Consider the following 139,438-nt stretch of genomic DNA (forward strand, 5'->3'; position numbering starts at 1 on the left):
TCCTCTCACTCCCCCTCCTACCACCCAGAGGAGGGTTTAAAAAGGTCCCAAGTAGTTGGAGTCAGCTGAACCTAATTGGTTCTCTAGCAACCCCTTTTCCAGCTGAACCTTATTGCCCCATGGTTCCCTCTCCTCAGTGGATAGGGAGGGGCCTTTTAAACCCCTGGAAATAATTACTACCCCCCTTTTGTAGCTGTTTGTCCTGGGTTTACCACATATCCCCCCCCACTCAACACTACAGGGTTGGGCTACTTGGGTCGGCAAACAGTGCGCTCTCGACAGGCCATCCACATTGCCATGTTGGATTCCAGACCTATGTTGCACTCTGAAGTGGAAGGGTTGAAGAGACAGGAATCATCTCATCACTCTGGCATTTTTGTCTTTATTTTGGTGCATCCACTGCAGAGGGGCATGGTCCGTGACAAGGGTAAACCTCCATCCCAGTAGATAGTAGCGGAGGCTTTCTACGGCCCATTTTACTGCCAGGCTTTCTTTTTTGACAATGGCGTATTTCCGTTCCCTAGGCAGGAGCTTCCCACTGAGGAAGAGGACGGGGTGTTCGTCATCCCCGACCATTTGTGAAAGTACCATCCCCAACCCTACATCAGAGGCATCGGTTTGTAGGATAAACTCCTTCCCCCAGTCAGTGCAGGGGGTCAGTGCAGAGGGCTGTCCGTAGATCTGAAAAAGCGTCTTCAGCCACGGTTGTCCATCTTACTATGTCTGCACCCCGAGCTTTCATTAGGTCCGTTAATGGGCATGCCCTGGTGGCAAAGTGGGGAATGAACTGTCTATAGTACCCCATTAGTCCCAGGAATGCCCTGACCTGTTTTTTTCGGAGCGGTGGCGGACACTTCTGTATAGCTTCTAACTTGTTGAGTTGGGGCCTCACCATGCCCCTCCTCACTATATACCCGAGGTATTTGGCTTCAGCTAGCCTGAGCGAACACTTGGAGGGGTTTGCCATCAGCCCCGCCTTCCTCAGGGTATCCAGCACTGCCTCCACCTTCTCCAAGTGTGTCTCCCAGTCGGGGCCATATATGATAACGTCGTCGAGATCGGCTGCCGCGTACTTGCCATGTGGTCGCAACAGTTTGTCCATGAGCCTTTGGAAAGTAGCGGGCGCCCCATGCAACCCAAAGGGGAGGACGGTGTACTGATATAGTCCCTCTGGAGTTGCAAAGGCCGTCTTCTCTTTGTCGGCCTTGGCCAGGGGTATCTGCCAATAGCCCTTGGTCAGGCCAAGGGTAGACATAAACCATGCTTTTCCCAATCTGTCAATTAGCTCATCTAGCCAGGGTACAGGGTACGCGTCAAACTGGGACACCTCATTCAGCTTTCGGAAGTCGTTGCAGAACCTCACGCCGCCATCCGGCTTAGGCACTGAAACCACTGGACTTGACCATTGGCTGTGAGAGTCTTCAATGACTCCTAAGGCCAGCATTTTCCTGACCTCTGTCCTGATCTCCTCTCTTTTGGCCTCCGGGATGCGGTATGGCTTGACATTCACCTTCACTCCAGGCCTTGTGAGGATGTGATGGTGAACCTCAGTCGTCCTGCCTGGCTTTTCTGAGAACACATCTTGGTTGCGTTTAATCAGGCTGATCACTTCAGATCGTTGCTTCGGAGTCACCTCCGGGGATATTCCCACTTGGTCGGGCTGGTCGCTTTTAGGGGATGGTGCCGCTAGCACGACCACCTGCGCTTCTCTATCCTGCCATGGCTTCAGCAGGTTTATACGGTAGATCTGCTCCAGCTTCTGGCGACCCGGCTGTCGGACCTTATAGTCGACTTCTCCTATGGCTTCTCTTATCTCATATGGCCCCTGCCACCTGGCCAGGAGCTTGCTCTCTGCCGTGGGTATGAGCACTATTACCCAGTCTCCCACCTGGAACTTCCGGGTTGTTGCTTGGCGATCGTAGTATGCCCATTGGGCCCCTTGGGCCTTCTCCAGGTGTTCGCGCACAAGGGGGGTGACTTGGGCTATCCTGTCTTTCATTTGCAATACATGTTCAAAGATGTTTCTCCCGGGGTTCGGCTGTTCTTCCCAGCCCTCTTTGGCCATGTCCAATATGCCCCTAAGGTGGCGACCATACAACAGCTCGAATGGGGAGAATCCAGTGGAAGCTTGGGGAACCTCCCGTACAGCAAATGGCAAGTAAGGCAGCAGGGCATCCCAGTCTTTCCCGTCGCGACTAACCACTTTCCGTAGCATGTTCTTCAATGTTCTATTGAAGCATTCGACAAGACCATTGGTCTGGGGGTGATAGACTGACGTCCTGAGGGTCTGTATATGGAGCATTATACATAGGTCCTTCATTAACTTAAATACAAAGGGGGTCTCTTGGTCCGTCAGGATCTCTTTAGGTATCCTTACTCTGGAAAAAATCCAGACTAATTCTTTGGCTATGGTCTTGGACATGGTGTTCCATAGGGGTGCAGCCTCAGGGTATCAGGTTGCATAATCTAGTACGACCAGAAGGTACTGATGACCCCGGGCTGACTTCTCCAGTGGCCCTACTAGATCCATAGCTATTCGCTCGAATGGGATTTCAATAATTGGTAGAGGTACCAAAGGGGCCCTTAGGTGAGGTCGGGGCCCACGTAACTGACATTCCAGACAGGAGGTACAATATTGCCAGACAGCCGCATAAATGCCGGACCAAAGAAACCTCTGCAGAATCCGATCAAGGGTCTTATCTACCCCTAGATGGCCCCCAAACAGATGGCTGTGGGCCAGATCCATCACGCCCCTCTGATGCTTCTGTGGGACCAAGAGTTGTTCTACGACTTGCTCTTGGACCTGGACTACTCTGTCTAGCAGATCACCCTTAATCACATCATATGGCCCTGGGCCCTTGACTCTCCCCTCTATGGGGACCCCATTTACCTCGACTACGTCTTTATGAATATTGCTATATATTGGATCATTGGCCTGATCCTGACCAAAATTCCCAAGTGAGGTCCCCATTTGTCCAAACTCAGGGGGATCTACCTCTGTCTCCCCCTCGGGGAAAACCCCCAGGGAACAAGGTCTGGCTATTGGGTCGTTGATCTCCTGCCCCTCCCCACTGTCCGTTGATCTGCCTCTTTCCCCTACAAGCGTAGATTTCTGGTACTGGGTCAAGATCCTCGTTCCCCTCCTTTTATGTGCCCTCCATTCCCTCTGAGTCTTCCAGGGCCTTCCCGGCAGGGAGAACAAATCCTGGCCAAATTCATGGAAGGCCGGGGGGGTTATCTATCTGGGCCACCCCCTGGGTCCTGGGTTCATTATTTTCTTCCACCTTCTCCCCAGGGAGTAGGCTATCAAATCCTGGGAAGTCTCGTCCAATAAGGACTGGGTAGGGGAGTTTCGGAAATACTCCCACTGTCACCTGAGTGGGGTTTTCGAGAACTTCTATTTTTATGGGGATGGTCAGGTAGTAACTGACATCCCCACGCACACAGGATATTCCTGAGCGTTTGGCCCGGGATAGTTGATCCTGCCCGACCAGCTTTCCCAAGATCAGCATGATTGCACTTCCCAAGTCTACTAACGTGGTGGTCTCTATACCATTCATCTTAACGGGTCTAGTGTATCTATGAGGGACCATCGCAACCCCTACTAGACTTATTAGATCACATGGTCCCCCTATATCTCCCAGTTTGCATTGCACGGGCTCTTCTAGATTTGGGCATTGGGCAGCGATATGCCCCAATTCGCCACATGCATAACACTGTTACCCTGCTCGGGGCAGCCCCCGATTTTTCAGGCTACTGGGCTTTATCCCCTGAGCCTTTCTTCCCCAGTCCTCAAGTCTATCTGGGACCTCTGGCTGCTCTTTGGCCTCCTTCCTCCCCTCCATAATCCGGCCTGGTGCTAGGGCAAACCGGGGCCTCGGTGCAGAGACTTGTCTCCGATCCTGGCACCTTCCTTCCCCGGTGGTCCGCGAAAGTTCTTGGGCTGCCAGGTGTCTCTCTATGAGGGCAACTAGTTCATCATAGGAGGAGGGATCGTTTTGCTGGACCCACCCCCATATGTCCGGCAGCAACCCCCTCATATACCTGTTCAACACGAGGATTTCCACTATCTTCTTTGGCCCATGGGTCTCAGGACGGAGCCACTTCCGGGCGAGCTGGATGAAATCAGATAGCTGGGACCTCGGCGGTTTGCTGTCCCAGTATTTCCACTCATGGAAGCACTGGGCCCGTATGGCTGACATCACACCTGACCTTGCCAGGATTTCCGCCTTCAGCTGGGGGTAATCCATAGCTGTCTCTGTGGTCATGTCAAAATAGGCCTTCTGGGGCTCCCCACACAGAAATGGAGCCAGGATACCTGCCCACTGGTCTTGGGACCAGGCCTCCCACAGTGCCGTCCTCTCGAAGGCGAGGAGATATGCCTCTATATCGTCGTCCCTAGTCATCTTCTGTAAATAGTTGCTTGCCCGCAGCGGCCAGATCCCCTGGGGCCCTTGTGTCAGCGTGATCAGGGCTTTTAACTGGTTCACTACTTCATTCAGGGTGGCTCGATCTTGGGCCACCTGGTTCATCAGTAATTGGTTTGTCTCCTGTTGGACACATACTGACTCTTGCTGGGCAGCCATCTGCACCCTGGTAGCCTCTTGTTGGGCCGCACTGGCCTGTACCAACGCCTTCACTACATCCTCCATTTTTATTTTTTTTTGGTGTGATTTACCCTGCCCTTAGATGGCTTGCCACAGAGCTTTACTCACTCACCACATCCCACTCCTGACACCAAGTGTGGCAAAATTCCTTGTTCGCCTCAGTAGGCTCAGTCCTTTTTAGCCTTGAAGACTCAAGTTTAGGGAAAGGCAAATCCTTATAGGTGGCACAGGGTCCTGCTACTCCTCTCCTCAGTCAGTCCCTTGGGCTTGTTTTCCTTCCCTTCTGGGGAGCGAGTGCAGGCCCCCTTCTGGGAAGGTCTAGTGTCTTGCCGCAAACAGCCTACTGGCAGCTTCCCTGCTCCTCTCACTCCCCCCCTCCTACCACCCAGGGGAGGTTTTAAAAAGGTCCCAAGTAGTTGGAGTCAGCTGAACCTAATTGGTTCCCTAGCAACGCCTTTCCCAGCTGAACCCCCCTAGTTGCCCCGTAGTTCTCTCTCCTCAGTGGATAGGGAGGGGCCTTTTAATCCCCTGGGACTAATTACTACCGTGCTTTTGTAGCTGTTTGTCCTGGGTTTACCACAAAAGCTTATAAATATAAGAGTTTTTCTGTTCCCCAGGGAATTAGAACACATTCTACTAGGTCAAAGGTAGCCTTTATAATTTTTTCTAGACATACATCTCTAATAGAGCTATGCAGAGTAGCAATGTGGAGTTCTGCTCACACCTTTACTAAACACTGTTCTTTAGATTTAGAATCTAGAGCTGATGTGAGATTTACTACAGACATCCTGCTGTCCTCCTTCAGTGAGGACTCAATGGTCCCACTGGCCTGGGTCAGAGAACTGCTCATTAATCTGCCCCAAGAAGTGAAGGTGACTTACCTGTAACGGAGATGCTTCAAGATGGACTCTGCACGTTGACACTCTCCGCCCGCCTCCTACTTACCAAAGATATTGGGGCCACCGGGGAAGGGACTGAGGCGGCTGGAGCGACATGTCCCTTTTATACCCTAGCCCTGCAATGTTCAGCATTCACGGTGGGGGTGGTGGGGAGGGTGAGATGCTCCAGTGGCTACTGCTAGCTAGAGTTCTACCGTTCAGGCTGCACGGGTTGGGGTATCCTATGAGTGTGAATATGTGAGATCCTCGGTTACATGTAAGTAACCTTCATTTTCCTGGTATTCAGACATTTGAATTTGCTCAGCTCAGCGTTCTACAAGGGAATGACAGGCCACCAAGCAATCTTGGCTCTGCATTAATGTCGGGTTTTGCCGTTGAATGTCCTAGTTGGCTTGAACAGAAAAAGATATGATGGTGGTGAGTTAGCAGTCATTTTACCGGTTGTACGTATCATGTCCCATGCTTTCCATATCAAGCCAGCCAGTCCCCACTCCCATGAGCTGGGCCCCTCCCACCAGCCCTGCTTCAGCATACCACCCAAACCATGTCCCAATCCGTTTGCTGCCTTCCCCTTCCAACCTGGCTGGGTACAGTGGTGTGAAGGGGGCCCCCTCCCCCACAAGCAGGGAACACGTCTCCTGAAGTCTTTACTCCCTGGTATACAAACGTTTCTAGCTCACGTCCCCCGCCCCCGGCCCCTTCCCTGCCCCTAACCCCGTCCCTGTTCCAACCCCTTCCCCAAAGTCTCTGCCCCCTCCATGCCCCTATTGAACCCCTCCCCAAATCCCCCCCCCAGCCCCACCTCCTACCCAGAGCGTGCCGCGCTCCCCTTCCTTCCCCCTCCCTCCCAGCGGGGCGCAAGCACTGGGAGCCAGGGGGAGAAGCAGGACACGGCAGTGCGCTCAGGGGAGGAGGCAGAGCAGAGGTGGAGGTGAGCTGGGGTGGGGGGTGGTGGGGAGCTGCCGGTGGGGGCTCTGCACCCACCAATTTTTCGCGGTGGGTGCTTCAGCCCCAGAGCACCCACAGAGTTGGGGCCTATGGTTTCTATCGCCAATACTTCCCCTGCCCCCCAGAACCCCACTTGCATGCATTGCCGAGAGCAAAGGACAGCTACGTTACAATGGCATGGTTTTTCTGTTAGGATGGCCACTCACCCATTTCTGGACTACCGACTATCCCGGTACTTCCTGGGACCGTGTGGGCTGCCCCATGGGCATGACCCTGCCTCCAGTGGTGGAGTGGCACACACTTGAAAATGGTGTCCCCCATCTAACATCAGACAAAACCATGTGCACTTTTGTCCCAAATGGGGGACAAACCACCCCAAAAGAGGACTGTCAAGATCACAACCTCTATGCTCTCAAATGAACTCCTACAGGAAAATTATAAAAGACAAAGACACCTGGCACATGTGGGTGAACACTTTTCACAAAGCGATCACTCTATATCTGCCTCTCAGTCCTCATCCTCCAAGGAAACCTGCACAGCTCTTTTCAAAGATGGGCCTGGGAGTTTAAATTCATAACTTTGCTAGACACTAAAAATCGCGGACTGAATAGAGACACTGGATGTATGGCTTATTACAACAATCTGTAACCCACTCACCCCAGTTTGTCCTATGACTGCAGGGGCGTTAATGGGCCACTTCACTTTGAATGGTCCCTTAGAACATGTGCTAATTGCTTATGCTAAAGTTCTAAGCTATCTGTTCCATCTTGTGTTTAGCTGTGATGCTCTTAGCACCTTCCCCAGACCAGAGGAAGAACTCTATGTAGCTGGAAAGTTTCTCTCTCTCTCACCTACAGAAGGTGGTCGAATAAAAGCTGTTACCTCCCCCACGTTGTCTCTCTAAGCCTCTGACCGGCAGGGCTACAATGGCACTGCAAACATAAGATCAAAACCAGACGGGTGGCCTCTCTTGTGCCTGGTCATGTTTCAGAATGGTTGGAGGGGGCAGTTTGTGGTAGGGCTGGCGAGAGACATCACAGACTGGGTTTCTGTTCCAAAACACTGACAGTTTTATGTCTGAGAGATCCTCCGACCCCTGATCAATAGGCGTAGGCCCTCTCTGAGAACCAGCGAGGTGTCGGAGCTCCTCATGTGTCCCTGCCTCCCTGTACATTTTCTGATCAGCCACAAACCCTCTGCATTCCTGATTAATGCGTTTCCAACACTGATTAACAGCTTTCATCTCGTTACTGAAGCAACTATTCAGATGCTCAGCCAATCCAGAGAAAACTATTACAGCTCCTGGACACAAAGCTCTGATGTGGTCCAAATCTCCCCTCATACCTTTTGTGAGGTGTGCACCAGGACTAAAGCCTAGATCATTTCGCCCTGAGTGAATCACCACAATGCCCAGTAGCTCACAACCTCATAAGTCAGCGGTTAGAGGCTGCAGAGTGGGCAAAACAAGATGCCAGCTCAGACCACCTCTCTCTGCACCCCGATCAGCCCGTAGTCAGCAACCCCCATGTCATGGTGTACTCCAGCTGCTGACTGTTCTGCTGTGTTCACAGTAAACCTCCCCATAAAATAAAACGTGTTATATTACAACAGAGATAAGATGTAACAAGCAACACGAGTTACTAAATCTTTACAATCTGCACAGGTTTACAAAGCTTGGGGCTCGAGTGTCAGCAGAGGGGAGTTCCCCAGAGGAAACAGTGTCTGCGCATTCCTTCGAGCTACCTAGGCAAGTGCAAAGTGGCTCCATAGAAACCCTCTCACTTGTTTTTTTAAATTGGTGCATGCGCAGTGGAAGCCTTCCAGGCTGCACACCTCTGCGAGTGCAGAAATAAACATCTTCTTAAACAGCGTTCTCAGATTGGGTCTCCCAAAAGTTAAGTGGGTGCCATGCACTGCCTTGGTCAAACCTGACAGACTGAGACCATTTTAACAAGGTCACATCAGTAATTTGATCTCTAGCTCTGCACAAAATAACCCCCAACAAAAAACCCACCACCACCTAAAGAGCTTTTCAAAAATGGCTATTTTTTCCAGGGCTTATTTCACCTTAACTCCTAGCTCAAATGGCCCCAAATTTGGGTCACTAATACTACCCTGCACCGTCCTGTGGCATACCAAATTTCAAGGGAATCCGAGTAAGCATGCCAATTTTAGAAAGGTCAATCTTTGCAGAGAAGTCGTGACAGAACCTTAACTGCAATAGAACAGGAGCACCACTATAATGAAGAACTTCATGGGTAAATTGTAGGGCGTTCTGACATTCGTATCTTTTCCTGCTCGCTAAGCCTTTAAATCTAACGATGACTTTGTCCTGGTCATGAGTGACCTCAGTGTCCTCAGGTGACCCCCTCCAACACCCCCCCAACACACACACTCCTCCACACCTGCTGAAAGGCTGACATTGATGAGGAAAGAGAAGAAACACACAAGCCAGGACATTTTTCAGATCTTCTTATGACCTCTGAGGCCAGTTTACAAGAAGCAAGGGATTGGAAAGAGCACATGCTGGAGGACAGGCAAAAGAGCCAAGAGATGCAATGAAAAGTGCATCAAGACATAATGCAGCTCCTCAGATGGCAAACTCAGATGCTTCATTAGTAGGAGTGTTACCAGCAGATCGAGGGAAGTGATTATTCCCCTCTATTCAGCACTGGTGAGGCCACACCTGGAGTATTGCGTCCAGTTTTGGGTCCCCCACTACAGAAAGGATATGGACAAATTGGAGAGAGTCCAGCAGAGCACAATGAAAATGATTAGGGGGCTGGGGCACATGACTTATGAGGATAGGCTGAGAGAACTGGACTTATTTAGTCTGCAGAAGAGAAGCGTGAGGGGGGGATTTGATAGCAGCCTTCAACTACCTGAAGGGGGATTCCAAAGAGGATGGAGCTAGGCTGTTACCAGTGGTGGCAAATGACAAAACAAGGAGCAATGGTCTCAAGTTGCAGTGGGAGAGGTCTAGGTTGGATACTAGGAAAAACTATTTCACTAGGAGGGTGGTGAGGGACTCGAATGGGTTACCTAGTGAGGTGGTGGAATCTCCATCCTTAGAGGTTTTTAAGGTCAGGCTTGACAAAGCCCTGACTGGGATGATTTAATTGGGGATTGGTCCTGCTTTGAGCAGGGGGTTGGACTAGATGACCTCCTGAAGTTCCTTCCAACCCTGATATTCTATAAATCTATTATTCAAGGAGAACTGCTACAACTGTCCATAGGCTGACCTGTGATTCATGCAGGAGCAGTGAGCACCTTGGACTTTGCTTTCAAGCTATTTTTAATGTTTTAAAGTATTTAAGTTGGTTGTTTGTACTGCTTAGAAGATTGATTAGTAAATAAATCATGATTTTTACCATCTGACAAAGCAGACATGTAGTGCAGTTTAGCTGTGTTGGTCCCAGGGTATTAGAGAGACAAGTTGGGTGAGGTAATATCTTTTATTGGACCAACTTCTGTAAGTGAGAGAAACAAGCTTTTGAGAACATAAGAATGGCCACACTGGGCCAAACCAAAGGTCCACCTAGCCCAGTATCCTGTCTTCTGACAGTGGCCAATGCCAGGTGCCCCAGAGGGAATGAACAGAACAGGGAATCATCAAGTGATCCATTCCGTCGCCCATTCCCAGCTTCTGACAAACAGAGGCTAGGGACACCATCCCTGCTAATAGCCATTGATGGACCTGTCCTCCATAAATGTATCTAGAGTTTACACAAAGCTCTTCTTCAGGTCTGGGAAAGGTACTCTGAGTGTCTCGGCTAAATGCAAAATGGAACAGGTTGCTTAGCAGAAGTAGTTATGCAAATCTTATGCTAAAGAATCGGATCCATCTTGCATTTAGCTGTGGTGCTCGGAGTACCTTTCCCAAAGCTGAAGAAGAGATCTGTGTGAGCTCAATATCTTGTCTGTCTCTCTCACCAGCAGAAGTTGGTACAATCAAAGATATTACCTCTCCCCCCGGTCTCTCTAAAGCAGACATGTGACAGCCCAAATCAGAGCCCCTCCCACCAGACTCATAACAGATGTTAACAAATTGTTTAAAATTCATATAGAAGCTAAGCACACCAAACCAATACACTCCAGGACAAAGGCACACTGTTAAAGAGATCTCATAAGGTGTCAAGGTTCCTTCCCCACTCTGAACTCTAGGATACAGATGTGGGGACCCACATGAAAGACCCCCTAAGCTTATTTCTACCAGCTTAGATTAAAAACTTCCCCAAGGCACAAAATCTTTGCCTTTGGACTGGGGTATGCTGCCATCACCAAGCGCTTTAACAAAGAACCAGGGAAAAGGACCACTTGGAGTTCCTCTTCCCGCAGCTATCCCCCCAAGCCCTCACACCCCCTTTCCTGGGGAGGCTTGAGAATAAACAAGTTGAGCACAGACCAGCTTGGGTTTCAGCTTTAGGACCCTAAAAAAACAATCAGATTCTTAAAAAAAAAAAACAGAACTTTATTGGAAGAACAAAACAAAGATAAAAGAAACACTCTAAGATTAGAATGGAAAATAATCTCACAGACAGTCAGATTCAAAACACAGAGAATCCCTCTAGGCAAAACCTTAAGTTACAAAAAGACACAAAAACAGGAATACACATTCCCTCCAGCACAGCAAATTTACAAGCCAAACAAAGAAAACCTAACACATTTTCTAGCTAAATTACTTACTAACTTCACAGGAGTTGAAGGGCTTGCATCCTTGATCTGTTCCCAGCAAAGGTATCACACAGACAAACAAAAGCTTTTTTCCCCCCCTGCAGATTTGAAAGTATCTTGTCCCCTTATTGGTCATTTTGGGTCAGGTGCCAGCTAGGTTACCTTAGCTTCTTAACCCTTTACAGGTGAAAGGATTTAGCCTCTGACCAGAAGGGATTTTATAGCACTGTATACAGAAAGGTGGTTACCCTTCCCTTTATATTTGTGACATAAGGCTTCCTTCAGCAGTACAGCTTCTTGATGTGCTCTTGCTGAGGTCCTTGTGTCTGCTGATTATGAACAGCCAGAGAGTTTTTCCACTTCCCCTGCAGGGATTTCCCCTATGGGGGTAGCCCCCCCCGCCGAATTTCCCCAAACCCCGCCCCCAGTTTTGTGAATTAGTTACATACAGTGTTGCCAATTTAGTGATTGTTTGGAAATTTGAATTGAAATTGAAACATTAATACACACTTTAAAAGCATATAAAGTGTATGATAAAATATGTGTATCTGAAAAAGTATAATAGATTTGAAAAGTATGAACATAGACTAGCTTCCTTATACAGCTGTTGTTTTTTATGACAATGTCAGTGCATTCATTTCGGTGATGTTGGCCAACCTAATAATTTCAGATTATGATTTATAAGCAAAGTCTAAATGAGCTCTCCTTGACAGCTAGTGATGAGCTGGGGGCTGCGGAGGAAAAGCTTCAGGACCAGATTGTATTTATATTCACACCTAATCTACCTAGGTATCCAGCAAACAGAGTTGCCTTGCCCAAGTGATAGATTTTGGCTGGGGTTGGGTTACAAATCACTTGAATGCGGGGGGGGGTAATGAAATGTTGTTCTTATTGCAGGAGTAAAGGGCAGTAGGACTGCACTTAGCCTGTGCTGACTGAGGGCATCGAGAGAGAGGGTGGGGACAGGTGTTTTACTTGATGGTCTGCCTGAGTCACAAGTACTAGTTGACCTGCCCCTCTTCACTGTTTAAAGACAGAGCTGATTAGGCTGCATAGAGAGTCTTTTGATCTGTTAAGTGATCACTACAGCTGAAATCACTGATAATCAGGTCTAAGTGCTTAGACCTGCTGTGGGACAGGGTTTCTGTGGCAGAGACGGCCCCATCTGCACTAGCAGCGAGGTTCCCCCACTGAGAGCTCAGCTGAAATCACAGAGTTGGGTGGAACCTCAAGGGACCCACTCGCAGAGGTCACAGTGGCAGGTGGCAGCAGAAGGTGACGGCGCAGGGCCGTTGGCAACAGAGCGATGGAGTGAACGGTGGCACAATGAACAACAGTGGCCAGATTTCAGAGTAGCAGCCGTGTTAGTCTGTATTCACAAAAAGAAAAGGAGGACTTGTAGCACCTTAGAGACTAACAAAGTGAGCTGTAGCTCACGAAAGCTTATGCTCCAATGAATTTGTTAGTCTCTAAGGTGCCACAAGTCCTCCTTTTCTTTTAACAGTGGCTAGAGCGAACCGTGAGCAGCTGGAGGAATGAGCAAGGTGCCTTCTTGCCCCCACTGGGAGGTGAACTCATGTGAAAGCACCTCTGAACTCTGAGTCTCCACTGAACAAGGACAACACCAGTGAGTGTTAATGAGGCTATTAAGAATACTGGAGACACAACACAGTTCATGCGAACAAACATGGCTGTGGCATCATACTTTCTATTTAGGCAAGAGATACCACACACTACGAACTGGAGGCCAATGTTAAGTGCATTGTCACTTGTTCATCCTGAAGTTGAACACCGGTTCCGAACAAGACCAGCAAATGCTCACTGTCTTTCTGCAAGAAACTCAACTGACTGGCTAGACACATGTGGTATAACAGTGAAAGACTCAACAGTTGAAAAAGTGAAGAACTCTCTCACCACATTCAAAATATTTGCATACATGGCTGATGCATGCACCAATGCAAATGGGCATCAAGTATTAAGTCATTGTGTACGTTATCTTGATGTCAGCACTACCAGCAATGGGGCTGCCATGTGCTCAGGACAGAATAGAGAATTTTAACACAGAGTGGAATGTCATATGATGAATGAATGAAGATTTGACTTCAACTTCTTTTTTATCATCACTAGTGGCTCGACCCAATCTTTATGCTCCGTTTCCTGGGCTGAAAGAAGTAGGAATTCATCTCTTGCTACTCCCAGTCACAACAGCTACAGTTGAGCGTTCTTTTTCATCATTGAATAGAATTTTGTGTTTTGAAAGAAGTTGCCTTCTGCCTGATCATGTGAATGAATTAATGAGCATATCAGTTGAAGGAATGGAAGTACCGGACACACGAGAAGCCACCAAAGATGAATGCATTGCATTCAAGAAGTTCATTAACAGAGTTGTTCAAAATTATAACAAGAAACCAAGAAGGATGTAGATGTAGTGCTTCATCGAAGGTTTGAGTAGCCAACTTTAATTTGTGTGATGATTTTAAAATCTAATAAAATGGTCATGAAACATTTTTCAGTTTTTACTATGGTGCCATACAGCCCACCTTCACCCTCACGGTCTCACCCCTCATCGGCCCTGTCAAGGTTCCTTCCCCACTCTGAACTCTAGGGTACAGATGTGGGGACCTGCATGAAAACCCCCTAAGCTTATTTTTACCAGCTTAGGTTAAAACTTCCCCAAGGTGCAAACTATTTTACCTTTTGCCCTTGGACTTTATTGCTGCCACCACCAAGCGTCTAACAAATATATAACAGGGAAAGAGCCTGCTTGGAAACGTCTTTCCCCCCCAAATCCTCCCCAACCCTACACCCCTTTCCTGGGGAAGGCTTGATAAAAATCCTCACCAATTTGCATAAGTGAACACAGACCCCAAACCCTTGGATCTTAAGAACAATGAAAAAGCAAACAGGTTCTTAGAAGAAGAATTTTAATTGAAGAAAAAGTAAAAGAATCACCTCTGTAAAATCAGGATGGTAAATATCTTACAGGGTAATCAGAGTCAAAACATAGAGAATCCCACTAGGCAAAACCTTAAGTTACAAAAAGACACGAAAATGAAACAGGAATATACATTCAATTCAGCACAGCTTATTTTATCAGCCATTTAAACAAAACAGAATCTAACGCATATCTAGCTAGATTACTTACTAAATTCTAAGACTCCATTCCTTTCTGTTCCCAGCAAAAGCATCACACAGACAGAGAGAACCTTTGTTTCTCCCCCCTCCAGCTTTGAAAGCATCTTCTCTCCTCATTGGTCATTTTGGTCAGGTGCCAGCGAGGTTATCCTAGCTTCTTAACCCTTTACAGGTGAAAGGGTTTTTCCTCTGGTGAGGAGGGATTTTAAAGGTGTTTACCTTTACCTGTTTAAAGGTGTTCTACCTAGGGAGGTGGTAGAATCTCCTTCCTTAGAGATTACCTAGGGAGGTGGTAGAATCTCCTTCCTTAGAGGTTTTTAAGGTCAGGCTTGACAAAGCCCTGGCTGGGATGATTTAACTGGGAATTGGTCCTGCTTCGAGCAGGGGGTTGGACTAGATGACCTTCTGGGGTCCCTTCCAACCCTGATATTCTATGATTCTATGATTCTACCCTTCCCTTTATATTTATGACAGGCCCCGACCCCCACTCCTGTAAATTTGAACACCCCCACTAATTTCAATTCCTGGGGAAAACACTGTTCCCCTGTCACTCTGCTGGTCACTTCCCCACCCCGCTTTGCTATGCAAATATTAGGTAAAACACAACAGGCAGCAATAACAGTGGGAATATTTGGATCACTGAGATCCAGACTAGCCAGGAGGCAGCACCAGCATCCTTTCAATCTACCAAATGCATTCAACTGTCATTTGGCACCTGTTCAAGCAGCAGTCGTTGCTGCTTTCCAGGTGCCCACTGTATAGCTTCATGAGCCGGGGAAGCAAGGCATAGGCCGGTCTCCAAAGGTCACTATCTGCATTGCAGCCCCACTGATATGAATCTGCCAGCCTGAGAAAAATGTGCCTGCTTGCACCTTTTCAGACAATCCAGGAGTAAAGCTGCGAGCATCATGCACCTTCCCCACTGATCTGTTCAGGATCCACACTTCTGACAGAGAGATGGCAAGAACTTGGAAACTGCTTATGGGCTGTAAGAGAGGAATTGTGGGGATTGTTTTGAAAGCCACAAAAATAGCAGATGGTGAGTTGGAGCTAAGGAAATTGGGAGAACATGACCTCAAGCTCCTAGTGTTATTCTACACACACTGCACAAATGCCCCACAAGGCAGGGTGCCATATTGTGGTGCCGGGGACACTGGGACCTCTACCCACAGGGCAGCACATCTTTTGCCAGGACAGCTTCTCACCATAAGGACATATGGCACTGGCCAAGGCAAACAAGTGTGAACACACTCTGGTGACATAGTAAGGTCAGTAGCTGTATGCTGGGAACTGGTAAAGCTTTCTAATGTAGACATGGCATTGGGTGTCTTGCTGCTTTGGTTACACTCATGGTGTGAAGGCTTTCTTCATAATTAGAGCTAGAAACAATGGTTTTTAAATTAAAATTGAGGTTGTGGGGCTGTGTCACACGGGTCTCTGCCTATAATTTGGGGTGCATGTGTCATGCACTTTCTCCCTGTGACAGAGAAGAGTGTCTCCAATCAATGAGACCCCAAACCCAGCTTGCTCTGAAAGGTCCGTCTCCAGGTCCCTGTGTGAAGCAATACATTTCAGACTGTTGAGCGCTGTCACCTCTGCTGGGATGCTGCGTGCTCCTCCTGCGTCTGCTCTTGTGGGTTTGTGTTTTCCAGCAGTGCCTGAGAGCTCCCCGTGAGCTCAGCACTGAACAAACATGTGTTAAGAGGACAATCCCTGCCTCAAGCACTTACAGTTTATAGGGCACCAAAGGTAGGTGGAGCAGAGTGTGGTGGGTGTGGTCATAGAGGAAGGAGGTTAACTGCTCAAGCACACTGCATTTTAGCATAATGATTTATGGCTCTCCTCTTCTTGGCCAATACCAGCTGGCAGCGGCCTGCAGGCATCATGCCCCAGATGAGTTTTCAGAGGAATATGATGGCCGTGGCAAAGCAGATTTAGTCAGAAGTTTCCACAGGGGGACCAGGCAGTGTGGGAGGAAGCATGAAAGTGGCTGTGGGAAAACCTGCATGAAGGTGATGGTCAATGTCACCATGAGCCATTAGAGCATCTAGGTATGGTGCCTGCCCTTCTCTCAATGTGCTGTCTCTGGCATCATGGACAGAAATGGAGGGCACTGTGCTTGGTTTAAGGCAGGGGTTCTCAAACTGGGGGTTGGGACTCCTCAGGGGGTCGTGATGTTATTACATGGGGGGTTGCAAGCTGTCAGCCTCCACCCCAAACCCTGCTTTGCATCCAGCATTTATAATGGTGTTAAATATATTTAAAGGTGTTTTTAATTTATAAGGGGGGGGTCGCACTCAGAGGCTTGCTATGTGAAAGGGGTCACCAATACATTGCTGAGTTAATGACAAATGTCTGGTCACCACACAACAGGACCCTCCCACATGGGAACCTATGAGGGGATGGTCGGTATGCTGCTACTGCCTGTGTGTTGCTTGGAGCATGTTTACATGCAGATGAAGGTGTGGATTTAAACTGATTTAGCTGATCTGCTGGAAAGAGGCAGTGCGGACACTTTAATTTCAGTTTAAACTGCATTGGTTTCAGTTTGGTTTAAACTGATTAGGAGCAGGTTTAAATTACACTGCAGTAAGAACATCCACACCCAGGTTTGCACCAGTTTGACTACACTGATATCGGTGAAAATTTGTGTGGAGACAAGCCCTTGCAGACATCTGAACTTGACCTCCTTTGATTCATAAGCCTAAAGCCAGAATGGACCATTAGATTAGCTAGAGTGGGGTGGGGGGAGGTATTTTTTCATGCTTTGTGTGTATAAAACGATCTTCTACACTTTCCACAGTATGCATCCGATAAAGTGAGCTGTAGCTCACGAAAGCTTATGCTCAAATAAATTGGTTAGTCTCTAAGGTGCCACAAGTACTCCTTTTCTTTTTGCGAATACAGACTACCATGGCTGCTACTCTGAAACCTTACTCCCAATATATCACAGCCAGAGAATTACCCTGTACTGAACCAAATTTATTGTGTTTGACTGATGTCTTGTCAGGACAGGGAAACTGACTGGCACTAGCTTTAACCCTTACAATAATAAGCTATTAATAATAATAAACTATTCTGGAATAGCTCCCTGTCATTGTATTCACTTTAGTCTTTAAATCGCTCTATTCAGGCATAATCAATGCACTCCCCTAATGGAGTAAAATCACTTTTATTCCAAAATAGCACCCGCAGGGGAGCTTTCCTGCAACAACCATCCTGGTCTACAAAGAGAAATGACTAACCCTAAAGCATAACTTGTGTTTGATAAGTTTCAGAGTAGCAGCTGTGTTAGTCCGTATTCTCAAAAAGAAAAGGAGTACTTGTGGCACCTTAGAGACTAACAAATTTATTTGAGCATCAGCTTGCATCAGCTACAGCTCACTTCATCACTGAATGCATCCGATGAAGTGAGCGGTAGCTCACGAAAGTTTATGCTCAAATAAATTTGTTAGTTTCTAAGGTGCCACAAGTCCTCCTTTTCTTTTTGTGTTTGATAAAAGCATCTCCTCCAGAAAGGCGTCCAGTCTGGTTTGAAGACATCAAGAGATGGCCAACTGTTTGTCTCAGCCAATGAGCTGGTCCAGCAGCTGACAAACACGTGATGTGGATGCAAGGCAGGAGTGTGTATGAGCTTCTCTGTTCAGGTATCTGCTCTCCCTCACACGTGCGATAGTGCTGGAGTGATGGGAGGAGGGTGGGGGGCAGTTATAAAGAAATTTAGTTTGGACTCACCCCACCAAACAGTACAGTGCAATACTTGGATAGTGAGCTTGTGACCAAAAGCAAGAGAGAGAGCAATAGCTAAGAGGCACATGGATCCTGGAGCATGCTCTGATGGGCCATCAGAGGACTGGTACTAAGGACTCCTGGGGTTTATTACTGATGCTGGAAGTGGGGTATTGGCCAGAAGCCAGAGCAGGAGTGTGTGATCAGGACTCGAAGCTTCTGTTCCCAGCTCTGACCCTGAATTGCTGGGTGACTATGGGGAAGTTTCTCTGCTGTTCTTCCCAGCTGCACACAGGGGTTAATCTGCCAGTCGCCCCACAGGGGTTGAGAGAGCAATAATGTTTGGTGGCTCTGATGAAAGATGTTCGGTTTAAATGCACAGTTGTGTTATTAGATTCTTGGTAGCACCCCTGGAGCTAGAGAAGTGCGGAGATGTGCTGTGGGGGTACAAGCAGGGGGTGTGGCCCTACCGAACTCTGGAAGTGAGGTCAGTGCTCCCAGTTCTTGGACAGGACGGAGTGGTAAGCAGGCTAGACCAGGCTCCAGGACTGGCTGGGGAAGGTGATTAACCTCATGAAATCCCCATGGGCGGGGAGGCCCCGAGAGCTGCAAACTGGAGTGTGAAATCAAAGGAAGCACCCAGTCCTGCCCCCTCACCTACTTTGGGGGTGACTCTGTGTTTCCTACTTTCTCAGTTTAGGGGAATGACTCAGGGTGGAGTGACAGTTCTGCCAGCAGCCAAATCCTCCTCCCCCCCAGCACTTCCCACCTGCTGGCGGCCCCGCCGATCGGCTCCTCCCCTTACCCCCCAGCACCTCCTGCTGATCAGCTGTTCAGCGGTGGGCAGGAGGCGCTGTGGGGGAGGGGGAGGAGCAGGGGCTGGAAGAGGTGGAGTGAGGACGGGGCATGCTTGGGGGAGGGGGCGGAATGGGTGGGAAGGGGGGGAGGAGCAGAATGGAGGCAGGAAGAGGCAGAATGGGGGTGGGGGGTCGAGCACCCCAGGGGAAATCAGAAAGCCGGCGCCTGTGGTGTCACTTTCACGTGTCACCCCCCGACTGGGCTACTGGCAGGTATGAAAGCACCAGCCCCGAGGACACTACGAGGGGTACAGAACGCTGCAGTGCCCACTCAGTAACTCATGCCGCACCAGCACTTCAAAGGCCGGGCCAGTGCAACGAATCCTCCTGGGGAATAATCTGAGCCCAAAAACTCAGTGGGAAGAAGAAACGCAGGGAACAGGAAGAAATGAGAGAGCCCAAGCGGGGAGACGGTAACAAGACACAGTTGCAATGGAATATGGCTAGAAACAGGCCCCGGCTATTTGGGGCCGCAAGGGCAGAGGCATCAGGGAAGGAAGGCCATTGTCTCTCTATACAAAGCCCTCTCCGGTAGATAGGCACAAAGTGGAGGCAGTTCAGATAACAGCAAGAAAGTGAGGGGCTGGCGGACATATTGAACGGTCGAGAAAACGCAGAGCTTGGCTGTGCGGCCATGAAGGGGAGCATCAGGAGCGTAAGGACCGAGTGGAGAGACGAATTCTGCTGGGTGGGAAAAGGAGTTAATGGGCGAAATTAAGAGAGGGACAATTTAGGCGGAGCATCAGAGGCAAACTCCCTGATGGGAAGCTGTACCACGCTGGGGATTTAGCACCTCAGGGAGCCCCTGCACGGGTCTTTTAAAACGGGGCTGCCCCAAACCCAAGGAAACGGGCAGAGAGGAAAAGGCTCTGCCTTGGCAATGGAGATAGACTCAGCTGGTCTTTTGTTGCTCTTTGTTCGGTGTTTGTACAGCGCCTAGCACCGCCCCTGCCTCGGGCTCCTAGATGCCCTGGTACCACAGGTCACAGGCCTAAATCATCAGGAAGCTCCGGAGGGTCTCAGACCCGACCCGAGCTGCGGGCTCTGCGCCATGGGGCCGGCCGGCCGGGGCACCGGCTCGCACGACACTGGGCCGGGCCGAGCCAGGCGAACGCCGGGCAGGCGGCGGAGCTCCAGGCTCGGCCCCGCCAGGGCTCGGCCGGGCCCCCCGAAGCAGCACGCCCAGGCGGGCGAGGCTGCGGCCGCAGGGGCCGCAGCGGGGCGAGCCCGGCTTGCAGCAGGCGGGCCAGGCTCCGCCCGGCGCCGTCCGCCCCCGCGCCGCGAGGGGGCGCTGAGGGGCGGCTCGCCCCGCCCCGGCCCGGCCGCCGGGCCAATCAGCGGCTGCCGAGCGCCGGGGGCGGGCCCTGAGCGCTGGGGTGACGGCGCGAGGCGGCCGCGTCGCCGGGGCAGGAAGCGCCGCGAGCTCCGGGCAGCGCCAGGCGGGTGAGTCGCGCTGCGGGCAGCGCCGGGCCCGGCCTCCGTCATGGCCGCGGCTCCCGGGGGCGCAGGACCGGACCGGACCGGACTGGACCGGGGGACTCTGCATTCCCTGGGGGGGGCACAGGGCGGGGTACTCGGCATTCCCTGGGGGGGGCACAGGGCAGGGTACTCGGCATTCCCTGGGGGGGCACAGGGCAGGGTACTCGGCATTCCCTGGGGGGGGCACAGGGCAGGGTACTCGGCATTCCCGGGGGGGGGCACAGGGCGGGGTACTCTGCATTCCCGGGGGGGGGCACAGGGCGGGGTACTCGGCATTCCCTGGGGGGGGGCACAGGGCGGGGTACTCTGCATTCCCTGGGGGGGGCACAGGGCGGGGTACTCTGCATTCCCTGGGGGGGGGCACAGGGCAGAGGGATGGGGGCACAGGGCTGGTCCCTGGCAGGGCAGGGTACTCTGCATTCCCTGGGGGGGGGCACAGGGCAGAGGGATGGGGGCACAGGGCTGGTCCCTGGCAGGGCAGGGTACTCTGCATTTCCTGGGGGGGGGCCACAGGGCAGGGTACTCTGCATTTCCTGGGGGGGGGCCACAGGGCAGGGTACTCTGCATTTCCTGGGGGGGAGGGCAGAGGGATGGGGGCACAGGGCTGGTCCCTGGCAGGGCAGGGTACTCTGCATTCCCGGGGGGGGGCACAGGGCAGGGTACTCTGCATTCCCGGGGGGGGCACAGGGCAGGGTACTCTGCATTCCCGGGGGGGGGCACAGGGCAGGGTACTCGGCATTCCCGGGGGGGTAGGGCAGAGGGATGGGGGCACAGGGTTGGTCCCTGGCAGGGCAGGGTACTTGGCATTACCGGGGAGGGGAGGGCAGGGCAGGGCAGGGGGATGGGGCACAGGACCGGGACAGGGTACTCTGCATTACCTGGGAGGGTGCAGGGCAGGGGGATGGGACATAGGGCTGGGGCAGGACAGGGTATTCTGCATTACTGGCGGGGGGCGGGTGCAGGGCAGCATAGAGGGATTGGGGCACAGGGCCGGTCCCTGGCAGGGCAGGGTACTGTGCATTACCTGGGGGGGGATGAAGCGGGGGGAAGGGCATAGAGCTGGTCCCCAGCAGGGTGCTCTCTGCATTACCTGGGGGGTGCAGGGAAGGGGCACAGGGCTGATCCCTGGCAGGGTGCTCTCTGCATTACATGGTGGGTGGGGGTTGCAGGGCTGGTTCCCAGCAGGGCAGTGAGGGGATTGCATGGGGAGGGTACTCTCTGCACTGCCAAGGCTGGGGAGGGGCTATGCAAGGCCAGTCCCCAGTGTGGGCTGAGCACAGCTATGCAAGAGCATAGCTGGGGATCTGATTCCCAGCACTGATCTCTTGCTGGAAGCCCTTGTGCTGAGCTCTTGGGGGAAGAGCAGGGTGGCTCCTAATGGGTGAGATGCTGCCCCCTGTCACTTGCTGGGGAAGGGGATGTGGTCTGGTCCATTTCCCTCCAGCACTGCACATGGTGCCCCTGTGGTTGGCAGTAATAGTGTAGTGGTCTGAGTCATCAGGGATAGGGATTGGAATTGGCCGGGGAAGAGCTTGAAAGACTTCAGTTGATTCAGCCAGCCTCACAGAGACTGCTATGGTCATCCACTCTGACCTCCTGCATAACACAGGCCAGAGAATTCCACCTACCGATTCCTGCTCCAACCCCATAGCTCTGCTCTGGGCTATGGCCTAGCTTTTTGAAAGCCCTCCAATCTTCAGTTGGCATCAACTTTATCCACTGCCTGGAGGAGACCCTTTCTCTCACTTGCAAAACTTTCCCAGGGCCAGGTCTGTGGCCAGGCTGAGACCGGCTATCCCTCTCTGTTCCTTGGAGAGTGGTTTCAGGTGTGATAACCCCTGCCCAGGAATACTCAGACTGAGGCTTGTGAGCCCCAAGTGGCTCTTTGATGTGGCTCTTTGCAGCCCATGATATCAAACCAGTGGTTAATAATTAGATCACAGTCCGGATGCTTTTACTGTGTTGTTAGTGAACTGTAGTTGATATAATAACACTTGGTCAGTCACTTTGCTGTTTGTGTTTGTGTGTGTGTATAATATATATATATATTGCCCTGTCATAGTGCTTCAGTATGACTATATAGTACTATAGTAAAGGGAGGGAAATGAATTCACACCACTGTGGCTCTTTTGGGGACTGTTGATTGCTAATCTGGCTCCTGAACCACTGAGGTCTGAGTATCATTGCTCCTGGGCCATGTCTACACTATGGGGACTATAGTAGTACAGCTATCACACTGTAGCTGTGTCGTCATAAGCCTGTAGTGTAGACACAGCCTACAGTGACAAAAGGGGTTTTTCCTCTCACTGTAGGAGTTGCACCTGCCTGAGTGGCGGGGGCTGGGTAAACAGAAGTGTTCTTCCGTCAGCCTAGCAGCAGCTTCCCCCAGGGGTAAGTCAGCATTGCTGGGGTGCACCTTGCACGCTGCGCTAGATCAATTTAAATTTAAAGCCTAGACCAGGCCTAGGTTAATGACAAGTCACCACAGGTGGAGTCAAGTGGGTGGTTGTGTGGGAGGAAATGGGACCAATAATCAGAGTAAGTTTATACATAGGTTAGTTGTGTGCCTGCTGCAACAAGTACCTGCTATTAGCTGTCAGGCCCTGGAGGCCTCTTGACACAGAGGACTCTGGGTGGGATGAGGTGATGACTCTCAGAGTTTGTGCCAGAGCCAGCAGTGAAAAAGCGGGGAGGGATATGCTTGTGGGAGACAGCGAAGGATGGACATTGGCAGACCAGAGGCAGGAGACGATGCAATAAGATGATAGATGCAATAAGTGGGGCTGGGATAAGTCATGAGGGGTGTTCAAGGTGAGGATGAGATGCTTGTGTCTGAGGAAATAAGGAAGTGGAGGGACTTAAAGAGGGACTGGGAAAGGGTAGACAGAATTGTGACACATTGAAGTGATGCGCCAGGAAACTGATTTTTTGGCAGCATTGTTTTGATTGGGGTCAGTAGCTGAGATGTGAGGTGAGGAGCAACTGGACAGAGGAAAAAGAGAGATTTTTCGTGCATCCTCAAAGTGTGGCTCTCGGGGGGTGGGGGTGCTAGCTTAGCTCCCCAGTGCTGCTGCAGCTTGGGAGCAGGGGGGCTTGTAACATCTGAGACAATCTCTTCCCCTCCCCTTTGCTTTACATAGCTGTAGTAACACGGACACCTTACGCTTACACTCTGCACAGCATGGGAATCCTCCTCTTGCCAAACTCAGGGCTCTGCAGAGAGTTCGTGGCAGGGAGGCAAGGATGGTGTCCCAGTTAACCTGCAGGAAGTGGAGGACCTCACACTGGGAGATGTCTGAGATCCTGCAGCAAACATCCCTGCCCTTGTAAAAGGTATTATAGGATTCTCAGGCTGTCTACACTAGCACTTTTGTTGGTATAACTTATTTTGCTCAGGGGTGTGAAAAAAATCACACCCCTGACTGACACAAGTTTTACCGACAAAAGCTCTGGTGTGCACAGTCCTATGTCAGAGGGAGACGCTCTCCTGCCGATATAGCTACCATTGCTCATTGGGAGTGGTTTAATTATGCTGGCGGGAGAGCTCTCTCCCATCGGCGTAGAGCGGCTACGCTGGAGACCCTACAGTGGCACAGCTGCAGCGGTGTAGTTGTTCAATATGTTCATTAATAATCTGGAGGATGGCGTGGACTGCACCCTCCACAAGTTTGTAGATGACACTAAACTGGGAGGAGAGGTAGATATGCTGGAGGGCAGGGATAGGATACAGAGGGACCTAGACAAATTGGAGGATTGGGCCAAAAGAAATCTGATGAGGTTCAACAAGGACAAGTGCAGAGTCCTGCACTTAGGATGGAAGAATCCCATGCACCGCTACAGACTAGGGACCAAATGGCTCGGTAGCAGTTCTACAGAAAAGGACCTGGGGTTACAGTGGATGAGAAGCAGGATATGAGTCAGCAGTGTGCCCTTGTTGCCAACAAGGCCAATGGCATTTTGGGCTGTATAAGTAGGGGCATTGCCAGCAGATTGAGGGACGTGATCGTTCCCCTCTATTCGACATTGGTGAGGCCTCATCTGGAGTACTGTGTCCAGTTTTGGGCCCCACACTACAAGAAGGATGTGGAAAAGTTGGAAAGAGTCCAGCGGAGGGCAACAAAAATGATTAGGGGACTGGAACACATGACTTATGAGGAGAGGCTGAGGGAACTGGGATTGTTTGGTCTGCGGAAGAGAAGAATGGGGGGGGGATTTGGTAGCTGCTTTCAACTACCTGAAAGGGGGTTCTAAAGAGGATGGATCTAGACTGATCTCTGGTAGCAGATGACAGAACAAGGAGTAATGGTCTCAAGTTGCAGTGGGGGAGGTTTAGTTTGGATATTAGGAAAAAGCTTTTTCACGAGGAGGGTGGTGAAGCACTGGAATGGGTTACCTAGAGTGGTGGTGGAATCTCCTTCCTTAGAGGTTTTTAAGGAGAAAGCCCTGGCTGGGATGATTTAGCTGGGGTTGGTCCTGCTTTGAGCCAGGGCTTGGACTCGATGACCTCCTGAGGTCCCTTCCAACCCTGATATTCTATGATTGATTCTACACAAGGGATTGGAGGGCTGGAGAAAATGCCTTAAGTGAGAGACTTAAAAAACTCCAATCTGTTTAGTTTAGTTTAAAAAAAAATCAAGAGGTGACTTGATTAGCATGTAAGTACCTTCATAGGAAAAAAAGAGCAGATACTAAAAGACTCTCTAATCTAATGGAGAAAGGCACACAAGGACCAATGGCTGGAAGCTGAAGCCAGACTATCAAATTAGTAATTAGGCACAAATGTTTCCTATTGAGGGTGACCTACTACTAGGACAAACTCCCAAGGAAGTGGAGGCCTTTCTGGAAGAGATGCTTTAGTCAAGCACAAACTACTGGTCGCAATAGCGGGGTAAATGAATAAAATTATCTGGCCAGTGATAGACAGGAGATCAGACTAGCGGTATGTCTACACTGCAATTAAAACCCACAGCTGGGCCATGCCAGCTGACTCGGGCTCATCGGGCTGTGGGGCTGTTTAATTCCACTGTAGGCTTCCGGGCTTAGGCGGGAGGCTGAGCACTAGGACCATGTGAGGTGAGAGGGTTCCAGAGATTAGGCTGGAGCCTGAGCCAGAATGTCTACAGCCCAGTTAAAGAACCCTGCAGTCTGAGTCAACAGAATGCCAAATTGCATAGATGACCTAATGGTTCCCTCTGGCCTAAAAAAAAATCTGACTAAATAAAGCTACTGAAGTATCACAGGAAAGATGGCAGTTTCAGGAGCCCACAGCCAGTACACTGGGATCTGGACTCATTGAGGCCTTCTCTAGAAGAGGATTTAAAAGTGTAATGTATGCCTGTAAGATGTGTTGTCCTGGCGGTGTTTGTAATGCAGGCTAGCATCCCCTGATGAGTCCCCACCCTACTCCTGCAGCACTGTACTTCCTAGTACCACACTGGGGCATTGGGGTCAATTTGGTTTTGTTACCATATCACACTATGAACTCATATGTTCATTATCACACTCATGGTTTCTGCTTTCAAAGTTTCTACTTCCCATTAAATATTGGCTTGGCAGTGCCTAAACTTTCCCATCCCTCCAAGGGTCTCTACCTAATTTAGGTAATCTATTTGGCTCCAGTCATTGTAGTATCTGGTGCTGCTGAGGAGACAGAGTGGAAATCAAGGCCCGCCAAAGGGAGGCTCACAGGAAGGGTTAGAAGCCTCCACAGAGTCATGCAGGGATCGCTTTGTGGATATCTGTCTGAACTCTGAACCTTTGTATTCTCCCATCTCTGATTTGAACTGTAACTTTGCTCTGTTGATTGTGGAGTTTCTGGCTCTTAACTGAGTGTGGCAACAGTGCCTCGTAATGATGCAATATCATGGGATGATATGTGAAACAGAAGAGAGGATGGGGAGTGTTTGGTCTGAGAAGATCTTCCAGATTAACCTAGAGGTGGTGCCCTGAGAATTAAATATTTATGCTACCCTCCCGGGACTGAGCATGCACCCTCCAGCAAGCAGTGCTAGCAGCCTCTTGTTATCTGGAAAGTTGTCCCTGTGTGTGGAGCCAGTTCCACTTGAAACCCTCTTGACCCAATAAGTCTCAGGTGTATTGGTGGCCAAGGGGAGGGGGGCTTATAAAAGCTGGCACTTCCCCCTCAGCAAAGCTGGTAGATGGGGGCAGGGCACAATACGCACTTTGATGTATAGAATGCAAGAGTCAGGATGTGACCTGAAGCTTCCCTAGAGAGCTCAGTCCTGTGGCCTGCCAGGACCCCTGGGAATAACTGACTATTGGGGAGGGGGGGGTCCTGCCCCACAAGAGAGGGGCATGAGGGTGACAGCAACAGAAGTCACAACCCAAGGAAGGGGCAGAAGTGGGCTGTGCTGCATGGAGGCTGGGAAGGCAGCTGTGCCTCCTCCCACAGGTCCCTCCACCTGAGCTTGGGGAGGCTCCTAGCCCCTGCCCCCCAACAGCCCTGCCCTGTCAGAGCCCTCTCCTGCTCCCTGAAAGCCCTGCCCTGCCCCCTCTGCTCCTGCCCCTTCAGAGCCCTCTCCCACTCCCTCAGAGCCATGCCCCTCCCCCTGCCCCCTCTGCTCCTGCCCTGCCACCTCACAGTCCTGCCCCTTCAGAGCCCCCTGCCCCAGCCCTGCCCCCTCACAGCCCTGTCCCCCTGCCCCTTCAGAGCTCTCTCCTGCTCCCTGAAAGCCCTGTCTGCCCCCTGCCCCTTCAGAGCCCTCCGCCTGCCCCAGTCCTGCCCCTTCAGAGCCCCCCTCCCCCTCTGCTCCTGCCCCTGCCCTGCCTCCTCACAGTCCTGCCCCTTCAGAGCCCCCTGCCCCAGCCCTGCCCCCTCACAGCCCTGTCCCCCTGCCCCTTCAGAGCTCTCCCCTGCTCCCTGAAAGCCCTGTCTGCCCCCTGCCCCTTCAGAGCCTGCCCCCTCTGCTCCTGCCCCAGCCCTGCCCCTTCAGAGCCCTCCCCCTGCCCTGCCCCCTCACAGCCCTGCCCCTTCAGAGCCCTCTCCCACTCCCTCAGAGCCATGCCCCTCCCCCTGCCCCCTCTGCTCCTGCCCTGCCCCCTCACAGTCCTGCCCCTTCAGAGCCCCCTGCCCTGCCTCCTCACAGCCCTGCCCCTTCAGAGCCTCCCTGCCCCTCCCACTCTGGTCCTGCCCCTTCAGAGCCCCCATCCCCTCTGCTCCTGCCCTGCCCCCTCACAGCCCTGCCCCTTCAGAGCCCTCTCCTGCTCCCCGACCCCTCTGCTCCTGCCCCAGCCCTGCTCCCTGCCCCTTCAGAGCCCTCTCCTGCTCCCTGCCCCTTCAGAGCCCTCCGCCTGCCCCCTCACAGCCCTGCCCCTTCAGAGCCCTCTCCTGCTCCCTGCCCCCTCTGCTCCTGCCCTGCCCCCTCCCCCTTCAGAGCCCTCTCCCGCTCCCCGAAAGCCCTGCCCCAGCCCTGCCCCTTCAGAGCCCCCCTCCCCCTGTCCCCTCACAGCCCTGCCCCTTCAGAGCCCTCTCCCACTCCCCAAAAGCCATGCCCCTCCCCCTGCCCCCTCTGCTCCTGCCCTGCCCCCTCACAGTCCTGCCCCTTCAGAGCCCCCTGCCCTGCCTCCTCACAGCCCTGCCCCTTCAGAGCCTCCCTGCCCCTCCCACTCTGGTCCTGCCCCTTCAGAGCCCCCATCCCCTCTGCTCCTGCCCTGCCCCCTCACAGCCCTGCCCCTTCAGAGCCCTCTCCTGCTCCCCGACCCCTCTGCTCCTGCCCCAGCCCTGCTCCCTGCCCCTTCAGAGCCCTCTCCTGCTCCCTGCCCCTTCAGAGCCCTCCGCCTGCCCCCTCACAGCCCTGCCCCTTCAGAGCCCTCTCCTGCTCCCTGCCCCCTCTGCTCCTGCCCTGCCCCCTCCCCCTTCAGAGCCCTCTCCCGCTCCCCGAAAGCCCTGCCCCAGCCCTGCCCCTTCAGAGCCCCCCTCCCCCTGTCCCCTCACAGCCCTGCCCCTTCAGAGCCCTCTCCCACTCCCCAAAAGCCATGCCCCTCCCCCTGCCCCCTCTGCTCCTGCCCTGCCCCCTCACAGTCCTGCCCCTTCAGAGTCCCCTGCCCCAGCCCTGCCCCCTCACAGCCCTGTCCCCCTGCCCCTTCAGAGCTCTCTCCTGCTCCCTGAAAGCCCTGTCTGCCCCCTGCCCCTTCAGAGCCCTCCGCCTGCCCCAGTCCTGCCCCTTCAGAGCCCCCCTCCCCCTCTGCTCCTGCCCCAGCCCTGCCCCCTCACAGCCCTGCCCCTTCAGAGCCCCCCTCCCCCTGCCCCCTCACAGCCCTGCCCCTTCAGAGCCCCCCTCCCCCTGCCCCCTCCCCCTGCCCCCCTCACAGCCCTGCCCCTCCCCCTCCGCTCCAGCCCCCCCCCCCCCCCCCGTGGCCGGGGCGGGGCCGCCGCTGTGATTGGCCCGGGCGGCCCCTGCCGTGGCGGTGCCCGGGGCCGAGTCGGGCCCTGCCCAGCGCCGGGGGCCGCCGCCCGCTCTCTGCTGCCGGCGGGCGGGAGGGAGGCAGGCGCGGCTCCGCGGCCGGTGAGTGGGGGCGGCCGGGCCGGGCCGGGCCGGGGGGCGGATCGCGCTGGGGAAGGGCCCGATGCGCGGCAGGGGGGGCCGGGCCGGGGCGGGGCCGGTCCGTCCCGGGCCGCGGGGCCCTGCCAGAGCCCGGGGGGACAGGGCCGGGCTGGGATCCCGAGGGCCGCCGGGCTGGGTTCCCGAGGGCCCCCGGGCCTGCCCCCCCCCCCGGAGCCGGGCGGCCGGCCCCCCCCCCCCCCGGAGCCGGGCCCGCGGCCCAGCCCTGCTTGGGTCCGGTGGGGGCCGGCGACCTGCTGCCGCCTAGCTCTGGCCGGAGGGGAGCAGGAGAAGGGGCGGGGGGCCCGCCAGGGGCAGGCAGGCATTTGCCAGGCCTGCAGGTTCGGGTTGGAGGTCACGAGCGTGACCCCGAGCCCCTGCGGAAAAGGGCTCTGGCTGGCTTTGCAGGGAAGCCTCTTGGCCTCGGGTAGCGGCTCCACTGGGGAGAAGTTGTTGCTGTGGCTTCCTGGAGAGCGGCCACCCGCTGGGGAGGGGCTGGCTGGGTGGCTAACGTGGCCTGACTCAGTTGTGTGCTCCCGCGTGGTGCAGGGACGGCACATAGGTGTTCCCCTTGTGCAGAAGGCTTCACCACCCGTCCTCTGACCTGCGCCCCTCCCTAGGTGCAGCCTCCAGTACACGGGGTGAAAACGTGTGGGTCCCAGGCGTGAGCTGGTGTCCTTTCAGTCTCCAGGCACACGTCCTGCCCTGCTGTAATACTGCATGCTTGCCTCAGGCCAGGTGCTCCAACAACAGGAGCTGCAAATGTCAAGTGGGTGGCACAGATTCCTCTCCGGGCTCGCCCTCTGTTCTCTCCAAGGCAAAGGAGCCCAGTGCCATCTTGTTCTTCCTCTTCGTTCACACCCTTGCTTGTCTCTGCTACTCCCAGTCCTCCCCTCTGAACTTTACTCTTGTCTCCCATCTCATATACCTGGCCTTCTTTGGCAGCCTTGTCACATACCTGATGGCTCTACCCCTTCTGAGCACCTCGCTCTGCCTGCATCATCTCTCACCTGGGCTACTGAAGCTCTTCCTAAGGGCCACCCCAGTTCTTCGGTGCTGGACCATTCTCCTTGACCCCAACAGTTGCTACTGCTTCCCCCTCCCTTAGTGGGTGCCTTGGTTCTAAGGGAGTTCCTGTCCTGTTACAGCTAGCAACACATCTGTGACCCAGAGAAGAATTCAGAGGCCCATTCCTAAGAGAGGCATCTTTGATTGGAGAGAAGGTAAAATTCAGCTGGGGCTGCACCAGTGGGGTCCCTGTCTTCTTGGTTTCAAATTCATGTCTCCTGCACTCTGAAGCCAAAGCTGGAGGGAAGCTGCATGTGCTGTATAAATAAGGCCCCTGGACCCAGGTGGGTAGGTGGCTGAGGGCAATTGTTTTGGGACACAGAAGGTCGGATCTTCAATTGGGAACAATCACATGTGACGGTGCCCGCCTCTTGCTGCAGGGCAGCATGCTGTCCCTTTGCAGCTGAGCCTGCAGCAGGTGCCATGCACAGACCTCTGCATTGCAGGGCAAAGGCACTCTGACTCTTGTCATTGCCTGACTGCTTTGTAGCATGAGAGCTCCTTCTCCCTTCCAGGCCACTGCATCAATGTTCCATTGAGAGATTCCTCCTCCCCTCCCTGTTGTGCTGGATGGCAGTGCCAGGCCTTGTGCACTGCCTGTAATAAAACATTGACTTTCATGAGCTCCAGCTCGCGTAGGTGCATGGCCTCTGTGTGGGTTTCTCTCCGGAACATCTGTGGGAAGGAGGCTCTTGGGACCCTTGCAGCAGTAGCACTAGGAGGCCAGTGCCAGACTCGCATGAGGCTTGTGGCTTTATCATGCACAGGGGATCTGTGCTGCTGCTTGTGTAGGGAGGGGGAGAAGAATTTCTAATCTGGACCACATAATTCAGTAGCTGTCAGCCCCCACTCCTGGGCGGGACTGCGGGTGACTCAGCAGATTACTGTCCCGCTTCTTCCCCCTCTGCATGTGCTTGCCTTTCCTTAGAGCCTTCTTGGGATGTGGTCAGCATGTGTGGTGGGTGAAGTGGGGCTGTACACAGAGGCATTGTGGAGCTGGTGGGCAGTTCTTGTATGTGCATCTGGGCTTACTCCTGCTGCCTGGCAACAGGAGTGGCAGTCTCTCTGCCGTGCTCTGTACAGCTGCCCCTGGGATGACTCGCTTTGTTTTGGGTACCTTAATAACTAGCGAAATGGGAGAGTTCAGTGACGCTGGAGGCAGCAGCCTGGCAAAGAAGTGGCTGCGGTGGAGAGGGGTGAAATGAGAGAGGCAAGTGGCTGCAGGGGCGATAAGCAGACTGGGCTGATAGATGGGAAACTCCTCCTGTCAGGCAGCTAAGGAAACTTGCCTTGGGAAGGTCTCTGCCCCAGGCCTGAAGGGCAACAGCCACTGTGTGGATGGCAGGCATGTATCCTGCTGCTGCGGGTTACAGGCTCTGGGCTGGGCCCTCTTCGCACCTTGCAGAATGTGGACAGGGCAGATCCTGGGCTCGGCTGTGCTGACCTTCCAGCCAGACCTGCTAAACAGCTTCCCAGGTATAGAGGGCTCCCTGAATCAAACTGCCTGCCTAGTGGCTAGGGACTGGAGTGACACTGCTGGACACTGCCTCATGATCCTGGGTAGGCAGACAGGTGCTAGAAGGGCTCAGCTAGCATGCTGAAAATAGCTGTGTGGACATTGTGGCTCTGGCAGCAAGTCAGGCTAGCCATCTGAGCTCAAGCCTGGGCAGTTGTATGATCTTGAGCTTGGGTGGCTAGCCTATGGGAGTGTCTACACTAGAAATGCTGCAATGTAGACACTATTGCAACAGAAGGGGTTTTCTGTCTCTGCAGTAAATCCACTTCTCCAGGAGCTGGTAGCTAGGTTGATGAAAAGTCGAGTTAGCAGTGTCTACACTGAAGCTTAGGTTGGCTTAACTATGTCTCTCGGGAATGAACTTTTCCTACTCCCTGAGCAATGGAGCTAGGTCAACATAAGTTTGTAGTGAAGCTCTGCCCAAGGCGCAGTGTCCGTACAGCCATTCTTAGCATACTAGCTTGAGCCCTGCTAGTGTGAGTCTGTCTGTCTGGGCTAGGAAGCTTGCTTCCTGATGCAATGTAGACATGCCCGTAGAGCAGCGGTAGTCTATTTTTTGTCACAGTCCAAATTTCTTGGTCAACATATAGTCAAGGTCCAGACTCTGGAGGAAAAAAATAATTTTTCTCTCTCTCCCCCCCACCCCCACCCCATGATGATAAGTAAATAAGATTTTGGGATCCGCTCAAAAGCATCTGGCAGTCTGGATTTGGCCCACGGTCCCCCTGTTGACTTCCCCTGCCTTAGAGGTTAGTGCATACTGGTCACCCTGCAATTCTTTGTTCCAGTGACAGTGCCCAGTCTTCAGAGTAACATCCTGGCTCCAAGCTGCTACATGCTGCTTTCTCTACCACACCACATGGTGTGGAGCTTCCAGGCCCTGCAACGCACAAGCCAGGCCTCTGCTGGGTTCTGGTCTGTGCAGTTTCAGGGGGAATGAGGGAAGGAGTAATGCCACTAGGTATGGGAATTTAGATGGTCCCCCAGGGCAGAGAGTTGCATGGGAGGAAGCACAAGACCCCAATTCCCCACTCACTCCAGAGCGGGTAGGACGACTTGTTTGTTTGTGGGGGAGTGGGTAGCAAGCCTTGCGCTTCCTGAATCTCTGAGCCATGCTGAGTGAATCTCCCTGGTGCTGTGCGAGTTGGGGGGAGGCCCAGGGTCTCTTTCAGGTTGCATTGTCTTCTCCCCCCATGTTGGTCTGGATTCAGGGGAACCGCCTATATGCCCTACAGGAGTAGTAGCAGGGAGAGAGCGTTCTCTCCCTGTACCTGGCCTGCATACGGACTGAGCAGGGCAGGTACAGGCACTGATCCTCCTGCAGCGATGGGGAGGGATGAATGGTGTTCTGTGCTCTGCTCTTCCCCAGTGCTGCAGAGCCATGAGGAGCATAAACCCTCAGAGAGGCTCTGGAAGAAACCTCCACATGTTCAATTAGATGGTGGCCTGCCTGAGCCCTGCCACTGCACAGCTGCTGGGGCAGAGGGAGCTCTCTGGCTGAAATGTCTTGCCCTTTCCTGTCAGACGGGTGGAGCAAGTTTAGATGCCTCTGGAAAAGAGCCAGTCCCTAAGAACAAGAACTTTTCCATGCCGGGAAGAGCAGAGATGCTAGGCTCTGGGAATGCAGTCATCCCTGCTGGCCCAGAGTGCTGGGGAAGCTGTCACTTTCTGATAACAGCAGTATGAGTTTGGATGCTATACTCTCCTGCCTTCTTGGAGCGTTCTCTAGCTCCAGTGGAGGAGCGGGGGCTAGAGAGTTTGTGGACATGCCTAGGGGCAGGGGATCTCATGGGTTCTTCATTTCCTGTCCTGTGCCCTGTGAAGGCATCATTATGGGAGTAAGTTCACTCTGATCCTCAGAATGGATCAGGGTGGGCACCTGTTTACTGGGAGTGAAACCTGAGAACCTGCTGTAGGAAACTACCTTGCTTTGATGCCAGGTATGGTCAGCTAGCTTGCTCCCTGTGGCCTTATAGCATCACTTAGTCTATGATCCTGGTTGTTGCCTATAGGACACCTGGGATGGCTTATCTCATCCCAGCCTGTGATATGAAGGTCAGTCCGTGTCTCCCAGGCTCTGCCTGGGGCCCCTGGGAATCTGCAGTCAGGTTCTGGGCTGATCGGTGCATCCCCATGGGCATCGAATCCAAAGGTTACCCTGGATCATGCTTTTCTCTAGTGATCGGTGGGAAGAGTGGGGCTGCAGGGAGGGCAGGGCCTTTCCTGTCCCTCTGCCTCTGTGGCCTTGACCTGTCAGTCTCTCCATTGTTGAGGTAGGGGCTGGGGAGCCTGTGTGAAGATGCTCGTGTGCCTCGGGTTTATTGGGAAACGTGACTTCCCCATAGGATTGGAGCCCCACCAGAGTGTTATCAACACAAAATGCCCTTTGCCCTACATAAAGGGGGTGTGGGGAGGGGAGAGACGCTGGCTATGGGGAAGTGACCTCTCAGAGCAGGGTGTGGGGGCCTGGGGTGTCAGATGTTGCAGAAGTGCATTCCATAGCCTAGTTCTGGCTCCTAGGTAAACTTTCTTTCTCCCTTCTCGCTCCCTTTGCTGGCTGATAGCTGCATTCTGCTGGGAGGTAGATAGCCCTCAGGGGAGGTTGTGCTTGCAAAGGGAGAGACATCTCTTGGGTAGTCAGGGCTGATCCCAGGGTGGGGTTTCAGTCCTCACAGTGCCCTCGAAGTCTTTCTCCTGGTTCTTGCTTTCCAGACCCTTTAGTGTGCCTGTGCCCTTCTTCAAGCTCTCTGTTCAGTCCCTGTCGAAGTATGATGCTGCGGCCAAGGCCGAGCCAGGCCAAGAAAGTGGAGTAGTAACTGCTAACTACAGGGGCTGTCCCAGCAATCAAATTGAAGCCTTGCAGCATGGAATTTGAACTTGTGTATGTTTTCAAATAACCGAGGTGGGTGCTGGTGAAGCCCTGTCTGTTCTCACCCAGTAGTGGGCTCCCCTGGGGCTTTGGGCCAGGGAATGGGACTTCCGGCTCTGCCTCTGGAAGCCTGTCCGCCTAACCCATGTACCTGTCAGGAAGCTGTTCCCCTTGGGACTTAACTGCACTCTTCCCTTTCTTGTAACACTGTTCCTCCACACACACTCCCCCTTCTACCCCAGCTAGTTTTGCTCTGCCTTGGCCTCTCCACGCTTTCGATATTTGTATAGAGCTGCTGGGATCCACCTTCTTAATCATCGTTGGGCTGGGCTGCCTGTGGTTGTGTGGTCTAATCACCTGCCCACACAATTGTTGTTGATTACTAGCACAATGTTGGAGATTCCACACACCCCACAGACTGCAGGCAGCTCAGAGCAGGAAGAGCTCTTGCTCTGATAACACTGATCTCATCCCTTCCTGCTCCCGATGCTCTGGCCAAGCCTCTCTGGTTGCTGCTCCCTTTTTTACCTTTTCTTGTTTCTGATTCTGTGCCACTGCTCGTGGAGGCTGTGTTCAGACATATTAGTGCAGCTGCTCCTCTTGATAGATTCACTGCTGTGAGGCAATGAGAATTGAAGGGTACGTCTATACTGCCAAAAAAGATCCGTGACAGGGAGTCTCAAGGGCCTGGGTCAATTGATTTGGGCTTGCAGGGCTCAAGCTAGAGGGATAAAAATAGCAATGCAGATGTTCCCACCCAGGCTCTGAGACCTGGCTGTGTGTGTGTGATTTTTTCTTTTTTTTTTTCCCCTCCCCACATACACACAGTCTCCGAGCTCAGGCTCCAGCCCAAGCAGGAATGCCTGTACTGCTATTTTTTTATCCCCATAGCACAAGCCCTGCAAGTGTGAGTGAGTGGACCTGGGCTCTGAGACTTGCTTCTGCTCTCTTCTCTCCACACCCCCTTTTGCTCTTTTCTAAGATTTCATTCAAGGTCCTTGAAGGGCTTTATAAACATTCCTGCAGCCTGCCCAAGTCCTTGAAAGGCAAGGAAGTGATATTGAAACACCACCTCCTTCACAGATGGCGAAACTGACTTGCAGAGATGGGAAGTGACTTGCCTAATGTCACTTGGTGATTCTGCAGTAGAGGCAGGAATAAAATCCAGACCAACTGACTCCAGGCCTGTGCTGTAACTGCACAGGCCCCTTCTTCTCAGTAGTGGGGCTGGCTGCCAGTTGTGTGTTTTTGTTTTTTTTTGCAATCCCAGACCCTCCCTACCCGTATGGAGTTTATTAAACACTCCATGTTAACACTTGTGCCTTGTGAACTTTTGAAATCCAGTACACTAGAGGAACAGATGCAGAGCATGCAGTCAATTCACTAGTGTGATGCCACCAGCCCCGAGCTAGCTTAACATTCTTGGGTTCTAAAGAAGTGGGTTTTTTACCCACAAAAGCTTATGCCCAAATAAATCTGTTAGTCTTTAAGGTGCCACCGGACTCCTTGTTGTTTTTGTGTGATGTAGGAATCTGTTTGGTTAAGGGTGTTCTCCTGGAGAGATCTGTGTAGGGAACTCCCCCAGGAGTTCACTGACCTGGGCGTTTGAGTATTTTGGTCCAGCAGAACTCTTCAGTCTTTTTCTGACTTGCAAACCTGCACCAGGCATGTGGAATCAAATGGTAGGAAGGGAAAGCTCACCTTTGCCCTATTTTAAAGCTGCTGAACTTGTTCTGCCAGACTTGAATCCAAGAGGTTGGTGCCATGATGCTGGAGTTTTTTGCTAGGTACAGGAGACTGCTGAGTTGTCTTCATGGCATCTCCGTAGCTACTCTGGGAGGCACAAGTCTAATCATCTCTGGGTTGCAGTCTGATGTCTTCAGGAAATGACACTGCTGGAGGGTCTGCTCCTTGGGCAGACACTCCAAGCAGCCTGATCGGAGGCTGGAGTCCTTGGCTGCTTCCTGCCTTTCTGAGAGTTAGAAATCTCCTCATGTGTCAGGTGCTGCTGGGGCTGTAGGGAACAATGCTGAATTCAGTGCCTTTTTCCTCACTTTGGTCTGTTGCTCCAACCCACTAAGGGGTAGATATTGAGTAAGGTTTTGCCCCGACCACACTGGGGGAAGAGATGGGCTTGGCTGTCCAATAATACTCAGCATGGCAACTTTGGAACGTAGCGTATCCTCAGCATGATGGTACTGCTTGGCCTTTGCTTATTCAGTTCCTCACCTGTATAGAAGTGCTTGGGCAGCATCCCATGGCTGCTTCTGTGAGCGACCTAATCGTCGGCCATGGCTGTTTGCCATTGTGACAAAGCAGGACTGTTCTTAATGTTTCCTCTGAATAGTGTGGGGGTGCTTCAGTTTCTCTTATGCAGTTCTTAAGTATCTAGGGGGTGGGATAAGGGTGTATGATCATTGCAGAGCCCTAGAGGGCAGGTGTGTGCAGGGGTCTGGACTCAGAGAATGGCCAACACCCTGTTTCCTGGCAACTGATGGCCTGGGCCCTTCCCCCCCTGCAAGGTGAGAGCTAAAAGGCTGGAGAGAAAGGAATCCAGTGACCTCCTGGCCCGGGAAAGGGACAAAGCCCAGAGGAGGAGGGGCTGGAGAGAGTTTTCAGTTTGGGGCTGGCTGGGGACATGGAGTGAAGTGCAGACGGGGTTGTCTGGCTCACTGCCCCCCAAAATGGACCCATCTGAGGGGTCCTGTTCTCTGTACCTACAAGCTCTGTTTTAGACCATGTTCCTGTCGTCTAATAAACCTTCTGTTTTTCTGGCTGGCTGAGAGTCGCGTCTGACTGCGGAGTTGGGGGGCAGGACCCTCTGGCTTCCCCAAGACCCTGCCTGAGCGGACTCGCTGGGGGAAGCACACAGAGGGGCAGAGAATGCTGAATGCTCCTAGGTCAGACCCAGGAAGGTGGAAGCTGTGTGTCCTGAAGACAGGCTGCTCCGAGAGAGGAGACTTCCCCAGAGTCCTGCCTGGCTTCATGGGGAGCAGTTCCAGAGCATCTCCCAGGGACTCCGTGACAACTGGTGGCAGGGGTGGGATGTACTGCACCCCGTGGATGGCGCTTCCTTCAGTAAGTGACTGGGGAGCAGTAAAACAAAGGGAGACTGACGAGGACCAGGCATGCTGAAGGTTCAGAGAGGAGTGGTTTCGGGGGGGCGGTTAATCCCTGGGAGTGTGTGACCAGCAAGAAGGACTGTGCAGTAATGGGGTCCCCCTAGGGACTGCAGTGAGCAGTCTCAGGGCTGGAGGAGCCTGTGGCTTGCCCCTCGGAGAGAGAAGGACTTTTGCAGTAACAGGGTTCCCCTGGGGATTGCAGCGAGGAGTCTGCAGCTCAACCCTGGCAAAGAGGTGGTGACCTTGAGAAGGGCTGGCACACTAGGGGTTCTCCCTGGAAACCATGGGGAGCTGAGAGCACACAGGCCTGTGAGTCCACAACAACTTGGGAACAGCAGAATGAGGGCCTATCACCGTCTCCTTAAGAAGGACATTGTAGCCCTGTGCAAAAAGAGAGGGTTACACATTGGAAAGTTCACCAAAGCACAGTTAATCGTGCAGCTGGAGGAGGATGACCGCTCTAAGGAACAGATTCCTGACCCAAATGGGGCTATAGCAGGATCTGGGAGCAGCTGGAGTAGTAGCCAGGCATCCCTAAGACTCCAGTCCCCACCAGACGAGGGTCTTCACGATCGGGTTCCCCATCGGGGGATCGAGACGGACGGGATTGGAGCTGAGTCTGAGAGAGCAAGAGGACCGTGGGAGACAGCGAGAGCACGAGAAAGAGCTGCAGAAGCAGCAGCAGCATGAACTGGCGATGGTGGGGCGGAGAGGCCTAGGGGACCTCCCAGGGGTGAGTGGGGATAGACCCCGGGGGGCCAATTCTGCAGGGAACCTCGAGACTAAATTGCTGCCCCTGGTTAAGGATGGAGGGGATGTGGATGCCCACCTCACTGCCTTTGAGCAGGCTGGAGATTTGAACAAGGGGGACCCTGCGGAAAAGCCCTGGTGTCTAGCTCCCTTGCTGGGTCCCAAGGCCATAGACTCTGTCAGCCAGATGCGTGGGGAGGTGGACAGGCTCCCACTCCTGACCCCAACCTATATGTCTATGTGGCGTTTCCTGGGGTTGGGCCCCTCGGACCCCCAGTGGGAGTGGAAGGTGATGGTCAATGGGGAGTCATTCCTGGGGTGGTGAGATCCTGGGACAGAGAGAACTGTTGTCAGGCCCGTGGTGGTGCAGCCTCAGATGCTGAGGGGCTGGGTGAGGGTCCCAGGGATGAAGCCCCTCTCCCTGCCTATGGCCCAGATCCCTGTGCAGACACAGGAGGGGTAGGGCTGGCTGGTCGTTGGGGTTCTCCAGGATATCGGCTGTGAGCCCCTGTTGTGGGGTGACTGTCTCTCTTTGGGACAGGATCCAGGCCCTGCTCCTGTAACAGCCGAGGGTTTGAATTTGAATCCAGGGAACCAATCGGGGAAGAGGGAAACAGTCAGTGAAAATGCAGATGACCTGGCTGGCAGCGGGGAAGGAGCTGCTAGGCTTAGGATGCCTGCCTGCCTGTAACCAGACCCCTGGGGCTGGGTGGGACAGAGGGATGCTCCCCGCCCCCTTGCACACTGGCTCTGATGCAGTGAGGAAAGCAGCGAGTTCGCTGCCTGCCCCCACTGGGACAGCAAGGGCAGCGCTGAGCACAGTGGGAGCTGAGACCCCAGCTGAGGGGGGGGGGGGGAGACACAGGCAGGGCAGGTTATCTGTTGGGAGTGGCAAGGTGCTTGGTAAGGAAAGTTTGGATGAGCCTAGGCAGGCTTGTGAGCTGATGGCTTTGTCTAGTCAGCAGGGTGGGAAGGCGAGGAGAGTGGAAGATGAGTGTCCCTGTACCTTACCTGTTACCTGGGTGGAGAATTGGGACAGTGAAGGAAATGTGCCCGTGTCTTTCAGGGGTATTGACTTCCCTGTGGAGGGAGCTACCCCGGTTTCCAAGCAGTTGTCTGTGAACAGCCTTGTTTGCTGGGATTAGGGGAATAAGATCCCAAGCTGGGTGTCTGGTAAAGGAGAAAGTGTCTCCAGCTCTTCTTTGTCTGTGGAGCAGACAGAAGGGGCCTTTCAGCCTGTGATGGTTGAGGGTAGTGCAGTTGTCTCAGAATTTGGATTCAGCTAAAGCCCAGGAAGGGAATGGTCCTAAGTTTGTGTCTGCTAGGGAGATTGGATGCGACCTTGTTACAGTGCCAGTTAGTGTCTATGTAAAATCCCAGAGACCAGACAGTTCTGGTGCTTGTATTTTGCCTGTTGCTAGTGTGTTGTTGGGAAAGGGTGTAGCAACTGTGTCTAATCAGGGTGAGATCCTAGCCAGGGCACAAGGAGAGCATGAAGGTGATTTGATCGTGTTACCTACTGAGGGTGTGGAAGCCTGTAGCAAGAAGGAAAAGATTCCTGAACTTGTGTGTGGCAAAGGGAAGGAGAATGCTTCTGACCTTTTATCTAGGAAGTCTGTCAGTTTGCCTGAAAGGGGATTGTATAGGAATCCGCTTGATGGGCCAGAGGTAATTCTGGATGTAAGTGAGACCCAGAAAGAGTCTGTTGTTGCTCAGGAAAGTGTTCCTCTAGGTCAAGCCCTAGGTAAAGAGGGTAAGGGCAGAATTTCTGTGAGGGGTGAATTGTTGCATAGAAAAGCCCCTAAGGAAAGGAATCCTCATGGAGTCTTTGCAAGCAGTTTACTGCAACTGAAGGGTGTGAAAGTGATTTAACCAAGAAAGTTTCAGTTCCTAACAGCCAGAAATTTTCTGTTGTGAATGGATCCACTGACTTTCCTGTTGAAGGATCCAGTGTGGATAACTTTGAGAAGGTCTCAGATGAAGTGAAAGCTGTTAAGAAAGTTAAACTGTCCTGTAACCAATTGGCTGTGTTTGGCCAGCTTGTTGGGGAGAAGACCCAATCCCAGTTTGACCACCGGGTGTTTTGGGGTGGCAAAAGGGCACGGGTCACATAAACCTTCCCGCATGCGAGTGCTATCGACCACCCTGACCTAAGGGAAGGCATGAAACTGGAAGGGCCTGGTGTAACTCCCACCAAGGAACGGGAGAGATGCTGGGGCATCCATGGGAACGTTGGTGGCTTCAAACTTCCCCAGGTCACCAGCTAAAGTGACCCCGCTAAGTCCGGTCTCGAAGGGGGGAGGGATGTGACGAAGCGGGACTGTTCTTAATGTTTCCTCTGAATAGTGTGGGGGTGCCTCAGTTTCTCTTATGCAGTTCTTAAGTATCTAGGGGGTGGGATAAGGGTGTATGATAGTTGCAGAGCCCTAGAGGGCAGGTGTGTGCAGGGGTCTGGACTCAGAGAATGGCCAACACCCTGTTTCCTGGCAACTGATGGCCTGGGCCCTTCCCCCCCCTGCAAGGTGAGTGCTAAAGGGCTGGAGAAAAAGGAATCCAGTGACCTCCTGGCCCGGGAAAGGGACAAAGCCCAGAGGAGGAGGGGCTGGAGAGAGTTTTCAGTTTGGGGCTGGCTGGGGACATGGAGTGAAGTGCAGACGGGGTTGTCTGGCTCACTGCCCCCCAAAATGGACCCATCTGAGGGGTCCTGTTCTCTGTACCTACAAGCTCTGTTTTAGACCATGTTCCTGTCGTCTAATAAACCTTCTGTTTTTCTGGCTGGCTGAGAGTCGCGTCTGACTGCGGAGTTGGGGGGCAGGACCCTCTGGCTTCCCCAAGACCCCGCCTGAGCGGACTCACTGGGGGAAGCACACAGAGGGGCAGAGGATGCTGAATGCTCCTAGGTCAGACCCAGGAAGGTGGAAGCTGTGTGTCCTGCAGACAGTCTGCTCACAGAAAGGAGACTTCCCCAGAGTCCTGTCTGGCTTCGTAGGGAGCAGTTCCAGAGCATCGCCCAGGGAGTCCGTGACATCTGTGTACTAAGTCAGTCTCTGACTTCCCTCCAGCTCATCGGCCTCTCCGGTACTGAGGTGCCTGGAGTGCAGTGTACTACCCCAAGTGCAGCTGCACCAGTGCTGTGCATACAGGGGTGACCGTTCTGATGTGTAGTATCTAGGTGTTGATCTTCCCTTCCCGGCTGGGACATGCGACCTCTGCCTACGCAACTCTTAACCCCATCTGCCTCTGTTGCTGCCATACTATAGTGCAACCCCTGTCTAATCTCCTGTTGCCCTCTGCTGGGTATTCCTAAAGGTCCCATGACTGTGACCTGTGTGCTGTCCGCATTCCCACTCGTGGGCCCCTCCCTCCCTCTGATTTGCTTTGCTTTGCTTTGGCTTGGTCTACATTAGCAACTTATGTCTGTGTACCTATGTCGCCCAGTGTAGGCAGCGCTATGTCAAGGGGAGGGCTTCCCGCTCAGCATAGCTGCCGCCTCTCGGGGGGGGGGGGTGGGTGGAGTATTTAGATCGTTGGGAGAAGCTCTCCTGTCAGTGTTGGAGTGTCTTTGCTTAGGTGCAACAGCGGTGCAGCTGCATCAATGCAGTGTTAAATGCAGACCTGCCCACAGTGACAGGTCTGTCACTTTTCCTGTCAGGCTGCCCTGGTACAGTGTTTCAGTGGAGTTAATTGGGGAGGGGAGTAAGAAATCAATTCCCACCCCTTCAAGGCCCTATTTATAATGTGTGTGTGGGGGCGGGGGGGGGGGGAAGCAGGGCTCTTGAGCCTGGAATGGAGGAGGACAAGGTCAGCCGAGGTAGGGTTGCCTGCCCTTCAAAGTGGGATATAAGGCAAGTTCTGTCACTTGGGTCGGGGGAAGACAAGGGGAAGTCCTGGCCCTTGACAGCATCCCTGTCTTCTCCTGGCTGCCACCTGCAGCCACATGGGGTCTAGATTCTCCTCCTCTCCTGCTGGCAACTGCTCCTACCGTTTTAAAGTGCTTGGCTGTTTTCAGTGCATTGCTCTTCCTAGGCAGCAGGATCTCTGTCCCTGCTCAGCCAGCACTAACTGTGTGTGAAAGATACTGTGCCTTATCTCTGGGCTGGCACCAGGTGCTGCAGCACCCCTCATCAGGGCAGTGACTCATGAATGGCATGCTGAGAATGCATGTCTCAGAGAAAGAGATGCCCTGCTGATTTCTGGAGTGATGGGAAATGTGATATGAGGCTTTTTGAGCTTCTTGCTGGGCTTACTCTGGGGGCAGGCAATTCAATAATTCCTAGAGCAGATCTGTTAGAAAACAATCCAGTCTTGATTCAGAATTACAAGTGATGGAGCATCTACCATGACCCTTGGTACATTGTTCCACTGTCAGAAATGTACACCTTATTCCTAGCTTCAACTTCCAGACACTGGATCGTGTTAGACCTTTCTCTGCTAGACTGGAGAGCCCATTATTAAATATTTGTTCCCCGTATGGATACTTAGACACTGTGATCAAGTCACCCCTTAACCTTCTCTTTGTTAAGCTAATCGATTGAGCTCTGACTCTGTCACTATAAGGCAGGTTTTCTAATAGTTTAATCGTTCTTGCGGGTGATAGCAATAAGGCTTTGATTATATTGCTGAGCTGGCAGGCAAGATGCCCTAAAGAGCTCTTGCTGTATGGATGTGTCTTCAGAGAACGTGAGTTAACTCCTCTGCACTTAGTTTAGGTAGAGGATTTTGCAAAGGTTTCTGGGGACATATGCTGTGGTCCCTGGCATGTTGCCCCTAAATTTCAATGGTATGTTTAATTCAAATTGGCTGGTTGGGGGTAAGGTTGGGAGTTGCAAGGACTAATGCAATCTTTGGATGTAGAAATGGGAATCTTAAGGAGTAGGTTATTCTCTCTCGTTGTTACACTAGTGCCAAATACACTGGGTAGAGTCTTGCTGTCCACAAGCCAAGAAAGATCTGGAAAAATTGGAGGGTGCTCAGAGAAGATCCCTGAGAAAGATTAAGGCCTTATTTTCCAATACTTTATATTGAGAGACTCAAGCTAAAGAGCCTGAGCTCCTTGTCATTACTGCAGGTCGGGGGTAATTTGATTACATCTGTAAATACCTCCATGGGGAACAGATGTTTGATAGTAGAGGGCTCTTCAGTTTGGCTAACCAGTCTACCACAGTGCAATGGGTGGAAGCTGAAGCTAGACAAATTCGGACTAGAAATAAGGTGCCGAGCTGGAACAATCAGGGCCATTAACCATTGTGACAGCTGTGGTGGGTTCGCCATCCCTGGAAACGGTTCAGTGAAGTTTGGATGCTTTCAGAAGAGATGCTCTAGCTCAAGCACAGCTGTTGGAATTGAAGCAGGAATTAATACAGGGCAGGGCTCTGGCCTGTGTGATGCAGGAGGTTAGACTAGAGCAACAATGGTCCCTTCTGGGCTTGGAATCTATTAATGTGAGTCGTGCTAGTGTGTGTCCAGAGCGCAGAATGGCCTGTTAGCGCCACATGAATGCCCCTCGTCCTCCAGTGCCTTCCCACGATTCCCTTCTCCCCCATGCCCACCAGGACAGACCAACTCTTCCACAATTCGCTGGGCAGAATTCATAGTTCACCTTCCTGCAGCAAAGGAGCTTGGGTGAACTTTGTAGCAAAGACAAGCCCTCACATAGGTGCCGTGGGGGTGGGGGGATTGAACAAGTCGCCCTCCCCAAACACCCTGGCCCCAGACAGCTCACCAGAGGTGGATGCTGAAGGGGGGCAGTGGCTATACAGATTGGTGGGGTGGGGTCACTCTTGCTGTAACTACCCCGTGGAGGAGGAGCTGCTGCCCGTGGGGTGGGCATTGTGAGCCGAGCAGTGATTCTCTAGGAAAGAGCTCAGTGCCATCTCTCCTATGTGCCAGTGTCCTCCCTGCCTGGTTGCTGGGGGCTGGCATCCCCCATCCTGTGGGGTCTGTGTGTGCCTTCACTGGGGCCCTTCACTGTGCCAGAGGCTGGGGCCTACCCTGCCCAGTGGCTGCAGAGAGGAGGGCTGTTGTCTGTAGAAAGTGGGTGGGTGGAGTGTGTCTTTTGGCAGGAGAGCTGTGGAAGCTCCCTCTCTGGGCTGGCTCTGACTGAGTGTCAGAGCTATGCCAGGCACACTCTCCCCTCCCTTCCTGTCCCACTCACCCCTTAGGCAGGTGGAGGAGGGCACTGCAGATGACTGTCCTCAGAGCTGTTCCACGCCTGCTGTCCCATTTCCAGGAGAGCATCTGGCTTGCTGTGTGCTTGGTAGAGTGAGCTGTGTGGACGACTGTCTGGCAGTGCAGCAGCTTCACACTGGAGATGATCTTGTTCCTCCAGAGGGGAGCTGGAATGAGGTCAATAGGAGCGCTGTGGGCTGGGAAGTGCTGGGGCTGTGTGGCTAGCATCCTCCAAGGCCAGGGGTAGGTCCTGGGGAGCCATGCATGGGATTTGGACACCAGCAAGCTGGTATCCGGTTGTCTGAGCTGGCAGCCTTCACCCAGCCCTGCTGCTCTTCTGCCTTGGGTGCTGCTGCCCGGGGGGCTGTGTCCCTCCCTGGCTGGGGCCTGCAGAAGCTCAAAGCTTTATGCTCAGCGTTCTAGTGGCCATTGATGTCCCAGGGCCCATGTGCTGTGGCCCCTCCCTTCTTTGCCCTTGTCCTGGCAGGAATAACTTTATTTTGCTCAGACCTTCAGCTGATGGGTACGTGAGCAGCAGGGAGGAGTGGTGGTGCCGTGGCACTGTTCTGGCTCTGTTGTGTGAGGGGTGGGATCACCCTGACTGGCTTTGGGTGAGTGCTTGAAGGAGTGGGGTGAGGGAATCGGGCTGAAGCCACATGGAGGGCTGAGGTCTCTCTTTGGGCGTGTGAAGGATCGGGTATGGCCAGGGTCTGGGAAGAAGCCCCTTTTGCATGGGGAGGGGGAAGGTAGCGCTGTGGGGTGCAGATGGCCCAGCTCTGGGGACTGGGTTGGCGCAAGTGGCTTCTCCGCTGCAGCGAACAGAGTGAAGCTGTTAGGTGTGACTGGCACTGAGCCCTGCCTGCGCAATGGCACAGAGGCCTGGGCCGCATATGGCTCAGTACTGCCACGGGCAGGGGCTGAGCTGTGCGGCACGGAGCAGGCTGAGAACAGCCTGATGGGGAGGAGCGGGTGGTGCTGCAGCTGGGCTCTTCCAGTGTCTTAAGTAGAGCCTGACGGCTCATCTAGGCTGACCTGTGTATCACAGACCACCAGCAGCCACACGCTTGCCCAGCAACCAAAACGAGACCCACAAAAGACTAGCCTAGGATGTGCCACAGGCAGAGAATGGGGGGGATTGAGGCGCACCAGTGCTCAGGCCCCCTGCAATGGCAGGGAAATGATTCTGTGAGATACCCAGATAATCCTGGCAAGCGACCTCATCTGCATGATGCAGGGGAAGGTGTTAGCACGACTCTGGCACTGTTCAATTTTAAACAAGGCTTGGGGTTTGGCTAGAGAGCCCTCAGCCTGCATAAGACTATGGCGCAAACAGTATTAGAAATCTCTTTATTAAAGACACAGAAAAAGAGAAACAGCTAACGCATTAAGTGAGGCTTCTCTTTTAACCACCCCTTTTTTTTTTCTTTTTCTTTCTTTCCCCTTGGGTTTTTAGCAATAGAATTTTTAAAAGGGAAACCTGGTGCTTGGTCTCTCAGCCCTTCTGGGGGGGAAAGAGAAGGAGGCAGCTGAATGGTGCTGGCGCTGCTGTTTCTGGTAGCACTTGTTCCTGCTTTCCAAAAGAAAAGACCAGACAAAACCAGTGAAGGGAGAAGAAAACAGCGAAGACAGAAAATGCAGCTTCTGTCTTTGCTGTTGACTCACTTGCAGCCTGGCTGCTGGGGAAACATAGGCCTGGCACTTGACTCCATTAACCATTCTGAGGCCTGGCAAACTTGTACCAGCATTGGGCTGTTTAGGACATTGCTTTTGTTTGTCTCTTTGTTACAGGCTCACAGCCATGTTGCAAAATTGACAGTCTGGCAGGTTAAGCCAGACGGATTAGAGAGGAGAGGAGAGAAGTAAGGTGAGGAAGGAAGGACACATGGGTGGGAGGGAAGAGAGGGATGACATATTCTTACATTCCAGGTGACATTGGGGATATGGCCAAAGTTGGTGGAGGTGATGCTGTGATCTGGGTCCCTCTCCCTGGCCTGGTGTGGTCAGGACAGCTCTCAGGTGTAATAAGAGGAGGTCCTGAAACACAAATTCTTGTGTCTGAGGCCTGAAGCCTGAACCAACGTACCTCCAGGCAGTGTTAAGCAAAGCTGGGCTGCGAGCCAGAGGCAGGTCCCACTAACAGAAGTTGGCAAGAAAAGGTTGTTAAAAGCACGTGCACACACATACACGTAAGGGCTAATAAGAGGAACTTGCAGCAAAACGGCATCAAAACACTCCACAGACATAAGAAGGAACAGGCAGGTGCATCTTAAAGACAGCGTCAAAAGGACAACATGATGGATAGATTCGTTTGAAGTAGAGGAGTAATCCGTCTTGCAACGGTATAGAAGTCGGTCCGGGAGTGCACACCTTTGCCCAGCCTAGGGGGCAGTAGAGTGTCCCGCCCCTGACTGAGCTGTGTCCACTGCCCGGGGGCACAAATTCGTAGTATGCCGTGTAGAGTCTATAGGGAACGATCACTGTGCTTCGTCTGACAGTAAACCTGGCTCGCGTTCCTTCGTACCTTACTAGAGTCTGTGGTCTTTGGGGGTTCTCTCGGGGTCTGCTGTGTCAGCTATCTGCACAGAGCTGGGGCAGCACACAGAGGGAACACGCATGCAGCCGACTGTTGTTACCATCATCGAACAAGAGCAGAGCACCACACCAGTAGCTACGAACATCATCGGGATCAGGACTATGAGGGCCAGGTGGTGGTGTGATGCCTCCTGGGATCCCAGTGGGGATGGCAGATCTGATGATGAAGTAGGCGTCTTCCTCTTTTCCGTCAGCCAGGGGTTTTGTCAGACAGCTTTTTCATTTCTCCCCCTTCCCCAAACAAAAAAAAACCCCTTTTTATTTTAAGGACTCCAGAAGGGATGGTGGGTGGAATAGCCCGTCCCTCATTATTTTGCTCATTGGTTAGGGCGAACTTCCAGTGCACCAACTTTGGTCCATTGAGTTCCAGTCCCACACTTCTCTTGTTCACATGGCATAATTTTAACTCCATTATTGAGATGTATTAGTGCAATGGTTCTCGACCAGGGGTACCCCCAGAGGTCTTGATGGGCAGGGATGGTGTCCCTAACCTCTGTTTGCCAGAAGCTGTGAATGGACAACAGGGGATGGATTCACCTGGTGATTACCTGTTCTGTTCATTCCCTGTGGGGCACCTGGCATTGGCCACTGTCAGAAGACAGGATACCAGGCTAGATGGACCTTCGATCTGACCCAGTGTGGCCGTTCTTATATCTTCCAGGGGGACATCAGCTTATCTAGACATTTGCCTAGTTTTACAAAACAGGCTACATAAAAAGCACTAGTCAGTACACATTAAAATATCATACAGACAATGACTTGTTTATACTGTTCTATGTACTATACACTGGAATATAACTATTGCCCTTACATTTCAATCAATTTATTTTATAATTATGTGATAAAAAGGAGAAAGTAAGCATTTTTCAGTAATGTGATGAGATACTTCTGTATTTTAGGTCTGATTTTTGTAAGCAAGTAGATTTTAAGTGAGGTGAAACTTGGGGGTACACAAGACACATCAATATCCTGAAAGGGGTACAGTTGTCTGGAAAGGTTGAGAGGCACCACGTTAATGGGCCTCAAAGTGAATTCATTCAAACAAATCTCCCTTGTGTACCTTTTCCCATCACATTTATTATTGTAGGTTACTGTGGCACTTGGTGCTCACCACAGAGAGCTGGGGATCCTGAGCCCAGAAAACCTGACCCTTCCCTGACTCTCTGCAGAACTCCAGCTGCTATGGAAGCGATTGTAACAATGTACCGGGACTTCATGAAGGGAACAGGTGAGATCTTCCTTCCATGCCCAGCTGCTGGCCAGAGAGTTGGGTGCCATGGAAGCTGACTAGCCCTGCCTGCTGGCCATCACCACACCCACTGGAATCCAGTTCCACAGCTCTTGAATTCACGCTGGTACTGAGCCATGCTGTGGGACCCCTGCTCTGTGCCCTGATTGCCCTTGGGGTGCCCCCATTACTGAGCCATGCTGCGTCCGGGACCCCTGTTCTGTGACCCTGATGCCCTTGGGGTGCCCCCGTTACTGAGCCACACTGTGGGACCCCTGCTCTGCTTCGGGTGTCCTGGGCTGCTCCTGCTCTTAGTGCCTCCATGATATTGTGATGCTATCTGAGGGGCAGGGGAGAAGTCCTGGAGTGGAGCCTTCACCCAAAGTGGTTTGTGGCTACCATGGAGTCTGGTGTGCATTAGGAATTACTGGGGTTCATCAGGTGCTCCCAACCACCTCCCTCCCTGAGCGCCGTGTAACCATGATTGCCTAGGAGGAGCAGGGGGTCTCCAAAGGGCCACGCTGTGGGTCAGTGGCAGAGACGAGGCTGCAGGGAAAGGGAAGCAGGCACTCAGGCTGTGGGGTGGTCTCGTCCTTACCCGCATCCTTTGTTCCTCTCCCTGCAGACCCCCGCATAGCTGAGTATCCCCTGATGCAGTCGCCCTTCCTCATGATGGGGATCCTGCTGGGCTATGTCTACTTTGTGCTGTCCCTGGGCCCCTGGCTGATGGCGAACAGGAAGCCCTTAGACCTGAAGAAGTTCATGGTGGTCTACAACTTCTTCCTGGTGGGCCTCTCACTCTACATAGTCTATGAGGTGAGGTTCCAACGGCCGTGCAGTCTGTGCCAGGCACCTGTGCCATCAGTCCTTGCCCCTGGAGAGCCCAAGCTGCTGGGCAGAGGGCACCTGGCTGCCCAGTGACTGAGGCACCCCCTTGTGGTTGCCTTGGGAGCTTCAGCCTGCCATCTCTCTGAGGGGGAGGGTGGGCATGGTGGCGTAGTGTGTGCTGAACCTGGTCTGGTGGTGTCCCCTTGCTGCAGTTCCTGATGGCAGGTTGGCTGACGGGATACACCTGGAGATGTGACCCTGTGGATTTTTCCCAGGACCCCAAGGCCCTTCGGGTAAGTTCTTCTCTCTTGCTGCAAGCAGAATGGGGCCCTTAATCACAGGCCCTGGGCAGCATGCAGCTGCTTCCTTCCTGTTACCATAGCCATTGGCCTTGGGGACCTCTGGCCCAAGATGGCGGCTGGGTGTCTCCTGTGGCTTATAACCCAGCAGCATGGAGCTGAATAAAGAGGCAGTGCCCTCCAGAGTTTGGGGGTATGTGTGCCAGGTATGGGATTGCAGAACCCCAGGGGTCCATCTGCTGAACCACAGAGGAAAGTCTCACCGCCCCGATGTTCATTGGCCCTCGCTGTCTGCAGGAAACAAACCTGTCTGGGAGGGTTGGACTGCAGGTGAGTGGGGGACCCTGCCCCAGGGCAGAGCTGGGTGGGCATGGCTAAGTCTCTGACACACACGCACTCTTCGTGTTTCAGATGGTCCGTGTATCTTGGCTTTTTGTCTTCTCCAAGTTCATTGAGCTGACAGACACGGTAAGTGATGGATCCTCGGGGAGTGGTAATCAGGCACCCTCTCCCTGGCCTCACTCTCCCCCCAGCACTCCAAATTTTCTAGAGTGTTTTGCAAATCCAAATAAGCCTGGTCAGACCCCCGTGCTGGGCCTCAGCAGTGCCTGTGGGGGGGAAAAATACAGAGACTGGGAATAATGAGCTTCATAAGAACGGCCACACTGGGTCAGACCAATGACTTACCTAGTCCCATACCCTGTCTTGCCAGGTGCTTCAGAGAGTAAATGGAGCAGGGCAATTTATTGAGTGATCCATCCCCTGTAATCTAGTCCCAGCTTCTGGCAGTCAGAGATTTAGGGACATCCAGAACGTGGGGTTGTGTCCCTGCCCATCCTGGCTGATAGCCAGTGATGGAGCTTCCGTACACCTCATGCCAGGTCATTGCCCTGAAGCAGTGATGAGAGATTCCTCTCTTGGGCTTTGGAAATGAGTGTGGGGGAGCCAGGACCCATCCAAACAATAAGCCCAGCCCATGGGAGGTGAACACTTCCTTTCATGCCAGTACCAGGCTCTCCCCTTCCTGAGTGGGGGCAGGTTGCAGTTTTTCCACCTTCCCTGATGGCTGTGCAGGTAGTCACTGATTACTGGGAATTGGCACCACCCAGGTAAGCCTGTCACCATCAGCCCTGGTGGCTGCTGAATCAGATGTTCTCAGGATGCAGGACAAGCAGTGCCTGGCAGTGGGTTCTCCCCAACATACCACCCTAGCTTTGGAAGGACCCTCCCTGCTGTTGGAGCCTCTGCATTCACTGTAGATTCCCGAGAGCCCTGGCAGAATCCTGCATTTTCAATAGCCATCCTGCCCCCCCTGCTCCAGCTTCTGCTGACTCGGCCACCCCCCTGCTTCTCTGCTTCTAGGTGATCTTCGTCCTGCGCAAGAAGAATGAGCAGATCACCTTCCTGCACCTCTTCCACCATTCTGTCCTGCCTTGGAGCTGGTGGTGGGGGGCTAAATTTGGCCCAGGTGAGGGCTTGCACACTGAATTGCCCTGCAGTGAGGGGAGAGGAGATCTGGTCCCAGTCTCCCAGTGAGAGGCCTACACCGCCCCGCTGGCCTCAGGGCTCTTCTTCCCTTGCAGGGCCCATGGGGAACAAGGACAGATCTTATCACTGCTGTTGTAGGAGTGCATGCAGTCTTCCCACACCTGGCTGCTGCCCCCATTCTCAGCCAGTGGCTGAGTCAAACCCCCTTCCCTACCCACTCTTCACACCCATTATTCCCCATTTGTGGGGGCTGAGAGCCCTGCGTGGGCATGGGCAGGGCTGTAGTGCAGTTTGGCTTGCTGCAGTAAGGTCCTCCATGAGCCATGGAGCCTGTGCCCCTGTTAGGTGGGGGGGTGCAGCACCAGAGCGTGGGAGTGGCCCCCAGCACAATTACCTCTTCTCTGCCCGGCAGGGGGAATGGGTTCCTTCCATGCCATGGTCAACTCCATGGTGCACGTCGTCATGTACTCCTACTATGGGCTCTCGGCGGCAGGGCCTGCCTGTCAGAAGTACCTGTGGTGGAAGAAGCACATCACAGCTGTCCAGCTGGTGAGTTGGGGCTGTGCGGCAGCCGCAAATGCCCCATGCACCCTGGAGCTGGGTGTTTCTGTGGGGGCCAGTGGAGGCACAGCATGGGGGCAGGGTTGCTCAGGAAATGATCCATGCCAGCCTCTGGCAGGGCCAGCACTCCTCACTATAGAGTTCAGACGGGGCTGTGTCCGTCCCACACGGAGAGCCTTAGCAGGCTGCGCCTGTCTGGGGGCTGTGGCCAGCGGTGGTCTGCAGCTCCATGCATTGCTTTGGGAAGGGCTGGGCCTTTGCCCTGGCCAGGGGCACCCTGGTGGTGCCCTGTGTGAATCTGTGCTCTCCCATGGGCTTGGGGGAGGGGGCGTAGCTCGGGTGGAGATGCTCCCCCCCGCCCCTCATGAGTAACCAGTCCCCTCTCTGCCTCCCTCTCCCCGCTGCACATACTCCACGCTGGCTGCCAGGCGCAGTTCGTGATCGTCTCCATCCACATCTCCCAATACTACTTCATGCCCAGCTGCCAGTACCAGTATCCCATCTTCATCCACCTCATCTGGATTTATGGGACCATCTTCTTCATCCTCTTCTCCAACTTCTGGTACCACTCCTACACCAAGGGCAAGCGGCTGCCCAAGGGGGCCCACTACCCAGCCCCGCTCCAGCACAACGGCAGCAGCCTGCACGGGAACAGCGCTGTCACCAACGGCAAAGTCAAAACCAACTAGAGGGCCAGGCCCTCCCAGAGCCAATGAGAGCCCCGGGGCAGAGGTAGCTGGGACTGTCCCCCTGCTCCTGGGCGTTACTAGCCAAATCAAGTGCCTACAGACTGTTGTACCCCAAGTGCCCAGCCCCGCTTCCTGCTGCCCTGTCTGTCTTCAGGTGTGGCCCTTTTGCTCTGGGCAGCTGCTCCCACCAGTGCAGGGGAGGCTCCTGCTGCTTCCTGCCACATGAGCAGAGGGGCAGCCACCTGCATCACTGGTAGAGGGGTTACAGCCCTGCTCCGTTGTCTCCAAAGGAACTTCCCCATAAGTGCCTGTCTGCCTCTTCTACTAGGGCCCCCTTCCTGCCCCAGGAGGCTGCTCCATGGTGAGTAGGACCAAACATGGAGCCCACCCCACCTTTGCCATGTATTGGGCCCTGTGTGACTGAGGGGAGTCGCTCTCCGTTTGACTCTAGGTGCTCCCTGTGCCCCTCTGCTCTCAGCACTGCTGCCAAGGAGTGTAAGGCCCTGGGCCTCACTCCCACCTCAAGGACCCCGGGTCCTCCCCATTCACCATCTGTCCTTGCCACTTCATTCCATTTCATTGCGCTGCTCCCTCCCAGCTCCAGTATGCGTAGCGAGGGGATGCTGGGCCCTGCACTGAGAGCTCCGGCACTCCAGGACAGGTAGGCTGGGTGCAGGGCCAGGTACCCCTCTGGTTACTACTTGAATGTGAGGCTGAGCCTACTGCTCCTGTGCACTAGTTGACCCTTTTCACCCCGTGCCTTGCACCCACATGGGCCATGCTGACACTTGGGAAAAGCCATTCCCAGAGCGCATGCTCCCAGCCTGCCTGCCTGCCCCCTTCTTTCCTGGCTGGCTGTGGGGTGAGAATCTATTCCAGCTGTGGCAGCCTATGCCTCTGCTGGCTGCTCGAGAGCTAGCCTCTTCAGGCTGTGGCTTGGTCCAGCATGGGAACAGCTGTGCTTTGACTCCCTCTGCTTAATACATGTAAACTCAAGTCTGGAGCAATAATCTCCCCTGGAATTTGCTCCCTCACTGCTGTGGCATTGGGCACTGAAGCCCAGCAGCCATGTGCACAGTGGGAGGAGGTCAGAGCATGGCCCCAGCCCTCTTCCTGCCAGTGGCCCTGCTGTCCCTTGTGCAGGTTCCCAGAGCAGTGCCCTTTGTGCCTTGTAAGTCTTTCCACTGGGAGGGCATAGGGGCCTGTTCCTGCGCTCAGGAATAGTGCAGCAGCTGCTCAGTGGGCATCTCCCACTCTGGCTGTAGTCAAAGCCTTGTTGGTATGCATCCTGTGGGGGAAGCAGAGGGCCTTGAGCACCCCCCCACCCCCCCAAGCCAGGCTGCTTTTGTGTATCTCCAGAAATAAAGACAGAAGGAGAAGCGGCTCTACCCTCTTGTTTTCCAGGATCTCTTTTTAGTGTGAACTCAGTGACCCTTCCCAGCCTTGCCTGAGCTAAACGGAGATTGGGGGGGGGCGGGGGGTTTGAAAGCTCCTAAGAGAAGTGCCTGGCCCTAGCAGAACACCAGGGAGCCAGCAGGCATCTGCAGTGAACTTGCTGCCTTGGGGGCAGCTGCTTGTGGCTAGGAGGGAGTTAACAAGGCAACAGATACTGGAATCGTTTGCAGCTGGACTCTCAGAGCACTCTGGGAAGAGCAATGGTAGGGACAGGAATAGGGTTGTCAACTGTCTAATGGCACAAACGCAAACACGCTTGTCCTGCCTGAGGCCATACCCCTACCTTGCCCCTTCTCCAAGGCCCCACCCCCCACTCACTCCATTTCCCCCTCCCTCTGTCGCTCACTTTCCCCCACCCTTACTCACTTTCACTGGGTTGGGGTGCAGGAGGGGGTGTGGGCTGGGGGTGGGGCCAAGAGGTTCAGAGTGTAGGGGGTTGGGGTGTGGGAGGGTATGAAGGGTGCAGGCTGCCTGGTGCTTACCTTGGAGAGCTCCCGGAAGTGACTGACATGTCCGGTTCCTAGGCTCGGGGGCAGCTAGGTGGCTCTGCATGCTGCCCTTGCCCGCAGGTACCACCCCTGCGGTTCCCGGCCGCTGGGAGCTGTGGAGTTGGCACTTGGAGCGGGGGCAGCATGCAGAGCCCCCGACCGCCCCTGTGCCTAGAATCCAGAAGGACATACCGAGTTGCTTCTGGGAACCATGCGGTGACAAGGTAGGTAGAGAGCCTGCATTAGCCCTGTTGTGCCACCGGACTTTGAGCAGCCTATTAAAATCTCCCAGATTGGTTTCAGTAGCCTCTGGGAGCCTGAGGCTGATTCTGGGAGACTCGTGGCCAAGCCGGGAGAGTTGACAACTAGGTGGGAACCACAGCTGAAAGCATCTCCACCCCCAAACCCACACAGCCGCTGTCAGCAGGGAGCAAATAGCAGACCTGTGGCTGAAGCCTAGGTACAGAGCAAAGCATTTGGGGTGGCAGGGTGCAGACCAGGTGCTGCTGCTCATGAGGGTCCTTCTCCGCAACTGCTGGGGCAGAAATGGGACAGGAACCAAACCTCCGGCAGGAGAAGGGAATAGCTGCCAAGGCGTTTTGGCTTTTGGCCAGAGTTGGGCTGGTGTAGAGAGCCAGCAAGCTGCCTGCATGTGCTTCCCCTAGAGTCTGCACTCAGGAACGTCCTCCAGCTGCTGGGTGTGTGAGAGGAACTATTCCTGTTCCCAGGGGCAGGACGCTGGCATGTGCCAGCTGCTGAGCTAGCAGCCATGTGCACTCCCAATGCCTGCGGACCAGGGCCTTTCTCCTCTCCCAGCTTTAGGCAAGGGTGGGATGAAGGGGGAGTGGTAAAGCAGGTCAGGTGGATAGTAAGAAAATCCTGGCCCAGGCTCCTACCAGCCGCGCAGCGCCACGGAGTGGGGGTAAATGGAAGGAGCAGAATATGTCAGTAGACTGAGGACACTCACTGGCACAGGAAATGGTTGAGGCCAGGATTTAATATGGTTCAAAAGGGATGGGATGCTTCGATGGCTAGCGGGAGTAGCTTACAGTAGCAGCAGGGGTACATTTTGGAAGTGATTAAAACCTGTTTAAGATTATCTCCAGCTAGTAGGGACCAGCATGGGGCCTACTCTGGGAGGCAGGTTATCCCACACATGCTACTGTGGGGTTCTTACACCTTCCTCTGAAACCGCTGGCTATGGTCACTGGGCGAGATGGACCTTGGGTTTAATAGACTCAGGGAACGCTGATGTTCCTAGGCTCTCTTCTCCCTCCCACCGTGCACCCTATTGCCCATCCACCTTAGGCTAGCAACAAAGGACTTAACAATCGGCCGTGCCCAGCACTCTAGTTCTGTATCATGACTGTGACAGAGATCAGTACCTGATAATGACAAGAGAAGGTGCTAGTTGGTGGGGCGGCCAGTGATGGACACACATTTCCCCTGCCCCCAGTGGAAGCAGGAGTGGTCAGTTCAGCCACTGAAGATGGGAGGGGTTGTCCTTATTTAATGCAACTCTGGATATCCTTATCTATTTAAGGCCTGGTTGGAGCTAAACTCTTTGCCTCAGTCTTTTGGCCAAGTGTCCCACCGCTTGTGGTTTTGTGGATTCTCGATGTGGTCTGTTTACTCCTGAGGGAATTCTGTGCCAATGCAGAATTTGCACAGAATTAATGTTCTGTGCAGAATTTCATTTTCCCCTGGAGAAATGGAGCTGCAGAGCTTCTGGCTGCCACTAGGGGCCACCGGACCCAGAAGAGCCCAGCTCTCTAGCTCTCAAATACAGTAACTCCTCACTTAACGTTGTTGTTCTGTTCCTGAAAAATGCGACTTTAAGCAAAATGTTGTTAAGCGAATCCAATTTCCCCATAAGAATTAACGTAAAGAGAGAGGGGGTAGGTTCCAAGGAATTTTTTTTGCCAGACAAAAGGGACTACATACATTTTAAACAAGCATTTTAATACTACAATCATTGCTGAGTATGAAGCTTGGTTGAGGTGGTGGAGTCAGAGAGTGGAAGAAGGTAGATTGTCCGGCTGCTCCTCTTGCTGAACTTTCTGAACTAGAAAAACAACAGCTAGAGATTGTTGTTTTGCTTTCCTTTTTTTTTTTTTCTTGGTAAATTTCTTGATAGCAAGTCATTAGATGACCAACTCCCCTAATCGCTTTGGAGTTTTCAGGATCATCATCACTAAGGATTTGCAATCCAGCCTTAACCCGCCTCTTCTCTTCCTCCTTCCCCCCCTTTAGTCTGCATGCTGTGTCCTTGCTCCTCTCCTGCCTGCAGCAATCAGCTGGCTTGTGGTGTTCAGGAGGCAGGGGAGGGACGGGGAGCCTGCGTGCTGAGTCCTCACTCCTCCCTCCTGAACGTGGCAAACCAGCTGATTTCTGGGAGCAGGGGGAAGGTGCTGATCCGTGGGGTCTGCCAGTGGGCAGGAGGTGCTGTAGGGGAGCTGCCAGCTGTGGACAAAGCAGGCAGCCAAACAATGTTATAGTGGAGCATTGCACAACTTTAAACGGAGCATGTTCTGTAATGGAGTAGGGATGTAAGATCGAAACAACGTTAAGCGAGAGGATTTTAAGTGGGGAGTTACTGTACAGGACAGGGGCGGGGAAGAAACTGGAGGGTTTGGGGCAGCTGTGATTCCCAGCATGCCCTAAAGGAAGGGGGCAACATGTAGGAAACACCATACAAGCCTGGGACCCAGCATCAGGCTGTTTCTCTCTGGAATCTCGGTGTCCTGCAGCTGGGTTCTGGGTGTGGGTATCTGAGACCCAAGGGGTACAGTTTTCCCCCAAGATGTGCCCAGTTCGCATATGTGATACACCCAGACTGAGGTGCCTAACAAAAGCAATTACAGTGAAACAGGAATTGGGTTGTTGTAGGGGTTTCTTTAGCTCTCTACGCCTGAGGAAATCATGGTTGTCTGTGTTGTTACAGACATACTTGCTGACTGGTATTTTGAAATAAATTACCAAAATAACTGAAGCTGGTGTGATAAAATTGTGTTGTTTTGACAAAAAATATGCAGAATTTTAAAAACTTTTTGGTGCAGAATTCCCCCAGCAGTATCCGTTGAGGTGTCCCCTTGGGTTCGATTCATGGGAAGGGGAAAGCCCCTTGTGAGCTGTTCAGTCACTCGTGTCATCTCTCCAAATGGTTTAGTCCAAATGTTTTTCTTCTCTCCTTATCTGGCGCTCTCCCAGGTGTAGCTTTCTGGGCCAGGCTGCCTCCCTTTTCCTTGCGGTGTCAGGACAATCCAAGTGCCGCATCCTGGCAGGGGTGCTAGCCTGGAGCCTGAGGAAGGCTGCTACAACACCCCCCCCCCCCCCCCCCCGCTCCTAGAGAGAGCTGAGAGCTCAGCACTGTGTAGGGGTAAGTGAAGTTATTCTAAAGTAACGAGCTGGTCCCCTTGAGGCTTAGGAGGAGGGATGTTCACGTCCCTGCTCCACCGTGCACTTCCCCGGGAGCCTTGGGCAAGTCACTGAGCCTGAGTGGGCTACGTGTGCAATGGGCATAATGATGCTTCCCAGCTCCCAGGGGCTGTGATGTGCTGTACATTAAAGATTGTGAAGTCCTTTGAGAGCTAGCAGTGAAAAGTGCTGTCTTGAGGAGGAGGGTGCTGTGAGCTAGAGCAGTGTTCTAATGTCATGGTCTGCAAAAAGGCTCAGGTGACACCTTAAAGAGGCACTTGGGGCTCGCAAGCCTCAGCCTGCGTACGGCTGCTCTAGCAGCTTGGATAAAGGTGGACAATCAACCCTCCCTCTGAAGTGACAGAGTCTAAAGCCCTGGGCCAGGCCGCAAGCCAGGTGGAGGCCCTGGGTCACCCCCTCCCCGTCGCGATGTGAAAGTGAGGCTGTACAGCACACTACGGAGCTGGGGCTGCTGCTGGTTCTGGAGCACTCACAGCCCGGTCTGTCTCGCTCACTGTTGGCTGACCTTGCCCAGCTGAGAGTAGAGACCAGCATACGGGGGCTAAATAGGAGCATTAGTGCTCTGCAGTCATGCCTCCTAAGGGTGTGGCTGGAAACAAATGGGCAGGGCCCCCTGTGCCCCAGTATCAGCAATGGGAGCACCCGAAGCCCTGTGGCTAGCAAATGCTGCAGGCCATGATACTGCTGCGGGGGCCAAAGTGGTCAGTTACTGTTCCATACGGCAGCTGTAGCTCAGCCCAGCTATGAGCCTAGAGCTGAATAACGCCTGGCTTTAATGGAAAGGGGAGGGAGGGGAAGGAGAGAGCCGTGAGGGAGACCGTCATGAAGTGGCAGCAGGGAGGGTGGTGGGTACAGGAGCACAAGTGAGTGGCTTGAATAGGCAGCCAGCCAAACTGGAGGGGGCAAGAATACTGCCATAGCCAGCCAGGCTCAGAGGAAGAAGGGGCCTAGGCAGAGCTTTGTGGAAGGGGCCAACTCAGCCCTACTGGCAGAACAGAGCTAGTATGATACGCCCGGGGCTGTCCCCTGCTGCGACATAGGCTCTAGCATCCCGTGCAGTCTCCCCTGCAAGTCAGACTGTGTAGCAGCTGTACACATGGGGGATGACCTTGGGGAGGGACTCACTCCAGACCCCCAGGGCTGGGATCCTAACCCCCATCCAGTATTGGGGCTTTTGTAATGCCCAGGTAGCTCTGGCTTACTGCAGGGACTCTAGTTTTACCTGCTGTTGATTTGGCTGTGTCCAGTCCCTCCATCCTTTTCCTACTCAAGCTCCTACAGGTCCTGCAATCCTCCCCCCCCCCCCCCATTAAGGAAAAACCCATTCCTAATACATCAGCTCATGTGCACCCCCCATGGCTACCTGCTGCTGCAGAGCATTGCAGTGTTGCACTCCGAAGTCTTGTCAGGACTGAGCATTCTCTTTGTCTAGCCGCCCAGAGCTGTAGCACTAGAGTACGTGCCGTTGCTACACGTAGGTACAGACCCCTACGGTGAGGGGTAGCATATTGCACGGAGCACGCCTCCGTTGATCTAGCCCCATCTACGCCAGGGCTTAGGGCAGCATATTGCTCAGATGTGGGTTTTCCACACCCCTGAAGGCCATAGCGCTGGTGACCTAAATTCTGAGTGTAGCCTGGTGTTACGAAGCGGGGGGAGTCAGGGTCCTGTACCCTTGTTTCCTGTGATTCATATTCACCGTGACTCTCAGCTAGCCAGTAGAACAGCAGGTTTATTAGAGACAACAGGAACACAACCCAACCCAGAGTTTGTAGGCATGAACAGGACCCCTTAGGCAGGTCCTTCTGGCTTAGACCCCAGCTTTGGGGCTCTCCCCTCTTCCCTAGCCCACTCCAAACTGAAAGAAAAACCCTTGAGCATCCCAACCAGCCTCCCCCCAGCTCCTCCACCAGCCTTTGTCCAGTTTTCTGGGCAAAAGGTGTCACCTGGCCCCCAACCCCTCCTGGCTCAGGTTACGGGCTCTGAGGTAGCTCATCCCCACTGAAACTCCCCTGCCACATTCACAGGTCATCTCTTCCCACTTTGAGGCTGAACTGAGTGGGGTCACTCTGACCAGCGACCTGGGGAAGTTTGGGGCCCCCTCTCTAGGACAACACATCCGCTATCATGTTGGCACTTCCCTTTGCATGGACCACGTCTATGTCATAATCTTGCAGGAACAGGCTCCACCTCAGGAACTTGGAGTTGGCTCCTTTCATCTGGTGTAGCCAGGTCAGGGGAGAGGTCAGTGTACACGATGAAGTGTTACCCAAAGAGATAGAGCTCTAGTTTCTTGAGGGCCCACACCATGGTCAGGCACTCCTTCTCGATGGTCACGTAGTTCTGCTCCTGGGGTAGCAACTTCTTGCTCAGGTACACGATGGGGTGTGCCTCCCCCTTTTCATCATCTGGTATTAACACTGCCCCCAGCCTGGTGTCAGGCATTGGTGAACACCATAAAGGGCTTGTCAAAGTCTGGGTTTGCCAGAACCGGGCCCCTGACCAGAGCCTCCTTCAGGGCACAGAGAGCCTTCTGGTACTCCTCAGTCCAGACCACTTTGTCTGGCTTCCCCTTCTTGCATAGGGGCGGCTATGGCGCTAAAGTGGGGCACAAGTCTTTGATAGTACCCCGCCATCTCAATGAAGGCTTGTACCTGCTTTTTGGTGTGGGGAGCGGGCCAGTCCCAGATCACCTCCACCTTGGCTGGTTCTGGCTTTAGGCAGCCGCTCCCCACCCAGTGGCCCAGTTAGGTCAGTTCAGCCATCCCCACCTTGCACTTCTCTGCTTTTATGGTCAGCCCAGCCCCCTGGAGTCGGTCCAGCACTTGTCTAACCTGGGATACATGGTCCTCCCAGGTCTGGCGAAAGACACAGATGTCATCAATATACGCCACGGCAAAACTCTCCATCCCCCTCAGTAGCTGGTCCACCAGGTGCTGGAAGGTGGCCGGCGCTCCCTTGAGGTCAGAAGGCAGGGTCAGGAACTCAGAGGCCCAAAGGGGTGATAAAGGCCAATTTCAGCCGGGCATCTGCATCCAGTGGTACTTGCCAGTAGCCCTTTGTAAGGTCCATGGTGGTAAGGTACCGAGCTCCTCCCAGCTTGTCTAGGAGCTCGTCCGGCCTGGGCATGGGGTAGGCATCAGATACAGTGATGGCACTGAGCTTCCGATAGTCCACACAGAACCGGACCAACCCATCCTTTTTGGGGACCAGCACCACCAGTGAGGCCCAAGGGTTGGAGCACCCCCAAAGCCAGCATATCATTGATCTCTTTCCAGGTCCTGAGCAGTTTTCCCTGCGACTTGGAAGAGGCAGCATCTTATAGACAGGTGCGACCCTGTCTGCACCTGGTGGACAGTCAGATTAGTGCATCCAGGCTGGTTGGACAACAGCTGTTGGTACAGATGCAGCACCCCTCTGATTTCAGCTTTCTAGGAAGGTGTTGGCCGATCAGAGACAGGAATTGTTTCCTGGGAGGAGCCAGTTCCTGTCTCAGGGAATAGATCTACTAGTGGGTCCCCTCCTTGCTCCTCCCAATGTCCACACACGGTCAGCACCACATTTCTGCGTCATAATATGGCTTCATCATATTCACATGGTACACCTGGCCGTGGTGCGCCCGGTTCGACAGCTCCACCCCATAGTTTACCTCTTTTAATTGCTTGACCACTTTAAAAGGGCCTTCCCAGGCAGCCTGTAGTTTTTTTTCTCACGGGGATGAGAACCATCACCTGGTCCCTGGTGGCATAGGTGCGGGCCCACTCCGTGCGGTCATACCAGACCTTCTGTTTCCTCTGAGCTCTGGCCAGATTGTCCCTGGCCAGCCCCATGAGTTCAGCCAGTCTCTCTCGGAAGATCAAGACATACTCCACCACTGACTCCCCATCAGGAGCAGCCTTCCGCTCCCACTCGTCTCTCATCAGGTCCAGGGGGCCCCCTTACCCTCCTTCCATATAACAGTTCGAAAGGCGAGAACCCGGTAGACTCCTGGGGCACTTCCCTGTACGCGAACAGCAGGTGAGGTAAGTACTTGTCCCAGTCCTGCGGGTGCAGGTTCATAAACGTTTTCAGCATCATTTTTAGGGTCCCATTGAACCTCTCCACCAGCGCATTGGACTGGGGGTGATAAGCTGAGGCCCAGCTGCGCTGGTCCCCACATTTCTCCCACAAGCACCGGAACAGGGCCGATATGGAATTGGATCCTTGGTCTGCCAAGACTTCCTTGGGGAACCCGACTCGGCTGAAAATGGTCAGGAGCGCATCTGCCACGGTGTCTGCTTCAATGATAAGGGCACTGCCTCGGGGTAGCAGGTGGCGAAATCTACCCCACAGAATGTATTTCTTCCCCGACTGGGTCGTCTTGCTGAGAGTCCAGAAGGTGGCCATGGCCACCTTCTGGAAAGGCTCCTCTATGATGGGCAAAGGTCTCAAAGCCGCTTTCCCCTTGTCCCAGGCCTTCCCCACCCTCTGACAGGAGTCACAGGATCAGCAATACTGCCGGACTGTGGTAAAGACACCAGGCCAGTAAAAGTTCTGTAGCAACCTCTGCCGGGTGCACTGGATTCCCTGGTGCCCTGCGACGGGGATGTCATGGGCCGGGTACAGTAACTTGCAGTGATACTTCTGGGGGACCCCCAGCTGCTGCCTGATCCCCCAGGACTCCAGTTCCCCTGGGGGAGCCCATTCTCAGTACAGGAACCTCTCCTGGCAGCCTCTCCTCATGCTCCGTACCACACTAAGGTCGGCCAGATTCCTGAGCTTCCGCAAGGAGGGATCTTTCTGCAACTCGGCCTGAAACTCAGCAGCTGGGGAAGGGATGGGGACCTGCTCCCTTTCACTGGCTAGGTCTGAGGCTGCAACCTCTCTGAGCCTTGTCCCTGGGCACTCCCTCCCCCCTGGGGCAGGGTCCTGTGCCTCTGGCAAGGTACCCTCTGCGAGGTCAGGGCGCAATGCCCCTCACCAGCTCTGGCTACGGGTCATGACCAGGGTCCCCTGGGAGTTGCTGGGCCAGTCCTCTAGGTATTCCCCCCCCCCAACCCCATCAACACCTCAGTGAGTAAAGGGTGGTGCACCCCCAGATCCTTAGGACTCTCCGTGGCTCCCTCCATTTCAGATGTACCCTCACCACAGGCACCTGGAATTGGGTTGTCTACCCCCGTCAGGGTCAGATAGGTGTTGGGCACCACCTGATCTCAGGCTACCACCTTGGGCCGGGCCAGCGTCACCTCTGTGCCCATATCCCAGTATCCCTGAACGTTCCTCTCATCCACCTCCAGGGGAACGAGGCATTCACTTCACAGGGACAGCCCTACGCCGACCCTATAAACTGAGAGCCTTGAGTCTGGAGCATCCAGCCCCCCAGAGGAGCTGGTCTGGGGCCCTCCTCCCTCCTGGGCGGTTGATAAGCTGCCAGCCCCCCTTGCATGGGCAGCCTTCCCTCGTCCAGCTGGGTCCCTACTCAGTTAACCCTGGGTGGGTTCGGTCTGCTCAGTCTGTCCCGGAGCCTGGGGCACTGGGTGTGTATGTGGCCTCTCTGGCCACAGTGATAGCAGCTGGTGTCCCATTGGTCCCCTCAAGCGGGTCGGTTGGACCTGATGCCAGATGTTCCCCTTGGGAAGGGGTTCTCCGTATTGCCCCTGTGGAAGGTCCTATAGTGACTCTTTCTCTCTGCTTCATGGTGGGCCTGTTCATTTGGGGGTTCCTCCCTACCACCCCCAACCAACTGTTCATAAACTCGTCGACCAGCTGCCCTGCAGGTTGCAAGTTCTCTGGCTTTTTGTCCACCAACCACAGCCTCAGGTCGGAAGGGCACTGTTCATACAGTTGCTCCAATACGATTAGGTCAAGCAGGTCCTCCTTAGTTTGGGCCCCATCCGCCCACTTGTGGATCCAGAGGGTCAGTTGTAGATATGTGCCCTCAGGGGTTTTACACGGACTCCGGAACCTTCTCTGGTACATCTCGGGAGTCATCCCAAACTCATGTAGCAGGGCTTTTTTGAATAGTTTGTAGTCCCCTGCCTCCGCCCCTTTCATTCAGCTGTACACCTCCACGGCTTTGGGGTCCAGTAAGGGGGTGAGAAACTGGAGCCTGTCAGCAGGGTCAACGCTGTGCATCTCGCAGGCATTCTCAAAGGCATTTAGGAAGCTATTTATGTCCTCCCCTTCCTTCCGCTGGGCCAGGAAGCACTTTTCAAAGCTCTGTGCAGTCTTGGGTCCCCCCTTGCTCACTGCAGCCGGAGGCTCGCTGGTCCTCAGCTTAGCCAGCTCCAGCTGATGCTTTTCCTCAGGCTGCCTTTTGAGGTCCTGTTGCTCCTTCTCTCGCTCTTCCAATTCTGTCTCATCTCCCTCTCCCATTCCAGCCGCCTCAGCTCCAGGAATGGGGAGCTCCGCCAGGAGGATCCCCAGCTGGCTGCCAGGGTCAGGGTGCCCACGGTATTCGCTGGGCTCCTACCAGCCCCTCCCCTAGGCATAGATAGGAGGGGTCTCGGGATGCCCTCAGCAGCAGTCTGACCCCTCCCAGCCAGGTCAGGCACCGGGGCCCGCGCTGCCTCTGCTGGGCTGCTTCCCTCAGAGACAGGGATCGGTGCAGCCGAGCGAGTCCTTTTCTTCCAGCTCGGCAATCAGCTGTTCTTTGGTGAGCCTCCCAATGCGCAGCCCCCTCTGCCTGCTCATCTCCACCAGGTTGCTCTTAAGGCGTTTAGTATACATCTTCCTGCTGGCCACTCAGAGGCCTGGGTGCTCTCAGCTCCCCACGGTTTCCAGGAGGACCCCCTACTGTGCCAACCTTTCTCCAGGTCACCACCTCTCCCCCAGAGTCAAGCCACAGACTCAACTCTGAGACTGCTCGCCACAGTCCCCAGAGGGACCCCATTATTGCAACAGTAGTTCTCGCTGGTCACACGCTCCCAGGGGTTAAATGTAGCTCCTCTGCTCCCCCTCCCCCCCAAAAACCACTCCTGACTCTTCAGCACGCCTGGTCCTCATTAACCCCCCCTTTGTTTCACTGCTCCCCAGTCACTTACTGCAGGAAGCGCCGTCCCCGGGGTGCCACCAGTTGTTACGAAGCGTGCGGGAGTCAGGGTCCTGTACTCTTGTTTCCTGTGATTCACATGCACCATGACTCTCAGCCAGCCAGTAGAAGAGCAGGTTTATTAGAGACAACAGGAACACAATCCAACCCAGATCTTGTAGGCATGAACAGGACCCCTTAATCAGGTCCTTCGAGGGGGTAGAGAGCTTAGACCCCCACTCTGGGGTGTTCCCCTCTTCCCTAGCCCACTCCAAACTGGAAAAAAACCCTTTAGTGTTCCAACAGCCTCCCCACAGCTCCTCCTCCAGCCTTTGTCCAGTTTCCTGGGCAAAGGTGTCACCTGGCCCCAACCCCCTCCTGGCTCAGGTTATAGGTTCTCAGGTATCCAATCCCCAATGAAACTCCCCTGCCACATTCCCAGGTCAACACTCCCCCCTCCCTGCTGCATCACATCTGGGTCCCATGCTGTGGGGCAGGGGGCATCTCTAGTCACTCGCTGCTTGGCTGTGAACCCCTCCATTTTTTGCCAGGGCATTGAAATGCTAGACTCAGTACTGGATGATAGCACAAGGATAGCTACTCCTCCGCCTTATGCAGCCTGAGCCTTTGCTAATTACAGTGGCTCCACTTTGTGGCAGTTGGTCCCCTGGACCCTTGCTGTGATGGGAGCAGCCCCTGCCCAGTGCACACTGAAATGCAGCTGATTATTATTAAACTTTGTGGTTACCCTAATGGCTTTTGCAGCATTCCAAGGGCAGAAGGGCCCATTGTGATCATTAAGCCTGACCGCCTGTAGAGTACAGGCCCGAAACATCTCCACATTGAACAAACAGACTCCAACAAATAGGAAAAAGTACGATAAGTTAAATAGTAACACAGCAGCACCAGCTGGTGTTTGCCCAAGACTTTTGAAGGAACTCAAAGAGGAAGTTGCACTAACTGCTGTGTAACCTATTGCTGAACCAAGCCTCTGTACCAGAGGACTGGCATGTAGGGAATATAATATTGATTTTTAAAAAGGGCTCCAGAGCTGAGCCTGCCAGTTAGACTGGTAACTTCAGGACCAGAAGAGAAGAATGGGGGGGGGGGGGGGGATTTGATAGCTGCTTTCAACTACCTGAAAGGGGGTTCCAAAGAGGATGGATCTAGACTGTTCTCAGTGGTAGCTGATGACAGAACGAGGAGTAATGGTCTCAAGTTGCAGTGGGGGAGGTCTAGGTTGGATATTAGGAAAAACTTTTTCACTAGGAGGGTGGTGAAGCACTGGAATGCATTACCTAGGGAGGTGGTAAATCTCCTTCCTTAGAAGTTTTTAAGGTCAGGCTTGACAAAGCCCTGGCTGGGATGATTTAGTTGGGGATTGGTCCTGCTTTGAGCTGGGGGTTGGACTAGATGACCTCCTGAGGTCCCTTCCAACCCTGATATTCTATGATTCTATGACCAGGCACAGGGGTAGAAACTATAGCATAGAACAGAACTATCCAACACCTAGGGAGTGGTTCCCACCCTTTTCTTAGCCGTGACACACCTTGAGCTCCAGGGGCTTTTCCCCCCTTCCACCCCCAGCCAGGTGGCTGCAGAAGGGACTCATTGCTCACACAGGAGGGGGGGGGGGGAGAGAGAGGGAGATTGAGCTCTGATTGCTCAGTCCCTGGAGGAGGTGAGGCAGATGGCCAATCAGGAAAAAACGGTTACTCACCTTCTCGTAACTGTTCGAGATGTGGTGTTCATGTCCATTCCAATTAGGGGTGTACGTGTGCTGCGTGCACAGCTGTCGGAAAGTTTCCCATGGGGTTGGCTGTGGAGCCCCCTAGAGTGGTGCCTTCATGGCGCTCAATATATGACCCTGCCAACCCAGCTCCTCCTCAGTTCCTTCTTGCTGGCTACTCCGACAGAGGAGTAGGAGGGTGGGTATTGGAATGGACATGAACACATCTCGAAGAACAACAGTTATGAGAAGGGGAGTAACCATTTTTTTCGTTCGAGTGCTTGTTCATGTCAATTCCAATCAGGTGACTCCCAAGCTCCACACCGGAGGTGGGGTCAGAGTTATGGAAAAACTGATTGGAGCACTGCTCTGTTGAATGCTGCATCACCTCTGGCATGCTGGGTAATAGCATAATGAACAGTGAACATACGCACTGAGGACCACTTTGCTGCCCTGCAAATTTCTTGTATCAAGACCTGGGCCAGACATGCTGCTGATGAGGCCTGTGCCCTCGTGGAATGTGCTGTAAGTGCCAGGGCTGGGACTTGGCCCACTCATAGCACTTGTGGATGCAGGACGTGTTCCAGGAAGATATTCTTTGAGATGAGACTGGGAGTCCATTCATCCAGTCTACTACCGCTACGAACAGCTGGTTCAACTTCCTGAAGGGCTTAGTGTGCTCGATGTAGAACACTAGTGCCTGCCAAACATCCAATGAGTGTAGCCTCTGCTCTCGACTACTGGCATGAGGCTTAGAATAAAAGACAGGTAGACAAATGTCTTGGCTAGTATGAAAGAGTGACACTACCTTGGGAAGAAAGGCTAGGTGAGGCCTGAATGAAAGACCGTGTAAGGAGGATCAGAGGTAAGGGCCTTCAGCTCTGACACCTCCTAGCTGATGTGATGCCCACCAGGAAGGCTACCTTCCACGATAGAGAAGGGAGCACGTCACTATGGGCTCAAAACGGGGGCCCCATTAGTTTGGAGAGGACAAGGTTGAGGTCTCACGCTGGGACAGGCTCTCTGGTCTGCCGATGTAAGCATTCCAAACACTTAAGGAAGTGGCCTACTATGGGGTTAGCAAATATGGATCAGCCGGACGCTCCCTGGTGGAAGGCTGAGATACCAGCGAGATATACTTTGATGGATGCTGCTGCCAGTCCTTGTTTCAGGTACAGAAGATACTCCAGAATGAGTGGTATAGACCCCTGTAGTGGAGGTATATGCTGCTGGGCACACCAGCAAGAGAACCTTTTCCACTTAGCTAGATATGTGGCCCTAGTAGATGGTTTCCTACTGCCAAGCAGGACCTCCCTTACTGGTTCTGAGCACAGAAGCTCCATGTGGTTTAACCAGGAAGCTTCCAGGCCGTGAAATGGAGGGACTGGAGTTCTGGATGGTAAAGGTTACCGTGGTCCTGAGTGATCAGATCAGAATGCAGTGGTAACTCTATCAGAGTGTCCACTGACAGTTCCAGGAGCGTGGTGTACCAGTGTTGTAGGGGCCACCAGAATGACCTCCGCTCTGTCCCTGCAGACCTTGAGAAGTACTTGTGCATGAAATGGATCAGGGGAAAAGCATACAACTGGCAGCCTCCCCAGGGAAGCAGAAACGCATCTGTGATTCTGGAAGGAGCAGAACATTGAACAGTTTCTGTTGCTCCTGGTAGCAAACAGGTTGACCTGGGGAAACCTCCACCCTTGGAAGATGGAGTGAATGACATGCGGATGGATGGACTACTCGTGATTTCGTGACAACCTGCTGAGGTGATCTGCTAGTTCATTCTTCACTCCTGGTAGATAGGAGGCCTCCAGGTGAATGGGGCGGGCTATGCAGAACTCCCATAGCTGGAAGGATTCTTGACATAAGGAAGAGGAATGGGCTCCACCCTGCTTATTGATGTAAAACATGGCAGTGGTGTTGCTGTCTTCACTGCGACGCACTGACCTCATAGCTGGGCCTGAAAGGTTTGGCATGCTAACCGTACTGCCCTGAGCTCCTTGATATTGATATGAAGGGGAAGCTCCTTCCGTGACCATTGGCCCTGTGTTTGGAGGTCTCCCAAATGCACGCCCCATCCCAGAGCTGACGCGTCTGTTAAAAGGGACACGGAGTGCTGGGAGCTGTTGAACAGGACTCCCTCGCAGACTGCCCGAGGGTTGACCCACCACTGGAGGGACTTGAGTGCTTGCCCTGGCACAGTGACCACTACATCCAGGCTGTCCTGCCCCAGGGGGTAGGCCGAAGCGAGCCACTCCTGGAGTAGGCTGAGCCTCAGTCTGGCATGGCGGATCACATAAGTACAGACTGCCATGTGGCTGAGGAGACTCAGGCATCCCTTTGCTGTGGTGGTCGGGAATCGCCTGAGGCCTTGAATAATGTCTATCGTGACTTGGAATCAGGTCTCTGGCAAAAACGCTTTTGCCCGTACCGAGTCCAGTAGCACCCTGATGAACTCTATTCTTTGGGTCAGTGACAAGGTTGACTTGTTCATGTTGAGGAGGAGAACCACTGTCGAAAAGTAGATCTGACTAATCGGACTTGAGACTTCACCTGCTCCCTTCTGCGGCCCCTGAGCAGCCAGTTGTCAATGTAGGAGTATACCCGGACCTGCCTCCTTCGGAGGAAGGCTGCTACAACAGACATGCACTTGGTGAATGCTCGGGAGGCTAGTGACAGGCTGAAGGGGAGGACCATGGACTGATGTTTTTGGTAGACCACAAACTGGAGAAATTGTCTCTGTGCTGGTCGAATGGCTACATGAAAATACAAATCTTTCATGTCGAGGGTGGTGTACCAGTTCCTTGGATCCAGAGAAGGGATAACTGTACTTATGGAGACTCTATGGAACTTCACCTTTATCATGAATTTGAGTCCTCACAGGTCTAGGATGGGTCTGAGACCTCGCTTAGCTTTGGGGATTAGGAAATAACAGAAATAGAATCCCTTGCCCCATAGCTCCTGAGGAACCTCCTCCACTGCCCCTGCTGCAAGGAGTGCCTACACCTCCTGGATAAGGAGCTACTCGTGAGAAGGGTCCCTGAAGAGGGATGAGGAAGGGAGGGAGGGAAGGAGCAGAATTGGAGAGAATATCCCATTTCTACCGTGCGAAGAACCCAGCAGTCCGATGTTATTTGGGACCAAGCACGGTAGAAGTGGGACAGGTGATTTATAAAACGGGGAAGGATCCAGCGTCATGGCAAATATGTTGTCCTCAGGCATCCCTTCAAAAGGCCTTTCTAGAGCCAGATGAAGGTTTGGTTGGGCCTTGACCCTGCCTAGAAGTGGGACTGGAAGGTTTGTGCCTGCTGTTCCTGCCCCTATGCCTATAAAAATCCTGCCTCAGCAGAGGAGGATATGAGCGGTGTTGCGGTTGGGGCTTGAAATGTTGTTGGGTTGCCGGGATGTGCATACCCAACGACTTCATCGTCACCAGGGAGTCTGAGACTGTGCAGCTTGGAGTCTATTTCTCTGAAAATAACCCTGCACTTTCTGATAGTAGGTCCTGCAGGGTTTGCTGCAGTCCCTCCTCATGATTACTCCTGAGGAAAGGGTGCGGGTGGCCGAGTCCAGTGAAGTCCGGAGGGAGGTTCGCGCCACTGCCTTCCCTTCATCAATGATAGCCAAGAACTCGGCTCTGGAGTCTGGTGGAATCAGCTCCTTAAAAACTTCAACATGGAGGCCTACAAGCTGAAGTTGTATCTGCTGAGGATAGCTTTCTGGTTAGCTATCCTCAGCAGCAGGCCCCGCATTGCATAGATTTTCCTGCCAAAAAGGTCCATCCTTTTCGACTCCTTGGATTTAGGGTCCGGCCCTTGCTGTCCCGTCTCTCTCTCATTCACTGCCGATACTATGAGGGAGCATGGTTGCGTGTGAGAGAACAGGTATTCTTATTCCCTGGTGGTAGGCGGGATTGAGGCAGGGGTCTGCCACGGAGTCTTAATATTGCTCTGGATAGTTATTAGTAGCAGAGCTACCCTGGACAGTCCCTCTGGCACAAGGATGTTGACCACTGAGTCTTGGGTAACCCCATTTACGGGCAATCCTTTGTAGAAGGTCCTGGTGGGCCCTGTGGTCAATTGGGAGAGGGCCCAAGGTTGAAGTTCCCACCACCTCTTCATCCAGGGGGAAAGATGAGGAGGCCAGAGGTGGTATGGGGTCCTCCTGACCCTCTGGCTCCCTGACCTCCTGTTCAGTATCTGGGGCCTCTATGGCGACTGTAGCCAAGGTGATAGTAGCCTGGCCTTGCAATTGGTCATGCCTTGGAGTCGCCTCAGTGGCGACCTGGGTTGGGTGTGGGGCTTGCGCCAAGGTCGCCTCAGAAGCACAGGGTGTAGGCCAGTCCTTGGCTGTTTGAGATAGTCAGTGCTCCGAGGCCACCAAACGGGAGCCCTTGGAAAAGGAGCCCTGGGCATGATGGTAAGCCCAAGGGCTCCAAAAAGGCCATTGCGCGAGAGGCTGCCTCTGGGGTTGCCATGCCATGGGTGCCTTTCTCCGTCACTTGTTGAAATTATGCCTGCTGTGACGGGAACATACAAGTCACCATCTGCGTCTGAAGACACGGATCTCAACTGAGATGACCGTGGTGGCGCCGCATGCTATTGCGCCGGAGACCTGTGCTGAGTTGATGATGCAGGGGACCGCTGTTGAGATCCCTGGGCCGGGGACCGAAACTGGGGGTCTGGTGCGGTTGGTCCAGTGCCAGTCCTCTCTCGGAGCTGGGGATCACTGCTGCTCCCTCGTCAGTGCTGGGGAGCGTCATGCCACTGGTACCTGGGAACCCTTCAGAGTCCAGTGCCAGAGAGGGTGACCACCGCATCATGGCTGGCTTGCCTCTAGATGGTGCCAGTCACAGCAGCACCAGGGGCTTCCTTCTGATCATGGGGGCCTGAAGAGCAGTCATCGCTATTAAGTCTCTGGTGGCTTCAAAAGGGTCTGGGGTGGAGCGTGACTAACTCCTCCACCTGGCACTACCCATCTCAGGAGTCGCTGTGTGCCAGACTCAGTCACCCCGTGGGAACCAAAGTCAACGGCATTGACGCTTGCTTCCTGAACACTGCGGACTCCTTCACGGAACACCCTGGTACTGCACGTATAGCTCCCTCTGTTTTCTGCACCAGGGAGAGCTCCCTGTCAGCTTTTGTGCCACTTGTATGGCACCATTGAATGCCAACAGTGCCAGCTTGTCTGTGCATCCTGCGGTGCTGGAGAGTGCCGGAGCCAAAGGTCTCTTAGACTAGCATCCTTCCTCAGCAGTGTGCCCTGTACCCGTCAGGGCACTCCATGTGGATGCGCTTGGTGCGGGGTCCTGGTGGTCCGCAGCAGATTGGGAACGAAGGGCAGATTCTATGAGCAACTGCTTCAGTCAGAAATCTTACTCCTTTTTAGTTCTTGGGCGGAAAGCCCTGCAGGTCTTGCACCTTTCTGTGTGGTGCTTCAGACACGAGTCATGGAGGGGTTGCTCGTTGGCACAGGCTTGCTGCAGGTTCCGCAGGGTTTAAAGCCTTGGGCTCACAGCATGCCCCAGAGCCCAAGGGGGTTGGGAGTTGGGAAACCCTGCTCCCAAATCTCACTATATGCAATATATACACTTGACTAATTACAACTAAACTAGGCTAAACTAACTATGTGAAAGAACATGCAGGGAAGCACTTGCTAAGCAAGTGACCATGGTTCCAATGACCGTCACTGGCAGTAAGAAAGGGGAGGGGCCAGGGTTGGCAGGGTCATATATTGAGCACCATGAAGGTGCCACTTCAGGGGGTTCCACAGCTGATCCAACGGGATCTGCTAAGGGAAAATTTTCCGCTGACTGTGCACACGGCTTGCACAGAGCTGATTGGAATTGACATGAACAAGCACTCAAAGGAAGAGACTTCTCCCCACAATGTCATTTTTCAAAAAATTTCACAGCACACCAGTTTGGGCCTGATGGCACATGAGTGGGGAAACACTAATCTAGATTAATACACTGTTAGTGAAGCCTCAACACACCATTTGTATAGGGAAATCATTCCTCACTAATCTATAAGCATTCTTTGAGGGTGTCAACAAGCATGTTGCCAAGGGTGATACAGTGGATATAGCATACTTAGATTTTCAGAATGCATTTGTTGAAGTAACGTAAACTGTCATGGGCTGAGAGGGAAGGGTCCCATAGGGAATGGACAATGTTTGCAGATGATACAAAAATCACTCAAGATTGTTCAGTTCAAAAGCGAGCATGAAAAGTTAGAGGGGAAATCTCACAAAACTGAGTGCCTGGGCAACTCAATGGCAGATGAAATGCAACATTGATAAGGGAAAGTAATGTACACTGGAAAAAAAATCATCCAACTATAAGTATATTATGAGTTGCGGGGAGGTGGGGCTAAAGTAGATTGTCAAGTCAGCGGGGCTAGTGCGCTAACAAGTTCAGATGAAGGTGCAGCAGTGGTCAAAACGGCTAATACTGCTAAGAATTATTAAGTAAATGCTAGAAAATTGCAAAATGCCCCTATAGACAGCCAGGGTGTGCCTATACCTTGAATTGTGTGTCCTGTTTTCATCACCCTGTCTCAAAAACAGTACAGGGGACTTGAAAACGTTCAGAGCCTGCCAACAAAAATGGAGTGGCTTCCATACGAGGTGAGCCCAAAAACAATTTAGGGAAGGTCAGTTTAGAAAAGATGATTAAGGGCAGGATAGGGTAGAGGTCTAGAAAATCATGAATGGGATGAAAAACCCAACGTGAATAGAGAAGGGTTGTGTATCCTTTTGCACAATACAAGAACTGGGGGCATGTGGGAGTGGAGGGTCATCTGATGAAATTAACAGGCATCAGATTTAATATAAGTGTGCAGAAATACTTTTTCACACAGTGCACAGTAAACTGTGGAACCCACTGCCAGGGGATGTTGTGATGACCAAACATATAACAGTTCAAAAAACTACATAAAATCGTAGAGGATAAGACCATCAATGGCCATTAGCTAAAATCATCAAGGATGTAATCCCATGCTCAGGGTTTCTCCCGTCCCCTGTACCAGATGGGCAAAACAAGGTTGGCTGTCTCTCCAAAAGGGTTATGGTGCAACTACTCCCCCCTGAAGCTCTGGGACTGGCCTCAGTGGGAGAGAGGTTACTGGCCTAGTGGGACCATTGGTCTGACCCAGCATGGCAGTTCTTACAGCCTTAATACAATTCCTTGAACTGTTAGAAAATCGTCCAGTCTTGATTTAAAAATTTGTCAGTGATAGACTCCACCTTGGTAAATTGTTCTAATGGTTAATTACCCTCACTGTCAAAAATGTATCATAGAATATCAGGGTTGGAAGGGACCTCAGGAGGTCATCTAGTCCAATCCCCTGCTCAAAGCAGGACCAATCCCCAACTAAAGAAGGAGGGAGGCACCTTGGGGGAAGAGGCAAGGCAGGTGTGGGGCCTCAGGGGAAGAGGCAGCAAGGAGTGGGGAGCTTGGTTGCTGGTGGGTGTGGAGCACCTGATAATTTTTCCCCGGGAGGTCTCCAGCCCCAGAGCACCCATGGAGTCGACGCCTATGGCTCCCTCCCAGGGGCCTAGCTGCCCCACAGGCTCTTGGTTGGCTGCCCCCCCCCCACTCTCTTCTCCATAAAGTGCAGGGGAAGCCACCTGGGGCTTTTCACCTCCCCATTCCCTGCTGGGAGTGTGGGAAAGCCACCTGGGGCTCCCCCCTCCATCATTCCCCTCCCAGTTTGACACCAGGCCATTGATAACTACTCTCAGTACAATCTTTCACCCAGTTGTGCACCCACCTTATAGTAATTTCATCTAGACCAACAAATTCCTCCCTGCTGGTCAGAACTGAGTCTAACCCAGCTGTCCCACGGTTACTTCCCCCACCCTAAGAAAGCAGTTGTCCCCAACATGTTCCCAGCACTTATTGCACATTGGTTGCTGATGATAGGGTGGTCAAGTGCCTGGTTTTTGACCAGAAAGTCCAGTTAAAAATGGAACCTGACATTGTCCGGTCAGATCTACTGACCAGACACCCAAAGTCTAGTTACTGCAGGTAGGGAGGCACTGGGTCATCACCCTCACCAGTATAGAGCTGTGTAGCCAGTATAGAAGGGATTTGGTTAGGAGGGTTCTTCCCAGACTGGGAAGGGCTCCAGACAGGTAGCCTAGCTCCTTGGTTAACCACTTCCCTTATTCCTATGGCTGGCTGACTTTGGATGGCTGGCTGCCAGGGTTGTATTTGGCTCCTAAGAGGTCTGATCCCAAGACAAGCCAGGGACACTTATTCCATCAGACTCTATAAAAGCAGACTAAGATATTTATTGACATTTAAAATACTGTACAAAATGCAGCCCCATCTCTCTTGCCAGTGGCATCTCCCATGCTCACCGGATGCCCTGGTGAATGATGCTGCTCTTGGCACTGCCTGCCTTCTCCTTCTTCTTTACTGGATCCATCTCAAAGCAGCGCCAAAGCCGCAATGTTTCATCAGCAGCTGCAGATGCCACTATTGAGCCATCTGGGCTCATGGTCAGGTTCAGGACTCTGGCTGTGTGACCTGTGGAAGGAGGAGCTGCCTATCAGGGCTCTGCTCACATCCCTCACCAATATCAGTCCTTTTCAGCCACTCATGCCCAGTCAAGTAAGTTCAGTCTGCTCTCCCCCATAAACAGACTCCATCCCACACAGCTGATGCTGAGGTGGACCTGGGCAGCTCTGGAAGGCTGAACAGAGGAACTCAAAGGAGACCTGACCCCTCAAAACCCTCTAGGATGGAGCCTCTTCCCAGCAGGACATGCCTTGCTGCCATTGACCCATCTCACTAGCACACTGATGCTGCTCTCACAAAGACTGGAGAGTGACTTTACTTTCAGGATCTGTCTGCACGCAGCCAAGCCCTTTCCCACTGCCCTGGATCCCAGCCCTCTCAGCTGCTCCTGGACTGCACAGCAAAGGATGTAGACCTACCTTTCAACTCTGCAACCTTGGCCATGGTAGGATATTTCCACACCACCAGTTGATTATGCGCAAAGCCATGACCAGAAATGAACTCCTTGTAGTTTGACGACCAAAGGATGGAACATACCTATAGGGAGGCAGTTTGTTACACTGGCAGGTCACAGACCAGCAGCAAGAGGTCACTGACCAGGTGTAGAGTAGTTTGGGGACCAGCTCCTTACCTCCCAAAAGAGCCCGCAAAGAAGGGGCACAGACACTGCAGTAGTACCCAACATCCACCCCCATCCAGAGACAAGAAACCACCTCCACAGCATCCCCCATGTTCTTCTGGGGAGTATCCCAGGCCCTGGCCCTCAGGTTCCATCCCTTGGCAGCACTTACGTTGCTCACTGTGCCAAAGCGCAGTCTTGGACAGAGTCAGTGCTGAAGCTCACCTGGGAGTGGGCATCTACTGCGTTGAGGCAGGTGCCTGAACACACATTCCAGATCCTGATGTGTCTGTCGCTTGTCCCACCGCCTGTGGCCAGGACATTTGATTGCCATGGGCACCAGGCCACAGCCTATGAGAGAGGCACCAGTCATAAGACATGCAAGAACAGCTTGTTCCCCACTGCCCTTATAGGTCAGGCCAAGCCACGCCACAGCAGTTCTGCCATCCATGCATGAGAGCAGCACTGGCAAGCAGATTCTTTGTATGTCCCAGGAGAAGCCCCTCTCCAACAGATGGAAACTCTGCCAGTGCACTGACAAAGGAAAGTAGAACCGAGCAGCTGCTGCATCACTCTGTGCCCTGTGCACACCAAACAAGTCTCACACAAGCCACCCACTCACCTTGACAGCACCCTGGTGCTGAGTGAAGGTCTGCACAGGAGCAAAGTCACCACTGTCCCCTTGGGCACATGGCCAGACATTCACCAGGTTGTCATTGCCTCCACTGGCCAGGTAGCGGCCATCAGGTGACCACTTGAGCCCACACACCTCCTGTGTGTGGCCAGCAAGTGTGGCCACGTGGTGCTCAGCAACCCGGACATCATGATGATGGATGTGACCGGTCCTCGCCCCACTGCAGAGGGAAGTTTTGAGTCAGGGTGGTATTGTGCTTGTGAGCTATACACCACTGCCCCAAGGGGCTCCCACTACAGAGTGTCTGGACAGGGATTTCAGCAAGGGCCGCTATTCAATGATGCTGTAATCTTGGTGTCACCTGCTACTGGAGACAGCTGAACACAGCAGCAGGGACTGCATTGCAGAGACTCATACAGAGGTTATGGAGAATGGAGGGCCCTCCCACTGCCCCTACATTCAGGGGCTTAAATCCAGCCCCTTCTAACCAGACGTGTTGACACATTCAGGTCCCTCCCCCAAGCTGGGCCAGACACCAGGGAGGAGTTGTAGCAGCCCAAGGCAGAAATGGGCTGTTCACCAGGACCTCACTCACTTTCTATTGGCATCTGGGGAATCTGTGCCCTGGTTATGCTGAAGTGGGTCCATGCAGAACTGCACTGCTGGCTTTGTGAACAGATCACTGAACACATGCAGAGTCAATTTGGTTTTTTCCAGCTGTTCATCTAGAGCAGGGGGCTCAAAGCCTGTTTTGCCATGCCTTGGTCATGTCCTTACCTGGAAAGAATGTAGCTGTTCCAGCTCAATGACCCTACACGGGAAGAATGGCTGATCATATTTCGGAGCCGTTTCTGTTGCTGTATGTCCCACAACTGCAAAGAGACATTAAGAGCAGTCATTTATCTTAATTGTGTAAGGAGATGAGAATAGAGCCCTTGTCACATTGGTGCATACCTTGGCTGTCAAATCCTGGATCCCTTTGCTTGAAGGCTATGGCGTTTAAACCTCTCAGTACACTAGGCTATGGGGGAGCCATCCAAAGAATTTTATACCCAATGCCCATGAGACAGCTGAAAACACTAGATATATATTAGGGACCTTCACAATTAATTATCAAGTGTTAACAATCCAGTGCCATCTTCACAGAACCCACTAGAAGGCATTGCCCAGAGAGTTTGAAGTTTGGACAATTGTGTTATTAAACAATAATATAATACCATTTATTTAAATATTTTGGATTGTTTTCTACATTTTCAAATACATTGATTTCAATTACAGCATAGAATTGAAGGTGTACAGTGCTCACTTCATATTTTTTATTACAAATATTTGCATGGTAAAAACCAGAAGAAATAGTACAGTATCTCCTTGCTTAACATTGTAGTTAAGTTACTGAAAAATGCTACTTCAATTCTTATGGGGAAATTGGATTCACTTTTTGCTTAATGACTGGGGGAAGGTTCCGGGGGGAAAATATATATATATAAAAAAATAATCACACACACAGCAATGATTAATGTGAAGCTTGGTTGAGGTGGTGAAGTCAGAGGGTGGAGACAGTGGGATATTTCCTGGGGAATGCCTTACTGATAAATAATGAACTAGCACTCAGCTGAGCCCTCAAGGATTAACACGTTGTTAAATGTAGCCTCACACTCTACAAGGCAGCACAAATGGAGGGAGGGGAGACAGGATGGCAGAGAGACACACACACACACACTGTGTGTGTGTGATGCGCATCGCCCCTTTAAGTACACTGACCCCACTCAGTACACTGCCTTTTGAAGTAGCTCAGCAAGTTGAGACAGCAGCTACTGCCAGAAGCTCCCTCTGTCCTGACCCCTGTCACGTTCCACCCCGCTCTATGGAGATGGAGTAAGCAGGGGATACCCTGACATTAGCACCCCTCTTCCCCTCCCCCATCCTGCCCTGCACAGCAAGCAGGAGCCAGGAGCAACACATAGCAGTGGGGGGAAGGACAGCTGAACTGCTGGCAATTGCTAGCCTGCCGGGTGGCTGGTGCACAGGGAACTTAAGGGAGCGGGGAGCTGATGGGGGGCTGCTGGTCCACCCTGGTTCCAAGCCCCCACCAGCTACCTCCAACAGACTGCTCTTTCTGCAAGCAGTAGACAAAGTAGGGGGCTGCCAAACAACTTTATAAGAGAGCATTGTGCAACTTTAAATGAGCATGTTCTCTAATTGATCAGCAACGAAACGTTAACCAAGAGGATGTTCAGTGAGGAGTTACTGTATTTTTCAATTCACGTAATACAAGTACTGTAGTGCAATCTCTATCATAAAAGTTGAACTTACAAATGTAGAATGCTGTACAAAAAAATAACTGCATTAAAAATAAAACAATGTAAAACTTTAGAAGCTACAAGCCCACTCAGCCCTACTTCAGCCAGTCAAGTTTAGCTACAATTTGCAGGAGATAATGCTGCCCGTTTCTTGTTTACAATGTCATCTGAAAGTGAGAACAGGCCTTTGCATGGCACTGTTGCAGCCAGCGTCACAAGGTATTTATGTGCCAGGTGTGCTAAACATTCATATGCCCCTTTGTGCTTCAACCACCATTCCAGAGGACATAAGTCCATGCTGATGACAGGTTCTGCTCAATAATAATCCAAAGCAGAGCGGACCGATGCATGTTCATTTGCATCATCTGAGTCAGATGCCAACAGAAGGTTGATTTTATTTTTTGGTGGTTTGGGTTCTGTAGATTCTGCATCTGAATGTTGCTCTTAAGACTTCTGAAAGCATGCTCCACACCTCATCCCTCTCAGATTTTGGATGGCACTTCAGATTCTTAAACCTTTAGTCGAGTGCTGTAGCTATTTTTAGAAATCTCACATTGGTACCTTCTTTGCATTTTCTCAAATCTGCTGTGCAAGTGTTCTTTAAATGAACATGTACTGGGTCAACATGAAATACATGGCAGAATGAGAGTAAAACAGAACATACAATTCTCCCTCAAAGAGTTCAGTCACAAATTTAATTAATGCTTTTTTTTTTTTTTAACTGATCATCATCAGCATGGAAGCATGTCCTCTGGAATGGTGGCTGAAACATGAAGGGGCATATGAATATTTAGCATATTTGGCATGTAGATACTTTGCAGTGCTGGCTACAACAGTGCCATGTGAATGCCTGTTCTCACTTTCAGGTGACATTGTCAATAAGAAGCAGGCAGCATTATCTCCTGTAAATGTAAACAAACTTGGTCTGTCTTAGTAATTGGCTGAACAAGAAGTAGGACAGAGTGGACTTGTAAGCGCTAAAGTTTTACATTGTTACATAACTGCACTCAAAAACAAAACAAAAAGATATAATTGTAAGTTGCACTTTCACGATAAAGGTTGCACAATGGTACTTGAATGAGGTGAATTGAAAAATACTATTTCTTGTGTTTATCATTTTTACAGTGCAAATATTCGTAATCAAAATATAAAGTGAGCACTGTACACTTTGTGTTCTGTGTTGTAATAGAATATATTTGAAAAGGTAGAAAAACATCCAAAATATTTAATAAATTTCAATTGGTGTCCTATTGTTTGACAGTGCGATTCATCACGTGCGTTACCTGCCATTAATCGACAGCCCTACTTCTATTGTCTCCCCCTCGTCTCCTCCTTTCCAGGCTGAACAGTCCCAGTCTTTTTAATTTCTCCTCAGGCAGAAGCTGTTCCAGACCCCTCATCATTTTTGTTGCCCTTCTCTCTACTTTTTCAACTTCTGATACACCTTTTTTAAGATGGAGACACCAGAACTGTATGTAATATTTAAGGTATGGGCCTATCATGGATTTACGTAGTGGCATATTTTCTGTCTTATTATCTATCCCTTTTCCTAATGATGCCTAACACTTAGCCTTTTTGATTGCTGTTGCACATTGAGCAGATGTTTTCAGAGAATTATCCATGATATCTAGGAATCTATTATGATGCCAAGATCTTTCATGAGTGATAACAGCTAATTTAGATCCCATCATTTTGTATGCATAGTTGGGATGATGTTTTCCAATGGGAATTACTTGAAATTCAGTGTTGATAAATGCAATCTGCCATTTTCTTGGTCACCCAGTTGTGTGAGATCCTTTTGTAACTTCGCAGTCTGCTTTGGACTTAACTATCCTAAGTAATTTAGAATCATCTGCAAGCTTTGCCACTTCACTCTCTCTCTCTGTTCCCAGATCATTTATGAATATGTTGAACAGCACAGATCCCAGTATAGATCTTTGGGGGACTCTGCTGTGTACCTCTCTCAACTGAGAGAGCTGACCACTTATTTCTACCCTTTGTTTCCTATCTTTTAAGGAGTTACTGATCCAAGAGAGGACCTTCCCTCTTATCTCATGACTCCTTACTTTGCTAAAGACCCCTTGGTGAGTGACTTGTCAAAGGTTTTTGAAAGTACAAGTACACTATATCCACTGCATCACACCAGTCCACATGTTTGACCCACTCAAACAATTAATGGATTGGTGAGGCATGGTTTCCCTTTGCAAAAGCCACGTTGACCGGGTGTCGGATAATTCTGCTTTAGTTTCAACCAGTTTGTCTAGTACTGAAGTTAGGACTACTGGCCTGTAATTGCCAAGATCACCTCTGGAGACCTTTTTGAAAAAAAAAATCAGCATTACATTAGCTATCCTCCAGTCATCTATTACAGAAACTGATTTAAATGATGGTTACATATCACAGTTGTTAGTTTTGCCATTTTGTATTTGAGTTCCTCCAGAACTCTTGGGCAAATAGCATCTGGTCCTGCTGACTTATTACTGTTTAATTTATCAGTTTGTTCCAAAACCTCTATTGAACCCACAATCTGGAACAGTTCCTCAGATTTGTCACCTAAAAAGAATGGCTCCGGTGTGAGAATCTCCCTCACATCCTCTGCAGTGAAGACTGATGCAAAGAATTCATTTAGCTTCTCTGGAATGGCCTCATCTTCCTTGAATGCTTTTAGCATCTCGATCATCCAGTGGCCCTACTGATTGCTTCAGAAGTAGAAACACTCAATTTTTGTTGTTAGTCTGTCTTTTGCTAGTTGCTCTTCAAATTCTACTGTGGCCAACATAATTGGTACTTTTACACTTGACTTGCCAAAGTTTCTTTGTGTTTTCCTCAGTGGGATTTGACTTCCAAATTTTAAAGGAAGTCTTTTGGTCTCTGAATGCCTTTTACACTCTGTTTAGCCATGGTGGTGTTTTTTGGTCCTCTGACCTTTTTTTTTTTAGTTTGGGGTACACATGTAGCAAGCTTCTATTATGGTGTTTTTAACGTTTCCATGCAGCTTGCGGGCATTTCACTCGTCACTGTTACTTTTAATTTCTGTTTAAGGAGCTTCCTCATTTTCGTGAGGTTCTTTTTGGATTTTTAAATTCAATCGTTGGGAAGGGGAGGGGGGCTGGTATTTTCCCCTCTTCAAGGATGTTAAGTTTATTACATTACAGTTGCTATGACCAAGTGGTTCAGCTATATTCACCTTTTGGACCAGATCCTATGTACTACTTAGAACTAAATAAAGAATTGCTTCCCCCCTTGTGGGTTCCAGGACTAGTTACTCAAAGAAGCAGTTGTTAATGGCATCAACAACGGTCCCGGGGCAGGAGCCTCTATTTAAAAGACTCTTCCCTCCCTGTACTGTGGGATTCCTCTCACCTGGACCTCAGCATTGCTAGTGCCGACAGCAAGGTAGTTTCCTTCTTTGATCCAGGACACTGATGAGATGTAGTCATCTGGCTGCTCCAACTGCAGCAGCTGGATGATCTCGCCAGAGGAGTAATTCCACAGATACACAGAGTTATCCAGAGCCACAGCCAGGAAGTTCTGGGAACTCCAGTCAATGAGGTTCAGATCTAAGATCAGAAGACACACCAGAGGTCACACATATGCCCGTTGCTCATTACAATACCCCAGGGAAGTCCTGCCTGCAGCCTGGCTCAGCACCATGGCAAGAGTCGTGTCCCCCCCGCCGCTTCTTCACCCCCAATACTGATGGACCAGGAACTCCCACCTACACCAGATTTCCATAGTGCCACAGGTGTGCATGGCCCTCTACAGGTAGGGGATTGGCCTTGTAGCATGTTGGAATCCTAGCTAACAGGATCAGCGCACTGAAGCTTTTCATTCCAGTCCAGTTGCATGAAGCTCTGAACTCCCTTTCCTATAAGGTTAGATACAGACACTATCCAGCAAGCCACCCAGTGTCAGCCTGTGTGTTAGTGTGCCCTAAGAGTGCCAATGACACAGCAGTGACCAAGCTGAGAGAAGGCTCCATTGTTCCTCTAGGACCAAACTGCTGAGCCAAGGAAGGGAGCTGCCCTGTCTTGGCTGAGAACAGGCACTTTCTGCTATTTTTACCCCATCCACCTTGCTCCTAGGTGGAGCTACCATCTCACTAAAGCAGCTGATTTAGGGTAGGGGGATTGATGACTGAACCCAAGCCCCCTCATTCCTATAGGGAATTTTTGGCATCCCCTCTGTTAGAGAGGAACCCAGCCTCCACGGCACAATGAAGGAAACGGCAGCCATAAAAGCACACATTTCCCCACCTATCTTTGGCCTTCTGAATGAGGTGCAACAGAAAGTGGTAAAAGCCACCACAGTCCCAACAGGCTGAGGCACGAAACAAGCTGCCAGTGTGATTTCCCAAGGGGATAATCAGAGGCCTGAGAGTAGAAACAACTTGTCCTGAAGTGGAAGTGCAGCCAGACAGGAGCATTCAGAGTCAGGGTAATAAGGAGAGCAGAGTCAGTGCCAGCAAGAGGAGTATAGGGGAAAGAGGCACTTTCAGTTATCAGGAGATGGGGACCAGAGCCACCCACTCACAAAGGAAGCGCAGAAGTTAATTACAATTGAAAACGGCCGGTACTGAACCCTTTTTAAGCCTGACTTTTGAGTTCCTCTTCAAGAAGAGCAAGGGACTTGCCCCTTCTGCTCAACAGCTTCCAAGTTTAAACATATAAGCCAGCAGATCTAGATGAGAGAGACTGAGACACTAATGGATTTGCTGAAGAACTCCTTTGGGAGTACACACAAGGTTCTGCAGTCACAGAACCAAGGGAGAAGCACCATCCAAACAAGAGCAATCCCAGGGTTCTGCAGTCACAGAACCAAGGGAGAGGCACCATCCAAACAAGAGCAATCCCAGCAGTAAGTGCCCGCTCAGGCTAATTTCGGTCCCTAGCAGAACAAGTCTTAGGACAGACTTCCAGAGGGGAATGGCCTGCAAGTTACGAGGAGTCTGAGGTCAGAGAAAAAAGAACCTGCTAGACAAAGCGAAGAACAGAGTGGGTGAAAAGAAGAAGGTGTGAACAAGACCAGGATCCTATGGAGAGACTTTCAAAATCTTACTTAGAATTAGCTACAATGGGACACTCATATGGACTGACAAATGGACTGGAAGATAGCCAACCAGGGACACCAAGTGACAGCATTGAGTTGGAGATAAGAATTCTTGCAATATCTTTGATACTACGTCTGATCTTGTTTAACCTCTTCATGCAGGGTGAAGAAGCAGCAGGTAGCACCCTTGTGCCCTCTATAAATGTCACAGCACAGCAAATACTAGTATGGACAGGAATACAAGGGCCCTGCACATAGCAGCAGAACCCGCTTACAGTAGTCGTTACGGATCTCTGGCGCATCCAGGATCCGGTCTGGCATGGAGGGAATGTATCTGCCATTCTTCCTGCTGGACCCAGGTGTTGTTTTCTGGCTGTAGAGCACTTTCAGGTTATTCTGGTAACCTGTAAGCCAGAGAGACAGCAATGGTTACTCACTAGATAGTTTCTTCCAACTCATCCTGGCAAACTTGTGGCTCACCTAGGCACAGGGAGTCTTCCACTGAAGGCAAAGACAAGCCTTAAAAGGGAGATGCACTTGCTTCAGGCCAGCAGAGCAAGCTGTGGTGTTATGACACCTGCCCACTAGGAGACTGAGCTGATGAGTCTCATCCAATGAAGTGAGCTGTAGCTCACGAAAGCTTATGCTCAAATAAATTGGTTAGTCTGTAAGGTGCCACAAGTACTCCTTTTCTTTTTGCGAATACAGACTAACACGGCTGCTACTCTGAAACTCCTTTTATGCAACCTATCGAGCCACCTTCAGATGGCAGCCACTTTACCTGCTGAAACCAGATTCAAATTGGTGGGCTTGGGAAATTTCACTTTTCCCCAATCCCCTGTTAATTAACAGTTCAACTGAAGCATGACTTAAACCAAGGATAGTATGGGGTGGGTGGGGGCTACTCACTATTCTACTGCAGCCTTTCCTTGAAGGAGCTTTGGGCCAAAAGCAAATTTTTAGGGAGGATTTGCTGTTTGCAGTGTCAATCACTGACTTGTGCAGCTACTGCTCAGCTTAGACTTGAGAGGTTTGCAGTGGCCAGGATGCCAGTAAGCCATTGATCACAAAGGGAAGCTATTAAGGAACTTATGGTGTTCCAGAGCTCAGTTGGGTACACAGCTACTTGCACACATCCCATTGCTTGGGGTGGGAGAGTACACAGGATACCAGTCAGGGTTCTGTTATGCACCCCTCCTTTGAGGAAAAAGGAGCTCTTCTTCCCTTCCAGCACAGAGGTGCTTTCAGATCACCCCCAAACCCTGCATACCTTCTGGGGCATTTTGAGGCTTCCCACTAAGCCGGAGGATCTTTGCTTCTTCCACATCAAACCCATTCAGATTCAGCGCCCAAGCCTTCTGTTGCTCCTGTAGATAAGATATACAGATCCTCTCAGGCAAACTTGAGTCTTCCTACCACATTCAGAGGGAATACGGGTAAAACAGGAATGTAGCTCAACAGCTCAGTGGCCCCATGGCCCCAGCTGTGCCATCAGCTTAAGGTAGTTGCCTCTGCTCCAGATGGTATGCTGCTTTGCTTGGAGAACCAGCTGCATGCAAGCCAGTTCTCCAGGCTGCCCCTAGTTCACTTGAAAAGCTATCCTCTGTTTGGCCAGTTTTGTAGTGTACCAGCTATCCCCAAATTGGCCCTTTTTTGCATCCCTTTCCCAGTGTGGAAATATGGCCACAAGGGACTGGCTTTGTACAACTGCTTCATGACTTGCCTATCTGGAGAAGTCATTCCAGAATAATATAGGCCGTGACTCTACAGTGCCATAGCTACTGCTAAATAGCTTATTCCACAACAAGTTCTGGGGAATTTCCTTATGCAACCAAGTCCAAGCTTTGAGCCTGGAATAGCCAGCTCTGTGTGGGCAAATCTCATTAGCCTTCCAGAAGTTTTGCATTCAGACCTGCCAGATGCAGCGCAGGCTAGCCAAGGGTCCCAAGGCATTATATAATACAAAACAAAAAGCACACACTGCCCTCACTCTTTGTGCCTAGGGGGCCACAACCCAAGTCTCCTGCAATAACTTTGTGCAGCTTTACCCATTCCAGCCACCACTTTTCATGCCTCACTCCATAAAGAGGAGTGCTGCAGATGCGAGCACCACACCAATTGCTCATCGTGCAGCAGTGTGAATACGCCGAAGTTTGCTTCTCAGGAGAAGATTAGGAGAGACTGGCTGTTAGGAGAATGCGTTGCTCACCTTCTTGGTAGGTGTATCCTCAGAAGAATCATTCTCTTTGGTCAAGAGGAAGCTAGCAACCTCCATCTGCATGGCACTGCGGTTGGGAATGTAGCGGTCCCTGCCTGCCTTGGTCGGTGTGCTCTGGATTTTGGATCCTGATTTACCTGTGTTGTATACAGAAGAGAGCCATTCCATCTGCAGTTAGTTGAAGCAAACTGCCCAGCAAAGGCCAAGATAGACAATATTTGCCTCAAAGGCCCTCAGGCACTGCTGGCTGACCACCATGTTTTCCAGGTGTTGGTGTTTTGCCAGCCTGGAGGCTCTAGTGCAGCCACACAAACAAATCCCAGGATCTTGACTGGATGGGAAGAGGCTGATGCAGTAGATAACCAGCTGCCTCCAATCCAATGATCATGTGCTGCTGTCCTCTCTGAACCTCAGCACATCTTAGAAGGGCCTGGGTCCCAGCTTAACTTCATTAAGAGACACTCTGAACTCCAAAGCAATGGCTTCAACAGCAGGCAACATCACTCATAGCTCCAGGAAGAACCTCAACTTGTTTCAAAGACTCGCCATTCAACCTATACATACCTCTCAGTCCTCTCCAGGTGCAGCCAAACAGAGATTCCTCTAGAGAGGGACCAAGGACAGACTGGTGGCACTGTCATGTAGAAGGTCACCAGTATCCACTGTGCAGAGCTCAGCAACACCAGAGCCCAGTCACTGTGACTGCAGCCACTTACAGACCCCAGAGCCAGGAGTCTTTACATAGTAATTCAAAATGTTGGATCAGACAATAAGATCCACCTACCTCAGTGTCCTCTCTAACAGGGCCAGTTCAAGATGCAGCGGAGAAAGGTGTAACCACCCCCAAGTGGCAGATGTGCCTCATATAGGTTCTGTCCATCTCTAATAGAGATTGGCTTAAACTCTGACATGCAAAGTTTAAAATAGCCCTTCTAGAATTTGTCAATAATGTTAACTCTGAATATTCTTGATATCCATAAAAATGTCCATTCCTTTCTGAATTGCGTCAAGTCCTTGGCCTCTGATTTCCTGTGGCAGCGGGGGGGGGGGGGGGGCACAGAGGAACATTCAGGGGGACACAGCTGGGGCCCAGGCCAGCACCCACAGAGGGTGGGGAGGGAGTGCCCCTTCGTTCTGCTCCTGGCCCCAGCCTCAGCCCCCTTACCCCGTACATCCCCCCCCCCCAAGCTGTGGCCCGCTCCCAGGCCCAGATATTGGGGGGAGGGCACATACAGGGATAAGGGAGGGGGCATGAGGTAAACAGTTTGGGGACCACTGCATTAGAATATTCCTCTATTATTCACCATCCCATTCCTAACCATTTTTTTTTTTTTGAAACCACAGCTGCACACTTAGAGCTGCCTTGGTGTTGCCAAGCTCCCTTTCTTGGGTTGACAGTTAATTTAGAGCCCATCAGGTATATATGAGGAGTTTAAGTTTCTCCCTTCAACGTGCAACATAGGAATCCATTTGCCATCGTGCTGCCCATTCACACAACTTCTTCAAGTCTCTCGGAAGTGCTTCACAGTTCTCTCCAGTCCAGACTATCCTCGTAGCTGTGCCATCTGCATACCGGGCTACCGCACTGCTCACCCCCTTTCCAGATCAGTAGTAAACATATCAAGCCACAAGGAGAACTAACTAACCCTACCCTGTTTCCTCTTTGCCGGTTTTCGATCCCTGACAGTACTCCCTCAGCCCACGGTGACTTCGCTTCGCCTGCCGAAGGAGTGGCCTGAGCTAGGCCGCTGGTGCCCTGCTTCCCGCACAGCGGGCCGGCCGACGCAGGGCTACCTCTGCTCACCCGCCGGCACTCCCGGGGCGCCGGCCGCAGCTCTGACTCACCGGGGGTTTTGGAGGGGGTTTTGCTGGTGCTGTGGGGCCGGTTGGCTGGTTTCATGGGGGAGAGGCCAGTGCTGCCGGCGCTGGCAGGGCTGGGCCCGGGGCCAGCAACGGAGACGCTGCTCTCCTTGGCCTTGCGCTGCCATCGCGCCAGCGGGGCGTTGGGGATCGGGGCGTCCAGCTTCAGCAGAGCGTGCACGTCGCTCTCGAACACAAACTGCGCCATGGCGGGGGGGAGCGGCCTGGGCGGGGAGAAAGAGGGCGACAGGTGAGTCACAGACCGACCAGCCCCAGCCCCGGCACCCCCCGGCACCCCGCGGGCGGGCGGACACGGACACGGACACGGGGACACGCACACACGGACACACACACGCGGACGGACGCGCACACACGACAGGTGAGTCACAGAGCGACCAGCCCCACCCCCGGCACCCCCCGGCACCCCGCGGGCGGGCGGACACGGACACGGGGACACGCACACACGGACACACACACGCGGACGGACGCGCACACACGACAGGTGAGTCACAGACCGACCAGCCCCACCCCCGGCACCCCGCGGGCGGGCGGACACGGACACGGACACGGGGACACGCACACACGGACACACACACGCGGACGGACGCGCACACACGACAGGTGAGTCACAGACCGACCAGCCCCACCCCCGGCACCCCGCGGGCGGGCGGACACGGACACGGACACGGGGACACGCACACACGGACACACACACGCGGACGGACGCGCACACACGACAGGTGAGTCACAGACCGACCAGCCCCACCCCCGGCACCCCCCGGGCGGGCGGACACGGACACGGGGACACGGACACGCGGACGGACGCGCACACACGACAGGTGAGTCACAGAGCGACCAGCCCCACCCCCGGCACCCCCCGACACCCCGCGGGCGGGCGGACACGGGGACGGGGACACGGGGACACGGACACGGACACACACACGGCGCCCCCCCCCGTCGCCGTCGCCGCCGCCGCCCCCCTGGGCAGACCAGAGACCGGCCCGCGGCGGGGCCGGGCGTTCACCGCACAGACCGGCGCGGGGCACTCCGGGGACGCACCACCGGGGACAGCGGGACGCCTCGCTCTCGTTCCCTCAGTCAATCTCCGCTCTCGGAGCGCCGCCCCCTCGCGCCGCTTAAACCTGGCGCCCCAAGCCCCCATTGGCCACTTCAAACCCAACTGCCGCCAGCACCATGGCGACACGACCCAACCCCCTGTCCCGATTGGCCCGCACGGACTCGGGGCGGGGCTTAGCCCTGAGACGACGCTGGCCTCGTCAGTCTCGTGAGACTTGGGCTTGACCTCTGACCCGAGCCGCGGTCTAGTGACCTCTGACCTGGGCTGCTGATTGGCTGGAAGCGCCTGCCGGGGGGCCGGTGTTGGCCGGCCGGGCGCCGGGAGCCTGCCGGGGCCGAGGCCGGGTCGCAGCCGGCGCCTCGTCCTGCCCCGCCCCGGGCGCCGCCCCGCCTGCCAGGGCCGAGTGGGAGCGGGGACGCGGCGCGGCGGGTTCGGCCCATTTTTGAATGGGAGGAAGAAGTCGAGGGACCCTCCTGAGCGCGCCGCTGGCCCGGAACCGCCGGCTCCTCTCCCGGCTCCCGGCGCCCAGCCCCCCGGCAACCGGCCCCGCGGCCCCCGGCCTACCGCCCTGGGCTCGGGCCCCCCGCCGCGCGGCCCCCCCCCGGCCCCCCCCGCCGCGCGGCCCCCCCGTGAGCTCGGGGCCGCGCCGCGCCGGTCGCACCTGGGCAGCACTTTACCCCTGTGTCGCCGCCTGAGGAGGCACCTCGGTGCCCAGCTCTTCCGGGGAGCTTGGAGAAAGAACCGCACCAGAGAGGGAAGTTAGGTGCCCATGGGAATTAGGCACGTTTGAAAACCCTGCCCATCGACAGGCTTAGGTGCCCAGATGGCTTTGAGAATCCGGGTGGGAGGCTTTACCTACACCACAAAAGTATAAATTAATTTCAAAATTGATTTAGCAAAACAGGTGCAATCCACCAATGTAGACACAGTTAAACTGGTTTAACTGTTGTTAAGTTTTGGAATGGTTTCTGTCCCCATGGATGGTGGCATACAAGCTCAAGGGAGACTCCAAAGAACATAAATGAGAAATCCTGGCACAATGGTCCCAGACAGCCCAAGGCAAGGCCAGAGAAACGGCCTTCAATAGCCGCAGCAGCAGCAGCAATTCATGTCAGTTTGCCTGAGAGAAGGAGACCGCAGCCCTCAGGCACTAGCTTTGTACAAGTAATACATGGTAATAAAATAGAAAAGGACAGACAGCCCCATTTTCTTGTCTGAAAATCATTTCTGAAACCTTTGTTACCCAAGAATATTTATTTCTCCCTCTTGAGTGTGGGATACATGCAGAAGCAGTTAGGTAGCTGTGTTGGGAACAGTGGTGTGTCCGGCCAGAGAGCAGAGTGTGCATGCACGGTGCTCTCTGCAGTGTAGCTGGGTGACGTGGGGAGGTGGCAGCCTCCCCCTGCTATCTATACCTTTGGACCCACAGTTCACCTATCCCATCCATGAGGCTAGGTGACTGGCATGCCCTCAGAGCAAGACTCCCCTGCCACTAGCAGCTGATGCTGAAAACAGCAATCAGGACTGTGTTCTGCCTGCTCTGCTATCCATAAAGGTGCTATAGGATTTTAAACTGGTCCTGTTGGTTATTACTGAGGCCTGGGGGCAATGACTGCACTGTGCGCCTTGCGATGATTCACGTGAGGGAGCTAGAGGGTAACTCATTACTAAGCCCATTACAAGGAGGGTTTCAGTTAGCCTAGTTAGAAGGGCAGCAGGGGGGAGCAGGAAGACCTGTAAGGCTGGGAGCTCCCCACCCCTTCAGTAAAGAACATAGGATTGGAAGGGACCAGCTGGGTCATCATGTCCAGTCCCATGCTCATCTGCTGTGTGCAACCCCTTCATATCATCCCATAAATTTATCAAGCTCCAGCTTAAAACCAATTACCTTTCTTGTCCCCACTGCTCCTGATGGGAGGCTGTTCCAGAGCCCCACTCCTCTGATGGTTAGAAAGCTTCTAATTTTGAATCTAAAGTTACTGATGGCAAGTTTAGCTGCATTTGTTTTGATGCCAATGTTTTCCTTTAGCTCCAATAGCTTTTCTCCATCCCTGGTGTTTATCCCTCTGATAAATGTAGAGAGAGCAATTAGATCACCTGCCAGTCTTCATTTTGTTTCACTAAATAAGCCAAGCTCTTCCAGTCTCCTCTTGTACAGTAGGCTCTCCATTTCCCTGATCATCCTAGTAGCCCTTCTCTGCATCTGTTCCAGTTTGAATTCAAACTGCCCCAGCCCCCTGTGTAATCTTCAGCATGAAACAGGCTGCTTCCCTTCTGTTACCTGAAACACTGTGAGAGGTAACAGGGACTGGAAGTTTAAGCTGTGGGGGTGTAACACCAACAGACCCTGGTCGTCAGCAGGCAGAATTGAACCTGGGACCTCTGGAGCTTAGTGCATGAGCCTCTACTGCATGAGCTCAAAGCCATATGACTGTTAGCTAAGACTATGCTATGTTAGCTATGTAGAGCAGACTCATTAATCTCTCTCTCGCTAAGTGGTCTCAGTGCCACTAGATGGGACAGAACACCACACCCAGGAGGTGTGTGGGTTACAGGGGCACCCTTCCTTGCTTCCAGCTCTGAGTGGGAAAGTCCCTTCTCTGAGCCTCAGTTACCCCAGCTGGCTATAGGGGTGCAGTTTTTTGGTCTACTGTTAAGTCGTCAATATCATTGACACAAATTGTCTCCTTCCCTCTCCCCCTTCCAAAACTGAGGTAGGGAGGGGCTTTAGTAGGTACTGACCCTCTGCAGCATGGTCGGGGGAGTAAGCCACCTTCTTGGTCTCTCTTCACCACCCCAAGACTCCAAAGAGGCCCCTGCACAGGTTCAGCTCCAAAGTGGGGGAAGGGGTGCAGACTGGGTGGGCTGGGATGCACATTATTCTTCCACCCTCCCTCACCACAAACCGTAAGCAGAAGAGATAATATGGCCAGGGCCCTGTGGAGCCTCCCAGGGGTTCTAGGAGAAACTAGGACCACCAGGAGTCGCTGCTACCATGGCTCCAACGGAACTCACTGCCAGGGAATGGGGGGTAGGTTCGGGCTGGGGCTGATGTACAGGGCCTATGCACTGATAGCTCTGGCCTCCCACCACTCCTTGGGGATAAACCAGTTTTGGAGATTCTCCCCTGTGGTTTTTCCTGGAGGGGGCAACTCCCTTTCCTACTGATTTTTTTTTTTTTTTGAAGCAGAAAAGAATTTTATTTGCATAACACTTACAAAAAATCACCAAAAAGGAAAAAACAAAACTATGCAACAAAACAAAAGCAAATGCAAGGTATAACACAGCAGCCTTCAGGAGGGAGAAGTGTTCAGGTTAGCCTGGGCCCAGAGCGGGGGCGCTTCCTCGACACTCATGTTCTTCCACCCTCCTGAGTTACCTGGTGCCCTAGAGCGGGGGGGGGGCTTCCTCGACACTTGTGGTCTTCCACCCCCTCGAGTTACCTAGTGCCATGCCCAGTGTCACCGATTATTCCTCTCCTGAGAGTGCCCGACAAGATGGGCACGGCTGCGGGGTAGGCAGTTTGGGGCAGGGGGGGAATGTACACCCACGTGTGATAGGACCCTTCCTAGGTGACGGTGATGATGGTATCCACAGCGGCAATGGCTGGGGCTGGAGTCTCTCACTCTTCCCCTCAATCAAAGGGTCAGACGGAGGGAACCATAGAATCATAGAATATCAGGGTTGGAAGGGACCCCAGAAGGTCATCTAGTCCAACCCCCTGCTCAAAGCAGGACCAATTCCCAGTTAAATCATCCCAGCCAGGGCTTTGTCAAGCCTGACCTTAAAAACCTCTAAGGAAGGAGATTCTACCACCTCCCTAGGTAATGCAATCCAGTGTTTCACCACCCTCATAGTGAAAAAGTTTTTCCTAATATCCAATCTAAACCTCCCCCACTGCAACTTGAGACCATTACTCCTCGTTCTGTCATCTGCTACCATTGAGAACAGTCTAGAGCCATCCTCTTTGGAACCCCCTTTCAGGTAGTTGAAAGCAGCTATCAAATCCCCCCTCATTCTTCTCTTCTGCAGGCTAAACAATCCCAGCTCCCTCAGCCTCTCCTCATAAGTCATGTGTTCTAGACCCCTAATCATTTTTGTTGCCCTTCGCTGGACTCTCTCCAATTTATCCACATCCTTCTTGTAGTGTGGGGCCCAAAACTGGACACAGTACTCCAGATGAGGCCTCACCAGTGTCGAATAGAGGGGAACGATCACGTCCCTCGATCTGCTCGCTATGCCCCTACTTATACATCCCAAAATGCCATTGGCCTTCTTGGCAACAAGGGCACACTGCTGACTCATATCCAGCTTCTCATCCACTGTCACCCCTAGGTCCTTTTCCGCAGAACTGCTGCCTAGCCATTCGGCCCCTAGTCTGCAGCGGTGCATTGGATTCTTCCGTCCTAAGTGCAGGACCCTGCACTTATCCTTATTGAACCTCATCAGATTTCTTTTGGCCCAATCCTCCAATTTGTCTAGGTCCTTCTGTATCCTATCCCTCCCCTCCAGCGTATCTACCACTCCTCCCAGTTTAGTATCATCCGCAAATTTGCTGAGAGTGCAATCCACACCATCCTCCAGATCATTTATGAAGATATTGAACAAAACCGGCCCCAGGACCGACCCCTGGGGCACTCCACTTGACACTGGCTGCCAACTAGACATGGAGCCATTGATCACTACCCGTTGAGCCCGACAATCTAGCCAGCTTTCTACCCACCTTATAGTGCATTCATCCAGCCCATACTTCCTTAACTTGCTGACAAGAATACTGTGGGAGACCGTGTCAAAAGCTTTGCTAAAGTCAAGAAACAATACATCCACTGCTTTCCCTTCATCCACGGAACCAGTAATCTCATCATAAAAGGCGATTAGATTAGTCAGGCATGACCTTCCCTTGGTGAATCCATGCTGGCTGTTCCTGATCACTTTCCTCTCATGCAAGTGCTTCAGGATTGATTCTTTGAGGACCTGCTCCATGATTTTTCCAGGGACTGAGGTGAGGCTGACTGGCCTGTAGTTCCCAGGATCCTCCTTCTTCCCTTTTTTAAAGATTGGCACTACATTAGCCTTTTTCCAGTCATCCGGGACTTCCCCGGTTCGCCACGAGTTTTCAAAGATAATGGCCAATGGCTCTGCAATCACAGCCGCCAATTCCTTCAGCACTCTCGGATGCAACTCGTCCGGCCCCATGGACTTGTGCACGTCCAGCTTCTCTAAATAGTCCCTAACCACCTCTATCTCCACAGAGGGCTGGCCATCTCTTCCCCATTTTGTGATGCCCAGCGCAGCAGTCTGGGAGCTGACCTTGTTAGTGAAGACAGAGGCAAAAAAAAAGCATTGAGTACATTAGCTTTTTCCACATCCTCTGTCACTAGGGATCCGGATGGGATCACCAAGCAGAGAACCTCAGACAGCGCCCACCACTCCACGAAGGCATCAAGGGAGTCGGTGGATGCCGCCCAGAGGAACTCCGCCCGGATACGTGAATGTACTGAGGATCGGGAAACGGCCCTACAGTTGCAGGACGCTTCATTGGCCAACCGCCTCTCTCTGGTTTTATAGATGGCTGTTTTAGCTAGAGCTAGGAGGAGGTTAACCAGGAGATCCCACGACTTTGTGGGGCCACGGATGGGGAGTGCGTAAATAAAAAGGTGAGGGGAAAAGTGCAGCCAAAAGCGTAATAAAATATTTGTGAGGAGCCGGAAAAGGGGCTGCAGCCTGGCACACTCTGAATATACGTGCGCCAGGGTTCCCTCATGTTGCAAAAAGGGCAAGTATCCGGGATGGGGGTGAACCGCGTCAAAAACACTCCCGTGCTCACAGCTCCGTGAAGGAGCCGTCAACTAACGTCCCTGACGGGCCTCGGGATCAAGGTGGAATACAGGCTGGCCCACTGGGGCTGCTCACCCTCCAAAGGTGGCAGGAGGTCCCACCACTTTGTATCGGGGTGGGACACCAGGGTGAGGGCGTGAACGGTGCGAAGTGTGAGTGTGTATAGATGTTTCCTTGGTGCGGTTTGAAAGCTGCCTGGCTGCAATTCGTGCAGCCAGCTCGCAATGAAAGGGTGAGGGGTTTGTTGGGATCTACGGGCTAGGGGCCCAATTGAAAGGTCCGGTGGGCCTGGGGTAGAGGGTGGGCGGGGTGCGCCCTTGCGTAGGGCTCGGTTGAGATAAGCCCAAGCAGCGAGCGTCAAAGTGGCCTTCACCTCCTGAAGTACGCGCCGGGGGGTACGAGGTCTGGAGAGCCCCATGCGCTGAGCAAGCGTCAGGGGATCCAGCCAGTCTCCTCGGTCATAGTCCAGGAGGTCTCCGACTCTCGTGACTTCCGCCAGGACCAAACTGGCACACCGAGTGGGACTCCGCCACCTGCACACAGAGCTGGGGGTTGTGTAGCAGGAGCTCCGGGAGGAGATCCGCTCCCACGGTAGCCGCCGCAGACCTGGTCGTTGAAAACAGTTTCCAGGTCCGGAGGAGGTCCTGGTAGAAGACCGGCAGGCCGGAGAGGTCTTGCGGAAAACCTCTCGGACAGAGATAAAAGAGCTGCCGGTCGTATCGGAGCCCTTGGAAGCGGCGCAGGATGGCATGCGCCAGTATGCTCCACGTCAAACTACCTGCACTATAGAGGAGCCTCTGCAGGGCCTGGAGGCAGAAGACACGGACCTGAGTGTGCAGATATTTCAGGCCCTGTCCTCCTTCCTTCAGGGGTAGATGAAGAACCCCAACAGGGACCCAGTGCAGTCCTGACCAAAAGAACTCTAGAATCGATGTCCGGAGGTCGGTCAGGAAACCCAGGGCCGGGACCAGGGTGTTGAGCTGGTACCAGATCGTGGACAGAACTAGTTGGCTAAGCACCAGCGCTCTCCCTCGGAGGGAGAGACATCGGAGTAGCCTCGCCCATTTCCGGAGCTGCTCTATCACCCCGCCTTCTAAATTTTGCCAGTTCTCCGGTGGAGAAGGGTGTGTGGCAGAAAGGTAAACGCCAAGGTAGAGCAGCGGACTCGCGCTCCACCGGATAGTCTGAAACACGGGTGGGAGGGAGCTCACCTGCTGCCAGTCCCCTACCGCCAAGCCAGAGCTCTTGACCCAGTTGACTCGGGTGGAGGAGGCTGCCGAATAGATGGCCTGGCAAGCCTCCACCCTACTGATAGAACAGTGTGAGATATTCTCTCAGGGAACTCCACACCCACAGATCTCTCACAGGGCTTTTATAGAGGAGGTGAGAATCCAGGACATTTTCCTACTGCACCTCAGGAAGGGAAGTGTCAACCAACTGAACTGAATATGTAAACAGCTGTATCGTGACTGGCCATGGCTGAGTCCACTGAAAGCTGTTGCTCTTCTTGGCTGAGCCAATCAGAGAACACATTCAGATCTATTCAATTTAGGTTCCTTACACTGTGCTCTTCAGGGTAGTATCTGAGCACCTCTCACTAGCACATAAAGCGACTAACATCTGTCCCATGTGTGTTCCCTCCTCTGGTCCTTCATGGGAGAAACATGCGCAGGGGAATGGTTTAGGATTTTTAAAATACATATACACATACTTTGTTTTTTAAAGAAAGCAAGGCCTTTCAGTTGGAGCAGAAGTTGGGGAGGTTTTGTGGGAATTCAAGCTAGATAAATTCAGACTGGAAATACGGTGTAAATTTTTAACAGTGAAGGGAATTAATAATTGGAACAATGGATCGAGGGTCATGGTGGATTCTCCATCACAGACAATTTTTAAATCAAAATTGGATGTTTTTCTAAAAGATCTGTTCCAGGAGTTATTTTGGGGATGTTCTCTGGCCTGTACTATACAGGTCAGACTAGATGATTACAATGGTCCCTTCTGCCTTAAAAATCTATGAATTTCAGTCTCACACTGGCCCCTGAGAAGGCTCTGTCTCCCACACAGAGCTGCTTTATCCTTATTGCAGGGAATTCCACTGTGCCAGAGGAGTGGAGTTCTCCACCACTCTTCATCCCAGAGCTTTAGGTGATCATTAGATACTCTGAGAACCTTGCGGCTCAGGGCCAAGACCTTTAACTTGATTTGATATTTCATGGGAGGCCAGTGTAGGGAGTGATGGGATGGGACTCCAAACTGAGGGGTCCGGTAGTAGAGCTCTCTGCTTTGTGATGAGGATTTCTCAAGAGCTTAAGTTTGTCTCCAGGGACTGCTGTAGAGTGTGCCACATTAGTAAACCACCCAGGTCCAATTGGCAGCAACAGGCATCACATTCCAGTAAATGATTCTTTATTACTGATCAGTAATGCCACAGGGTGTGCACCGCATTCTACAGGGCAAAGCACAGACCAGGCAGGACCCTGCACCCAGGAGCTTCAGAGACCATGTCAGGAGGGAGACAAGTGTAAAGATATGCTCTGGTGGGAGAGAGGAACAGAACTGGGCACACACAGGCAGTGTGGAGAGTGGGAGAAAAAAAGGGAGCACAAAGGAACTCGTTCCCAGCTCAAATGGCTGTGACTGAGGCAGGGGAGTGATGTCATAATGCTCTGGGTTTCCTAGCTTGGCTGACTGGAACCATGTAGACAGCTTCACGAAGATGTTAGATGTTTCCTTGGTGCGGTTTGAAAGCTGACCGGCTGCAATTCGTGCAGCCAGCTCGCAGTGAAAGGGGGAGTGATTTGTTGGGATCTACGAGCTAGGGGCCCAACTGAAAGGTCCGGTGGGCCTGTGGTAGAGGGTGGGCGGGGTGCACCAGAAGTGCTGAAGGGAAGTGCAGGAGGCAGCTGGACTGGGGAGCCAGGGGGAGGGAGAGCTGACTTCTTTTCTTGTCTCAGGTCGGATTATCTATAATGAGGCAGGACTACTGCTGTACTCAGCCCCTCCCATCCCCTTTTCAAAGCCCCCAGCTCCCACACAGAACCCAGGGGAGGGCTCACCCCACTGTCCCAGATGTCAGAATTCTGCAGCCCCTCCCCAAGGAGGGCAGCTGGGGATCACAGAGGACAATGGCTGGGGTTCCTTGGGGAAGGGTTACAGATTTCTGACCTCCAGGACAGTTGAAGTGCCCCCTACCCCATCCTGCAGGACTTCTCTGGTAGTGCCAGAGTGCAGCTTGTTTGGAGATCTGCCTCAGAGACTGATCACATGCTGGAGAGAGCGGTATCGCCCACCACTGACTGTACAAACACCATCAGGCCTGGCCCATTTAGTGCAGGATCCCGTCACCAGCAAAAGCTGACAGTGGAGGCTGCAGAAGAAATGCACGTAACTCTACAGTATTTGCCCATGGGGGTTCCTCCTGCCCAGCTGAGGATCCAGTCAGGCACGGATGTCCCAGCCGTGAGGTTCCAATGACATGCCAAGCCCTCTGCCTCACTCCCATCCTCACGAGGCAGTCTGGAGCATGTAGCAGATCCTGCACTCAGAGGAAGGGCTGCTGCTCCCAGCTGCTCATCAGCAGGTAGGACTGGTTAGAAATGTCTGTAGTGGACATGGACTGCTTCCCGGAGCATGGGCAATCCCAGTCCTCTTCCTCAGAGTCCACAGGCCCCCCTAGAGGTATGTCTTCGGCCTGAAGGCTGCTAGGCACCAGTGGGTTGTACTGGATCTCAGCCCTGTCCTGCCGGAGCTCTGAGTGGGCATCTGGGACATGGAGCAGGAGCACAGCGAGACCCCTAAGGTAGCTGTCATCCCCCTCCCCTCTGCTGTCCAAGTACTCATTCTCGTAGCGGCTGCCCATGGGGCTGCTGGGATGCAGCACCATGTAGTCCTGGTGAGGAGAGGAGAGATTGCTAGTCTCTGGATCCTCGGGGCCCTCGGGGATGTCAGACCCTGGGCCTGCTGTCTTCAGCAGGGTGGGCTCTGGGGGAGTCTCAGCCCCCTTCCTCTCAGAAAGGACTTCCAGGAGGCAGGGTAGGATCACGTCTTCCAAGGGCTTGTTGTAGAATGAAGTGTTTGCCTTAAGGAGGAAGGGGAAATAGCACAGCTGAGTGTAGGCTGGGGCAGGAGGGGGAGGGAAAGTAATGCAGCCCCCCGCCCCAGACCAGGCCTGTATCCCACCCTCTGTGTAGATTACGCATGCAGGACAGAGATCTCCATTTGATACATTTCCCCAGTCACTAACCTCTGCCTGTCTTGCCTGCCCTTGGTCCATTAATACGTCTCCTGGGACCAATCCTCACATATCAACCCCGGAGCAGCTTCAAAGAACCTGCCAAAGAAATGTGCCCCATCCCCTCCTGCCTCAGTCTCCCCCTACGTGACATGGGGGAAGTGACCCCGACTCCCTTTGTCAAAGGCTTTGAGATCCACAGTGAAAAGCTGCTGAAAAAGAGAGGAGCCAAAGGTGATGACCTTGCCTGACTGGAAGTCACCCCAGGAGCCTGAGGCCCAGGTCAGGTAAGAGCCAGGCCTGGCCCAGTGGCAGCTCCCCACATGCCTAAATGCTACAGCTGTACCACAAGGCTCAGAATGGGGGCATTACCCCTTGGGGAGGGGACATTCCTAGCTTGCTGGGGGGCTCATGCAGAGGGCTATACAGCCCTGTGTGTCTGGAAACGCTTGGGTCTCCTTTGGGGTGGTTTTACAGCCCAGAAGCCATCCCCACAAGGCTGACCCACAGGAGTGCTGAGCACCCAGCTGCAGCCACAGGAGTTGCAGTGCTTAATTCCACTGAGACTCAGGCTTGTGATTACTTGGGAAATGGCTCCACAGGCAGAGACATGACAAATAGCTCCAGTGAAAGGTTTTACCTTGTTGGCTCTGGAGCAGGGAGGTGGGGGAACGCACAGTCTCCACCAGCCGGCGTTCATCTGGGGCATAGGGTGGCCCGGTGCCCAGTTTTTGACCAGAAAAAAGTCTGGTCGAAAAGGGACTTGACGGTGTCTGATCAAATCTACTGACCGGACACCCAAAGTCTGGTTACTGTGGGCAAGGGAGGCACTGGGTCATCACCTGCCTCAGCCCCTACTTAGCCAGGGCTGCCTTGGCTGCAGCTCCCAGCCACAGCTCCGCAGGTGAGTCCCTCCTGGGCAGAGGGGAAGAGCAGCGAGTGATGCAGGGGTGGGAGGGAAGAGGAGCAAATCGGGAGTGGGGTCTTGGGGGGAAGAGGCAGGGCGAGGGAGGGCAAGAGGCGGGGCTGGGGAGGTTCTGGCACTCCTGCTCAGTGTCTGGTTTTTAAACCTTACAAAGTTGGTGACCCTACTGAGGCAGGACAGCCACCTCGGCTCCTGTCCCAGGAATGTGCCTGAGGCCTCTGCACCTCACCTGCTGCTGCTTGCTGCCGTCGGTGAGGAAAGTGCCCAGGACACGGTGCAGATCTGGGGCGGGAGGCCAGAGCTTTCGCTTCACGCTGCTGGGCAAGGAAAAATGGGGGTGTGAAATCAATCTCTCCCCAGCTCTACACAGGCCAATTAAGCTCCACATGGCCCTATGCGAGAGACATTTTCCCTCCCCCGCAAGCACCACACAAGTCTATGTGCGGAGATACCATCCTGCCCCTGGCTAGTCCCAGAAACACACTAACCAGGCCTGTCACAGCATCACAGCACAGTCCCACTGGGGGAAAGAAATTAGGGTCTAAAAGGGTGGGCACAGCAGGGAGAACTCTCGGGGACAGGGAGAGAGCAGGGGAGCAGGAGATGTCAGTTATCTTTACCCTTGATGAGGGAGGGATCTGTTACCTGTACCTTGGGAGCAGAGGTCAGTTACAGGAATGGGAGGGTGTCAGTTACCTGTACCCCGTCAGGCGGGGGGGTCAGTTACCTGTACCCCAGAAGGGGGAGGGGTCAGTTACCTGTACCCCAGAAGGGGGAGGGGTCAGTTACCTGTACACAGAAGGAAAAGAGCACCTCAGCCCCAGGAGTCCCACGAAGAAGAGCAATGTGATGGTGAGGCTCAGTATTATCCAGCCGGGGACAGAGAAGGGAGCAGTGAATGCATCGGGCTCCCCAGTGTCCTTGCTGCCTGTGATGAAAATAGGAATTGTCTGCAGTATTGTTATGAGCAATGTGTGTCTCAGGTGACCCATCAGACTTTGTCTTGTGACCTGCTGGGTAAAAGGGATTAAAGCGCTTCCTCTGGCACAGAGGGAGATATGAGGTCTTTGGGTCATGTAGCTGTCTGGGGTGGTATAAATGTGTCCTCAAGAACTGGCTGGGATCAACACATATCAGCACAGAGGCATCCACCATCTGACCTGACGTGAGGCACCAGGAGGGGTGCTGCCTGCCTGGATCCCACATCTGACACGTTAGGGAGAGGTTGCTGAAATAGAAATGTGAGGTCATCTAATCCTGCCCCTTGTGCTGAGAGGGGACCAATTAAACCTAGATCATGTAATGAGTGTTCTGAGCCTGATGGCTCTGAGCCTGATATGACATTCGAGATAATTACTTGTGAGTCCTAAGGGTCCAGTTAATCCACAAGCAAGAGTCTAACCAGGTGACACCAAGGCAGGTATCTAGTGAAAGCAGCCACTTCAGTCTGCTCAACGTCACTACCTTGCTGGGGATGCTGCTTGCTAGACTACCCTGCTCCAGTTTGTGCTTGTTCCTGATTCAGCTCCTGCTCAAGCCACAGCCGGTCGCCCAACTGTCCTGATGGACTATCCTTGGCAGGCGTTTGTCCAATCTGTTCTTAAAAACCTCCAGTGATGGGGATTCCACATCCTCCCTATTTTAGAACTTAACTACCCTTATAGTTAGAAAGAGGCCTGTCCTGGGTCTGGTACTATTCAATAGTTACATTGAATGACTCAGATAATGAAGTAGAAAGTACGCTTACAAAATGTGCGGATGATACCAAGCTGGGAAGGATTGCTAGCACTTCAAATGACAGGATTAGAATTCAAAACGACCATGATAAGTTAGAGAATTGGTCTGAAATCAACAAGATGAAATTCAGTAAAGGCAAGTGCACACAGAATTTACTCCAAAGAGCAAGTCACCTAAACACTGCCTTCACTAAGCAAGGACAAGACATCAGAAAAGTAGATTGCATTGTGCAATGGGCAACCCAAATACCTGAGGACAACTTGTTTCAATATAGAAAAACAAACAAAAACACACACACTTACTGACTGTGTCCCCAGCCACCCCACATTGGACCCATGATGTATCATCAAACAATTACAACCCAAACTTGATGGGAACCCTCTTCTGGCCTTCAACCTCATCTTTGCCAAGCTCATCATGAGAAACAAGCTTCTTATTGTCCAGGACACACCGACTCAAAGTGGCACTAGTCCCTACCAGAACTGATGCCAAACCTGCAGACACATCTCCACGACAATGATCAATACCCCTCACAACACACCTATCAAGATCCATGGGTCCTACATGGGGTGTACCCCATCCACTGCATCAAATGCCCAACAACAACTATGTGGGTGAAACCTGACAATCACTATGCTCTCAAAAATGATAAAAGACAACAATACTCTTATCACCCAGAAGTGAACATTCCTCACAAAGCAATCACTCCACAGCTATCTCTCAGTGCTCGCCTGCAGAGGAAAGCTGCAGAACACCTTCAAAAGACAATCTTGGGAACTTAAATTCATAACTCTGCTGGACGGTAAAAACCGTGGACTTAACAGAGACACTGGTGTATGGCTCATTACAGCAATTTGTAGCACACCCTACTGCCTGCTAACCCTTAGTTGCCCATTTCATTTTAAGTGATCTCTTATAGCATGTTTGAGCCCTTTATACTTAATCTGTCCCACCTCATATTTTACTTGGACACTCTGCTTACCTTCTCCAGACTTGAGGAAGGCCGCCATGAAGCTTGAAAACCTTCCCTTCCACCAACAGAAGATGATCCAATAAAAGATATTGTCTCACATACCTTGTCTCTCTCAAGTGCAATGTACTACACTTGAGAAGATAAAATCAAATGCACAACTACAAAACTGGGGCTACGTGGCTGCTGCAAAGGATCTGGGGCTTGTAGCGGATCACAAATTGAATATGAGCCACAATGTGATGCAGTTGCAAAAAAGGCTAATGTTCTGGGGAGTATGAAGAGAAGTGTCATATAAATGACACAGGAGGGAACTGTCCCACTCTACTTGGCCCTGATGAGGCCTCAGCTGGAGTCTTGTGTCCAATTCTGGGCAACGCACCTTAGGAAAGATATGGATAAACTGGAGAAAGTCCAGCGGCGAGCACCAAAAATTATACAAGCCTTTAAAAACCTGACCTATGAGGAAAGGTTAAAAAAACTGGGCCTGTTTAGTCTTGAGAAAAGCAGACTGGGGGGGGAACTGGGGGCGGGGGGGGGGCAGAAAACAGTCATTCAGTATGTTAAGGGCTGTTAGAAAGAGCATGAGATCAATTGTTCTCCTGGCCACTGAAGGTAGGAGAAGTAGTAATGGACTTAAAAAGGAGATTTAGGTTAGATATTAGGAAAATCTTTCTAACTCTAAGGGAAGTTAAGCTAGGGAATAGGCTTGCAAGGGAGGTTGTGGAATCCCCATCATTGGAGGTTTTAAGAATTGGCTGGACAAACAGTTGTCAGGGAATGCCAATGGCCGAGCAGTAACACTCCATGGGAAAGCCTGGCAGGCTGAACAGCTGCACTTGGCATGTTTGCAGCACAAAGACAACGGACTAGAGGGGCTGGGGGCCTGGGATGAGAACAGGGTTCACATACACAGAGCAGCTCTCCTTTGGGACACAGCGAGAGAGAGGGAGAGGATGGATTCTACAGCACCTTGGCTAGGGGAACCCCTGCACTGGCCAGTTCAGAGGTTTTCAAACTGTGGGGCATGCCCTCCCAGGGCGGTGCAGAGGCATGTTTTTTCTTTTTTTGGGGGGGGGTGAGCGGCAACGCCAGGGAAAAGAGCGCCACCTTTACCCTCTGGCTCGCCTCAGTGGGGCACCCAGCCTGTGGGTCAGTGTCAACATCTGCCATGGCTAACCCAATTTCCGCTCCCGGCAGCCTCCACCCCCAAAGACTGCACATGCCTTCCTGCACCCTAAAAACCTGAGGGGGGGAAGCAAGGATTGTGTCTATTTTTGTCTGGTTGGGGGGGTCGCACCCCAAAATTGTAACTCAAAGGAGGGCTCAGCTCAAAAAGTTTGACAACAGTTGGACCAGTCTGAACTCAGTCTTAATCTTTGCTCCCTATGCTAATCTCAGAAATCTCCAACACTGCCTTCCAGCTGGCTGTTAAATTCTGCCCTGGTCTGAGACAGGTTACTTGGCATCACTGCAAATACCGACTGACATTCACTGATCCCCAAAGGGATGAAAAGTCTTCCTCAGTCAGACTCGTTGGGCAGAGCTCATGGGGAGACACGGGATGCTGGCGGCCAAAGGCCCAGTCCCAGAGTCACTGGGGTTGTATGGCCCACCTTTGTGGAACAGTGTGACCCACACTAATGGCAACTCTGTGGAGACTGTTAAAGGCTGTGGAGACTGTTAAAGGCTGACAGCACCTCCCACCCAAGGCCTCAGCCCCTAGTGCCCCTCACCTCAGCCAGCTGCAGACCCCCCTCCTCACTCAGGCCCATCCCCGTCAGGAGCACTGGCCCATACCTGCTCCAGAAGGGCCCTCCACCACGATGGTCTCTGACCAGGCACTCCAGAACCCCTGGAGCTGCTGCGCGTTGGGCTTGGCTCGCACCTGGAGGAGGTAGCCGGGGCCAGCACGCAGGTCCAGGGTCTCACTGTTGGCCGCATGCTGGATCTGCAGGACCTAACCAGGGAAAGCTGGGTTACACCCTGGGAGCATGGGGTGATGCAAGAGATGCTTCGCTGGGCTCCACAGGCCCCGTGCTGACCCTGGGGTTAGAGCTGATGGTGACTGAGGTGGGGCAGACAAAGGGCAGGCCAAGTTCTATTGGGTTTGGCACCTTTTTCCTGGACCCGTCTCCATGGTATTGGAGCACCTCCAGGGGAGGGGTGCACCAGTTCCCACGGAGCCCTCCCCTGCTGTGGGAGGTTGCCGGGGTGGGGGTGTGTGCCAGTCCCCAGGCAAACCTTCCCCGCAGGGTAAGGGGTGTGCTCATACCCAGGGAGACCTTCTCTGTGGAGGTGAGGGGGGTGCCAGTCCCCATGGCAACCTCTCCTGCAGTGGGGGGCAGTCCCCAATTACCTTCCAATCCATGCTGTTCTTCACTGAGTAGCGGACCTGATACACCATGTACTCTGCCAGTTCCTCCTGTGGTGGGTCCCACTGCAGCCTCAGCTGCCCACTGCTGATGTTGGCCTGCAAGATCCTTGGGGGTCTGGTGAGCACTGCAGTTTGAGCAAGGAGCATGTTAGCACAGCTGAGCAAACGGAGAGTCCCTCGCGCAGCCCAGCCCCCGAGTTCCACCCACACTGACCCAGTCTCTGCCCAGACGGGGCAGGAGAGAGCTCTCTCCTGCTGCAGTGCCAGGGTGGGGGCTCCCTGGGCAGCACCCCGCAGTGCTGCAGTCAAGACCCTCACAGGACAGAGGCTTGTGCAACCATGGGGAGGAAACCTGGGGAGGAAACAGGACAGGGAGTCAGCGGGTTCTCACCGGCCTGATGCATCCGGAATGGCTCCCCAAAGTAGCTGAGGACTGGCTCAAGATGCCCCCGAGAGACATTCACCAAGGTGAAGATGTCGCTGTCATTCCTGGGCTGGAACATGCAAGAGTGGGTGCTCTGGGGCCCTACGCTGTGCTCCTGACAGTGCTGCCAAGCCTGGCCTCTGGGGAGGAAGCAGGGCGCACGTCAGTCCAGCTGAGACGTCTGCTTCCCGATCCCTCCGGCAGCCATGGCTGCCCCTTCACTGACCTGTCTCTGTGCAGCCAGACTCCACCCTCACCCAAGTCACCCTGCCCCTCCCCTCCCCGCCACAGGGTAACAACCTGCCTGGCTCCTGTCACCATCCTCGCCCCAGTCACCGCGCCCCCTGTCCCCCCGCCCCCGCAGGGTAACAAACCCGCCATGTCCATGAGGGCCCGAATGTCACCAGCAGGTGGGCACTGCCCCAACCTTGCCCACAAGCGCCTCTGGCCTCCTGGGCTCTCTCCCCCTGGCTTGAGCTTCCCCCTGCTCCCTGAGGGTCTGTCCTTGCTCCCCTGGAGCTGCCTTTGATGACCAGCCAACTTCTGGCCCTCAGTGCACAGCACAGAAAGAATGGCATGTGCCCATCCCGTGGCACAGCCTCCTTCATCTCTGCTCCTGAGCAAAGCAGGGGATGGGCAGGACAGAGAACCCCTCAGTCTGGGAACCTCTGGGGCCTGCAGAGCACAGGCACCAGTGGGGGGAAGGGAAGGGAAGGCCCTGGCTGCATGGGATTTGCGGTGCTGCTCTGCTCCTAGGACAGGGCGCTGCATCTGTGCATCTGAAAGTTGATCCCAGAACAGCTGCCACACTTCCCCACCTCGCACAGAAGTGGAATGTCCTGGGCTCTGTCACCTGGAGGCATCACTGCTCCCTTGGGACCGATAGAAGAGGCTGTGGGAGCTGTTGGAATCTGCAGGATCCCAGGTCCACTCACACCGCACCCACTGCAGGTCGGGGGTGAAACAGCGCAGCCCAATCTCCCCTGGGCAGGAGAGAACAAGTGAGCTCCAAGCAGACAGGGCTGGGCCACAGGAACAAGGAGCCCAGTTTACAGTTCATTGGATGTCTGAGATCCTGCAGGCAGGGCCCTACAAAGCTGGGCTCTAGCCAGTGGGCCCCTTTGTGCCCAAGCCCCCAGGTGCCATCTCCCGCAGGTTCCACCAAACCCTGTCCTATCTCCCTTTGGCCTTGATGTTCCTCAGAAGCCTTCAGAGATGGGGGATTGTGACAGTTCAAGGAACCCTCGATGCGTGAGCAGAGTTGAAGTGACTCTCTCAGCTCCCACCCTGGCTTCTGGATGGGCTGTGTGTTACCAGGCAGGACTGGGGAGATGCTGTGTGTGGGTCTCACAGCCAAACCCCTTCTGTCCAGGAGTCACTCACCTGAGGAGCGGGGTATTTCAGCAGCCACTGCCTGAGACCAGGGGCCCCAGAATCCATCCAGGGACAAGCCATCTGGCTTGGTGCGGATCCGGATGTGGTACTTGGCCCCAGGCTGCAGGGTGTGGAGGACACATGCCCTGGTGCTATGCACCTGCTTCTATAGGAGAGGGACCAGACTGGGTGAGGAGGAGAACATGGGAGCTGCTTCAACCACCACATACACTGTCCTTACCTCTAACAAGACGTCCCCCAAACCTCTCAGCCCCTGAGCCCCAAGGGCCTGGGGCAGCACCAGAGAGGTGACACAGAGTCACGTCCTCCCCTGCAGGAGTCTGGCTGAATTTCCAATGACCCCACTATACGGCACATGCCCATCTAGGGCAGGAAATGAGGTGACTGCAGCTGCCAGGCTGGGATTGGGAATTGCAGGTAGAATGGCATGAATGTTCACCAGAGAATGGCATGAGTGTTCACCAGTCCGTGGGGCCTGTCACAGCCGGACAAGGGAGGGGAAACACAGCATTATCCACAGCCCATGGGGTATGTTACAGCCAGTGGTGGATTTAAAGTTAGTAGGGCTCTGTGTGCAGCTTCATTTTTGGGCCCCCAAGGCTCGGGACCCAGCCAAGAAAAAGAACATCCTCTCTTATCTCCCCCATCCCTTCCCCCAGTTTTTCATTCTTTTTTCTTCATGCTCCTCCTATATTATAAGTAATAGGAAGTAAATGAAAATAAAATGAGGTACCTTGATTGGGGCAGGGGGGTGGGGTGCAGGAGGCGATGTGGGGGTCAGGCTCTGGAAGGGAGTTTGGTGCTGGGTGCAGGCTCTGGGCTGGAGCAGGGGGTTGGGGTGTGGGAGGGGGTAAGGGGTGCAGGCTCTGGGAGGAAGTTTGGGTGCGGGGTGCAGGCTCTGGGCTGGGGCAGGGGGTTGGGGTGCAGGAGGGGTCAGGGGGACGGCACTTACCTTGGGCGGCACAGCTCCCAAAACAACGAGCAAACCCCTCTGGCAGCAGCTCCTACGTGTGGGGGAAGGCCAGGGGGTCTCTGCACACCGCTTCATGCAGGTGCCACCCTCATACCTCCCATTGGCTGCAGTTCCCGGCCTACGAGAGCTGCGGAGTCGGTGCTAGGGGCAGGAGCAATGCACAGAGACATCCCCCTCCCCAAGGCCGCAGGGACATGCTGACCACTTCCGGTAGTGGCGTGGCACAGAGGGCAGGGAGCCGCCTTAGCCCTGCTTCTGGCACATCTCTGCGTGCCCCTTGCGGGGAGGAGGGGCAGCGGGTCTCCGTGCACTGTCTGGGGCAGGGGCAGCGCACGGAGCCGCCTCCCCCCACCCCCACCAGCGCCAGCCGCTGGCTACTTCCAGGAGTGGCGTGGGGCCACTGGCCACAAACTGCAGGCAGCCTAAACCCTGCTGCACTGCCATCCGGGACTCAGGGGCAGGTTGTCAGATGAGATTTCTCCTGCATTTTGGAGGCCCCCCTGTAATCGGAGGCCCCCCTGTTTGTTTCATGGTAAATCCGCCTCTGGTTACAACTGGCCATGGTGGGAGGAACACAGCAATATTCACAGCCCATGGGGTATGTTACAGCCGGCCATGGGGGGAGGAACACCGTGTCACCCACAGCCCATGGGGTATGTTACAGCCGGCCATGGCGGGAGGAACACAGCCTTACCCGGCAGGGTGGTTCCATGGAGCCCACAATGCAGTAGAGGATCTCATAGATGAAGAGCTCGGTGTATTCAGTAGCTGGGGGTTCCCAGCTCACCTGCAGCGCCCCAGCTGCCCCAGCCCAGGTGGCCGTTATATTCACAGGGGGAGCAACGAGCCCTGGAAGGAAAGTGCCAAAGCTAACAGCCTCTGCTGCAGGCTCAGGGGCATTGCCACAGCTCCAAGGCCAGGCTAGCAGCATGCAGCAGCCGCCGCCGCCTGTACGTAACCCACCCGTGCGGCTAGGCATGGCCCCGAGGCACTACTGTAATAACTGTGTGACGCCAGGGATGGGCATTGTTTGGGCACAGGGCCTGGCTGTGCCAGGACACACTGTCACTTGCATGAAGAGCTGGGTACTGCTAGCCGCCAGTGCCCTGGGATTGGAGCAGGGTCAAGCGGTACTTGAGCTTGCGGCTAGGCTGCCTCTCCATTACGGAGGCGGTTGAGGGGCAGACAGCATGGTCCCGCGCTGGCAGATGATGCTAAACCAAGTGCTGGAAGAAGAGCTGCATGGAGCAAGCCTCAGAGCTGGGACTGAGCAAGCCAGGACGTGTCCATCTCTCTGCAGAAAGGTGATGACCCCTGAAGTCAAACACCGCAGGGGCCTGACAGGAACCATGTGGATGGGTTTCCCTTCTCTTTCGGCAGTAAGAGGGTGTCCACCTGAGCGGCAAGGGCTGCTTCTGTGCCATGCTCCGGCCTGACTGGGAGGGGGGCAGTACGCTAGCAGGCTGCACCAGGGTGACTTGAGACCTCGGCAGCGGGGTGAGGGTCATTGCTGCTCTCGAAGTGTGGTATGAGCATCACTAGATTATGGCAGCTCTCTCCTTCCTGGGCGGCACAGAACAGAGATGCTGGGAAACACCACTCTGCCCCATCGGCCCAATGATCTGCCAGTGTCAGAGAAAAGGTGGCAGCGGGGGAAGGACAGGCCTGGGGCTTCCCACAGCAGTAAACCCTTCACCACACGGCCCCCGGAAAGGACAAAGCACTGGAGAATCGGCTGTGCCGGCCCTGATGCATGGCCGTGATGTAGGGGCGGGGCAGGGGCAGGGCTCCCTGCGCCTCGCAGGCAGAAAGCGGAGGCCAGCACTCACCGACCGTCTCCACGGCGACTTCCCGGGAGTACTTGGTCTGGTTGCTGCGTGTGTCTAGCACGCGGAGGCAGAGCTGGGTGAAGAGCCGCACCTCATGGCTGCTGGGGAAGATGCAGACGTAACGGCTGCCCCCGCCGCTCCGTCTCTGCAGAGCCAGCGCACACTCCTTGGCCGTCTCCCTAGGGAGCAGGGCAGTCAGGGCGCGGGGTCGCGGCCCACACAGGCCTCGGGAGGCGCCTCACCAGGTTCCCCTTCCTCCCCCTTGGGCAGCCCCAGCCTCGTGGCCAGGCTGGGAGACTGGGTCCCAGTGGGGCTGCCAACTTTCCAGTTGCTGAAAACCAAACACCCCTGCCCCACCTCTCCCCCGCCCCTGCTCAGTCTCCATCGCCCCCCCGGGATGTGGAGCCTGCCCAATCGGGGCACAGTGGGGGCAGGTTCCCACAGCAAGGGGCCAGGGTGAGGAGGGGTCAGTCCCCAAAGCGAGGGGCTGGGCTGGGCAGAGTTGTTCGGTTCCCATAGTGAGGGGCTGGGGCGGGGGGAGTTGGATTGTTCAGAGGCCCAGAAGCTGCTCCCTGCCCAGGATCTCCTGGACGGAGCCCTGTAAATGGAGCCCACTGACTGCACGGTTTGGTCCTTGCACCGCGCCTAGCCGTCACCATGCTAGGAGATGGGCCTAGCAGCCTAACCTAGTGCACTGGAGCCTCCAGCCTGGCCCTGAGTGCGCCCCCATGGCCTGTCTGGGAGAAGGCAGCTTGCAGACCCCTCACCCCTGGACTCAGGGCCTTGTCCCTTCACCTGGGTGGCCAATATTGAAGTAAAAAACAGAACCCCACAGAGGGGTGTTCTGAACTCCTAGACTGCTGGCATCCGATCAGCCGTGTAGTGAACACTGAGCTGGGACCAGCCTTAGAATGGAGGGGCTTGACAGAGCGAGATCATTCACACACAAGCAGGATAGTCCATTACACACACGCACGATTTTTGGCACAGTTTTGTGTGCAAAAAAGGCACACACAATTATGGCAGTTGCATGTTCAAATAATCAATTTGCATGCTTGATCGTGATAATTGCAATTGAGATCATTGCAGGTGATTTTTGTATTATTATTATTTTTGCATATACAGTTCTGCACTTAGTACTTGAAAGAGCAGACCCATGGTATGTGAGAGTAAGTAGGGAGAGTGTGTGCGCGCTCTCTCCTCTTTCACCCGCTAGTAGAAAGCCACCATCCTTGCTGTTTTGCTCTGAGCATTCCTGAAGCATTCAGCAGACTGAGCGATGCAAGCACAGGGCTGACTTCTACCTGGAGCTCATAACTGGAGTCAACTGCCACCAGGAATCTTGGGTTCTTGCAGAATGAGGCAGGAGCAGGGTGCCCAGAGCCACCTCTAGCTGCAGGGAGAAGGTGAGGAGCAGCCACAGCCCAGGGGCAGGGCCCAGGGGGTCCACCAAGCAGTTTGTGCTGCTGCAGAGGGCGGAGCCTTCAGACAGGGGTAGACTGAGCCAGAGAGAGCTGCCGCGTGCAGGTGCTGGGATGGGATGGAGCCAGCGGCTACTGTGGCCACCCAGCTTTAATGCTGCCAGGTTACCTTTTCAACCGGACGTTCCGGTCGAAAACCGGACACCTGGCAACCCTAGGCCCAGCAGCAGAGCCCTTTGTGGCAGCCCATGCCATTGACCGCCTACCAACACCCGCCCTGCAAGGGCCAGGCTTCCAGTGGGCAACCCAGGAAGGGAGGCTCCCCCCCTCAGAAGCAGGTTCTCTGCCCCTTGGGGCCCAGGCAGCAGGGAGACAATGGGAAAGTGGCCAGGACACTAACCTAGGGCTTGGGCAACCGGCATTCGAGTCCCTGCTCCCAGCTGTACCAAGGGGCCAATGGCCCTGCCTGCCTGTGGGGGCTGAGGGTAAAACCAGACCACCAGGCACGCAAGCACTATGGTGGGGGCGAGCACAAAAGTACTGACGGTAGGGGGGTGCGTTTCCCCACACAGCTGCCAAGAACATACTGCAGCAGGAAGCCAATTCCCAGGCTCTGGAAACCAGTGAAAGGCCAAGACTGCTGCAGAGGGCAAAGTGCTCCACTCGGAGCCGTGCCGGGGAGCCGAGGAGTGCAGCATCTTTAAGCAAACCACCAGGAGTTAAGCAGGGCTGAGGCGTATGGGAGCTGCTGGCAGTCAGGTGTCTGCTTAGAGCACAGGGCAGCCAGCCTGGCCCTTGGGGAGGAAAAGGCCAGGGCTGGGATTCCAGGGCCTGAGAGTCCTGACCTACCCGTTGTAGGTATAGTAGAAGCGGTATGTGTGGTTCCCACGCTCTGCCTCCTCCTCATCCCAGAAACAGGTGAGGTCTTCAAAAGATCGGGAGAAGCAGCGAATGGTCTCAGAAACCTCTCCCAGGAGAGCCACATCTGCATGGAGGAGAGAGCTGTTTAGTGGGAAGGGGCCTGGAGAGGCTGCTCCATAGTCCAGTCAAAGTGCCACCAGAAGGCAACGAGAGCCAGAAGCACGGTGCCCCATTTGTGCAGTTGCCATGCACTGGCCTGGTCTCAGGGCAAATTAGAGCAACCAGGTTGCTGTGTCCTGTGCCAGCTGCCAGCAGCACCCAGGGCCCGTTCCAGTAACTGCAGATCAACCAGTTGCCAGAGCAGCCTGGGCCCCACCCCTTTTCCCTGACCACACCGTTATGCTCAGGGGACCAGCGAGACAGAGCAGCCACATGACAGCACTGGGCCAGCTGCGGTTTCCCCCATGCAGGGGAATTTGCTGCTTTGTGTCACCAGAGCCACATGTGGCAGCCCTACTGATCCAGAGAGTCAGGGCTTTAATGTCTTTGCAAGGGCTCAGGTGCCACAGTGATGGGCACAGGACAGAAAGACATGCTATTGGCTTTTTGATGTTGTATTAGGAAACCCCCCCACTCTAGCCCAGGGCTCATATGTGCTTCCCTAGCTCAGCCCCCAGAGGTAGGTGTGCATCACCCCCCACCCCATGCAGTTAGATGGGGAGCTTATGGGAGTCCTGCCTTCCACCGTCTGTCACCGTTTACGCCTGTGCAAAGGGGCTACCAATGCTGCCCTGGGGCAAGGGGTGGACTGGGAGAAGCACGCAAGGGACAGGAAAGGGGAGAGTCAGAGCTGGGATTCAGCCACAGAAACTCCCTTTTCCACAGGTGGCCATCAGCCTCCCATGCTGGCCAGCTGGCAAAAGCTCTTTGGGAGGCCCGGCGGCATAACAGGTAAGAACCCGCCAGTCTCACGCCATGGCTGCAGAACGTGGCCCACCCAAACAGACCTTTCACCAGGGTCCAGTGGGCTCATGAGGTCTGCTCCCCGTTCTGATCAGCCTCACAAACTGAGTGCCATGGGCCATCACGATCTGAGTCCATCCCCGCGCCCAGGCTACGGTGTAGGGAGGGGCGGGTCATTTGGGTACAAACATACATCCCAAAATAGCCCTGTGGTTGGCATGTGGCTCGGGCCAGTCTCAGGCCAGCGCAGCGGGAAGCACACCCTGTCTCATGCTGGGCGATAGCATTCACTGCAGAAAAACGTGAGGAAGTGTGATAAGGAGAAGCAGGTCCATGTGCTCCCACGACAGACACAGCAGCTCTGCAGCAGCAGCCCCTGGATAGAGCAGACTAGCAGGAAGGCCTGGGGCTTCCGGACTCCTCCCTGGAGTGGGAGCAGGGCAGGGCCAGCCCTAGGCATCACACAGGGAGGTTGTGGGGGAAGGAGACAATGCAGGCGACAAAGAGGTAGGGAGTGCTGCACCGTGCAGGGCTCAGGGAGCTGGCTGCTGGGGGCATTCATCCCTGCTGCCATCAGGCTCACAGCTGCTTAGTCCCCCACCCCATGCTGTCCCCAGGTTTGCACAGGTAATTGCTGCCATAGTCTCTGGGCATCTCTGTCCCGATCAGCGAGCCAGTTCCAGGACTTACCTAGAGAGAAGCGCAGTGAGGGGTGCCCTGGTGCCAGAGTGGGAGGAGCCTGGGACTTGGGCTTGCACAGGAAGCATCAGGAGTTCCCGCAGCTCAGCAAGGGTTTGGTGCCCCCAGGGAGCTAGCCAAAGACAACCCCCACCCCCACCCGCAGGGAGCCCACCGTCCACCTGGAGACACCCCCCCTTCCCCCAGGAGTGCACCAGCCAGCCGGAGATCCCCCTAGGAGCCCCCCACCAGCCAGCCAGAGACTCCCCGCCAGGGAAGCCCGCTCTCCAGCTAGAGACATCCCCCCTCCAGGAGCCCACCATTCAGCCAGGGACACTCTCCCTCGGCCACAGACAGTGTCCCAGGAAGCCAGCTGGCTGAAGGAGCTCCCAGGCCACCAGTATTAAGGTGGCCTGGCTGGGGTGCCATGTACCATCATGTTCCATTTCTTGGTTTTCAGCGGTTTGAGTTCAGCTGCACTCCACGTTCTGGAAGGGCACCAGGCAGCCAAGGCACCCTTACTTCAGTGTGAATGAAGTTTCGGGGCATTTTGTTTCTTTGTTTTATATTTAAATAATTTCTCAGCCTGCCTACACACCAGAGCCCAGCTCTCCCCTGCCACAACCGCAGGCTCCTTGGGAATGGTTATCCCAGTCCCAGAATGCCCTTCACTGCCCCTGCAGCATCTCCTGCCTAGGCCAGTTCTCCCTCCTCAGCCCCCAGAGCGACAGGTGGTGGCACGGGACCCGCAGGGCCAGGGAGACGATGCAGGAACAGTACAGAGCCTAGCATGGAGTCAGCTGGGACATTTTTGAGGGTGGAGAGGCCCCCCAGTCCCAGCCTCTGCCCCACATGCATGTGCAATGCACACCCACAGTATCACTACACTGCAAAGGTGGGGTTGTGACTTGGATTACCTAAATTGGGTGAAAATAGTTGAAGAAATGGCAATTTGGCTTTTATCTCAGATAAGCAGTGCATGCTGAAGCCTCCAGGGAGCCTGAGGACAAACATCCCGCTGTTCACCCACGTGCAATACTGACTTGCCTGGCATCGCTGCTATATTAACTGCTTAGCTAACATGGGTTAAGAACACACTGGATTTCTTTCCAGAATAGGGATACCCACACAGCGCCCCCCCCCCCACCTCACAAAACTTGATGCAGCTCCGCTCAAAGGCAGGGAGCTGGTCAAGAGCAAAGAGAGGTGCTCTCTCTCTTCCCAGGGACCTTGGGGTGCCCCCCAACCCTGGGGCCCTAGTGCACCCCTGTCCCCAGCACTCACCAGTTGGCCAGAGGCATGTGCAGTGTGTACACATGGGACAGTCACTGCTGTGAGCATTTACAGAGTCTTGGCTCAGGGGAGCTGTGCTTAACACAAGACCCAGGGGAGTTTGCAAAAGTAGCCTGGAGTCCCTGCCTGGGGGACAGTATCCGCCTGGTCCCAGCTGTAAGTTGAAGCCATCTGCCTACCCCCAGCTGCACATGACTCCAAGGAACCACTCACAACTAGGGCTGAGCCAGGTGTGGCAGGGCCTTGGCCACGCCCCATTTTACTCAGCCCCAAACCAGAGGAACCTGGAGGTAGTCAAGCCGGCTTTTTGTGCTGGCAAGTTGGGCCAGGGTGGATGAGAGACCAACTGTTTCCTAGGCTCACCTCTAGCCATGGCCTATGCACCGACTTCAGAGACCCACAAGGGACTGAGCACACCCTCCCCTGCTTCCCCCCACAGCACCTCCCCAAGGGGAGGCTAAGGAATGACTGAGGCTCTTTGGACCCACCTTCAGATGTCACCGGAGCAGGGCTCAAAGCAGGAGTAAGGAGGCTGAGCAGGAGTCCAGCTACCAAGAAAAGGGGCTGCCCTTGGCACAGCTGGGCCCCCATTCTGCTACAGCGAGCATTCAATGCCAGTCAGAGCGCAGGGCTCCAGCCACCTGCCCTGCAGAGCTGGGCATCCAGGGGCAGGGCTGTTCTGTTTCTGGGCCTGACTTGCTCCTGGAGCTCTGAGACACAAAGCCTTTATCTGAGACATGTCAGCCTCGCTCCGCAGGAAGCCTGGGTGAAGGGCCCCTTCCACCCCCATCCTCCCAACTTCCCCAGCCCCCAAACCACCATGCTGTGGCTGCTCAGCCGCTGACAGTGACGGCACCAGTAGGGCCTGTTCCTATCAGATAGTCAGCACGTCCTGCCCGTGCGGCTACAGGGGAGAATGGAGGCTGGGATAGGAAGAAAAACAACCCTGCTGCGAGACACTCTGAGTTGCTGCATGGTGGGTAAGGAGGGGGTGCACCCGGGAGGGACTCCTGCCTCTAAGGTGCACACTGGGTCCCTCTGCAGGCAGCACCCTGGGCCTAGCTGACCCCCCCACACCCATTGTGTGAGCTGCTCTTTGCACACACCAGCCCAGTCGGGGGCATGCGCACACACACGTCTCAGCTATTCATTCCTTGACAACGCAGGGCGACGAGGCTGCTGCATGTCACCGGTGAAAGGCAGCTCTGGCTCATAGAGGAATGCTGCATGGTTTAGTCCCTTGGAGATTTCACACCTCACATCACCCCAGCCTGGACAGAAATCCCCTCCCGACACATCTTGTATCCACCACCTGTACTGCCTCAGCAGGATGGTGATATTCAGCGGGTCAGACAGGCGCCACCAGCCCCAGACTACTGCTTCCCCCAAACTTACTGAGCTCCCGCCAGGCGCCTAAGGCCAAGGCTAGTGACTGTTAGGCCAGGCACGTGCTCCACGCCATCTTCCCAGAGAGCGAGAGAGAGCAGAGCCCGAGGGCCCTTGCAGAGCACCAGAATACAGCTGCACCTCCTCGGACCCCACCCAGAGCCCATGCCCAACGAGCACACGTGCCCAGCTCTGAGTTCCCTGGCTGCCCGCACCCAGAGCACAGGGCATGCACTCAGAGCACGCACATGCTGCAGGATGTGTTTTTTAAAATCGTACATTGTAACTGGCTTTTGTGCTGCCAGCCAGGCAGCAGGAACATACCACAACTGGCTTGAAAGTGGGCAAGAAAACTAGACAATCAGCAACAACGTGGACACTCACCAGAAAGCTGAACTCAGGGGATTTCATTCGCATGGACCAGAGCACCAGTTGTCTCCTTAGAGGTCAGGAGGGAATTCCATTGCTCTGCAGCATGGCTCAATGTCCCCATGTAAGGAGGGTTTCTTTAGTTTGCTTGCCCCTGAAGAACCAGGCATAAGCCATGCCCTAGCCAGGATTCTGGGAGCGACGGGCCCATGCTTGGATCCGGAAGATTCCGTGCTCCTGAGACAGCCCAGGACACGGACGTCCTGTGGCAGGTCAGGGAACACACAGGCACTAGTGGTACAAGACCCAGTATCCTATTCCCTGCTCCCTGAGCCAGCCAGTTCCCCCACCCCAGCTGGCTTGGAGCCAGAGCCTCCCTAGCGGAAGTCAAACTAGACGATCTAAGTGTCCTTTCTAGACTTACAATCTGTGTTTCTGTGAAAGCAAGTGAGAGAGGAAAGGCCCCAGCCCCTTCCCCAAACTCCTGAGCCAGCCAGTTCCTTGGACTTCCTTTATTAACTGTAAAGCACAAGTTGTGGCAGCCACTGGTCTCTGGCAGGTCAGAGAGGAGCCTGTTGCCAAGCCTGGAATATTTTACTCCTCCATGGTGTTCTGAAGGCAAGCGCTGGAATCCTTCCTCTCGGACTCCCCAAATCGGCCCTGTCCCAGAGGGTCTCCAGCATCCGAGAGCAATGTTTGCACAGCTCTGCGTGCAGGTACGCTGACCGCAAGGTGCCAAGCCAGGTCCAGCTGCACAGTGAGTCAGTTCTGAGAGCCCACGGGCAGAAGGGAAGCCAAGCAGCCACACACGAAACACCAAGGCTGGAGGTGGGGACGGTGGCTCTACATTTGCGGCTGTTTCCAAGCCTGTCCTTTACCCAGGACAAGTCTTTGTGCCTCTCGTAGGGCAGCAAAGGGCTGGTATCACATCCTCTAGCTTCAGAGAAGGCCCCAGTGTCCGTGGGCTCAAGGGGAGACAGGCCTCCCTGCCCGTGCTCTCTGCCATGCACAGCACCTGGCTGCGGCAAGGACTGGGAGAGTGGGGAGGGGCATGAGACAGGGAGAGCCTGGCCCACTGGCTGGCCCTGCCACTAGTGCAGAGTTGCACTGCAGAGACCGGCAGAGAGGGCAGCGAGTGCAGGGCAGTCCTGTCTGAGTGGACTGCGTGGCAGAAGCTGCCGTTCAGTCAGGAACCTGGCTGCAGAGTATGGGGGGGTATCATGTTAACCAGAAACTGCCCCCAGGCAAGTTCCTGCTCCAGGACAAAGGGCAGTTCCTTGTCTGCACACGAGCAGGCCATTTACAGCATGCCCCACATGGGGCAGAGGCCGTGTCCCTCCCCAGCCTAGGCCAGCTGGTGTCCAAGTGCGGCAAGTAGGTGTGTGTTATTTACAGGGCTCCCGATGCTGTGCTCCACTCGCCCTCAGGCCTCCTCTGCTGTGGCGTCGATGCCGGCGTACGTGAAGTTCTCGAATAAGGCCATGTTCACATAGGCCTGGATGGGGAGAGACAGTGTCAGGCCTGGGGCTGAGTTAGAGCATCCTGCCCAGCACTCACATTCCCAGGACTCCCTGGTCTTGGTATCTGGACCCTGGCCTGCTCCTAATGCTGTCTTGGTGATTCCCCATGTCTAAGCGAACGCGGTAGGGCTGAACACCTTGTGAGCGGGGTTTGGCTTTGTGCCCCTTGGCCTGAGCTAAGGTTTGGAGCTGCTCCTCTCTTAGCCAGGAGGGAGCAGTGTTCTCCCCAGAGTCCCTTGCAGTCTGGGTCTGGGCTGTGGCTGTGCTCGGTTAGGTTCAGAACCGGGAGGAGAGCTGGTGTTCCCTGCCAATCCCAGGCAGGATGGGGCACTGGGCAGAGTGGGACTGTCCCCACAGCATGTGGATGGGAATCTGGGAGGCAGTGACCATGAGTTGGTTGAGTTCAGGATCCTGACACAGGGAAGAAAGGTAAGCAGCAGGATACGGACCCTGGACTTCAGGAAAGCAGACTTCGACTCCCTCAGGGAACGGATGGGTAGGATCCCCTAGGGGACTAACATGAAGGGGAAAGGAGTCCAGGAGAGCTGGCTGTATTTCAAGGAATCCCTGTTGAGGTTACAGGGACAAACCATCCCGATGTGTCGAAAGAATAGTAAATATGGCAGGCGACCAGCTTGGCTTAACGGTGAAATCCTAGCGGATCTTAAACATAAAAAAGAAGCTTACAAGAAGTGGAAGGTTGGACATATGACCAGGGAAGAGTATAAAAATATTGCTCGGGCATGTAGGAATGATATCAGGAGGGCCAAATCGCACCTGGAGCTGCAGCTAGCAAGAGATGTCAAGAGTAACAAGAAGGGTTTCTTCAGGTATGTTGGCAACAAGAAGAAAGCCAAGGAAAGTGTGGGCCCCTTACTGAATGAGGGAGGCAACCTAGTAACAGAGGATGTGGAAAAAGCTAATGTACTCAATGCTTTTTTTGCCTCTGTCTTCACGAACAAGGTCAGCTCCCAGACTGCTGCGCTGGGCATCACAACATGGGGAATAGATGGCCAGCCCTCTGTGGAGAAAGAGGTGGTTAGGGATATAGATGGCCAGCCCTCTGTGGAGAAAGAGGTGGTTAGGGACTATTTAGAAAAGCTGGACGTGCACAAGTCCATGGGGCCGGACGAGTTGCATCCGAGAGTGCTAAAGGAACTGGCGGCTGTGATTGCAGAGCCATTGGCCATTATCTTTGAAAACTCGTGGCAAATGGGGGAAGTCCTGGATGACTGGAAAAAGGCTAATGTAGTGCCAATCTTTAAAAAAGGGAAGAAGGAGGATCCTGGGTCCTCAAAGAATCAATCCTGAAGCACTTACATGAGAGGAAAGTGATCAGGAACAGTCAGCATGGATTCACCAAGGGAAGGTCATGCCTGACTAATCTAATCGCCTTCTATGATGAGATTACTGGTTCTGTGGATGAAGGGAAAGCAGTGGATGTATTGTTTCTTGACTTTAGCAAAGCTTTTGACACGGTCTCCCACAGTATTCTTGTCAGCAAGTTAAAGAAGTATGGGCTGGATGAATGCACTATAAGGTGGGTAGAAAGTTGGCTAGATTGTCGGGCTCAATGGGTAGTGATCAATGGCTCCATGTCTAGTTGGCAGCCAGTGTCAAGTGGAGTGCCCCAGGGGTCGGTCCTGGGGCCGGTTTTGTTCAATATCTTCATAAATGATCTGGAGGATGGTGTGGATTGCACTCTCAGCAAATTTGCGGATGATACGAAACTGGGAGGAGTGGTAGATACGCTGGAGGGCAGGGATAGGATACAGAGGGACCTAGACAAATTGGAGGATTGGGCCAAAAGAAATCTGATGAGGTTCAATAAGGATAAGTGCAGGGTCCTGCACTTAGGACGGAAGAACCCAATGCACAGCTACAGACTAGGGACCGAATGGCTAGGCAGCAGTTCTGCGGAAAAGGACCTAGGGGTGACAGTGGACGAGAAGCTGGATACGAGTCAGCAGTGTGCCCTTGTTGCCAAGAAGGCCAATGGCATTTTGGGATGTATAAGTAGGGGCATAGCGAGCAGATCGAGGGACGTGATCATCCCTCTCTATTCGACATTGGTGAGGCCTCATCTGGAGTACTGTGTCCAGTTTTGGGCCCCACACTACAAGAAGGATGTGGATAAATTGGAGAGAGTCCAGCGAAGGGCAACAAAAATGATTAGGGGTCTGGAACACATGACTTATGAGGAGAGGCTGAGGGAACTGGGATTGTTTAGTCTGCGGAAGAGAAGAATGAGGGGGGATTTGATAGCTGCTTTCAACTACCTGAGAGGTGGTTCCAGAGAGGATGGTTCTAGACTATTCTCAGTGGTGGAAGAGGACAGGACAAGGAGTAATGGTCTCAAGTTGCAGTGGGGGAGGTTTAGGTTGGATATTAGGAAAAACTTTTTCACTAGGAGGGTGGTGAAACACTGGAATGTGTTGCCTAGGGATGTGGTGGAATCTCCTTCCTTAGAAGTTTTTAAGGTCAGGCTTGACAAAGCCCTGGCTGGGATGATTTAATTGGGGATGGGTCCTGCTTTTGAGCAGGGGGTTGGACTAGATGACCTCCTGAGGTCCCTTCCAACCCTAATATTCTATGATTCTATGTCCCTCCAGAGCAGGGCTGTCCCCACGCTACGCGCCTCGTCCGGCTGTGAGTGTCCTGCTACAAAGCTTCCTGGGCTCTGGCTTGGAGATGAGGCCCCAGGTATGTGGCAGGGCTCAGAGCCCTGCTCCCCGATGCCCTTCTGAGGAAAGAGATTGCAAAGCCCCTAGGATTTCCCCAGCATCAGAGCAGTTCCTGTGTGGCACAGTCAGATTTACATCATTGCCCAGCAGCTGCCAACATGGGGCATGGCCAGGGAAAGGAGCTACAGCAGCTCTGCAATCCAGCTGGTCCTGGCTGCTGGAAAAGCTCATTAAAGCCCTGGAGTGGCAGTTACTGTGATGGGGCTGCCCCCTAAGGCCATCCTTGCCTCCCCCTGGCGTGCAGCCCTGCCCCAGGGCCTGAATACAGCCCTGGGGGAGGGATAGAGCTGAAGTCAGCCCCCCGGGGCACAAGCAGACTACCTTCCTGGCCTCCAGCATCCGAATAAGTTGCATGGAGATCTGAGCGAAGGGCGGGCGCTCGTAGGGGCGGTCTCGCCAGCATTGCTTCATCAGCTCATACCTAGGAGAGAGGGCACAGCAGGACCTGTGTCAGTGCAGACAGGACATGGGGGAAGCATTGGTAGGGAAGGTGGCAAGCAGCTGAGGCATAAGCAAGCTGCAGTAGGAGGGACAAAGGCAAGGGAACCCAGTGGGCTGCCCTACCATGGGTCATGGTGGGGAGGCTGCCAGCTTTCCTGTTCCTAGTGCACAGGGATTACATCATGTGACGTCCCCCAAGACACCAAGCAAACACAGAGGCCATGCAAAGAGGCCCCGGTTCCTGGTGCCCCATGGCCACAGCCTTTTTTCCTGGTCCCAGCAGGCCCAGCCAGGACAGACACATCCAGCCAGATCCCACTTACACCTCGTCATCACAGTTGCGCGGCTTCTCCATACGATATCCCTGCGGCAGTTTCTCGTAGAGCTCGGCACATGTCATCCCGCAGTATGGAGTTCCTCCTGGGGGCAGAGCGCAGCACACACACTCATAAGGACATAAGACCGGCCAGACTGGGTCAGACCAATGGTCCATCTAGCCCAGTATCCTGTGTTCCAACAGTGGTCAATGCCGGGGGGTTCAAGGTGAATGAACAGAATAGGACAACTGATCGAGTAATCCATTCCCTGTTGTCCAATTCCAGCATCTGGCAGTCAGAGGTTTAGGGGCTTCCAGAGTACGGGGTTGTGTCCCTGACCATCTTGGCTGATAGCCGTTGATGGATCTATCCTCCATGAATGTATCTAATTTTTTTTAACTCCATTATACTTTTGGCCTCCACAACATCCACAGATTTACTATGTGTTGTGTGAAGTAATACTTCCTTATCATTGTTTTAAACCTGCAGCCTAGTAATTTCATTGAGTGACCCCTAGTTCTTGTGTTAAGAAAAGGAGTAAATAACACTTCCTTATTCACTTTCTCCATACCAGTCATGATTTTATAGACCTCCATCATCTCCCCCCTCAGTCATCTCTTTTCCAAGTTTAACAGTTGCAGTCTTTTTAATCTCTCCTCGTCTGGAAGCTGCTCCATATCCCTGATCATTTCTGTTGCCCTTCTCTGTCCTTTTTCCAATTCTAACACGTCTTTTTTTGAGATGGGGCAACCACCTATCCCTTTCCTAATGCTTCCTAACATTGCACATTGAGCAGATGTTTTCAGAGAATAATCCACAATGACTCTAAGATCTCTTTCTTGAGTGGTAGCAGCTAACTTAGACCCCACCATTTTATATGTATAGTTGGGATTATGTTTCCAGTGTGCATGGCTTTGCATTTATCAATATTGAATGTCATCTGCCATTTTGTTGCCCAGTCACTCAGTTTTGTGAGACCCCTTTGTAACTCTTTGCAGTCTGCTTCAGACTTAGCTATCCTGAGTAATTTTGTATCATCTGCAAACTTTGCCACCTCACTCTCTACCCCCTTTTTCCAGATCATTTATTAACACGTTGAACAGCACTGGTCCCAGTATAGACCCTTGGGAGACCCCATTTTTTACCTCTCCCTGGTCTGAAAACTGACCATTTATTCATACCCTTTGTTTACTGTCTTTTAACCAGTTACTGATCCATGAGTATCCCCTCTTATTCCATATTATTAATCTTATTAATCTTCCCTCTTATTCCATAACTGCTTAATTTCCTTAAGAGCCTTTGATGAGGGACTTAGCTAGAGGCCTTCTGAAATCCAAGTCCACTGGATCCCCCTTGTCCACATGTTTGCTGACTCCCTCTAACAATTCTAACAGATTGGTGAGGCACGATTTCCCTTTACAAAAACCATGTTGATTCTTCCCCAACATATTGTGCTCATTTAGCTGTCTGATAATTCTGTTCTTTACTATAGTTTCAACCAATTTGCCTGACACTGAAGTTAGCCTTATGGGCCTGTAATTATCAGGATCGCCTCTGGAGCCTTTTTAAAAAATCTGCATTCCATTACCTGCCCTCCAGACATCTGGTGCAGAGGTTGATTTAAGCAGTTGGTTACATATCACAGTTATTGGTTCTGCAGTTTCATATCTGAGTTCATTCAGAACTCTTGGATGAATATCATCTGGTCTTAGTGACTTATCATTGTTTAATTTATCCATTTGTTCCAAAACCTTCTCTATCGCTGCCTCAATCTGGGACAGTTCCTCAGAATTGTCACCTAAAAAGAATGGCTCAGGTGTGGGAATCTCCCTCACATCCTCTGCTGTGAAGATCAATGCAAAGAATTTATTTATCCTCTCAACAACGGCCTTGTCTTCCTTGAGTGCTCCTTTAGCACCTTGCTTAGTCCAGTGGCCCAATAACTATTTGGCAGGGTTCCTGCTTCTGGTGTACTTTAAAAAAAATTTGCGGTTATTTTTTGCTAGTTGCTCTTCATGGCCACGACAGCACCTAGCTAGTGGGTGCCCACAGACTCAGAACCCACAGCACTGGGAACATGTTCAACACTGGAGTTACTGTCAGGACTGGCCTGACTCGGGACAGGCTGGCTCAGGGGTTAGAGCTCGAGCCCAGGACTCGAGTTCATGTCCCTGCTCCATGATCGCTCCCTGCATGACCGTGGGCAAGTCACCTGGTCTCTCTGGAACAGATCCTCCAACGCATGTAGCCATTGGCTGTACTGAGAGCCAGTGCCTGAATGCCCTGGAGGGTCCGTGCCTCTGTCCCCATCTGTACCATGGGGATAAATCTGCCCCAGACGGTGCAGCGCTCATACGCTATGGTGGGGAGCTACAGACGGATCAAAGAGAGAGCCCTGGTCTACACCCACCACTCAGGTGTTGCTCAGGGCTGTGGGGCAGCCACACATCGAGAGGGGTCATTACGCTGACCTAAGACCAGGTGTAGACGCCGCGAGGTCGATGGTGACCTAGCACCTGCCTCCTGAGGGAGTGCGTCTAAAGCAGTGGGAAAGCCCTTCCGTGGCTGTCACGAGTGTCTCCAGGACAGTGCTGCAGTGGGGCTGCTGTAGCACTCAGAGCATGTCTACGCTATGACTCACATGCCCAAGGCCCAGAGGAGGCCGCTCAGTGGAGACCCTAGGCCAGCTCCTCGGCATGTGAGTTACTCCCTTGCCCCAATGGGTGCTTGGATCTGAGGGACCCTCCCGATGGCGCGGCCATGCCATTGCACCCTCCGCTGGGCGGTGCTCAGTGAGGCATGTTCACGTTCCTCACGGCCTCACTCAGACAACATTTCTGACCTGAGCCAAGAGCTGCCTGCCAGAGCAATGGGAGGGAGGGCCAGGCTAGCTGGGCACACCTGTGCCGGACCCGCAGGTAGAATGGACGAACCTGGGGTGAGTTGTCTGGGCCGGTACTTACCCAGGCTGACAATCTCCCACAACAGCACCCCAAAGGACCACCTGAAAGAGAGACAGCGCTTGGGTCTCCAGCAGTGCCTCCCTCCCAGCCCCCTCGCCCAGTTCCTGAGGCTTAGCAGCATATCTGTCTGAGGGTTTTATTCTGGGACAGGAATGGGAGGGGCTGGGACTGCACCAGGGGAGGGGACCGGGAAGATGCAGGCACTGGAAATGGGGACAAGCTCTTCTGAGCCAGGACTGTGTCCTGGGGCTGAGCAAGGCCAGCACAACAGGGCCCTGCTGTAAGAGGAATCCATGGATCTGAGCACAGCGAGCCTGGGCTGAGCGGGGGGATGGGCTAAAGGCTGGGAACAAGGCACGAGGAAGGTGTAGGAGGGGTGTCAGCAGGGAGGGGTCAGCTAACCACCTCCTACGTTGGCAGAGGGCTAACCCCATAGACATATCTACCACACAGACCGGGGGCAGGACTCACACATCACTCTTAGTGGTATACACGCTGTAGTTGAGGGACTCGATGGCCATCCAGCGAACTGGCAGGCGGCCCTGGGGAAAAAGACCAACTGTAATGAGCAGGGTAGTGGGGAAATGCCCCCTCATGGTCAAGGAAATGGGGGGGTAGGAAACAGCCACTCCCAACCCAACCAGGGGGGAGATCCAGGCTAGGGTACAGGTGCCACCCACCACCAAGTTGGGAGAGCCAGGGTAGGGAACAGTGGCCCCCAATCCAGGCAGTGGGAGCCATGGGTGGAGGGGGGTTCACAGCCTTGCTGTGGGACAGAACAGATCTTGCACTAGGACAGGGGCAATTACCGTAATTCTCCCTAGAGCTATTGGGTTGGGGCATTGCAACCTACGTCTGCCAAGGGCGCAGCGGGGAGCCCCTCACTCTGGACTCACCATGGTCTTCTTCACGTAGACCTCCTCCCCTCGGGAGAGGCCAAAGTCGGCAATCTTGGAAGCCAGGTTCTCCCCCACCAGAATGTTCCTGGCTGCCAGATCCCTGTGAATGAACTGAGACAGCCATGGTGAGTGAGGGCTGGGCCTGTGTGGCCCCTCCTGGAGACAAGCTGGCCGGCCCCAGCTCGGCCCCAGCCTCCTGTTACTCCCAGCCCTGGAACATAGAACCAGGGACCAGCTTTGGCGACAGGTGGGTGGGGGCGGGGGGAGAGCGATGCAGCATTCACCCTCTGGGACTCTGCAGCTGGAAACGGGAAGGTGCTGGTGGGCCCTAGCCTCGGCACTTTGGACATGCTGAGGGACAAAGCTGTTTTGCTTCCGGTCCAGCCCTCATCCCTGGGCACATCTAGGCCCCAGCTACTGCTCCTAAGGATGCTGACGGCTGCAATGGATTCTGATCCGCTCTCCTGGATCCTGGGGAGTCTCCCCTGTACCAGCTGGCTGAGCAGAGGGGAGGCAGCCAAGCTGCAGGTGGGTTCAGGAGGCAGCAGAAAGGAGCCTGGACTCAGCAGTGGTGGCTCCAAGTCCCTGGAAGTCAAAGTGCTGCACCGCGGATGGGCTGGGCTTTGGGGCGGCCCTCGGAAGAGGAGACCGGGGGCCTTTCACAGTCAGCACTGGGGAGTCAGGTGGCGGCTAAGCGTGGGAGGATGCTTCAGCAGGGCGGTGCCCGGCCCCCCGCATTCTGGGTCAGAGCATGGGTAGGTCACCTGGCTGCCCCGGAGACCTGTGCCCAGAGGCTGCCGGCCAGCCACTGAGCAGCAGAGCTCTCTCCGGGACAGGAGCAGGCAGTGCCATGGCACCAGCTCCTCCATTCCCGTGCCCCACGGGCAGAACACATCCCAGCCAATCAGAACGCAGACGGGCAGGAGCGACCTATGCTCATTGGCTAGTTCGCCCCAGCTCTGTGTTCTTGTTGGTGGCGAGTGACCCGACGGGGCGTGGTAACGCTGCCTCGCCACAGGCAGGCTGGGCTCCCGTGTCGCTGGGCCACAGCATGGTGGCCACGGCTGGCGTGTCTCAGGGAGAGCCTGGAGCCAGACGCCTCGACTCCTGGTTCCGATGCACAGATGTGCAGGCACCAACGCCCCGCCCATGCTCGTGCACATGCACCACCGGGGCTATCACGGCTGCTGGTCGTGGCAGAGCTTGGCATGTGCTCAGTGCGGGCGGGGCGGGGGGGGGGACACACCTGCTTCTCGCTCAGATACTGCATTCCCTTGGCCACATCAGAAGCAAACTGGAGGAGCTGCTGGGACGTGAGGGTAGATGCCGTCCCATGCTCCTTTGCGAAGGCCGGGTCAGTCTCTAGGACTCGGCTTTTCCGGAGGAAATCTAGCAGGTTCCCATAGGGAGCGTACTCAATAGCAATGTACAGGTAGCCTGAGGGACAAAGGAGGGAGACAGGCCTTCAACATCCTGCAGTGGGTAGGGCAGGCAGGACTTTGCCCAGAGCACAGAAAGGGGCAGTGAAGCAGGTATGGGGAGCAGTGCAGGGACCCCATGAACAGAAGGGAAAACAGCCTGGCCCAGCCCACCCAGAGCAGCGGGGTGGGGGGGGGGAAGCTCCCACCTTTGTTCTCACAGGCCCCCAGCAGGTTGATGATATTGGGGTGGTGCCCCAGTTTGCACAGCACCTCCAGCTCCCCTGCAAAGTCCCGGTGGTCATTCTCTGACGCAAACTCTGAAACAAGCCAGGAGCAAATGCTGCAGTACAGGGGCCCAGCCTGAGACACCCTCCCATCCTCAGCCACCCACTTCTGCAGTCCCAGGCCAGAGACATCCTCCCGTCCCCAGCCACCCACCTCTGCAGTCCCAGTCCCGAGACTCTCAACCCCAGCCACCCCCCTCTGCAGTCCCAGGCCCAAGACTCTCATCCCCAGCACCTCTCCCCTCCACAGTCCCAGGCTGGAGACACCCTCCTGTCCCCAGTCATCCCCCTCTGCAGTCCCAGTCCCGAGACTCTCATCCCCAGCCACCCCCCTCTGCAGTGCCAGGCCCAAGGCTCCAGTCCCCAGCCACCCCCTCTGCAGTCCCAGGCCTGAGGCTCCTGTCCACAGCCACCCCTTTCTGCAGCCCTGAGGTAACCTCCTCCACCCCTCGGCCAGATGTGACTCTTAAAACTAGCCGACTGGCACCGCACCACCCCGCAGGTGCACACCATCAGCACCAGCTCCCATCCCCTCTGGCACCCTCCTGCGTGGGTGCAAACCTCCATCACCCCTCCACCAACCTCTGAGACACCCTCCCACGTGGGTACAAACCTTCAGCACTGCCCTTCCCCCCCTCCCTCTCCCCCATGGGTGCAAAACACCAGAAACCGTCTCCCCAAAGTGCTCTCCTGGGTGGGTGCAAACTCCCATCACCCCCCCCCCCCGAAACCCTCTTGAGTGGGCGCAAACCATCGGCACCCCCACACACAGGTGTCCAAGCTATTCCCATTCAGATAGTGTTTGGGGGACATGCACTGGGCACTTCTTGGATTTGGACTTCGCCCCACATCTGGGCTCTGTGGGGCCCTTCAGGCAGCCCCGTGAGGCTGCTCAGTATCTCAGATGCTTGAGGCTGTCTGTCCCAGTACCTGGAGCAAACTCCAGCTTGGCCCTGGGGCCCAGCTCAGGGTGCAGGGATCCCTGCCAGGTGAGTACATTGTCCTTAACCCCCTTGCCATTCATCCCTCCCTCCTGGGCCCCAAGCAGGCACAGGCTCACTTACCTTTCAGCATCTTGATGGCTGCATTCATTTTCAGCCCGTCCTTTTTGATCATTGCCCTGATGACCTGCCCGAAGTTCCCCTCTCCAATCATATCCTCAAATTTGATGTCCTCCCACTCCAGGATGGGATAGCTGAGGGGCTCAGGCTGGGGCTTTGGCCGGCGGGTCAGGGTCAGGGTCCCTGAGTTGAACTGCAGGATGGTCTCTTCCCCCTGACAAACAGGTAAGGGGGAAGTTAATGATTTCTGGCCCCCAAGGAATCCAAAACAGTGGTCTGAGCAGGGCTGGGGGTGGTGGTGTGTGTGCGCGAGGCATGCTTCACCCTGCCCATGGCACACTAGGGCTAAAGACCAGGCTGGGACATGGGGATTCAGGGCGCCTGGCTGTGGGTCTGACGAGGCAAAGGCAGCATTACTCACTGAGCCAGACTGGTAGGTGAAGGTCCGGCGCCGGTGGAAAAAATTCTTCTTGATCAGGAAAAGTGCCAAGAGGGCAAAAAGGATGGTGAGGCAGGTGACGGACACGGAGCCGATGATGGCCAGGAGCAGCTGCTGGTCTATTCCCGAGGGCTGCATGTCCTGGCTTTTCAGTCTGGGCACCTCGCTCAAGGCACCTGCAGGGAGGGAGGGGAACAGAGGGCTCATGGCTGTGCCAGGCTCAAGGTGTCAGATGTGACAGCTCCAGCCCGATGCAGCTCTTTGCACTGCTCCATGCACTGGGAAAACCCCTCTCCTCCTTGGCTGAGTACAGCACTGCAGCCCAATAGCAAAGGCCATGCAGCTAAGTGGCTGCAGCTGCCCCAGGCTCTGCAGTGCAGCTGCCCCAGGCATCACACCACACGACTGGAGCCATGACACCTTCCCAGCCCTGACGGCTACAGCTTATTTGCACCCGCACATACACTGATTTGCACAAGTGTTGCATGTTCCCCATGGTGCATTGAAATGAACTATGTTCTGGAAAGGGTGTTTTACTCCCCTTCAGTCTCTGCCCTTCCCGGCCCCCCAGCCCCACTGACTTATTATTTCCTCCTGCTCCTCTCTCGCAAAATTCCCCTCCCTTCCTTGCTCTTTTTCACCTTCACTTTCTCTCTCGTGCCCATTTCTGCTTGGCCCTGCCTCCCCACACCAAAGACAACGTTCCAGCCGCAGGAGCTTTGCTGTCTCCACGCACCACAGCGGTGCCGCTGGGAGCAGCTCTCCTGTGGGCTCGCAGCTGATGTGGGGGGTCAGTGCCTGAGCTGCTCAGCGGGTCACACACCAGCGGAGAGGTGGTCACTGGTGACACTTTGGGGCATGGCACATCACTCACTAACTAGGCTTTTTGCAGGGCTGGACACAGAGCCAAGACTCCAAAGGGGCCTCTCAAGGGGCCTGTGTGTGCGGGGTGCCAGCCGGGCTGGGGCTGCCCTGGCAATATGGCTCTGTGGGGGAGAGCGGGGGGAATGGAGACAAGTGCCAGGCCTCCAGCTGGGGTGGGGATCCAAGATGTAGGTCAGCAGAGAAGCTGGGATGGAGGGAGACTGCATGCCCCACTCAGTTCAGCTCTTTCCTGGTGCGTCTCTGAAATATCCCACTTACCGTCGCCAAGGGTCTCCGCCTTCACAGGCTCACTCCACTCCCCAGGCACGTGGGAGTTCGCTCGGACACGGAACTGGTACCATGTGCTGGCATTGAGCCCCCAGATGATCTTCGTGGTCTCCCCACCGCTGTCCGTGTCAACCCACTGAGGCTCACTGGCCCCACCCAGCTGCTGCAGCTCCACAGTGTACTTACTGACACCCCCGTTGGGATACTCGGGGGCCTGCCAGGTGAGTTTGACGGTAGTGTCCGCGAGGGGCTCTGCGTGGAGAGACCTGGGGGAGGAGGGGCCTGGGACAAGGAGAGGAGGGAAATCAGCACCACAGGTAACATCTCCAGGGTTTGAGGCACCGGGCCTGGCTGCGCCCAGCCCCCAGCCTCAGCCACAGCAAAGGAGACTCCCTGGGCTGTGCAGGGCATGGGACCATGGAAAGGACATGTGTGCATGTGGGAGGGGGTGACAGTCAGTGGGCCACAGCAGAATAAACAGAGAAGTAAGAACAGTGGGATCACCCTTCAGACAGGTCCCCCCATTCAGGGGGGTGCAGAGGGGCGGGGGCGGAGACGCGCGCCCCGGGGCGGGGGCGGAGACGCGCGCCCCGTTCCCGGGGCTGGGGAAGAGGGGCGGTGCGGTGGGCGTCTTGACTCCTGTTTGCTTTGACCGCTGAGGCTAGAGACAGAGCAACCTGAGGGCTGCCTGGCTAGGAGGCTGGGAAATGCACGTTTCTAAATGCACACACGCCCGCACACATAGGGTGATGCGGGTCTGCGGCATGAAGAGGTGCAATCCCTGACCAATGGAGTTGGGCTGGGGAAAGCCCCAGGCTAGGCGCAGTTATTCTGGTAATGCGTGCCTAGTGTAGACGTGGCTCAGCCTCATCTTTCAAGTTACCGCTCTTCGTCTGCACTAAATGATACTCCCAGCTTGCAGTGCAGGACTGAGCCGATGCATTGGGATGCAGTGCGCAGAACCGGCAACAGGAAATGGAGTGCTGGGGCATTGGCCGGACAGGGAGAGCAGCACGTTCAGGTGAGCAATGGCTGCCAACCTGAGTCAGCACCAACGCTAAATAGTTAGAAGAGATAGGACAGAGGAGTAGGCAGGGTCTAGTGGACGCTGACCACTGCCTCCCTTTGACCCAGCCGTGGTATGGGACATGACCCACAAGTTAATCAATGGCTGGTCATTTTTTAAATTAACGTTTTAACGTCTTTCTTCAGCACCACAGAAAGAGAGGAATGAGCAGGCTGGGTCGGGCCTGAGGTCTGTGTAGCCTACTCGCCTGTCTCTTGACCATAGCCAGCCCAGGAGCTTCAGAGGACAGTGTAAAAACCTCATAGCAGGCACGTGTAGTGTGCCCTCCATGAAGGTCTCAGCCTGCTCCTTAATGGTCAGAGATTGATTTAAGGCCCAAAGCAGGGTTCTATCTCCCTTCCAAAACCCTTTTACACATTAACTGTAATACCTGTGCATATTACTGACAGCCACAGAAATGTCCAACCCCTCTTTGAATCTTCCTACATTCTGGGCCTCAGTGTGATCCAGTGCCCGTGAGTTCCACAGTCTAATTACAGTATCCCAAAGTCATGCAGAATTTGGTGATTGTCACCTCTAGGGGGCACTGTTACCTGACAGTAGGAAGATTAACCTCTCCAAAGCACAGTTAGCTGAAGTGGGAGCAGTATCTCCAAATCTGCACATGCCCTGGGGACAACTCACTGCAGTTTATTTTAAGTGAGGTGACTTGTAGAAAAGTCCCTTCTCCAAACAATAGGGAAATTCAGTGCCCCAAAGACAAACTGCATCGGTCCTGCTTGGTACTTAAAGTGCCTACATGGGGAACAAATATTTAATAATGGGCTCTTCAATGTCGCAGAGAAAGGTCTAACACAGTCCAATGGCTGGAAGTTGAAGCTAGACAAATTCAGACTGGAAATAAAGTGTACATTTTTACTGGTGAGAGTAATTAACCTTCAGAACAATTTACCAAGGGTTGTGATGGATTCTCATTAACTGACCATTTTAAAATCAAAATTGGATGTTTTTCTAAAAGCTCTGTTCTAGGAATTATTGTGGGGCAGGTCTCTGACCTGTACAGCACAGGACAGAGTAGATGATCACGATGGTCCCCTCTGGTGTAACTCCAAGGAGGTTGGTGCAGTGGCACCAGGGAAGAATTGAGCTGTTGTGTCTGCAAAGAATCAAACTGGGGATGGTCAGTGCTACAATTTTAGTCCTATTAAATGACACAAGGCTAAGGAACCACAGCAATTTCAGCCACAAATTACTGGGCTTGATGCAGGAATCACCGGTGAAATTCCGTGGCCTGTGTTATTTATTATTTCATAGAACCATAGCATTAGAAGGGACCACAAGGGTCACCTAGTCTAACCCCCGGCCACAATGCAGAATTTGTATTAGAGTAGCAATCTGGGATGGTGGCCCTACAGTTCTAGTGCTGTACACACAGAGGGCAGGCAGTAGCCATGGAACAGGTGATTATGCAGCAGGAAGCCACTCTGGGCCAAACAATTGTGGAAGAAAGAAAAGGAGACAGTGTTTCCCTCCTCAGGCAATCGGCCTAGGGAGTCATGGCTGCAGGGGCAGAGTGACATATGGAGCTGAACTGAAAGAGGTGCTGGATAATAGTTTTATGCCTAATAACACTGGCAACTAGATACTAAGGGCTGGTCTGCACTGAGAACTTAATCAGCACAGCTACATCTCTCAGGGACATGGAAACCTAACCCCTGTCAATCTAGCTACCACCTCTCGGGGAGGTGGATTATTACACTGATGGGAGAGCCCCTCCTGTAGGCACTACCTATCCTGGCACCAGAGCGCTCAACTGTGCCTCTGGGGCGGTTCACGTGCAGACATACCTAAGACAAAAGAATAAGCCTCATGCTTCAAGATACCAGCTGATCCCTACCCAGGCCAGGAAAGATTTCCCCCTCCCCATGTCAGGCTAAGCTATTTACATATGCACGACTGTACCATGAGCCAGGTGCATCCTGGTTTTTTTGCCTCTTTCTGAGACGTCAGGTATTGGCCATTTTCCCTGAAATAAGCAGGTAGAAGAGCCCAATGGACCAGTAGTCTGATCTTGTGTGGCAAATTCTATGGATCGGATCCCCAGCCAGTGTATCTCCATTCAATGGGACTATGCTGATCTACGCCAGCTGAGCAGCTGGCCCCATGTCCCTATGACAGACAGTTCCCTCCCTTTGCTCCTGACAGTGCTGGTTCTGCAGGGGCAGGAGGGGCAGTTGGTTACCTACCTTTGCTGTTGATCATGACCTTGTAGAGGTCAGATGGAGGGCCCAGGCTGGTGCAGTGATAGACGAACACTTCCAGGCCATACTCCTTGTTGAACTCTAGGTTACGGATGCGGGCAGAGTGCACAAACATGGAGGTTATATTAATCTCCCGGACAAGCACTTTTGCTGAGTCCAAGAGACGTACAACGAAACCATTTGCTGGCTCATAGTTATTTGGTAAGTTCCAATTAACATGAAGCGTGTTCTTCCCCTCTACTGACCAGCCTTCGATCACAGGCTTGGCTGTGGGTTCTGTTAGAGACACAAGGTGGGGGAGGTAATATCTTTATTGAACCAACGCCTGTGAAAACCAGACAGCAAATTCACTGTGGGCCAGTCCACATTCACTGTAGGCTCCAGGGCCTGGCAGAACCCTACGCTTGTATCAAGGCTGGATCCTGAGGGGGTGGGAACTCCCCAACACATTCAGACTGGACTCAGCACGGGCCCGGACTCTCCGATCAGCTAGAACAGAGTTGATTAAATCAGAGAAATTCCAAGAAAACGGGGAGTGGGTCAGGATGGACTGGACTGGACAGGGTTAAACCTCATTGGGTTGACTCAGAGCAGGGTGAATTAGGTGAGATTCATGGAGCAAATGGCTTGTTGTGAATTAAACCACACGTGTGCAGAGCCCAGGACAACAGGACCTGATCCCTGATTGGAAGCTCTAGACACTGGTGCAGTATAGATCAATAACCAATGGATGAATTCACCCAGCTCTAGTCCTGGTGGCTCTTGGGCAGGGCAGGGCCAGGCATACCCATTCTGTAGTATTTTTATTTGGGGGATTCCTTTCCTGTCTGTCCCCAAAAAGAAAAGGAGGACTTGTGGCACCTTAGCGACTAACCAACTTATTTGAGCATAAGCTTTCGTGAGCTACAGCTCACTTCATCGGATGCATACTGTTATGCATACTGTAGCTCACGAAAGCTCATGCTCAAATAAATTGGTTAGTCTCTAAGGTGCCACAAGTCCTCCTTTTCTTTTTGCGAATACAGACTAACACGGCTGTTACTCTGAAACCTGTCTGTCCCCAGTCCCTGCCAGGCACTCACCTTGACACTCTGTCACCATGACTGCCTGCGGCCCTATGGCACCTTCCCCTTTGTCACCAGGGCGAGTCAGCTGCACTTTGACCAGGTAGGCGGTGACTGGCCGTAGGTTCATGAGTGTGATGTTTTCACTGTTGTCAACTGTTGATTACAGAGGATCCTGTTAAACTGAAGCCATATGACCGGCAGCCTTGTTCCGTGCTGCGACACAGCTTCTGTTCCTCCCGGAGCCCATCGCAGGCTGAGCACTGGCAGCAGGATGTCCCCTGCTGGCCCGCTGCCTCTTCCCTCCCAAAAGCTCCCTTGGCCCAGCTGTTAGCAATATGCAACATGGACCTGCTGGATCCCAGCATCTCAGCCCTAGTCTATCGCCGCCTGCTACTCAGCTTGCCCCCTTTTGCTTCTCCAGTTAGACCATTCCCACTGGGACTTAGGATTTCACCTGGTGCTACGAGAATGCACTGTTGGGCGAAGCTAGTGCTTGGAGTGCCCGACGCCCAGTGTCTTAGGGCTGGAGCTCAGAACAGAATCTGGGTCAGCACCAGCCCCATTCCTAGGAACGAGAAGCTGTTCACAGAGCAGCACATTTGATTCCGGTCATGGTGCTGCCAGGCCTCCCCCATAGGCAGCCATGCCCCATCCTGTGCCCAGGAAAGCCCTGACTGCACTCTTGGCCTTGCACAGATTAAACATGCTCCTTGCAGTGCCATGCACTCTGCTTTCTCCTAAAGGCCCCTGAAGAGATTCCCTGTAATGTGGCAGCCAGGGCAAGGCAGAGTGGGATTAGAGCTGGAGGCAGTAGAGGGGACCTCCCGGGAGTGCTGAGGAAAATGGCGAGGGGAGAACTGGCCAAACGAAGCCCTCACCTGCCCTATCCCTCTCTGGCTAGGGTTGGAGTTTCTGGAGCACAGGTTCTTGGCCTGTGTCCAGCCAGGCATGTTGTCAGTGGGTTCTGAGCCACTGCTGCGGTCATGATCTGGCATCACCTGTCAATCTCTATGCAGCAATGGGTTCTGCTGGTTTTCACTCAGCCTGCGAGGGTCTCCATTGGCTTTACTGACCTGCTAGCTCAGAAGCAGCAGCAGCTGGCTCAGGCCTCCCAAGGGTAGGAGTTTCCTTGTTGTAAAATCAATCGTGGCCAAATTTGAGCATGACACCAATATCGGAGCAGTAGCAAATACAGGGAAGAAAGCATCAAGTGGCAGAGAGACACGAGGGGTCAGTCCTGCAGGCAGTGGGGCAAGAGGCAGAGCGGTCGCCCCTGTGACTCTGATCCTGCCCCAAATGTCCCTTGCGAGCTGACTCCCTTACCCACAATGGATGACCATGGTGAGGTGTTGTCCTTGGGCTTGTAGAGCAGTTTGATGGAGGTGACTGGGCCGTCACCAGAGAATCCATTCACTGGGGAAACCACAAGCTGCCGACTCTGCTTGGCTAGCAGCCGGGGGGGGCTCAGTGGCACTGGAGGGACTGCAGGCAAAGAACAGAACCAACATCAATAAACCCAGCACAAACATGAAGGAAGAAGGAACAAAGCATTGTTTAACATGGACACTTGGCCACATTGACCTGATGGTCAGCCCTAGCCCAGGCTTGTCTGATACTAACCCTTTCCTTGGTAGTCTAGGGGGAACCTCATGATCCCAGAGTCTCTGCCATCAGTACCGTGATGGGACATGCCTCACCCCACTGATGGAGAGGCTAACCCGGGTTCTTGCACTCAGGCAGCGCCAGCTAGGGGCACGTGCAGAATCTGCTCCACTTGGAGAAGGGGAGCTTAAAAAGGCAACAGTGCTGCTGTGAGTGGTGGGGGGGCTTGCCCAGGAGGAGAAGGTGCTAAGGACTGCCGGAGAGCTCCAGCAGCCAGGGCAGCCCAGCCGGGACAGTGGCTGTCCTTTCCTCCCACCTGCCCTTGTCTGGGGGCAGACTGACACCTCACATGGGCCAGGGGCCCTGGAAAGCAGCTCCCCACTATAACCAGTGGTGAGACCTGGGGAACATCACCAGGGACTAGAGGGAACTGGACTCACAAGGGACCATAGGAGTGAACTGAACTGCCAGGAGCAGTGAGATTGCCTGAGTTGCTGGAGTTCTTAGAGGGGACCCAGGGGCAAGAGATGGAAAGATTCTACAGCTAAGACCAGTTGGAGGGTCGGCCAGCTACAAGCACACTATGTCCCATAACTGTGACAACGCCAATTGCTCCCCAGAGGCAGAGGGCAGCCCTGGACCTCCCCCGTGCTGAGCTCAGGCCTGGGGAGCCTGCCTTGGCCTGCGGGGAGATGGACGTCTTTGACAGTGGAGACTCCACCTCTCTCTAGTTCCTCTTGTAAGCGGAGTCTGAATGAGCTCTTCCCTAACATCTAGTGGTGAGCTGTGTAAAAAGACTTCAGGAGGTGATCTCATTTGCATGGACACACCCACCCTGCCTAGGCACTCAGCATGATGGGATTGCTTGCCCAAAGGATCACTTGTGGTTGATGCTGGATCCCCATTCTCCTTGTTATTGGGGCAGGAGTAATAAAGGGTTGTTATTCTTGTTGTGTGAATTGAGGACAGCAGAACTATACCTGGCATACCGCAATGGAGGGACTCACCCTCAACTGAAAAGCACTCACTAGGCAGGAGACATGGATTCTAAAACCCAAAGAGTAGAGGAAGGTTGTGGATAGGTATTTGTATTATGTAGGTCTGTTTAAGAGTCTGAAACACAATTTAAACCTTTCTGTCTTTACTGTATAATAAAAGAACTAATTTGGACTCAATTAAGAGTCTTGTTATATGCTACAGAGCTAAAATCATTGATTACTAGATCTAAGTATTAGATCTACTTTGGGACAGTGTTTATGGTACAAGAGACTACCCAGTGTGCACCAGCAGTGAGGACCCCCCCGCATTAAGAGCTGAAATCACTGAGAGCTGTGTTAAGTGGTGGGCCCAGAAGACATCTTGGTGAGCAGCTAGTAGAGAGTGTGGCCAGCAAGGTGGCAAGTGGCCAGCTGGGCACCTGGTGGAGAGGTGCGGTCAGCAAGGTGGCTGGCGGAGAGAAGCGGCCAGATCAGAGCCCTGCAGAGAGGTGCAGCCGGTAAGCGAGTGCTTGAGCAGCGGAGCATGTAAGGTGCCTCCTTACTCCCCGCTTCCACCCAGGGTGGGAGGTGAATTCTGGAGATGAACCTCTGGACTCTGGGGCTACACTGACCAAGGACAGCAACTGTGAGTGGGGTGCAGAGAAGGGATGGGCACGTTAAAGGGACTTTTTGGTTGCTGGACTTAAGACCCTGAGCAGAAAAGGACACTGCCCGACTTACTTGGGGGTGGGTCTTTTGCTCAGGGTTTATGTTTATGAACCTAGTTGTGGTGTTTTCCCAAATTAATGCTGAGTTACTCCTCTTTTTTTATTAAAAGTTTTTGCTGCACTCAGACTCTGTGCTTGTGAGAGGGGAAGTATTGCCTCTTAGAGGCGCCCAGGGGGTGGTGTGTAATTGTCCCAGGTCACTGGGTGGGGACTTGAGCTGGTTTGCATTGTATTGTTGAAAAGGAACCCCTAGATATTGAACCTGGCCCTTGTTGCTGCCAACTCGCATTGCCAGAAGGGTTACACTCTCAAACATCCCAGCTGTTCCCTCCCCTGCTCCGCTCACCTTTGACATTGACCTTGACTCTCCTGCTGTCCTGTCCCCCGCTGGTGGAAACTCTGCACTCCCAGAGGCCAGTGTCCACCTCGGTGAGCACTGGCACCAGGAACTCAGAGGTGGTTTTGTCTGTTTCCATGATGGCTTTAATCGACTGGGTGGGAGAGAGAAGCTGTAGTTACCCATCCTAGGGCCACAGGCACCAGGCACAGCTGCAGTCAGATGGGTAGAACAGAGATGGCTGGGGTGGGGCAGAGGGATGCTGCTCAGGTTCCAGGCCCGAGCAGGCTCACGTTCAGGTCTGCAGCCATGGCGCAGTAGATGGGGCTACACGGGCCTAGGGATTTGGGGCAAATACCAGCTTGGAGCCTGAGGTACCTGAGGGCAGCTGGACCTAGACACACAGAGCCCTGGCAGGGTAGAGGGTGGCACAGAGAGCCTCTCTTGGGAAGGGTGGGGGCCACAAGCAGCACCGGCGGAATGGGACTGGGGTGGGGAAGCACAGGGAGCCCCAGCGGGGTGGGACCAGGGAGGCACAGGGAGCCCTGGTGGGGTGGGGAAGCACAGGGAGCCCCGGCGGGGTGGGACCAGGGGGGGCACAGGGAGCCCCGGCGGGGTGGGACCAGAGAGAGAGGCGGCAGCACAGGGAGTCCTGGGAGGATGTGGGGGCACAAGGAGCCCTGATGGGGCAGGAGGAGGGGGGGCGGGTACCGTGAGCACTGTCCCATCAGCCTTGCGCAGCTCAATGCTGTCTCGCACTGGAGGTGGGTTGCCCGTGGCCATACAGCTGATCACAGGCTGGGAACCCAGGTTAAACTCCAGCTCTGTGTCCAAGTTGATGATCTGGGGAATCCGATCTGGGACAGCAAATAGCAGTGCTTAGCACACAAGCCCCAGTCCCCCTGAGCTCACCACTCTCCCTGCCCCTGAGCCAGAGGCTGCTGCAGGGCATCTGGGAGGCCCAGTGCTCTGCCCAAACCAAGGGTTTTGCATTGAGGTCCTCAAGGCAGCTCCGCAGAGGACCCCCAGTTTTAGATGCCCTGAAGAAGTGACTTCCCTGGGCTCTAGGGGAAAGTCCCAGCAAGGATGGCTGGTGGATCTGCCCCCCTTCTCCGCTGACACTGTTTCACTGCTCCTCTCCCAGGTCTCTTCCCGCTCTGGCGGGCAGGAGGAGCCAGCATCTTGTGCCCAGGCAACTCTCCACACCCCAAGCCAGTGCCCATGGGCCATGCTCTGAGCACCTCGGCTGGGCAGCGATGTCCCCCGACGGAGCTGGCCTGCCCAAGCGCTGGCATCTGATGGGCCTGCTCGCGGTGCTGCAGCGCTCTGCTCTCCCACCCAGGGCCAGGGTCCCACCCAGGTGCACTTTGGTGGCTTTCCAGCCGAAGGCACTGCCCTGGCACTGCCAGCCAGGGAGGGGCTTCATTAGCCTGTCTCTAAGCAGCCCTTTGTGGCACTGGGCAGGGAGCAGTTCCTGAGGTTTCGAGCACCCCCAGCGTTACAAGGGTCAGTAAGTGAGCAGTGGTCCGACACTGCTGGGCTGGGGCTGGGTGAACACCAGCGGCAGAGAACACAGCAGGCTCCTGCCTGGCAATGCCGGACCCCCAGGCAGATCATAGGTATTGCACTGAGGGCAGCTCTACCTGATTTCTCGCAGCGCTCCCCATGCCACCCTGATGGGCAAACACAGCCACTGAAGCGGTTGCAGGTACCTCCATTTTGGCAGTGACAATCCAGGGCACAGTCTGCGCCGTAGTGTCCAAGAGGGCAGGCTGGAGGGAAGAGCCAAGAGTTCACTGGTCAACACCTGGCAGCGGTTCAGGATTTTGGCTTGAGGCCGGTGCAAGGAAGAGCACGAGAAGCAACCGTAGACTCAGAGCCCCCAAGGCACTAATACTGTGTCAGAGCTAGGTGTCAGTGGCCCAGGGAGCCAGTCCTCACATGCCCTGCAGTCCAAGTGGTGATGTGTGCTCAGAGCTTTCTACTGTAGGCATTCTCTGCCCCATTCTCTTCCAGCCCAGCTGTGTCCCCAGGGATCCATTGTGGGGCTGGCCAGGGAC

At 53.7% G+C, this 139,438-nt stretch overlaps 4 protein-coding genes across 17 annotated transcripts in view; 1 reads left to right on the plus strand and 3 right to left on the minus strand.

The window, feature by feature from the left end:
- The first annotated feature begins 20,212 nt into the window (after positions 1-20,212).
- Positions 20,213-57,002, plus strand: ELOVL1 (ELOVL fatty acid elongase 1). Of its 8 annotated transcripts, XM_084635815.1 has the most exons (10): positions 28,734-28,853; positions 30,038-30,112; positions 46,171-46,246; positions 48,062-48,202; positions 48,828-49,018; positions 49,243-49,323; positions 49,741-49,797; positions 50,692-50,797; positions 51,230-51,366; positions 51,807-57,002. In XM_084635815.1, the coding sequence occupies exons 4-10, from the start codon at positions 48,157-48,159 to the stop codon at positions 52,065-52,067; spliced, it is 879 nt and encodes a 292-aa protein (XP_084491941.1). In that variant the 5' UTR covers positions 28,734-28,853; positions 30,038-30,112; positions 46,171-46,246; positions 48,062-48,156; the 3' UTR covers positions 52,068-57,002. The 8 variants fall into 8 exon arrangements, with proteins under 8 accessions (XP_084491939.1, XP_084491942.1, XP_084491940.1 ...); XM_084635816.1 differs by lacking the exons at positions 28,734-28,853; positions 30,038-30,112 and adding an exon at positions 20,264-20,292; XM_084635814.1 differs by lacking the exons at positions 28,734-28,853; positions 46,171-46,246 and adding an exon at positions 20,275-20,292.
- Positions 57,003-74,461: 17,459 nt separating this feature from the next.
- On the minus strand, positions 74,462-88,538 carry CDC20 (cell division cycle 20). Of its 4 annotated transcripts, none has more exons than XM_084636897.1 (11): positions 88,450-88,538; positions 87,376-87,614; positions 85,522-85,667; positions 84,583-84,679; positions 83,588-83,716; positions 81,627-81,823; positions 76,741-76,835; positions 75,952-76,183; positions 75,555-75,680; positions 75,130-75,247; positions 74,462-74,719 (listed from the first exon to the last, which is right to left on the minus strand). In XM_084636897.1, exons 2-11 carry the CDS (start codon positions 87,596-87,598, stop codon positions 74,547-74,549), a joined length of 1,536 nt encoding a protein of 511 aa, XP_084493023.1. In that variant the 5' UTR covers positions 87,599-87,614; positions 88,450-88,538; the 3' UTR covers positions 74,462-74,546. The 4 variants fall into 4 exon arrangements, with proteins under 4 accessions (XP_084493023.1, XP_084493021.1, XP_084493022.1 ...); XM_084636895.1 differs by having other exon boundaries at positions 88,424-88,532; XM_084636896.1 differs by having other exon boundaries at positions 88,415-88,510.
- Positions 88,539-96,682: 8,144 nt separating this feature from the next.
- MPL (MPL proto-oncogene, thrombopoietin receptor) lies at positions 96,683-115,101 on the minus strand. The gene is made up of 12 exons (XM_084635984.1): positions 114,872-115,101; positions 111,438-111,573; positions 109,168-109,346; positions 108,033-108,187; positions 106,354-106,510; positions 105,824-105,953; positions 104,938-105,110; positions 104,529-104,671; positions 103,970-104,129; positions 100,252-100,390; positions 99,692-99,779; positions 96,683-98,384 (listed from the first exon to the last, which is right to left on the minus strand). The coding sequence occupies exons 1-12, from the start codon at positions 114,972-114,974 to the stop codon at positions 97,848-97,850; spliced, it is 2,100 nt and encodes a 699-aa protein (XP_084492110.1). The 5' UTR covers positions 114,975-115,101; the 3' UTR covers positions 96,683-97,847.
- A 1,534-nt stretch (positions 115,102-116,635) lies between these two features.
- The window catches only part of TIE1 (tyrosine kinase with immunoglobulin like and EGF like domains 1), a 69,464-nt gene continuing 46,661 nt past the window's right edge, over positions 116,636-139,438 (minus strand). For 3 of the 4 annotated variants that reach the window (XM_084635983.1, XM_084635982.1, XM_084635981.1), the window contains 17 exons: positions 139,022-139,150; positions 138,090-138,235; positions 137,388-137,532; positions 135,058-135,216; positions 133,750-133,887; positions 132,653-132,943; positions 129,371-129,661; positions 128,210-128,403; positions 127,792-128,002; positions 126,650-126,760; positions 126,269-126,459; positions 125,020-125,133; positions 124,595-124,665; positions 124,124-124,164; positions 121,167-121,263; positions 120,724-120,823; positions 116,636-117,633 (listed from right to left, as the gene is read on the minus strand). In XM_084635983.1, the coding sequence (XP_084492109.1) occupies positions 117,562-117,633; positions 120,724-120,823; positions 121,167-121,263; positions 124,124-124,164; positions 124,595-124,665; positions 125,020-125,133; positions 126,269-126,459; positions 126,650-126,760; positions 127,792-128,002; positions 128,210-128,403; positions 129,371-129,661; positions 132,653-132,943; positions 133,750-133,887; positions 135,058-135,216; positions 137,388-137,532; positions 138,090-138,235; positions 139,022-139,150 (2,501 nt within the window). In that variant the 3' untranslated portion in view covers positions 116,636-117,561. Of the gene's footprint in view, positions 117,634-120,723; positions 120,824-121,166; positions 121,264-124,123; positions 124,165-124,594; positions 124,666-125,019; positions 125,134-126,268; positions 126,460-126,649; positions 126,761-127,791; positions 128,404-129,370; positions 129,662-132,652; positions 132,944-133,749; positions 133,888-135,057; positions 135,217-137,387; positions 137,533-138,089; positions 138,236-139,021; positions 139,151-139,438 lie in introns of all 4 variants that reach the window. The other variant, XM_084635980.1, reaches the window with a different exon arrangement.

Source organism: Lepidochelys olivacea (genome assembly GCF_965140295.1).
Source record: "Lepidochelys olivacea isolate rLepOli2 genome assembly, chromosome: 8".
NCBI lineage: Eukaryota > Metazoa > Chordata > Testudines > Cheloniidae > Lepidochelys > Lepidochelys olivacea.

What these genes read in the sequence shown, in the direction of transcription:
- MPL (XM_084635984.1), bottom strand. Translation starts at nt 114,974, where the DNA reads ATGGGGGCCCAGCTGTGCCAAGGGCAGCCCCTTTTCTTGGTAGCTGGA. An exon ending in TGCTCCGGTGACATCTGAAG is followed by an intron (nt 111,574 to 114,871) that starts GTGGGTCCAAAG and finishes TCCTCCATGCAG; the next exon opens with ATGTGGCTCTCCTGGGAGAG. An exon ending in AGAACAGCATGGATTGGAAG is followed by an intron (nt 104,130 to 104,528) that starts GTAATTGGGGAC and finishes TTCCCTGGTTAG; the next exon opens with GTCCTGCAGATCCAGCATGC.
- ELOVL1 (XM_084635813.1), top strand. Translation starts at nt 48,157, where the DNA reads ATGGAAGCGATTGTAACAATGTACCGGGACTTCATGAAGGGAACAG. An exon ending in GGACTTCATGAAGGGAACAG is followed by an intron (nt 48,203 to 48,827) that starts GTGAGATCTTCC and finishes CTCTCCCTGCAG; the next exon opens with ACCCCCGCATAGCTGAGTAT. An exon ending in CACTCTACATAGTCTATGAG is followed by an intron (nt 49,019 to 49,242) that starts GTGAGGTTCCAA and finishes CCCTTGCTGCAG; the next exon opens with TTCCTGATGGCAGGTTGGCT.
- CDC20 (XM_084636897.1), bottom strand. Translation starts at nt 87,598, where the DNA reads ATGGCGCAGTTTGTGTTCGAGAGCGACGTGCACGCTCTGCTGAAGCTG. An exon ending in AGCACCAGGGTGCTGTCAAG is followed by an intron (nt 75,681 to 75,951) that starts GTGAGTGGGTGG and finishes CCTCTCTCATAG; the next exon opens with GCTGTGGCCTGGTGCCCATG. An exon ending in CAAGGTTGCAGAGTTGAAAG is followed by an intron (nt 74,720 to 75,129) that starts GTAGGTCTACAT and finishes CTCCTTCCACAG; the next exon opens with GTCACACAGCCAGAGTCCTG.